Source organism: Camellia sinensis, chromosome 2 (assembly GCF_055761805.1).
Source record: "Camellia sinensis isolate YWXY chromosome 2, ASM5576180v1, whole genome shotgun sequence".
Lineage (NCBI taxonomy): Eukaryota > Viridiplantae > Streptophyta > Magnoliopsida > Ericales > Theaceae > Camellia > Camellia sinensis.
In genome coordinates this window covers 95,233,179-95,377,357 of record NC_138962.1, presented here as the reverse complement: position 1 = coordinate 95,377,357, position 144,179 = coordinate 95,233,179, and the positions used below count along the sequence as shown (strand labels likewise).

The following is a 144,179-nucleotide window of genomic DNA, read 5'->3' as shown; positions in this document are numbered from 1 at the left end:
GTTGCTAAAGTTTGGTTCTACAAGGGTGAGTCTCATTTTCCCTCTTTTGCGCATTTTTTTGGCCTATATCTAAGCCATAGTTGCTTGCACTTTTGGGCTCCGACCTAAACTTCAAATCATCATATTTTGAGGTCCTCTTCATGTTTGATTGAGGACCTCTTGCTTTTTGAGGATAGTAGCTAGCACTTCCTTCTTTATCTCTCCTTTAGGCCCTAATCTTGCATGTTATTTTTGGCCTATGTGTAATCTGTTTTTGGGGATGTAGTAAATTGTAGATATGCTTATTTTGAGCCCTTCTTCAACATTGAAGAAGGGCTCAACACTGTTTGGGACTTCCATGTTGTACTTCCCTTTATATCCTCTTTTTGGTCCCATTTTTGTATGTCTTGGCAGCCCCTGATGTTGCTGTTTTTGTGGCTTGGTCCGAACTTAAAGTGGCCATATTTTGATCCCCTTGTCATGTTTAATTAAGGGTCTTTGGCTATTTGATGAATATTTTGTGTACTTCATGTTATAGCCCTTTTGTGGCCTTAATCTTGCATAAATTGTTTTCCATGCTTGTATCTGTTTTTGAGCCTTGCCATGAACTGTAAATGTGCATATTTTGGGCCCCTCTTCAATGTTGTTGAAGGGCCCTAACATGTTTGGGGACAGCAGCTGTGAGTTGCTTCATAATCGCATGTTTAGGGCCGTTTTTGTATGCCATTTTAGCCCCATCTTTGCTTGCTGATTGGCCATGTCATAAACTGTAAAAATGCTTGTCTTAGAGCTGTCTTGCTTCTGTCTTCATGCTCCATGTCCATATTATGCATGCTTTGTATAGCTGTAAGCCATTTCGGGTGCCTAATTTCGCATTTCGGGAGGAATTCCATGCATCGGGCGTACTTTCGCCTCATTTCGGGGCTGTTTTGCCCCTCATTTTGCTGCAGAAATCCCATTGGCATGTTTGCATATAATTTCCATGCCATTGCATTGCATATGCCATTGTCTCGGTTTGCGTGCCCGTGTGCACGCATTTCGAGGCACTTCATTTTCATTCATCGGCCTCTTATGTGAGTGTGGCTGAGGCTCTCTCATGTTAGTATAAGTCCATGTTGCATTCTATATGCCATTTTAGCCATTGCATTGCATATGCCTTTGCCTTGGTTTGCGTGCCCGTGCGCACGCATTTCGAGGCACTTCATTTTCTTCCATTGGCCACTGTTTTGGGCCTAACTAGAGCTGCCTAATTCATGTATAAGTCCATCTTTCATCTATTTGCATTGCCATATGTATGCTTGTATGCTTGCATAAGTGCCTTGCCATGCCATGTTGCATTCTTAGCTTGTATGCCTAGGTTGCATTGCATCTTGCATGCATTCCTTGTCCCTTGACTTGGGTGATAGGGATTGGGAGTTTTGTTTGATTGGTTTGCATACATTTGAAATCAAAGTTGCATACTTGGTTCTTTGGGCCATCATGCATGGAAATGCGTGATTGGTGGTCCGGGAACCGAGGCACATGTCCCTTTGAGTCGTTACAATGATAAGGGATATGGTCGATGCATACATGCCTTGAATTGCGCTGCCATGCCTCGTTTTGCCCTCTGTTGCTGTGAATTGCAGGTCCAGCAGACTTTCTTTGCCGACCGGCAGTGTAAGGTGCCGGCCGGCAACCTTTTCTCTGCCGACAGATTCAATTTTGTGCCGATGGACATATACCAGTGCCGGTGGTGATTCCACTCAGCCGGTGGTACTCCCCAGTGCCTAAGGAAGCAGTCCTGAAATTTTGGCAGCCTCCAGAGGAGCACAGGAAAGAAAACAAAGGCAGCCTACGCATGGCGGCGCGCTTCTCGAGGCGGTTTACTGTTTTCTTAGAATAATTAAATTAGTTAATTTGTAATATTAATTAGCTTGCGTAGTTAGTTAATTTGTAATATTTATTTGGACCCTCCGAGTGAGGGCAATTGTGTAATAAGTGTGGGTGCGTGGTGTGCATGTCTTCCAACCTCCACTTCTTTCTTCCCTTTTATTTACCTGCTTATGATGGTAGATTAGGGCACATTTATTTTAGCATAACTTATGCTATGCATGCGTGCATCCATACATTTGTACTGCATGCATTAGGCTCGGTACATCACGCTAACTGCATTCGTACTTCAATTCAAAAATTGACTATGTGATAGTTGATCGCATTTCATATGCCATGCTTAGGTTAGCCGAGCCTGCCTAGATCGCATTTTGCATGTGATGCATTAGCCACTTTTAACATGAACTAGGACATGCATGTTTGCTAACTAGTTTACTGTTTTGGCACGGAGTACGATGTAAGTATTTTTGCTTTAGCATCCAGCATGCGTGTGAGTGTTGCCATGACAGTATGCTTGCCATGCGGCTAAGTGCTTACATGAGATAAACTGCTTGAATGCCTGTGGGTGAAGGTCGAATTGCCTAAATTGGAATAATGCATTAAAACTGTGAGTTTTAAGCCCACTAGATAGTGGCAAAATCATCTTCTCTAAAAGCCCACTTGAGGGTGGCAAAACCTGCATTTTAGCCTACTTACGAGTAGCAAACCATTTTCAAAACGAACGTGAAATGTTTTGTTCCAATTTGGGTGATTTGGTCTATACTTGTTTGCTGTGCGCATAACATAGTAATTCTAGGCTAATAAATGGAATAAGAACACGTAAAGTTTTCAAAAACGGATATCACGGTTAGTAGAGGCCGGTCTTCGGACCGGGCGAAAGGGGGTGCTCATAGCTGACCTTCCCCGATCGTACCCAAGCTCCCGAGCCGAGACAACTCCGGTGATGACGGACGTGTGGCCTTCGGCACCGAGTCAGGGTTTCCTAAATTTCCCCATTTTAAAATATTTAGGTGGCGACTCTGTATCTGGCAAAGCAGTCCATGTTTGGCACTTCTTTTCAAAAAAATCTGTTTCTCAAAACGATTTGCCAGATTTGGACTCTTTGGTTCAAGATTAAGAACCGTGACACAAATCGAGTCCGAACTGTAGCATGAGGCCCGCGGGTGCTGTCTACACTTATCTTTGGGAGGAGGTTGCTTGAAGCTTACTTGGGACTCTGTTTGAGCTCCAAAAGGTGATTTGAGCTCAGATTTTTGCCTGTTTTGGTGCTTGGCTTCAAGAGGTATAAACTCTACCCTTTAAACTTGTTTTGCATAGCTTGTTTTTCCATCTTCTTCAACTAGTTTGGGGCTGTTTTGGGGGTGTTTTGGAACTGAAAAAAGCTCTATTTTTCAGTCCTCAAAGTGGTGGTTTAAGCCTTGTTTGGCTAGGGGGTTGTCTCTCCCTTTTGCTCCTTGGCTTGTAAAGCCTTTTGAGCTATTTTTCAAGGCCTTTCAAAACAACCTCTTTTTGGCCTTTTAACCATTGAAATCCAGGGGATTTTTAGTAACAAAAAGCTTGTTTTGAGGTCCCAAATGGGAGGGGATAGCGTCCCCTCCTTGTCTCTCCATGCCATGCCTTGTTAGCACTATAAAGTAGCATCTTTTTGTGGCTTATGCTAGCTCTTTTCAAGCATGTTTTTGTGAATTTTAGGACATGGTATAACTCTTTTTTGGGCTGGTTTGGTCACCTCTTGCATGCTTCATGTACTTGTAGTGCAATCTTGCCAATTAGCCTAGTGTAATTGGTGTTTTGGCCCTTCATGCTAGCTTGTCTTGGCTATACTCCATACATGTTTTAGCATTATTTTGACATGCTTTAGGACTGTTTTGGGTGTTCTTGGCCTTTTGGGGCTTGCTTTGTATAGCTATAGTGTAAATGGCTTCACTAATCTTGAGTTTTGAGGCCACTACCATGCTATACTCATGATGTTTGCATGCCTTGGCATCATTTGGCATGGTATTTTAGAGCTTATATCTTTTCCATACTCTCATGCTTGTCACTCTTTAATTGTGTTTAAGAGTTGTGCCATTATGCTTTGTTTGTGAGCTAATACATGAGCATATCTTTCTTTCCATCTATGCTATGAGTCTAGCATGTTTTTGCTATTATTTTGACCTGCCTTAGGTCTGTTTTGAATGGTTGAGGCCATTTGAGCATTACTTAGTGAAATAGCCTTGAATAGCTTTGAGTTTTGAGGTATCTTGCATGCTTGACTTGAGGCTTTTGCATGTTTTGGCATCATTTGGCATGTTATTTCAGAGCATTTAGTGTTGTCATACTTCCATGCTTTTCACTCTTTAAGTGCTCTTGAGAGTTGCACCTTTATGCCTTGTTTATGGGTGAATGCATGAGCATGCATTTCTTGTCTTTCATGGTATCATTTCAGATCATTTTGGCCACTGTTTTGGCATGCATGAGGTCTGTTTAGGGCTGGTTTAGTCCATTGAGAGATGTATTACATAGTCCTAATGTTGTGTACTTCATTAGCTTTGATGCTTAAGTCTTCTAGCATGTCTTGCATGCATTGTTTGCATGATTTAATGTTGTTTAGCATGTCATTTCAATGCTGGAATGTATGCCATTGCACTCCATTAATTCGCTCTTTTATGTGCTTTGAAAGTGGTCTTAAGCCCCTTGTTGGCTTGAGCATGGAATTGAGGCTCTCATGCCTAATGGTTTTAGCCTTCTCTTAAGGGTTTCTACTAACCAAAAGCATGATGCTTCTTTCACGCTCAAGGTGCTTGTGGCTTAGATCCTCTTTCAAAATTAGAGCACTCTCATTTTTGGATTTAACCGGTTAAAGGACTTATTGGTAATCTAAAATGAGTAAACAAAATGAATCAAAGTAAAACATGTCAAGATAACATGTTTGTGTTGCATTGCATGTGTTTGGATCGGACGTTAATCCAAACACAAGAAATGAGAGACGTTTCATACTTGAAGTGATGAAACGTGCCTCATTTCTTAGTCACCGACACCCTTGATCGTGCATGATAGGGTGGAGGTTCATCGAGTCTTGTTTATGCATTCATCAACTTGTACAAATTTGGCTTCTCGGCCATCATGCATTGTGATGCTCGATTGGTGGCCAGAGAGTTGAGTACCATACTCCTTTGAGCTTGAGATATGATAAGGCATGTGGTGGTACACACATTTCCTTGCAAATACACTGCCATGCCTCTATTTGTGCTCTGTTGCAGCAAAAGAAGAAATTGTAGGAAGCAGTGGCCGACCGGCCATCAAAACTGCCGACCGGCCACCAAGACTGTCGACCGGCCACCAAGATTACCGATCGACTATCAGAAGTGGCCGATGGCCATCCCACTTGGCCGACCATCCCTCAGCATGTTCCTAGGGTGGGTCAGAAGCATTCTGGAAGTTGTCATAATTTTCAGATGTCCAAAAGAGTGCAAATAGAGGTATCACGAGGCACAGTAGTGAATTTCCAGGAGGAAGCCGATCGAGCATGCATACCTCCCTTCCCTCGAGGCCATTTTAACTGCTTTGTTTAGCTAGTTAATTTGCTGATTTTGTAATTAATTAGTTAATGTATTTAGCTAATTTATTTCACCTTTGTAATATTCTAATTAGCTTAGATTAGCTAGTTGTTCAAATTCAATTTGTGTTGTGTAATAATTAGTCTAATTAGATTATTAGATTAGTTAAGTAGCTTAGCTTAGCGTAGCTGGCTTGTATCATTTATTTGGACCCTCCTGCGAGAGGGCAAATGTTGTAATAAGTGTGTGTGTGTGTGATGCATGTCTTCCAACCCCCACTTCTTTCTTCCTTTTACTTATCAGCGTTTGATGGTTAGTTTAGGGCATGTTTCAATTAGCATACTTTATGACTTGCATGTGTGCATTCATTCATTTGTATTGCATGCACCAGGCTTGGCGCATCACTCAAACCGCATTGTATTTCAATACCAATTTGAATACGTGTATCAATTGTTGCATTTCATATGCCATCTTAGATAGCCGAGCCTATTTTAGTTGCATTATTACATGTGTTGCATTAGGCATCTTAACATAAGCTAGGATCATTCATGATTTCTAACATAGCTTTTGTTTTGGCTCGGAGTACACTGTGAGTGCTTATGCTTTAGCATCCTTGCATGTGTGTAATTGACTGCCATGATAGCATGCTTGCCATGAGGCTAATCTCTTAATTGATTAACTGCATGAATGCCTGTGGATGAAGGCTTCATTACTTGAATTGGAACAATTCATCAAAATGTGCGTTTTAAGCCCACTTGAAGTGGCAAATCACCATGTTTTCTAAGCCCACTTGAAGGTGGCAAATCCGCGTCTTAGCCTACTTGTGAGTAGCACTTTCAAACCATTTTCAAAAAATAAACATGAGATGTTTTGTTCCAAATTGAGCGATTCAGTCTATACTTGTATGCTGTGCGCATCACATAGTGAGCTAGCTAATAAACCGGAATAAGAACACATGTGTTTTCTAAAACAACATATCATGTTAGTAGAGGCTGATCTTTGATCTGGCGAGTGGGGTGCTCATTTCAGGACCTTCCCCTCTCATACCCAAGTTCTCGAGCCGAGGCAACTTTGGTGATGACGGATACGTGCCTTAGGCACAAGTCAAGGTTTCCTAAATTTTCCCAAAACAAAATATTTAGGTGGCGACTCTGAAATTTGGCAAAACAGTCCATGTTTGGCACTTTTTTATTAAAATCAATTTTCCAAAACGATTTGCCAGATTTGGACTCTTTGGTGATTTATCGGTCTTACATTGCACTTTGTGAGATTAGATTGAAAACCGTGACAAGAGTCTGAACTGTAGTAGCTAGAACTACAATTCGCGCCCTCACGCGCAGAGCAGAATTCGGGCGATCTACACCGTGATGGTGCCATATAGTGTAAGTTTGCATAATCCCATATTAGAGCAAATGAATTTCCACATTTTGAAGATTTTGTCTATAAACATTCACACACTTTATACATGGGCACAACAGATTACCATTCTGGTCTAAAACCCCCATTGCAAATTGAAGAAATAACTTGACCCCATCATTATATGGTTTACTCATCCTTCCATCAGCCGTCCTACCTAGGGTAATCCAACTTTTTCCATGTCTAATCACAAATGAAAGATTAGGAACAATATAGTATAATGTAGACTTGTGTATTTATGAACTAATTAAATTGAAAAATTCAATAAGAACTTCACCAAATATATGTCCAGATCTTTAATGAAGATTCTTATACAAGTTCTAAGGTTATATGCAAGTAAGGAATAAAAACTAACAAAAATGGTCATTATAGATTTTAACATTCTAACACCACCATTCTAACATCATTCCTACTGCAATACAAAAGCAAAATACTCCACCATTCTAACACCAAAATACTCCAGTAGCAAAACTCCCACATTGAAGGCTACTGATGTTGCACCTACTAACCCAGGCCCCTTCTAACCAGAACAGAAATCCCACAAAAATGAAACCAAAAATGATAGCCACTTCTGAACATAACATTCTAATAAAACAAATCAACCACCAACAGACCATCACCAGCCACTGATGACATAAGTTAATATACATAACATGGTCAAATTCACCCACAAGGTTCACATTATTCAGTAATAACAAAATTCACAAACAACGAAAGAGGAACATCGGCTGCTGAAGTTATATATATATATATATATTATGTATACAGAGCATATACATCAGATAAAGAAAATATTAGAGAGAGAGAGAGAGAGAAAGAAAGAGACTAATAGCAGTGGTAGTGAGCCGATCGGCACAGCAGCGGCAGTAAGGAAAGGAAGGGCTAACGATCGGCAGCAAGGGAAGGAGAAACCAACGGCGGCGGTGAGAAAAGGCTGTCGGTGGTGAGCCGATCGGCACAGCGGCAATGTGTGTGAATTGATGAAATGATAGCAGCGGCGGTGAGGAAACTGTGTGTGTGAATGAATATAAGTTGTATGTGTGTGAAATCAATTTTGATGGAGAAATTATTGTGTGTGTTTGAGAAGAAGAAGAACCGATTGCTGTCTATCTGCTTCTATAGGCGCCAATACATTTTTATTTCCCCCTAAAATATTTAGCAACTAAATCATTTATTGGTGACAAAATTATTTCTTCACCAAAGATAAAAATATTGGCCACAAAAAAAATTTTGTCACTAAATGATATTAAAATATTAAAAATTATTGGTGACAAAAATATATTCGTCATTAATAATTTAATAATTGGTGACCAATTTTTTCGTCACCAAAAGTCTCAAAATTTTGGTACCCTCCGAAAAAATTAGCGAGAAATTTTTCAGTGACAAAAAAAATATAAATAATGATGAAAAATAATTTCGTCATCTAATTTTTTTATTATGATTTAGATTGGTGACGAAATTTTATTTTTGTCTCTAAAAATGGTATATTTGGAGATAAAATATTATTTTCGTCATTAAAAGATACGTATTTCATGACAAAATTTATTTTCGTCATTAGTTTTCGTCTCTAAAAACTATTTTTGTTGTAGTGAACTATTTAACAAAGGATCCTTACATGTCTTCTTATCATGGCGACCAATACTCTCACAAAGACTACACTTCATCACCCTTTTAAACTCTCCAGTAGAAACAATTATGTTATTCTTTGGCCTTCCAACTAGTCTCTTATAGCATCATCAATACTACACACAGGTTTTTCAACAGTTGAAACTGGGCCAATTGAAAATGAGTATGCTTGATGATACATATCATAATGAAAAAATGATTCAACAAATGAATTCAAATTCTTTCCACTCCTGAAAATTGTAGCAACAACATGTTGACATGGATACCCATTTATTTTCCATTTTCGACATGAGCAAGTTTTCAACCCAAGACTGAAGGAAAACAATGCACTTCAAACACATTATCAGATGATAAACTCACATTCCATGTCCTCCCATCCATACACTATCCATACGAGGACAGAGAACTTTATTCCATTTGCTAGAAAGCAGCCCTCCTATCAGACCTCATATTTATGATTTGTAACTGTATCATATCCACCAAATTTGTTATTGGCAAGTGCTGAGCTTCTTGTATCCATGAATTGAATGACTCAGTAGCATTTGAATACATTTCACCATAAAGTTTCCCCTCAAAATATGCATCACTCCAATTTTCATATAGTAAACTTCTCGAGAAAACAGTCACAATGACTCCCTCCTCACTTTTTAATTCATTTAACTTGAAATGGAATGATGCCTTTATTGGCGCATATGCACATTTTGAAAACTTGGACACAATCATCTCCCTAACCAAATTTGTGTTTCCACATGATAATCTATCCCTCAAATTTCTCTTTAGATGTTCAAGACAAAATCCATGATAACAATTAGGGAAAAACCTAGCAATTCCTTCTACAATACCACAATGTCAATCTGATATGAAACTTATCACCCTCTTTGATCCCAATAATTCACATAAATGTTCAAGGAATCAACACCAATTATCTTTATTCTCAGCATCAACAACAGCAAAAGCTATAGGAAAAAAAAACTACAAAACAAATAGGAACAAGCATATTAGATATACACATGCAGAGAAAATTAGAACAATAAACAACCAGAGAAATTTCACACTGCCAAAATCCAAAGAAACTTTACACAGTGGCCAAATCTAAAGAAAATTCACACAATGGTAACATCCAGAGAAAATTTATTTAGTGACCAAATCCAGAGAAAATTAGCACAGTGCCAACATCCAAAGAAAATTCACAGTGCCAACATCCAGAGAAAATTCACATTAACCAAATCTAGATAAAATTCACATAGTGGCCACCTCTAGAGAAAATTCACACAGTGGCCACCTCCAGAGGAAATTCAAAGTGTCAAAAATTCACAAAACATAACAACAAAAATAAAAAATTTACTCAATTCCCATATGTATAGAAAATTCACATACTAAGAAAAAATTAGATATATTTACAACTACCTTCATTCTCATCTTTCCTCGTTGTAGCAAGCATAACTCCTTTGTATCGTCCTTTTAAAAATGTTCCATCAAGAAACAACAATGATCGACAATATTTTAAATCAGCAATGCATGAATGAAAAGCCATAAATACTCTTTTGAAACATTTGTTATCTTCAAAATCTAACTCAAAATGACTACATGGATTGTTCTTCCATGCCTCATCAAAATACCACCGTGTAACAAGCCTGCCGGAGGGGGGGGGACCTCGCTACAGTTCGGACTCTCGATTTTGTGTCGCGGTTCTTAATCTTGAACCAAAGAGTCCAAATCTGGCAAATCGTTTTGAGAAACAGATATTTTGAAAAAGTAGTGCCAAACATGGACTGCTTTGCCAGATACAGAGTCGCCACCTAAATATTTTTTTAAAATGGGAAATTTAGGAAACCCTGACTCGGTGCCGAAGGCCACATGTCCGTCATCACCGGAGTTGTCTCGGCTCGGGAGCTTGGGTACGATCGGGGAAGGTCAGCTATGAGCACCCCCTTTCGCCCGGTCCGAAGACCGCCTCTACTAACCGTGATATCCGTTTTTGAAAACTTTATGTGTTCTTAAACCAATTATTAGCATAGAATTACTATGTTATGCGCGCAGCAAACAAGTATAGACTAGATTGCCTAATTTGGAAGTAAGCATTGCATATCCGTTCATTTTGAAAATGCTTTGGAATTTGCTACTCGCAAGTAGGCTAAAATGCGGATTTCAACGAGTCTTTCCAACTCAAACAACCCAGCCTCCACCCACAGGCATTCAAACAGTTTAACACATAAGCATCTAGCCACATGGTAAACATACTGTCATGGTAGCATTCACACACATGCGACGTGCTAAAGCATTAAAATACTTATATAATACTCCATGCCAAAACAAAGAACTTGTTAGCAAACATGCATGATCCAAGTCCATGTTAAGTGCCTAATGCATCGCATACAAAATGTTGCTAAGATAGGCTCGGCTAACCTAGACATGTCATGTGAAAATGCACAATTATCACATATTCAGTTTGGAATTTGAAATACAAATGTAGTTAGCATGATGTACCGAGCTCAATGCATGTAATACAAATGCATGAATGCACGCATGCATAGCATAAGGTATGCTAATTTAAACGTGTCCTAATACTAACCATTAAAGCGAGTAAGTAAAAGGGAAGAAAGAAGTGGTGGTTGGAAGACATTCACACACTCACCCACACTTATTACAGATTTGCCCTCACTCGGAGAGACTGAATAATTATTACAAATTAATTAACTACGCAAGCTAATTAATATTACAAATTAATTAATTTAATTAACAAATTAAATAAATTAAGAGAAAGCAGTAAAATGCCTCGGGAAACGCGCCGCCATGCATAGGCTGCCTCTGTTTTCTTTCCTTCACTCCTCTGGAGACTGTCAAAACCTCAGGACTGCATCCTTGGACAGAGGGGATCACCACCGGCTAGATGGAATTACCACCGGCAATGGTGTATGATCATCGGCACCAAATGAAGCTGTCGGCAGAGAATTTGTTGCCGGCCGGCACCTTACACTGCCGGTCGGCAGAGTGTTCCTGCAGAACCTGCAACCCACAGCAACAGAGGACAAGGCAAAGCATGGCAGCACATTTCAAGGCATGTATGCACCAACCATGTCCCTTATCATGATAATGACTCAAAGGGGCATGTGCCTCGATTCTCGGACCACCAATCACGCATTTTCATGCATGATGGCCCAAAGAACCAAGTATGCAACTTTGATTTCAAATGCAATGCAAACCAATCAAACCAAAAAAGGCCCAATTCCTATCATCAAGTCAAGGAACAAGGCATGCATGCAAGATGCAATGCAACCTAAGCATACAAGCTAAGGATGCAACATGGCATGACAACTAACTTATGCAAGCATACAAGCAAACATAGGGGCATGCAAATGGATGCAAAGATGGACTTATGCATGAATTAGGCAGCTCCAAATAGGCCTAAAACAGTAGCCATTAATGCTAAAATGAGGGGCCAAATATACATGCACACATGCACCTAATTGAAGGCCAACACTTAAGCACAAATTGCACAACCCTCAAGCACACTTGAAAGGGGCAATCATGAACAATTAACATGCAACATGAGCTCTAAAATCATGCTAAAACAAACCTCAAGAATCACTTAAATGGCATTCAAATGACTCAAAACAAAAGCATGAATAAGCACCAAAACATGGAGCATTGCTACACAAGCTTCCAAAGCATTAAAGAGGCATGCAAGGCAATCAAAAAAGCATGGAAATGGGACTGAAATAACATGTGGGGGGACCCCAAATCACCAAATCGATGCAAAGATGTCATGCTACACATGCACATACTCAAGGCCAACAAGCCCAAATACAAAGGAGCTATATCAAGCATGCCAAATTCGACCCAAACAACCTAGGACAGACCTAGAACATGGCAAAACATGCACAAAATCTTCACAAGACCAAGCCTAAAACATGCTCCAACAAAGGCTAACAACCTAAGGCACATTAAGGCATAATCATGGCATTACAAGGCAATTATGCTAAACATGCATGGAATACCAAAACCAACTTAAAATCATGTTATATTATGGATATATAAGCATGAAAAACAGACCAAACATGCTCAACACACACTCAAGCATAATGCTCTCTCAAGAGGCCAAAATATGCCCTTTTCAAGGACAACAAGGAGAGGGGGTGGCCCTCTCCTTCTTGAGACTTCAAGGCATCATCTTCACCACTGAAATCCCTCAAGATTTCAGTGGTGAAGAGACCCCAACACCAAAATCCCGGAGCTAGCACAAAATGGCCTAAAATGAGGCCTTTCAAGGCCTAAGGGTGGTCAACAACCCTCAAACAACAAAACACTCTTAATAAACAACAAAGAGGGTCTAAAAACAGAACTTTTTTATGTTATACAATAAGCACAAAAACAGCTCTAAGATGGGTATAAAATCAATGCAAAAAAGGGGGAAAATGGGACTAGATTCTCACCCTTGAAGCCTCCTTCACAAATGATGCTCCAATGGCCTCCTTTGGCTCCAAACCAGTCAAGAAACTCAAGAACAAGCCCTTAGAACCCTAGTTTCAAGAGGAAGGTGAAACACTAGGTGTTTGTGTGCAATAGTAAGACACAAAGCACCTAGTGAACAAATGGGAGGGAAAGAGAGATAGAAAATGTATCTCACCCAAACCCTAGAACAAGAGCTCAAAAATGGTTGTCTTTTGCTCCCAAAATCTCTCTTTTTTTAACCTAAGTCCTCTCTTCTTGTTTTTAGAGAGAGCCTCTCTCTATATCTCTTGTAAAGCTTACAAGACAAGCTTTACAAGAGGGAGATCCCTCCATACACGTGTATGGAGGAGAGCAAAAGCAAGACAGCTGTCTAAAAATATCTGCAAAAGCAGATGAACAGCAATCGGCCGGCCAAAAATGCCATCTTGGCCAAAAAGAGTGCCGAACGGCACAAAATAGTGCTGACCGGCAATAAATAGTGCCGGCCGGCAAACTACATTGCTGGTGTCACTAAACACCAGCCGGTGGCCTCTAGCCACTGCCGGTGGTGGGTGGGGATGGTCTACAAGCCTCACCCTGCCTCTCAAAGGCAAGATGCAAGTGTTTGGTGCAAAACCAGACACTAAACGGTTGAGTTCGGGGATCCTGAGGCAAGGCACGCGAGCCGAGACCTCCGGGAACTCCAAACGAACACAAACATGGATAATCACCGAGTGTTCAAACGGTGACGTCCAAGTCTTGAGGACGGTCAAAAATGGGGTGTCTACACACCGTAATTGATCGAATGACAAACAAAAGTCCCATATGTACTACCTTTTGCTTTTTAACCAACCACAGTTATAACTGATTGAGACCCCATACTTGTCTTTCATTTCTTTGACAACATCCACTGGACGAGTTAAAGGTTTTGTACTTACCTCTTCAAGTATCAGCCTAGAAACTAAGCTGGAAGTCATCCTGCCATGTTTACTAGTACGAACCGTCACACCACACATATGTTCATTGTTCAAAGTTCTTATGTAAAAAAATTCATTTTTGTAATCAAACAAATTCTCTCATTTCCTTTATTTCTTTATATTCTAGTTGTTGTTTAGTACACAACAGAATTTAATTTATTTAAATATAGTGAAGATTTTCTTACAATCTTAAGACAGACCCTTCTTTTGTTTTTGGTATCTTCATTGTATTAATTTTCTGTGTTTTCAAAGTAATATTCTGGTTGGAAAAACAAATAGTGATTTATGCTATTTGACAGATAGTAGTAATATATTGTCTCTTTTCTTTGACAACTAGTAGTAATATATTGGTGTCATTAACAATTGCAGAATATTATTTGGTGTTACAGAAAATTATTTTGGTATTTTATTTTTTTAGTTTTAGTAACAAGGAAAATAAAATTATATTATTTTCTAGTTTTAGTAACAAAGAAAATAAAATTATTTTGTGTTTTAATTTATTTTCTGGTTTTGGTAACTAGAAAATTATTTTGTGTTTTTTCTGATTTTTGTAATCAGATAGTTTTGTAGTATTTTATTTTCTAATTTCAGTAACAAGGAAAATAAAATTACAGTATTTTCTAGTTTTAGTAACAAAGAAAAATAAAATGATTTTGTGTTATAATTTATTTTCTGGTTTTAGTAACTAGAAAATTAATTTGTGGTTTGGTTTTCTGATTTTTTGTAATCAGATATTATTTCGGTATTTTATTTTACTAGTTTAAACAACAAGGAAAATAAATTTATTTTATGTTATAATTTATTTTCTGGTTTTAGTAACCAGAAAATTAATTTTATTAATTTATCATAGTTCTTTTGACTTTATCGTTGTACATGGGAGAATTTGTTTCTGGAGTAAAATATTAATTTACAAGCAAATTTCATTTTTATTACAAAGAAACCTTTGTGGCAAGTTTAGTTTCCTTATTGGTTTTTTGAATCATTTTTAAATTTTTGTGTGTGGATCTATAGTCGTGAATAGTTTCTGCATATGAGTCGGAATAATATATATATATATATATATATTCACAAGGACTTTTGCATGCATATTTAATTAGTTTATTTATGTACAAATCAAACTTATTAAATGAAGGTGTGTTTTGTCATTTTGGAGTTTAAAATTCAAAACGCATTGAATTTTATTTATGAGTTGAGAATCTTTTTATTTCATGATGCAAATTTTGGGATCATGCATGATTAATTTATTTTGTTAATTCATTATTTTTAGTTGATGCGTTTGATATGCATGTATGATGTCAACTCAAGTTATTTCTTAACAAAAATTTCATGTGATTTGGAATGTTAAATTGATATGTTGATTAATTTGAGTTTTTCCAATCAATTTTGAATGGGTGTTTAAACACCAGAGAAATTTAAACATGAAGATGTATGTAGTTATATCGTTCCATTTAATTGGAAAGTAAATTTAAGAAATCTTTTATGTTAATTTTTAGTTTATTTTGAATTATGTGACATGAGATGTCATTAATAATTATTTTACTTGCGTAGTAGAATTTGTTAAACCATGAACCATTTTATTAATATGGGGGTGTATCTCTTGCATTAGTTGAGATAATTTAATTTTCTTCTGTCACAAATATTTTTATGACAGTGACATTTATTTGTTATTGAGTTCCAAGAATGTATACAATCAAATGGGTTTTTAAATTGTTTGATTCTTAGGCAAAATTTTTTATGATGATATGATTTTGTCAAAACATTAATTCTGACTTGAGTAGTCATAATTATTTTGGTTTTTTCTTGAATTTGTTTTGAAATTCATTGATTTATATCAGAAGTAATAGGGGTGGTGAATATGATGCACCATTAGATGAATTTTGTGCACAACATGGCATTATTCACCAAACTACAGCCCCTTATTCTCCACAGCAAAATGGAATTGCTGAAAGGAAGAATAGAACCCTAAAAGAAATGATGAATGCAATATTACTAAGTTCAGGCTTACCACAGAACTTGTGGGGGGAAGCAATATTGTCTGTTCATTATGTTCTTAACAGAATACCCCACAAGAAAACAAATAGCACTCCTTATGAATTGTGGAAAGGTCGACCGCCTTCCTACCAATACTTAAAAGTGTGGGGGTGTTTGGCAAAAGTTGAAGTTCCTGTTCCTAAAAAGACTAAGATTGGACCAAAAACAGTAGATTATGTGTTTATTGGTTATGCTCAGAATAGTAGTGCATATCGGTTTCTGACTTATAAATCAGAAATACCTGATATAAATGTGAACACTATTATAGAGTCAAGGAATGCTGTGTTTTTTGAACATGTCTTTCCTTACAAGAAAGGACAGGAATTAAATTCGCAGAAAAGAACTTATGATTGTACACAAAGTCAAGAGACTAATGACAATCAAACATAAGAGACTAGTAATAGTCTCAACCAATAGGATTTAACTGATGATGAACCAAGACGAAGTAAGAGAGCGAGAACATCAAAATGCTTTGGTCCAGATTTTCTGACATACCTGTTAGAAAATGAACCTCAAAGCTTTAAGGCAGCAATGACAGGTCCTGAAGCACCTTTGTGGAATGAGGCTGTTAATAATGAAATTGAATCCATTATGCAAAATCATACTTGGGAATTGGTGGATCTTTCACCAGGTTCTAAACCTCTTGGATATAAATGGATATTCAAGAGAAAAATGAAAGCAAATGGTTCAATTGACAAGTATAAAGTACGACTTGTAGTTAAAGGTTACAGACAAAAGGAAGGTCTGGACTATTTTGACACATATTCCCCTGTAACAAGAATAACATCCATTCGCATGCTTATTTCTATAGCAGCGTTGTTTAATTTAGAAATACATCAAATGGATGTTAAGACAGCTTTCTTAAATGGTGATCTAAATGCAGTGATCTATATGGAGCAACTCGAAGGGTTTGTAGTATCAGGGCAAAAAAAGAAAGTTTGTCGACTTGTAAAATCCCTTTATGGATTAAAACAAGCACCTAAGCAATGGCATGAAAAATTTGATCATGCAATGCTTACTAATGGGTTTAAGATAAACGAATGTGACAAATGCGTCTATGTTAAAAACACTGACCAAGGATATGTCATAGTTTGTCTTTATGTGGATGACATGCTTATCATTGGAAGCAGTCAAAACATGATCAAATCAACTAAGCAGATGCTTAACAAAAGATTTTATATGAAAGATATGGGGATCGCAGATATAATATTAGGAATGAGAATTACTAAAACATCTGACGGATATGCATTATCTCAATCACATTATATTGAGAAAATTCTTGGTAAATTTATCAAGGATGATATGAATTTAGCCAGAACACCTGTAGACGTCAATCTTTATTTATCAAAAAATAAAGGTGATGCAGTGTCTCAGTTAAAATACTCCCAAATTATTGGAATCCTAATGTACCTAATGAATTGTACTCATCCTGATATAGCTTATGCTATCAGTAAATTGAGTAGGTACACTAGTAACCTCGGAGAAGACCATTGGAAAGAGATCATTCGGGTTCTTAGATATCTAAGATTTACTCGTGATCATGGTTTGAACTTTACTCGATATCTAGCAGTACTTGAAGGTTATTGTGATGCCAATTGGATATCGGATACTAAAGATTCAAAATCCACAAGTGAATATGTCTTTACTCTGGGAGGCGCTGCTGTTTCTTGGAAATCCACGAAACAAACATGCATCGCATGATCCACAATGGAATCCGAGTTCATTGCTTTGGACAAAGCAGGAGAAGAAGCCGAATGGCTTCGTCACTTCTTAGAAGACATTCCAATGTGGCCAAAACATGTGCCAGCTATTTGCATTCATTGTGATAGTCAATCTGCAATAGGCAGGGCACAGAATCATATGTATAACGATAAGTCACGACATATTCATCATCGACATAATACTGTAGGCAGTTGTTGTCAAATGGAATAATCTCTATAGATTATATAAAATCTAAAGAGAATATTGCGGATCCGTTAACAAAAGGTTTGACAAAAGAGCTAGTGTATAATTCATCGAAGGGGATGGAATTAAAGCCTATTACATAAGAGTCGTCATAATGGTAACCCTACTTATATGACTGGAGATCCCAAGAACTAAGTTCAAAGGGACAACTAAGTTATGTATGGCTCGCCAGAAATCACCAAGGGATTAAAATTCCTACCCATTCCTATGGTGAGAGTGATATCTGCAACATATGTTGTCTACAGAGGTATAAGGATAAGCTTTGCTTTTAATGATTACTTATATCTTGATTAAGGCATAAAATCAAGATGAGTATAAAGAGATACTCACAATAAGAATCCCCTATATGAGTGTTGAACTGGGGCTGGTTCTATGAGAATGAAAAGGCTAAATTCTCTAGAAACACTTATGAAAACCAGGCGCGTTTAAGGCCAAAATGAAACAACAGTGAGAACCACGATGTGTTAGAAGATATTTTGTGTGAAATCTATTGTCTTGGCTTACACAAACGGCTGAACAATTCAAGGCATCGCGTCCATTGGTTAGCCAGTAAGTCCGATAGGTTATCACTAGGGAAGGTTCAAGGCCGAAAGCTACCTATCCTGGTGCAAGATATTTTCAACTTATACTCTTTCGATAAAGTCTGCATATTGTTGCATTTCCGTTGTCATCAAATTCCATTCATGTGGGGGAATGTTGGAAATGGTTAAAAAATTCTGGATAAAACCAGAATTTTTTCCTAAGTTTGGTCTATTTTTTAGGTGGGCCCCGTGCGTTGATTTTCACGGGTCAAAGTGGTAACGCGTTCTATGCCGCGTTGTGATTCACGTGGTATATTTGGTTGCTCAAAACCATTACCGAGTGAATGGAAAATTGAAGCCAAAGTGTGCTCCATGGAAATGGAGTTTTGGTGGAAATTCCTTAAGGTTGTAAAATGGCTTGTCCCACATTGATTTGGTGGGAAGTTTTGAATGGGTTTATAAGGCATGGGTTTGGTACTTGGGGTGTGCCCCAAGGAGTACCCAAGCGTTTTAGAGGGAGAGGTTATGGGCAAAATGGGCTAGACCCATTGGACCCAAAAATCACCGCACGCGCGCCGCCGTCCCCGTCCGGGCGGGCTGGCCTGGGCCTGGGCTTGGGCGCGGGTACGTGGTTGGGTTGGGCTTGTTCGGCCTAATATTAATCTTTTTGGGCCAAAAACATTTGAATTTAATTTTTTTTTGGTAAAATAAAATCCAGAATTCAAAATTAAACTGGTTTGGTTTTACTGTACATCCAAACAGGGCCCTTCCCATTTTTAAACCGAAATTAAACTGGTCCGGATTTACTGTACACCCAAACAGGGCCCTTCCCATTTTTGTTATCTGTTTGAATTGTAATCCAACAGATTCAAATCTGTTTGAATTCAAAACCAACAGGTTTCATACCTGTTCAATTCAAAACCTACAGCCACCATTATATATGTAAATAGGACAGCCCTCATTTGGATTTAATAACTCTAATTTTTCGTCCTTCATAATTTTGCAAACATCCTCTTCATTTTGCTGCATTATTTTCTTGTCAGAGAGAGTATAACCACTTAGTGTGTTCGTTAGGCAAACAATTTGTAGTACTGCTATTGTTTGTAGTAGATCATTTTATCCTGGGAGATAGACGTCCAAATTCTGAAAGCACCGTGGAGAGGACGAATCTGTCTTAAGGACATAGTGTCAAACACTGAACTTGATCATATTATAATTTGAAGAAATTAAATCAAGTCAGTTATTTAATTTATTTTCAGTGTTATTATTATTTATTTAAATCAGATTTTAATTTTATTTTTGTAACAAAATAAAATCTATTTTTATTTATTTATTTTTATTTCGAGTTTGATTTTTGTAATCAAACAAATTCTCTCATTTCCTTTATTTCTTTATATTCTGGTTGTTGTTTAGTACACAACAGAATTTAATTTATTTAAATACAGTGAAGATTGTCTTACAGTATGTCCCTTAATGATCTTGTCACTTATGTGTAATGTTAGAAGAGAGAAAATGTGAAATTAAGTACTAATTAAAACACTCAACTCAACTCAGAGCGAGAGACAGAGGTACCAGAGCTGCCATTCTCTTCCATGTTCTCTGCCTCTTCACCGAATTTGGACAAAGACTTTTAGAAGGCTAAAGCAACGAAGACAAGCTTTTATATACAAAGGAATGTATCATTGCGGAATGGGAGTGACTGACTGTTAAGCTTGGGAAGCTCGTAAATGCAATGCAATTAAAGGTTGTTTTGGAAGGCTAATTTATAATTTTCCAAAACATCTATGCTGTGTTTGTTTGGGGGATTTGAAGAGAGATTTGAAAAGAGAAATTGAAAAGGTAGGTGAAATGTGAAATAAAATATACCAACATTTCATCTAATTTCACATACATTTTCCTATTCCCTTTCCAAATTCCTCCTTAAATCCCCTAATCAAATTTACTGTATTTCTTGATGAGTGAATGGCTTTTGGAATTCATTCCCTTAAACCATGAAAAAAAAAATCAAAGTTTAGTTTAGAAAAAATATACTGTGTTGAAATTGTATGAATTTTATTTAGGGTTTTGTTCAAGTAAAATCTGTCAAAATAAAAATCTTACTCCTTCAACAAATTTATGACACTTGATTTGTCACGCCCCACTTTTTAATACTCGAAGTATTATCAAATTCATTAACTTAATTCCGTCTCAGAGATAACATGCGGAAATAAACTCATATATTCAACTCGTAGAAGTGAATAACAACACTCTTATTCGTATGCAATGTAAATACAACATGAGCATGCTAAACAAATTGCCCTTGGGCTTACAGCATTAAAGAGTCAAGAAGAAGGGTGTAACCCTTTTACATATATGGCATTCCGCCAACATAAAAGAGGCCCCATGGCCAACAATTAAGAAGATCCAAATCTTGTAGCACATCCTGCTCAACACCTGAAAAAAAAGATTCAACAGCGTAGGATGAACATATAGTCCAGTAGGGATCTCAACATGGCCCTCAACAATAACAACTTACAGATAGCTATGATCATGAATGCCCAATCTCATACTAGAATAGTATTGTGACAGTTTATACAAAATATACATACGTATGAACTTTCTCGAAAACAGCCATTTCATTCACTGCTATAAGCGATTCATCTTTCCTTTTTCTTTCATTAACCCCAATCTTTCATAACATTAACAATTACTTAGGAAATAATCTCACTAAGCCCATTACTCTCTTCCATTTTCCATACGTACAACAGATGTGCCTTTTCAAAAAAATTTTTTTTTTTTTAAATGTTCGATCTCCTTCACACTTTTCAAATGACAAAATGACATTTTGGTTCGTTCCCAATACAATCATAACTATACATGCATACCTTTATAAAAAGGGAGATAACAACTCACTAACATGTATATAATCAACCAATGAGGTAACCTGGCCCTCCGAACTGTAACCAACCAAATCCATGATATCCTCAGATACAATGGAACAACAACAACAAAACTTTGCTCTACCAGCTATGTGCGTAGTAAGCCAAAGATACACCTCTCACAACAACATACCAGTTTACCAGGCGCTAGCTGGAAGGGTGTGGTGCCTTAGATTCTCAGCGCAGTCAGTTCTCCAGGCGCTAGCTGGAAGGTCACGGCACCTCTGATTTTTAGCGCAAGGCATAAAACCACCAACCAAAATACAACAGGGCATAACTAACATGTATAACACATATACATGAACCATCAAGATACAAGCAATGTGTTAAAGTATATGAACACATAATTAATTCCCCCCCCCGGCAAGTATACATATATAATGTATCTCAGCACTTCCTCACATACAATGTTCAATCAACAATGGTATAATGCAAACGCAACAATTCAACACAACCATGTCATCCTCCACCGATGACCAAGGACAAAACCTCTAGATGCAAGTATTTAGTACATCTATTAAAGACTCAATTACTATGAGACCACAAACCCAACAACAACACTAACACCGTAGTTAAAGATACAACCCCCACGTGTGTGTATTTAACACTCAAGAAACAACAATCCAATTTTCATACTTATATCAAAGAGACTTTTCTCATTTCACAAAACAAATTCCATTTCCTTTTGTTTTCACAAAACCAACTCCATCCCTTTTGTTTCCACAAAACCAATTCCATTCCGTTTGTTTTACAAAACCAATTCCGTTGATAATAAAGCCATAACTCACATTAGTCCACTACATTCATTTCAAAACCATTCCAAAGCCAAAGTTAACCCCTTAGGCATTAACACCTTCACCCAACTCACATTAACAATAGAGATTTACAACATAGGTTAACTACCCTCCATTTTAATTTACCAAATCAAAATATAATTTAGGACTTTTTCTTCTTTCAACTATAACATGCTAATTTACACTCCAATTAGCCCAAAACAACCATCAATGATAAAATAACCATTTTCAAGCAACCAACCCTAGGTTCCTTCTCATGATTTCAAACAAATCCAACGTGGATATGATTTTCATGCAATACAAAACTACCACATGTCTATCTATAGACGAAGTATTGAAAAAGAACAAGGAAATCCCTACCTCAAATGTAGAACCCAAGGAGAAGAAGAGCAAAACTCAGAAGTGCTCCAAATCTTAAATTTCTTGGATCAAAACGAAGCCCTCGACGATCAACACACTTTTTACAAAGGCCCAATGTGAGGAAAACACTCCTACTAGATCAAACCCTAGAGAGAAGTTAGGTTTTAGAGTAAGGAGCTCTCAAAAATCGGTTTTGGGAAAGTAAGAGAGAGAAAAGAAAAGTGAAAAGTGATTTAAAAAGTGATTTCATGGACTAATATAAAACAGGTCCGCTCGAGCGTACAACACCCCGCTCGAGCGTCAGACACAGGTTCACGCTCGAGCGTCCAAAGATTCGCTCGAGCGCTGGATGTACCCTCCTAGAATTTTCTGCAGGCGACCAAAATGTTGAGAGAAGGAAATTCACACTCGAGCATCCAAACTACCGCTCGAGCGGAGAGGCAACAACAAATGCCCGCTCGAGCGTCAACGAGCCGTTCGAGCGGATAGACCAAAACCTAGGCAAAATTCTAAGTTTTAAAACACAACCAACTTATTTCCAACTTGCCCAACACAACGCAAAACTCTAAAAGAAAGAGTAAGGGATAGAAATGAGGATAAGACAATAACAAATCTACAGAACCGAGTCCGGATTACAGTTAAACAACAACAGGGAATACCGGGATCACTATATGATTGATGGATGAGTTTAGTTTGGTTTGGTTTAGGAATATAATATAAACTAGTGTATAATTACCCGTGCTATGCATGGGTATAAATAAATAATCAAAAATTAATTTTTAAAATTAAATAATATTCTATAAAATTTATCTAGAATATGTAGCAAAAATGATTTAGAATAAATTAAATTTTATTCATTTTTATCACAGTTATATATAACAGATTTTTTTTTATTCTTATGTCATTAATTTTGTACTCTAAGTTCTTAATAACAAATATATACCATAATTTAATTGGTAAAAATTAAAAAATAAATCACAAAAATTATATTTATGATAAAATATAAATATTTTTCGTCTTATGAGTTTCACATTTTCAATTTATCATATGATAGTAGTAAATTACATTTTCCAATATATTATTTTTTTTTATTTATATTTTGTAAAGTCTAAAAATTTGTCTAGTATCAAAATTATAATTTGTCATATGTTTTAAGATTTACATAAAAATGAATTAAGATTAACTTGTGATATTAGATTTGAGGTTAACATTAGATTTATTCCAACTTGTCCTTTTGAAAATTTATATTTTAATATTATATAATTTCTTTTGAACTTTCTTTTTAAATATCAAATTAGATGTAACTTGAATTTGATTAAAATTTATTTTTGACTTCTCATCTACAAAAACTTACAATGAACCTAAATTGTTTTTTGAACATTATAAAAAATAAATAAACAAATATATTATCAATAAGAATAATAACAAAACATATTTTTATTTATTATGTGATGTCTCACCACTATATTAATAATAGACATTAATAATGAAACTCATTACAACAATACAGCGATAATACATCAGATGATAAGTAACATATGATTACAATAATTTCTGAGAGTTACACAAAAGTACCCAAAATTATATATAAAAAAACAATATATGATTCATATTCAATTTTTTTTATAGCAAACTTATTAAGCTCAACCACATATTAGTTTTTTAAATCAATTCATCACCCAAACTATCTACTATTTTTTTAAGTAATATTCACCTTTTCAAAATACGCTCGAACAATACTCTTCCTTATTGTTTCCATGCTCACCACCTCCACTAACTGCTATACAGCTCCAGTCTAGCATAATTAACCATACTATGCACGAGTATAAATAAATAATCAAAAATTAATTTTTTTAGGTTTTCTAATTCCATATATGGGTGATAAATTTTTTTTTTAAATCCATAAATTATGGAACAGTGTTCATTATTTAAAAAAAAATTACTGATGGGCTAGTCAATTAAGCATTTTAAATTTTTTACAAATAAAAAAATTGAAATTTTTGTTTAAGAAATTAAAAAAAACATAGCCAAATCATAAGGAACAATGTAAGACGCCCTATTTTGTGAAAAACTCATATTTGTATTATGAATTTACATATATCAAAAGAAATAATAACAACAATATAAACAATAAAAAAATAAAATAAAAGTCGTACAGACATATAAAAAAATACACAAACATCCCCCCAAAAAAAATAAAACAAAACTTGAAATCAACTCCCAAAACAAAGATAGCTAAACAGATATCATTATTATCAATTTAGTTGAAAAAAATACATTGAAAAAAAGTCATATAGAGAAGAAAAAAAATACTTACATGAAAATAGAAATCTACACACACACACACACAAAATAAACAAACAAACTTGAAATAAATTTGGACTATTGGCAAAGAGAGAGACTAACCTTTGCACCATTATATTTGGAGCAGAGTTGGCCGGACTGGGAAAAAAAAGAGATCAAATACTGAATATTTTAAAGAGAAAATTGTATTGAATTTTTAATTTGGTTGGGGTTATAAAGTTTTAGGTTTTATATTATTTTTAGAAAGGGTGAGAGTGGGGTGATGGTGATTTCCCATATTATTTTGAATTTTGAAATTTAAAATCATAGATAATTAGTGCATTTATCTATATATATATATATATATGGAAAAAAAAAGTCTTTTTAAGAACAATGATTGTGAAAGCTCTAAACTCCCAAACTAATTTTGTTAATTTGTTAATTTTTAAAGAAATAAAAAAAAATCTATTGGTTAGTTCCCTAAGTCAAAAGTCCAAAAAAAACAGAAAGTTCTAATTATTTACAATTTTGAATTTTAAAATTCAAAACACTATGATAAGTCACCCTCACTCTTTCCAAAAATAATGTTGTTCAAATCAATTCAAATAAAAAAAATAAAGACGCTAATTATCTATAATTTTGAATTTCAAAATTCAAAATAATATGGTAAGCAACCTTCATCCCACTCTCACCTTTTCTGAAAATAATATAAATCCAAAATTTTAAAAATTCAATAAAATTCTCTCTTTAAAATACTCAATATTTGATCTTTTTTCCAGCCCAGCCAACTCCTCTCCAAATGTAATGATGCAATGGTTATTCTCTCTTTTTGCCAATAGTCCAAACTTATTTCAAGTTTGTTTGTTTGTGAATTTTTTTTTTTTTTTGTAAATTTATATTTTCGTGTGAGTATTCCCCCCCCCCCCCTCTAATGACATTTTTTTTCCAATGTATTTTTTTCCAACTAAATTGATAATAAATATATATCTATTAACTATCTTTGTTTTGGGAGTTGATTTTATTTTTTATTTTTTATTTGTGGATGTTTGTGTATTTTTTATAGGAAAAATTAGTCTAAGGTCCCTCTCTCATTTTTGGTAATGGAAGAGATCCACAATATTTTTTTATGATGTTTAAGATCCCTTCCCATATATCATAGAAAAATTTAACTCTCCCAAATTAAAAGCATTTCTCTCTCTCTACCTTATCTATTTCGTCTCTCTCTCTCCAGCAGCTGGGACTCCAAGCTCCATCTCTGGGACCTCTCCACCGGCATCACTACTTGCCGCTTCGTCGGCCACTCCAAAGATGTCCGACAGAAGAAGAAACAACCACAGAGAGGCATGGGTGTGGCTCAGCTCAAAGGTTTTTTTTTCCCCTATTCTGGGGGTTCGCCGAGCATGGCTGGTTGTGTTTAGGTGGATGAAGATGAAGCATGGCTCTTCATGTTTACTGGTGGTGAGTACATCTCCTGGGGTGTAATTGGTTGCCGGCATTGATTCTCTGTTGGGAACGACGTGCTGATGCTATTATTGGGGCTTTGTTGGTTCATACATGGGAGTTTTGGCCATTGTGTCACGTTCCAAATCGGGGGTCGTTAATACAGTGAGGGTGAGATGAACGTCATACTTATGTGGCGTGTGGGTCTTGGGGGTGCTGCTGCATGAACTCACTCATCTTTTCCCCACTGAGGCGTGTTTATGGTTACGATGCAATACATTGTTTTGTCTACCTATCCAAAAAACATTAACACCCATATATGGAATAAGAAAACCCAAAATCACGCATTGTTTTATTTTTTATTTTTAACTCTGTAAAACTTTAACGGTACTTTTTTATTTCCACAACATTGTCTTTTTATATTTACAAAGATAAAATAAAAAAATTAAAAAAAAAACTAGACCAAAGTTGCATAATAGTTAGTGGAGGTGGTGAGCATGGCAACAACGAGGGTGACGATGAGTTCGGCCAGAGCATTGTTTAGGTAGATTTTCAAAAGGTGAATATTAAAAGAATAGTAGATAGTTTGGGTGATGAATTGATTTAGAAAACTAATGTGTGGTTGAGATGAAGTGTGAATTTTACCATATAAAAATTGAATATGGATCATATATTGTTTTTTATATATAATTTTGGGTACTTTTGTATAATTATCAAAAATTATTATGATCACATGTTACTTATCATTTGATATATTATCGTTGTATTATCGTAATGAATTTTATTATTAATGTCTATTATCAATGAAGTGGTGAGACGCCACATGATAAATAAAAATATGTTTTGTTATTATTATTATTGGTAATATATTTCTTTATTTACCTTTTTACAGAGTTCAAAAAACTAATTTATGTTTATTGTTAGTTTTTGTAGATGAGAAGTCAAAAATAAATTTTAACCAAATTCAAGTTATAACTAATTTGAGATTGAAAAGGAAATTTCAAAAGAAATTATAATTATATATAATTTTAAAATATTTTTTAAAAAAATACAAGGAAAAATTGGAACTATAAATTAAAATTATCAAACAACCTAATTCTATAAGAAATTTTAAATGAAAAATTGATCAAATTTGAATTTATAATTATTAAATATTTTTAATAAGCCTTTAATTTTTTATTCAGGTTCTAGCATGATCTGGTCTTAAATAGTTTTTTAGATATAAATATATCCTAATATTGATGCAATTAACATTAGACATATTTTAAGAAGGGTAAATTATATCGATAGTCCCAGCATTTTATCTCTTGTGTCAATTTGGTCTCTGCAATTTCAATTAATTTGATTTTTACCCCTAATTTTAGATTTTATATTAATTTAGTCCAATTGATAATGTCGGATAAGATTTTTGAAAGAAAATAGTTACTGAGTTGGTTGAGATTAACTTATTGGGTTGAACAAGTTTATAATTTTGTCTATAAAAGTATAACAGATGCTACTCATGTGTGTATTTTCAATAAATAAATAAAAATAAAAAAAACTAGCAATTATAACAATTGGATCAAATTGAGACAAAATTATAAATTTAGGGTCAAAATTGAGTAAATTAAAATTGCAAGGACAAAGATAACACAAGAGTTAAAATATAGGGATCAAATAATGAATAAGTACATAATGTTTTAATTAATTTTGAAATTGTTAATAAATATACCAAACATGTACATATTTTCTATTTTTGTTATAATTTTTTTTAAAAAAATATATTTACTAATTAAAAATTAAATAAATAGGTAGGTCTACTAACTCATGGATTGGACATGAACTAGACAATTTTTTAAGGACTAGACTTAAATCAAGAATTATTGGCGAAAAAAATCGACTGGAGCTAAATTTTCTTGACTACTTTTTAGTATTTAATCCAATATTAAAAACCCCCAAATTAGCTCATATCAGTCACGAGCTAATAAACTATGATATAATTTAAATATAAAACTTAAATTTATTAGGACTAGAATAAGACCTACAATTTAGGGGGACTTTATCTTAAATAATTTTTATACATAAATATATATAACTATTCATTTAATTGTTTTAAACATAAATATATAGTTTTTTTTTTTTTAAACTATAGTTCAAACTCTTTAATAAGTATGCATAAAATAAGTCCATATTTCTTTATAGCGACCCCGGTCTTTTTCCTTTAGATTATTGTATCCGGACTTAGGTTCCGTGGATCCGGTCAGTATATATTGGTTGTTGTTGTCCTTTAATCTCTTTGTATTTGAGTTATAGGATGTGTTGGGCGGGTCTGTTACAAGTCGGTTGAGTTTAGATGCCAAAACTAGTTGCCCAGATTTTGACCTGTCCGCTCGAGCGGGAGTTTGACGCTCGAGCGGGGTTTTTTTTTTGTTGCTTGTCCGCTCGAGCAGGGGTTTTGGTGTTCGAGCGGGATTATCACCCATCCAGTATTTCCTGTGCAGTGTTGGACGCTCGAGCGTGGGATTGGACGCTCGAGCGGAAATGTGTGAGTGCCGCTCGAGCGTGGAGTTGGACGCTCGAGCGGGGACCTGGTTCTGCAAAAGTACTGGGAGTGCGTATTCGACACTCGAGCGGGAGTTTGGACGCTCGAGCGGGGAGTCGACTACATCAGTCCGTGATTTCACTTTTTGGATCACTTTTTGACCTACTTTTCTTTCCTAACTTTTAAAAACCGCCCCTTGAGAGTCTCTCTCTCTCTAAACCTGCCTTCTCTCTAAGAATTGATTATTAAAAAGATAGAGTGAGTCAAGGGCTTCCATTTAATCTGAACGTTTGGTGGTTTGGAGCACTTTGAAATTTAGGTCTTCATCTTCGTCTTCTCCATTCGGGTTATTTTCTTCGAGGTAGGGATTTCCTACTCCATCCTATAAGTTTTGATCTAAGTTTTAGTATTTTGATATGTTGGGAGTACTTTGGTAATTTTGGGAAAAACCCTAGTTGTATTAATAAATTAATTTGTATAATTAATTTAAGGAAATTGGGGAAATTGGTTAAATGCATGAAATTGAGGAATTCATTGATTAAATGGTGTAGTTGGATAATTAAAATCACTCGCCTATTGAATTGTTGATATATTTATTTCCAGTCTAGAAATAACTGTTTTGGGCTATCGGTGGAGGATAGTCGTGTTTGTTGTAGACATTGCATGTGGATTAGGGAAAATTGAAACTAATCAATTTGTTTAAGTCATAAATTTAGACTATTGAATTAATACAGAAATTACATATATTGATTGAGCATTGCATATGCATATTGTTTGGGAGGAGATAGGGGATGTACTCCACGGTTTAGGGGAAGATAGGGGATGGACCTCTAAACCGGATTTTGTTTGGGAGGAGATAGGGGATGGACTCCATTAGCATCACTATTATGTGTGCTTATTATATTGAAGTGTTTTTACATGTTATTGATACAGCACTACAATGTGTATCAAACGGGAAGTATGAAGTGTTTTGATATGAGCCTGAGTCTCATTTGTTTTGTTGATATTGAAAGTAATGTGAATATGATATATAGTTCACTGTTGTAAGTTTGGCCAGGTTCTGAGCCATGTTGATAATAATGGAAAGTGAAATGTGTCTTAGACATTAGTGTCATGAGACTGTATAATGATACAATTGATTATCTTGGTTAACCATCTATTGAATGCTATAGCTTTATTCAATGCTTATATTTGGTTTAGTATTTTTCTACTGGGCTGTGGCTCACCCTTTATGGGAACATCATTTTCAGGTTTAGGTGATAAGCTACCTCCAAGGACTTAGCTTGGAAGGATTTGACTTTTCGATTTTAAAGATTATCTTCAGTTAGTTGTTTTGATTTGATAGTACATGTAAACATTCAAGCCTAGGGCTTTACTTGTATTTGAGTTAGAACTCATATTTTTGTGTCCAAGTGTTGGCTTGGAAAGATGTAAGCCCGTAAGGCATTTAATTTGCTGTTACATGTAATGCTTTTATTTAGAAATACTCTGATGAATGAGATAATGAATTGTTTACTTTAAATATTTCATGTCAGTGACAAATATATAATGAGTCTATTTTGAGGGCGTTACAACTTGGTATCAGAGCGTACCGGGGTTGAATAATTTGGGTACGTGGGAAGTGATTAGTATCACAATGGGTTCGTCTCGTTTGATAGAGACTTAGTGAAATGTTATATGCTTATATGATAACATGTTTATGTGATTATGTGGGTATGGAACGTAGTTTCTAGGATGTTAATTGGACCCTTGAGTTTCTAGTAGTCTTGTTGGAAAGGCACTTGATCAATGCTGCTTCCAACCGGAACTATAGTGACGCTTCGGGACTAGTATCATCCAGGAATGAAATTCATAGGTGCTTATGTGATTATGTGCTTATGTGGAATGAATTATTGTTATTCAATGCATTAGGACGCAAGTGTTTAGCTTCGGCACATTTATTAATGTGCTAACGTCTTTGTTTTCTTTATTAGGATGTCAGGACGAGGATGAGGGCGCGGTAGGCGTGGTAGGCCAGGTAGGCAGGAGGTGCCTGTGCCAGAGGAGGTTCCGGCAGTACAGGAGGGAGTTGGCCAGGCCAATGTGGCCGAGCCAGTAGGCCAGCAGGCTATGGGCGCTCTAGCCCGAGAGATAGCAGGGGAATTCAGGGAGTCAGTAGGCATTCTCAGAGCTGAGAATCAAGCGCGGGTTGTTGTTGAGGATGCAGGACTTTCCTTTCTGAAGAGGGAGTTCTTCCGGTCTAACCCGGATGAATTTGTGGGTGATCCTAAAGAGCCACTTAAGGCAGATAAATGGCTCGAACAGACAACGAAGACGTTTGAGATGCTTGGCATCGAAGACGAGGGGTTGAAAGTGACCTTGGCATCTTTCCAGCTGAAGGGGGATACGGGTCAGTGGTGGAAGTTCACGAAAGGTCGTATAGGAGGTACATGGGAGGCTTTTATGAATGCTTTCCAGGAGAGGTTCTTATCTCCAGCAGTTAGGGAGAAGCTGAGAGACCAGTTCTGCAAGCTTAAGCAGTCGAGTTCTTCAGTGGCCGAGTTTGAGGCTGCATTTACTAGCTTGTCCAGGTTTGCACCTGAGTTGGTGGCGTCTAAGGAACGCCGTTGTATCGAGTTTGAGAAGAAGTTGAGGCGTGGCCTCAAACTGCGAGTTGGGGGAACTATGATTCGGGATTATGGGCGTATGGTCGATGCTGCAGCCCACATGGAAATCATGATGCAGGAGGAGGAGGAAGGACAGAAGGGCTCCAAGAGGAGTCAAGATGGTCAGAGTGATGGTAGGAGACAGAAGGGTTTTAATCCTCAGCAGTCTCAGGGTAGCTTTTCTAGATCAACTTTTCCTGTGCCGAGCGCTAGTTCGGGGAAAGGCAGTCAGGGAGACATTACCTGTTTCAAGTGTGGCCAGCTGGGCCACAAGTCTCCAGTTTGTCCTCAGAGGGGAGGAGTGCAGAGAGCAGCATCATCTTCGGCTCGATCTCAGAGCCAGAGTCAGGGTAGAGGCCAGCCACTCTCGTGTTATCAATGTGGTCAGCCAGGGCATATAGAGAGGTATTGCCCGCAGTTGGGTGGCACACCTGGTGCATCTGGTTTGAGGCAGATTCAGGGTCAGCAGCCAGCTCAGTCGGGTCAAGCCTCGAGGGCCAATCAGGGGGCTTCATCGTCCCAGTCGGTGCAGCAATCTTATGCTCCTAGGGGTGAGCAGGTTGATCAAAGTCTTCTGGGCGCGTGTACGCTGTTACCGCGCAGGATCTTGTGCCAGCACCATCAGTTGTGAGAGGTACCTTCTTGTTTTGTAACTCGGTTGCTAGTGTTTTGATTGATACGGGTGCATCTCATTCCTTTGTGTCTGCTGCATTTGCATCTATTTTGGAGTTGGAGTTAGCGCAGTTAGCATCCCCTATTTGTGTAGCGCCACCTCTTGGGGGTGAATTAATCTTGAAACAAGGTGTCAGGGGTTGTGATATAGAGGTCGCCGATCATAGACTTCCGTTTCCTTTTGTAGTTATGCCCATGAAGGGCTTTGATGTTATTTTGGGTATGGACTGGTTATCATCATACCGGGCAGTAATTGATTGCTACCGCCAGCGGGTCACTTGTTGTACCGTGAGCGGGGAATGTTTTCATTTTCTGGGAGACCGGGTTGGTAGTGTTTTGCCACCGGGGTATGATTCGCGAGGGCGAAGTGAGCTTAGTGGTCTACTTGCTAGCTTTGAAAGTGGTGAGTGTAATGAGACCCAAACTGTGTTGCCAAGAGTGGTTTGTGAGTACTCGGACATCTTTCCCGAGGACCTTGTTAGTTTGCCACCTCACAGAGAGATTGAGTTCTCTATTGACTTAGTGCCCGGCACGGCGCCGATTTCTATGGCACCTTATCGTTTTGCCCCAGCTGAGTTAGTTGAGTTGAAGATCCAACTCCAGGAGTTGCTAGATAAGGGCTTTATACGTCCTAGTGTTTCGCCATGGGGAGCACCGGCCCTCTTTGTTAAAAAGAAAGGTGGTGCTTTGAGACTTTGTATAGATTACCGGAAATTGAATCGGGCTACAGTTAAGAATAAGTACCCTATGCCTCGTATAGATGATCTGTTCAATCAGTTGAAGGGTTCCCGTTGTTTCTCGAAGATAGACTTGAGATTGGGTTATCATCAGTTGAGAGTCAGGGAGGAGGATATTCCGAAGACGGCATTCCGTACGCAGTATGGCCACTATGAGTTTTTGGTGATGCCATTTGGGCTCACCAATGCACCGGCAGTATTTATGGATTTGATGAACCGGATATTCCAGAAATTTTTAGATCGTTTTGTAGTCATCTTCGTGGACGACATCTTTATCTATTCACCTTCTGAGGAGAAGCACAAGGAACACTTGAGAGTGGTGCTTAAGTTACTTAGAGCCCATAAGCTTTATGCTAAGTTTGGGAAGTGTGAGTTCTGGCTAGAAGAGGTCAAGTTCTTAGGCCATGTAGTTTCTCGGGAAGGAGTGTCTGTTGATACATCCAAGACTGAGGCAGTGCAAGATTGGGCACTGCCTAAGAGTGTGTTTGAGATCCGCAGTTTTCTGGGGTTAGCTGGGTATTATCGCCGGTTTGTGAAGGATTTCTCCAGGTTAACTTCACCTTTGACTAGTTTGACTCGGAAGGGAGTCAAGTTTGTATGGAGTGAGACTTGTGAAAAGTCGTTCCAGGAGTTGAAAGTTAGACTGACCACTGCTCCAGTCTTGATTATTCCGGAGAGGGGGTTGGGTTATGCAGTTTATTGTGACGCCTCACGAGAGGGTCTAGGTTGTGTGTTGATGCAAGAAGGGAAAGTAGTTGCCTATGGCTTACGTCAGTTGAAAATTCACGGGAAGAATTACCCTACGCATGATTTAGAGTTAGCAGCTGTGATATTTGCCTTGAAGATTTGGAGGCACTATCTTTATGGTGAGAGGTTCGAGGTATTCTCGGATCATAAGAGTCTGAAATACCTATTTACACAGAAAGACTTGAACTTGAGGCAGAGGAGGTGGATGGAGTTTATTGAGGATTATGACTTCGAGTTGCATTATCATCCGGGGAAGGCCAATGTGGTGGCCGATGCCCTTAGCAGGAAATCTATTGGTGACATAGCTAGTATAGCCATCCGGGAATGGGAGATGTTGGGTGCACTTGGGGAGTTTGATTTGCTTCTGGGCGAATCCGTTGAGGCTGCGGCCTTGTTTTCTATTGTTGCTCAGCCTACACTTGTGACTCGAGTGTTAGAGGCTCAGAGGGGTGACCTTGAGGTAGAATCCCTCCGTGAGAAGATTTCCGGTGGGAAGGTTGAGAAGGGTTTGACGATGTATCCCGACCTGAGTGTGAGATACCGAGACCGTCTGTTTGTGTCGGAGTCTTGTCGAGAAGAGGTACTCCGAGAGTTTCATCATTCACGCCTTGCGGTGCATCCGGGAGGCACTAAGATGTACCGGGATTTGGGTCGCCAGTTTTGGTGGCGGGGTATGAAGAGAGATGTGGCAGCTTTCGTGTCTAAGTGCCTTACTTGTCAGCAAGTGAAGGCCGAGCATCAAAGGCCAGCGGGTTTGTTACAACCCTTGCCTATTGCCGAGTGGAAGTGGGAGCATGTCACTATGGACTTCGTTGTAGGCCTTCCGAGGACTCAGCGGGGTAGTGACGCCATTTGGGTGGTTGTAGACCGGTTGACTAAGTCGGCGCACTTCATTCCTATGCGCATGAGAGATTTGGTAGACCATCTTGCCGACTTGTATATTCGGGACATAGTGAGATTGCACGGGGTCCCAGTTACGATCGTCTCGGATAGAGATCCTCGTTTTACTGCTAGGTTGTGGCAGAGTTTGCAGAGTGCCTTGGGCACTAAGTTGACCTTTAGTACGGCTTATCATCCGCAGACTGATGGGCAGTCCGAGCGTACTATTCAATCCTTGAGGATATGCTTCGGGGTTGTGTCCTTGACTTTAGTGGGACGTGGGAGAGGCACTTACCATTGGTGGGGTTTTCCTACAACAATAGCTTTCAGTCTAGTATCGGTATGGCACCGTTTGAGGCCTTGTATGGCCGACCGTGTAGGTCTCCAGTTTGTTGGGCCGAGGTGGGTGATGCACCTTTGTTGGGTCCGGAGTTGGTTAGGGAGACGACGAAGAAGGTTGAGCTTATCCGTAGGAGGCTTATTACAGCCCAGAGTCGCCAAAGGAGTTATGCCGACCGTAGGAGGAGGCCTTTAGCGTTTGAGGTAGGTGATCATGTCTTTTTGAAGATATCACCTAGGCGAGGCTTGATGAGGTTTGGGAAGAGTGGGAAGTTATCCCCTCGGTTTATTGGTCCTTTTGAGATCCTTGAGAGAATTGGCAAGGTTGCTTATCGGTTAGCTTTACCGCCGCAGTTGTCCGGAGTTCATGACGTGTTTCATGTGAGTATGCTTCGGAAGTATGAGCCGGATCCATCACATGTGTTGGACTGGACCGATTTAGAGGTAGATGAGGATGCCTCGTATGAGGAGAGACCGGTCCGGGTCTTGGATAGGCGGGATCAAGTCTTGCGAGGCAAGACCATTCCTTTGGTAAAAGTTTTGTGGAAATATCACGGGGTGGAGGAAGCCACTTGGGAACGTGAGTTGGAAGTCCGCGAGAAATATCCAGACATGTTTATCGATTTGTAATCTTGTATTTAGATTTTGAAATATTGTTGAACTTTAGAGCTTTATATATGTCTTAAGCTGTAAAACATTGAAAATGTTTTGGTTAATGGAAATATTTTGGAACTTGTCTCGAAATGGAAGTTTAATAGAACATTGCATATGTTGAATATATTGAAAATTGTTGAAATTGAAAGAAAATTGCATAGTGTTAATGCAGGTGGAAATATATGTTATTTTACATATTGAGAAATGCCTCTTGTTAAGAGATGAAATGGCTGGTGTTGGGTCAAGTTGTTTATTTTGAGTTATCATATTGTTGGAATTTGAGAAAAACTTGTTTTCGAAACCTTATGCTTAATTTCGGGGACGAAATTCTTTTAAGGAGGGGAGGTTATAGCGACCCCGGTCTTTTTCCTTTAGATTATTGTATCCGGACTTAGGTTCCATGGATCCGGTCAGTATATATTGGTTGTTGTCGTCCTTTAATCTCTTTGTATTTGAGTTATAGGATGTGTTGGGCGGGTCTGTTACAAGTCGGTTGAGTTTAGATGCCAAAACTAGTTGCCCAGATTTTGACCTGTCCGCTCGAGCGGGAGTTTGACGCTCGAGCGGGGTTTTTTTTTTGTTGCTTGTCCGCTCGAGCGGGGGTTTTGGTGCTCGAGCGGGATTATCACCCATCCAGTATTTCCTGTGCAGTGTTGGACGCTCGAGCGTGGGATTGAACGCTCGAGCGGAAATGTGTGAGTGCCGCTCGAGCGTGGAGTTGGACGCTCGAGCGGGGACCTGGTTCTGCAAAAGTACTGGGAGTGCGTATTCGACGCTCGAGCGGGAGTTTGGACGCTCAATCGGGGAGTCGACTACATCAGTCCGTGATTTCACTTTTTGGATCACTTTTTGACCTACTTTTCTTTCCTAACTTTTAAAAACCGTCCCTTGAGAGTCTCTCTCTCTCTAAACCTGCCTTCTCTCTAAGAATTGATCTACCTAGGGTGAGTATCTAACCTTAGTCCTTTATTAAAAAGATAGAGTGAGTCAAGGGCTTCCATTTAATCTGAACGTTTGGTGGTTTGGAGCACTTTGGAATTTAGGTCTTCATCTTCGTCTTCTCCATTCGGGTTATTTTCTTCGAGGTAGGGATTTCCTACTCCATCCTATAAGTTTTGATCTAAGTTTTAGTATTTTGATATGTTGGGAGTACTTTGATAATTTTGGGAAAAACCCTAGTTGTATTAATAAATTAATTTGTATAATTAATTTAAGGAAATTGGGGAAATTGGTTAAATGCATGAAATTGAGGAATTCATTGATTAAATGGTGTAGTTGGATAATTAAAATCACTCGCTTATTGAATTGTTGATATATTTATTTCCAGTCTAGAAATAACTGTTTTGGGCTATCGGTGGAGGATAGTCGTGTTTGTTGTAGACATTGCATGTGGATTAGGGAAAATTGAAACTAATCAATTTGTTTAAGTCATAAATTTAGACTATTGAATTAATACAGAAATTACATGTATTGATTGAGCATTGCATATGCATATTGTTTGGGAGGAGATAGGGGATGTACTCCACGGTTTAGGGGAAGATAGGGGATGGACCTCTAAACCGGATTTTGTTTGGGAGAAGATAGGGGATGGACTCCATTAGCATCACTATTATGTGTGCTTATTATATTGAAGTGTTTTTACATGTTATTGATACAGCACTACAATGTGTATCAAACGGGAAGTATAAAGTGTTTTGATATGAGCCTGAGTCTCATTTGTTTTGTTGATATTGAAAGTAATGTGAATATGATATATAGTTCACTGTTGTAAGTTTGGCCAGGTTCTGAGCCATGTTGATAATAATGGAAAGTGAAATGTGTCTTAGACATTAGTGTCATGAGACTGTATAATGATACAATTAATTATCTTGGTTAACCATCTATTGAATGCTATAGCTTTATTCAATGCTTATATTTGGTTTAGTATTTTTCTACTGGGCTGTGGCTCACCCTTTATGGGAACATCATTTTCAGGTTCAGGTGATAAGCTACCTCCAAGGACTTAGCTTGGAAGGATTTGACTTTTCGATTTTGAAGGCTATCTTCAGTTAGTTGTTTTGATTTAATAGTACATGTAAACATTCAAGCCTAGGGCTTTACTTGTATTTGAGTTAGAACTCATATTTTTGTGTCCAAGTGTTGGCTTTGAAAGATGTAAGCCCGTAGGGCATTTAATTTGCTGTTACATGTAATGCTTTTATTTAGAAATACTCTGATGAATGAGATAATGAATTGTTTACTTTAAATATTGCATGTCAGTGACAAATATATAATGAGTCTATTTTGAGGGCGTTACATTCTTATTTTTATTATAAAAAATATTTACAAATATTTACTTACTAATTTAATAAATAGATAGGTCAAATGATTCATATAAGTTGGGAACAAAACAAGACAATTTTTAATGAGTTGGTGAAGGACAAGTGGGCGTAAATCAAATGTTAAGCCCAAATTTAATATCACAAGTGAATCCTAATTCATTTTTACGTAAATTTTATAACATAAAGACAAATTATAATTTTTAGACTTCACAAAACATGAAAAAAATTACTATATTGACAAATGTGATTTACCACTATCATATGATAAATTAAATTTACAAAACTCATAAGATGAAATGTATTTATATTTTATCATAAATATAATTTTTTGTGATTTATTTTTTAATTTTTACCACTTAAATTATGACATATATTTGTTATTAAGAACTTAAAGCACACAATTAATGACATAAGAATATAAATAAATAAAAAAATCTCTTATATGTAAATGTGATAAAAATGAATAAAATTTAATTGATTCTAAAACATTTTTGCTAAATATTGTAGATAAATTTTTTAGGTTATTATTTAATTTAAAAAACTATTTTTTGATTATTTATTTATACTCGTGCATAGCACAGGTAATTATGCTAGTTATTTCTTTATTTGAATTGTTTTGATCAACATTATTTTTGGAAAGGGTGAGGGTGACTTACCATATTGTTTTGAATTCTAAAATTAAAAATCATAGATAATTAGAGCTTCTTTTATTTTATTATTATTATTATTATTTTGATTTTTTAACTTTTTGACTTAAGGAACTAACCAATAGATTTTTTTTTAATTTCTTTAAAAATTAATAAATTAACAAAATTAGTTTGAGAGTTTAGAGCTCTCACAATCAATGTTTTTACCCGTGCTATGCACGGGCAAGTAACAAAATGTGAAAAACAATACTAAACATATTAAAAATTAACTAAATACTATGATATTAATTTAGATATGTATTCAAATAATATATGTTTATATAAATATGCAAGACCAATTATTTTTTTTGAAATACACTCAATCAAATAAACTCAATTGAAAAGGAAGAGTAAGATTGAATTCTATAATTATAAGATAAAGATTAAAGGAATTAAGTTTAAATTTGAAGACGAATATAGAAAGAAAATATTAGATAAATTTTCAAAAAATAATAAACTTAACTGAAAATCAAGAGCGAGAGTGGATTTTGTAAATATAAGATAAAGATAAAAAAAATCAAGTTTAAATTTGAGGATGAACTAAAAGAATATAGAAAGAGAAAATTAAATAAATTTTAGAAAAAATGACATAGAGAGAAATTCAGTAAGCATCAAATGAAGATTAAAAAAAAAATCAAGTTGAAATTTAAAAATTCAAAAATAAACCTTAAAAAAATCTAATATAACTGTAATAATAGAAGAACAGAAGCAGGTAGTATTGGACAAGAGTGAAATATCACCTATAATTTTTTAAAATTTGTAAAAAAAAAAAAAAAAAAAAAAAACCTCAAAAATAAGAATTGAGGTTTAGTAAGTTAAAAATTAGATAAGAGTTAAATGACAACTATAATTTTTTAAAATTTAAATTTTCTGTAGTTAATAAATAAGTGTTTATGATATCTTATTATACAAATATTAACTCTATTTTGTGTCTGCTACTAATAATTTTTTACAATTTTTGTACTCTAATGCTACTTAATTAAAAAAAAAAAAATCAAGGGATCACCATTTTATTTCTTAATTTTGCTTTGTGTCAATAACTTATAAATTTCAACAACTTTTGTATTCTGAAACTACTAAAAAAAAAAAATAGCATTACTTCTTTTTTTTCTTTTTTTCTTTTTTAAATCTTAGTTAGTTTCATTTTAATTTTGTTTTGTGTCAATAACCTGTAAATTTTAACAATTTTTGTATTCTGAAACTACTTAATAAAAAAAAAATCACTTTTCTTTTTAAAATCTTAGTTAGTTTTATTTTCACTTTGTATTAAGAGCCGGCAAAGTGGCCTTAGTAATGTTATGCACGAAAATCAATAAATAATCTAAAATTAGTTTTAAAATTAAATAATAATATAAAATTTATCTAAAATATGTAGTAAAAATGATTTATAATCAATTAAATTTTATTTATTTTTATCAGAGTTAACACATAAATGACTTGTCTATTTTTGCCAGCGTGACCTTCACATAATCATTAAAAAATTTCTTGATCTATGCCCAAGAATCATTTGACCTATTTATTTATTTATTAAATTGGTAAATAAATATTTATAAGTATTTTTTATTTTTTAAATAAGAAATATGGACATGTTTTATGCATAGCTATAAACAAAATTTGAACTTAGGTAAAACAATTCTATATTTATGTTAACACTATGAAATAAATAGTTACATATATTCATATATTAAAAATTTATCTAAGATAGAGCCGTCCTAAATTATGTCATATTTTAACTTTAATCTTAGTAAAAATATTTGATAATAATAAATTTAAATAGTATGTATAAATTATATCATAATTTGTCGATTTGTGACCGGTATGAGTTAGTTTGGGGATTCTAATATTGGATTAAACATTCAATGGGCCAATTTTTGGATCCCGTTTTGATGATCCGAACTGTTCACAATTTAGGGTTCGTCGAATACATCATCCCCGCAAAAAATCAAGTCAATTAGATATGGAAAGTACATGTTTGATCAATTATGTATAAATCGTCTATTTTCTCACCATCCATTTTTTTCATACAAAATTGATACAAACACATGGTTGCCGTTATCTGATCAACTTGATTATTTACAGGGATGATGTACTCGATGAATACTAAAAATATGAATGGTTTATATTATCAAAGTGGGGCCCAAAAGTGAGTCCACAAGGCCCAACAACACCTCTCCAATTCGATGGAGGACTGATGAGAAGTCCATGCCATGTTAAAGAATCAATAATGTTTAAATTTTAAGTTAAAGAATTAATTATTTTCATATGTATATGTATGAATGTATCAAAATCATGCATTAATGCAATCTTAGGGAAGCAATTTTGAAAATAAATTTTGTGTGGTGAACATAAATGAAGAAGTAATTTGAAATGGTAATTATGGTAGTACAATTTAAGTTTAATATAAAACTCCATGAATTTAATTATGAACTAATTAAAATACAACACATAATGACACTTCGCATTTTCATTATTAAAAAAAAAAATGAGATGAGAGTTTTAACCTTAAAGAAACCCTATTAACGTTTACTGTTTATGAAAATAATAAGATTTGATATACACATTGAGTAGTAATGGTCATAGTGGGAGGAAAAATACACATTTTACGAAATTTTAATCATATAAATTATTTTATACTTTATGGTGAAAAATTTAAAATATTTCAATAGAAAATATTTTACGATGAAATATTTTTGAGTGTATGATTTATTAATTTTTTTTAATTGGAAAACTCCTTTTTTGAGTGTATGATTTATTAATTATTTTTTCTTAATTAGAAAACTCCTTATTTAATGGTAAAGAAGAAATGATTTTAGGAATAAAAAATACATTCTTTGTTTAAAAAAGAAGATGTTAGTGTGGGATTTATTAATTATTTTTTAAAATTGAAAAATCAAGAAATTTGGATTGAGCCCTTCGAGCTCTCTTAGCTCTTCTCACCAAAATCCCCTTTTCGTTATATAATACTAGCATATCACTCGTGCTATGCACGGATTGTGTTTACAATTATCTATATATGTAAATTGTGATTTTTAAATGTTTTTTTTTTTTAAATGCCTTCTTTTTTTCCTTTTTATATTATATTAATGTTCAATATTTTGATAATAATCATATGTGTTAGGCTTTTCAAGGAATTAAATTTTTTTATTATTATATTATATTAAAGTTTAATATTTTGATAATAATCATATGTATTGGACTTTTCAAGAAATTTCTTTTATGCTTGTTCTTAATGTATTAAAGTGTTATTATGAGGGATAATAATCATATGTGTTGGGACTTTTTAAGGAATTCATATGTGTTGGATTTCAAAGAATTTTTTTTATGCTTGTTCTTAATGCATTAAAGTGTTATTATGAGGGTAAGACTTGGGAGTTGGGAGAAGTTAATAAATGCTAAAGTTTTTTTTTTTTTAAATCAAAAAATCAAGAAATTTAGATTGGGAGATTGGAGCTCCCACAAGGCTTGGGGTTTAAAATTCCTTTTTGCTTAATATATAGTATAGATAGATGTATTGGACTTTTCAAGAAATTTTTTTTATGCTTGTTCTTAATGCATTAAAGTGTTATTATGAGCGATAATAATCATATGTGTTGGGACTTTTCAAGAATTCATACTAACCTGTCACCCGTGCTATGCACGGGATAATTATAGATATTTATATTTGTTTTAGATTTTTTTTATTATATAAATTATGTTTTTTAAGATTTTTTATAAAAATAATTTAGCAATCTTATCACTAACTATAATGTATAGGAGACATTGAAAAGGGTACTGCAGTACCTATATACGGATTGTATCTATAATTATTTGTTTGAGGGGATTTTAAATGCTGATCAGTGGATTTTGACCAAATCAATAAATGCAGGCATGTAAAAAGACATGTGGATTAAAATAAGTTAATAAATGCTGATCAGAGAGTTTTGATCAAATCAATAAATGCTCAGTTTTTTTTAAAAAAAATAAAAAATTTAGAAAATTCAGATTGAGATATTGAAGCTCCCACAAGGCTTCGGGTTGTGTTTACAATTATCTATATATATGAATTGTGATTTTTAAATATTTTTTTTAAATGTCTTCTTTTTTTCCTTTTTTATATTATATTAAAGTTCAATATTTTGATAATAATCATATGTGTTGGACTTTTCGAGGAATTAATGTCTTTTTTTTATTATTATATTATATTATATTAAAGTTTAATATTTTGATAATAATCATATGTGTTGAACTTTTCAAGAAATTTTTTTTATGTTTGTTCTTAATGCATTAAAGTGTTACTATGAGAGATAATAATCATATGTGTTGAGACTTTTCAAGAAATTCATATATGCTGGATTTCAAAGAATTTTTTTTATACTTGTTCTTAATGTATTAAAGTGTTATTATGAGGGTAAGACTTGGGGGTTGGGAGAAGTTAATAAATGCTAAAGTTTTTTTTTTTTTAAATCAAAAAATCAAGAAATTTAGATTAGAAGATTGGAGCTCCCACAAGGCTTGAGGTTTAAAACCCTCTTTTGGTTAATATATAGTATAGACTAGCCTATCACTCGTGCTATGCACAAGATAATTATAAATATTTATATTTGTTTTAGATTTTTTTTAATATATAAATTATGTTTTTTTAAGATTTTTTATAAAAATAATTTAACAATCTTATCACTAATCATAGTGTATGAGAGAAATTGAAAAGGGCACTGCAGTAACTATACACAAATTGTATCTGTATGAGAGGATTTAAATGTTGATCAAGGGATTTTGACCAAATTAATAAATGCAGACATGTGGAAAGACATGTGGATTGAAAAAAGTTAATAAATGATGATCAAGGGATATTGACCAAATCAATAAATGTTGAATGTTTTTTTTTTTTAATAAAAAATTTAAAAAATTCAGATTGAGATTATTTAGAGCCATTGAACAAACTACAATCACATTTTTCTTTTTGTGAGTTAACTTCAATCATATTAAAAAATCAAATTATAAACAAAAGAAGATAACTTCAATCATACAAATCACAACTTTTTTAATGTTATCTAACTACAATGACATTTTTCTCATAATAAAAAAAATAATTGAAAAAAATAACCATTAAAATAGTAAATAAAAAAGATTATTCAGAACCATTGAACAAACTACAATCACATTTTTCTTTTTGTGAGTGTTTATGTTTATCTAACTTCAATCATATTAAAAAAAAAATTATAAACAAAAAGAGATAACTTCAATCATACAAATCACAATTTTTTTAATACTATTTAATCATCATCAATAATTAAAAAAACATAACAATTTATTTTTCAAAAAACATAGTGAGTTAAAAAGATCAATTACAATTTTTTTTTTGGTCAAAATATAATCTAATCATCATCAATAATTGGTACATTATGCGACTCTAATGAGTACAATCCATTTTGTTTTTCAAAAAACACAGTGAGTTAAAAATTAAATCACAAATTAAGTGAATTGATAGTTAAAAAAACACAATAATTTTTTTTAAAAAAACACAGTGAGTTAAAAAAATCAATTACAATTTTTTTTTTCAAAATACAATCTAATCATTATCAATAATTGGTACTTTAAAAATCAAATCAGAAAAAAATCAAATCAAATCACAAATATTTGGGCAAATTACAAACACCCCCCTCGAGATTTGGTGAAAATACAGATTCTCCCATGAGGTTTGAGAAATTACATCCCGTCCCCTAAGATTTATATTTTCATAACAAATTGCCCCCCTGAAGTTTTTATTTTCATACAGATTCCCCCCTAATTTGTTATGAAAATTTGACCCACATGGGGCAATTTGTAATTTCTCAAATCTCAGGGGGAAATCTGTATTTTTACCAAATTTCGAGGGGGATATTTGTAATTTGCCCGAAATATTTTTATGCTATCTAACTACAATCATATTTTTTTCATAAATAATTGTAAAGAAAAACCATTAAAACAGTAAATAAAAGATTAAATCACATTAAAAAAAAAGAACCATTGAACAAACTACAATCACATCACATTTTTTCCATAATAAAAAAAATAAATAAATGAAAAAAAGAACCATTGACTAACTATAAACACATTTAAAAAAAAAAAAAAAAAACCATTGAACTAACTATAATCACATTTTTTTCCTTTGTGAGTGTTTATATTTATCTAACTTCAATCATATTAAAAATAAACTTAAAATAGTAAATAAAAAGATTAAATAACATTAAAAAAAATCATTGAACTAACTACAACAATCATATTAAAAAAAAGAGTCATTAAACAAACTACAATCACATCACATTACAATCACATTTTTTTCTTTGTGAGTGTTTATGTTTATTTAACTTCAATCATATTAAAAATAAAATTAAAATAGTAAATAAAAATATTAAATAACATTAAAAAAAACCATTGAACTAACTACAACAATCATATTAAAAAAAAAATCATTGAACAAACTACAATCACATCACATTTTTTCCATAATAAAATAAATAAATGAAAAAAAAAAAGAACTATTAAACTCACTACAATAACATTAAAAAAAAAATGATCATTGAACTAATTATAATCACATTTTTCTCTTTGTAAGGGTTTATATTTATCTAACTTCAATCATATTACAAAAATCAAATTATAATTTTTTATTCGCTAGACAAATCACAAATATTTTTATGCGCTATCGATCTACAATATTAAAACAGTAAATAAAAGGAAAAGTCAAGAAGGAGAAAACAAAAAGAAGACTTACTGTTTGCATACATGGTCGCTGAAGTTGAAAGTGTAGAAGTGAGAAGTCAAGCAGGAGAAAACAAAAAGAATACTCACTGTTTGCAATAGGTATATGAAAGTTAAAAAGAGTGTGTGTATTAGAGAAGTTAAAAAGACTTTGAAGAATTTAATAAGTGCTAAGTTTTTTTTTCAAAAAAAATCAAAAAAAATTAAGAAATTAAGGTTCAGATATTAGAACTCACACAAAACTTGTGGGTTAGAGATAGATATAGATATAGATATTTATATTTTTAAATTTTTTTTAATATACAAATTATTTGTTTTGGAAAAGGTAGTGCAGTAATTATGAGATAAGTCAAAAAATCTTGTGGGTTGAGAGAAGTTAATAAATGCTGAAGTTAATTTTTTTTTAAAAAAAAAACAAAAAATTAGAAAATTAGGATTACCATATTGGAGCTCCCACAGGCCTTGGGGGTTAGAAACCCCCTTTTGCTTAATATATAGTACTAGTCTATCACCCGTGCTATGCACGGGATAATTATAAATATTTATATTTGTTTTAGATTTTTTTTTTAATATATAAATTATGGTTTTTAAGATTTTTTTCTTATCACTAACCATAATGTATGGGAGAAGTTGAAAAAGGTATTGCAGTAAGTATACACAAATTGTATCTATAATTATTTGTATGAGGGGATTTTAAATGCTGATCAGGAAATTTTGACCAAATCAATAATTGCAGGCATGTGGAAAGATATATGGATTGAAAAAAGTTAATAAATACTAATCAGAAGATTTTGACCAAATCAATAAATGCTGAGTTTTTTTTTTTAAATAAAAATTTTTAAAAATTCAGATTGGGATATTGAAGCTTCCATAGGTCTTGGGGGTTAAAAACTCCATTTTGCTTAATATATAGATAGATAGATAGATATAAATATCTTTTCTTTTTATTTTTATTTTTGTGTGGTTTCTATTCGGGTATTTTTTTTTTCAATTTCTTTAAGATGGAGTTGCGGGAATCTTTTTTTTAAAATTTAATTTATCTATGATTTCCATTTGTTTTTAATTATTATTATTTAGGTAAGTTATGATGTGAGTTAGATATGTGATAGACATGTGAGTTTTATTGATTTAAAATTTATTTAGATAAACTTTAAAGATTTTTTTTTTAGTTTTTTAGTTTTTTTTGTTATGTTATAATATAATATATAAAATATAGGTAGATATTTACAACTTTAATAGAAAATATTATCTGATTTTTGGGGAAGAGAAAATGAATGCAAGTTTTAATATTTTTTTTTGAAAATTTGTGAGAGAGATTAGGAGTGAGAGATTATGAAATGTTTTTGTTATTAAATAAATAAATCAGTCAATAGTTTTTTTAATCTATTTTGTAAATTAAAAATCAATAATTTTGAAAAATTGATTAATTTGTCTCATTAAGTGATTTAAAATTTTGATAGATATACATAAAAATATATATATAATTATATTATTAAATCATAATTCAAATTTAGATGTTATATCTTTTTGAGATCTATAGCTAAATTCTTATCTTTTTATTTTTTATTTTTGTGTGTAACCATAATATATAGGAGAAATTGAAAAAGGGTGTTGCAATAATTATGAGAGAAGTCAAAAGAGATTGTGGGTTAGGAGAAGTTAATAAATGCTGAGGTTTTTTTTTTTTAAATCAAAAAATTAGAAAATTAGGATTAGGAGATTGGAGCTCCCACAGGCCTTGGGGTTAAAAACCCCCTTTTGCTTAATATATAGTATAGATAGATAGATTATTTAGAGCCATTGAACAAACTACAATCACATTTTTCTTTTTGTGAGTTAATTTCAATCATATTAAAAAATTAAATTATAAACAAAATGAGATAACTTCAATCATACAAATCACAATTTTTTTAATGCTATCTAACTACAATGACATTTTTCTCTTAATAAAAAAAATAACCATTAAAATAGTAAATAAAAAAGATTATTTAGAACCATTGAACAAACTACAATCACATTTTTCTTTTTATGAGTGTTTATGTTTATCTAACTTCAATCATATTAAAAAATAAAATTATAAACAAAAGGAGATAACTTCAATCATACAAATCACAATTTTTTTAATGGTATCTAATCATCATCAATAATTAAAAAAATCAATCACAAATTAAGTCAATTGATAATTAAAAAACACAATAATTTATTTTTCAAAAAACATAGTGAGTTAAAAAGATCAATTACAATTTTTTTTTTTTGTCAAAATACAATCTAATCATCATCAATAATTGATACATTATGTGACCCTAATGAGTACAATCCATTTTGTTTTTCAAAAAACACAGTGAGTTAAAAATCAAATAACAAATTAAGTGAATTGATAGTTAAAAAAACACAATAATTTTTTTTTTCAAAAAACACAGTGAGTTAAAAAAATCAATTACAATTTTTTTTCAAAATACAATCTAATCATTATCAATAATTGGTACTTTAAAAATCAAATCAGAAAAAAATCAAATCAAATCACAAATATTTTTATGCTATCTAACTACAATCATATTTTTTTCGTAAATAATTGTAAAGAAAAATAATTAAAATAGTAAATAAAAGATTAAATCACATTAAAAAAAAGAACCATTGAATAAACTACAATCACATCACATTTTTCCCATAATAAAATAAATAAATAAATAAATAAATGAAAAAAAGAACCATTGACTAACTACAATCACATTAAAAAAAAAGAACCATTGAACTAACTACAATCGCATTTTTTTTCTTTGTGAGTGTTTATGTTTATCTAACTTCAATCATATTAAAAATAAAATTAAAATAGTAAATAAAAAGATTAAATAACATTAAAAAAAACCATTGAACTAACTACAACAATCATATTAAAAAAAAGAGCCATTGAACAAACTACAATCACATCACATTACAATCACATTTTTTTCTTTGTGAGTGTTTATGTTTAGGGTTTAGGGTTTAGTGTGTATTGGAGAAGTTAAAAAACTTGGAAGAATTTAATAAGTGCTAAGTTTTTTTTAAAAAAAAAAAATTAAAAAAATTAAGAAATTAAGGTTCAAATATTGGAACTCCCACAAAACTTGTGGGTTAGAGACAGATATAAATAAATAGATAGATATAGATATAGATATTTATATTTTTTTTAATTTTTTTTAATATACAAATTATTTGTTTTGGAAAAGGTACTGCAGTAATTATGAGAGAAGTCAAAAAGTCTTATGGGTTGAGAGAATTAATAAATGCTGAGGTTAATTTCTTTTTTAAAAAACAAAAAATTAGAAAATTAGGATTGACATATTGAAGCTCCCACAATCACATTTTCTTTCTTTGTGAGTGTTTATGTTTATCTTATTTCAATCATATTAAAAAGAAAATTAAAATACTAAATAAAAAGATTAAATAACATTAAAAAAAAAACCATTGAACTAACTACAACAATCATATTAAAAAAAAAGTGCCATTAAACAAACTACAATCACATCACATTACAATCACATTTTTTTCTTTGTGGGTGTTTATGTTTAGAGTTTAGGGTTTAGTGTGTATTGGAGAAGTTAAAAGACTTGGAAGAATTTAATAAGTGCTAAGTTTTTTTTTATCAAAAAAATTAAGAAATTAAGATTTAGCTATTGGAATTCCCACAAAACTTGTGAGTTAGAGACATATATAAATAAATAGATAGATATAGATATAAATATTTCTATTTGTTTTAAATTTTTTTTAATATACAAATTATTTGTTTTGGAAAAGGTACTACAGTAATTATGAGAGAAGTCAAAAAGTCTTGTGGGTTGAGAGAAGTTAATAAATGCTAAGGTTAATTTTTTTTTTTTAAAAACAAAAAATTAGAAATTTAAGATTGACATATTGGAGCTCACACAGGCCTTGGGGGTTAGAAACCTTCTTTTGTTTAATATATAGTATAGATAGATAGATAATAATAATAAATATATATATATATATATATATATAGATTATAAGATGAGAGAAATAAAATGCTATCTTATTATAATTGAGGAGATCTTATAAAAAAACGTGTAGACATAAATGCCTTCCTATTTTATTGTGTTTACAATTTTATATATATATATATATATGTGTGTGTGTGTGTGTGTGTGTGTGTATGTGTGTGTGTGAATTGTGATTTTTAAATTTTTTTTTTAAATGTCTTCTTTTTTTTCTTTTTTTATATTATATTAAAGTTTAATATTTTGATAATAATCATATGTATTGGACTTTTCAAGGAATTAAATGTTTTTTTTTATTATATTATATTAAAGTTTAATATTTTGATAATAATCATATGTGTTGGACTTTCCGAGAATTTTTTTTTTTATATTTGTTCTTAATGCATTAAAGTGTTATTATGAGAGTAAGACTTGGGAGTTGGGAGATGTTAATAAATGCTAAGATTTTTTTTTTTAAATCAAAAGATCAGGAAATTTAGATTGGGAGATTAGAGCTCCTACAAGGCTTGGGGTTAATAACCTCATTTTGCTTAATATATAGTATAGAAAATAATATATAATATAATATATATATATATAGATTATAAGATGAGAGAAATAAAGTGCTATCTTATTATAATGGAGGAGATCTTATAAAAAAAAATGTAGACATGAATGCCCTCCTATTTTATTGTGTTTACAATTTTATATATATATATATATGTGTGTGTGTGTGTGTGTGTGAATTGTGATTTTTAAATGTCTTATTTTTTTCTTTTTTTATATTATATTAAAGTTTAATATTTTGATAATAATCATATGTGTTGGACTTTTCAAGAAATTTTTGTTATATTTGTTCTTAATGTATTATAGTGTTATTATGAGGAATAATAATTATATGTGTTGGGACTTTTCAAGGAATTCGTATGTGTTGGATTTCAAAGAATTTTTTTAATGCTTGTTCTTAATGCATTAAAGTGTTATTATGAGGGTAAGACTTAGGAGTTGGGAGATGTTAATAAATGCTAAGATTTTTTTTTTTTAAATCAAAAAATTAGGAAATTTAGATTAGGGGATTGGAGCTCCCATAAAGCTTGGGATTAAAAACCGCTTTTTGCTTAATATATAGTATAAATATAGATAGATATAGATAGATAGATAGACATAGGTAAGTTTTTAGAAAATAATTAATTTAATTATTTTAATTACTTGCTCTCTAATAACTTAAGCATTTAGCTTTGGTACCCGAAGCTGTCAAAAAATTAAGTTCTCTCACCGTGGTCTACCCAATGATTATTTTCTTATCATATTTTTGTTTACAATAGTTGCTAGATTGAATTTTCCTTTCATAGTTAAAACATTGTATAATTAGTGTGTTTGTATTCTTCTTTGAAAAATAATAAAATATCCTTCCTTATATTATTATTCTTCAATCATTTGTCTCATTTTTCATTCATTGTTCATTCCAAAAAAATCTTTGAATCTTCAAGGCATTAGAAACACACACAGTCGTCTGATTATTGATTGATTGGTAAAAAATAATAAGGCAAAGTCCCTGTCGATCTAGGCTTGGCGTTTGTTTTTGCTAACACTGGTTCATAATTTAGAAAAATAAAACTTTGTATGTGAAATGTGACTCAGCTTACTAATAAGATGAGTGCAGTATCAAATTGTAAATTTTGTCTGGTTTGCATAGCACTACTCATTTTGACAAGACAGGAAAATTCAAAATAGAGTTTTACAGGAAGATATGTGAAATATTATCAGGGCCTCTAGTTGAGAAGGTTGGGTGTATATGGATTGTGTTTCACTGGAATTTTATAGTGAACATTGTTAAAACCCTAGAAAGAAAAAAAAATAGAACAGTACAACAATGTTTTGCTTCCCTAAGAATACTGTCAGTATTTGATTTGCCTTCAGTAATCTATAATAATCATTTAAACACATGAGCTAATAACTCACTTGTGTCGTGATCCTTAAAATATAAATCATGTACAATAGCTATTTTTGTGTCAAATTCAATATTACTTTTGATGACAATATCAACATTCGCAACTGCTAGAAGTATATTTCTCAAATGGAGTTGGATCTTTAGACTATCTCCATGATTTTAATTCAATGTAAACAAGACACAGTCAAGAATCACAAACAGTTAAAAACAACTCGCACATGATAAGAAGCCTTACATAGCATAAAAGTCTCGAACTCATAAGTTGGTGTCCATGCACAAGATGATATTAACAGATTAAAAGGACAAGGATACTACTAACATCCTTGTATTACTGGGATAAAAGCCTCACGCATATTTACACGGAGAAATTCTTCACTGTGGATATGCCACTAACTTCGGCTTCAACAATTAAAGTATCATTCACGAGGAAGCCCTTAGAAGCATCATGGAGGTCAGTTAACGACAACAATGAAGATGTACCCCAGGAGATGGAGCTTGAAGTAAAACAATCGGAACTTGCAAGAGAATTGGACAATTGTTATTTGACTACCCAAAAGATCCACATAAATGAAAAGCTCTTCATAATTTGCAAATGAGACAAGCAGTGTCCCATGGATATGATTTCTTAGGACCGTATTCATACTTATTTTACACTTTTATGTTCATTTGTTGGATTTTTAGAGGGAAAAGAAGGGTAAATTTATGTTCATGTTGTCAGTGGCACCTAAGATATGAACAAAAAATAGAAGAATCATAGTTGCACGAAGCGGGAGCGGGAGCGGGGGCGGAAGAGGGAGCGGGAGCGGGAGCAGGGGAGCGTGAGCCGATAGAAGTTTCTTAGGTTGGGAGCGCCTCGGGGAACGGTAATATATATATATATATATATATTTTAATAGTTATTTTTAAAATATGTTTATTATATAAAGGTGATTTAAATAGTGATTTTTAAATATATTTATTATTTTTATGTTGGTATTATTTTTATTGATAATATTTTTAATTTGTTTATATAATTATTTTTATTTTTAATTGGTGCATATTATAAATAAAAAATATAACAAATAAAGAATAATAAAATATGTTAAAGTAAATAAAAGTTAAAAATTGGATATTTATTTTATAGATTCAATTTGACATTTTTTTATTATATTTGATTTAATTAGATTTATTCTTATATAATAAATTATATTATTTATTATAACAAATTATATTATTTATTATATTTATTATATGTTACAAAATGGGAGGGGGAGGCAGAACATAACATAAATCGACGAGAGAGAGAGAGAGAGAGAGAGAGAGAGAGAGAGAGAGAGAGAGAGAAGAAGAAGGAGGTTGTAGACGTCCCCGAACGCCCCGGGAGGGTTAGTTCCCGTTCTGTTCATTTTGGGTTACTACAGCTCAGACTCTTAAAATGTCACGGTTCCTAATCTGAACCAAAGAGTCCAAATCCGGCACATTGTTTTGAGCAACTGATTTTTTGAAAAAGTAGTGCCAAACATGGACTGCTTTGCCAGATACAGAGTCGCCACCTAAATATTTTATTTTGGGAAATTTAGGAAACCCTGACTCGGTGCCAAAAGGCCACGTGTCCGTCATCACCAAAGTTGCCTCGGCTCGGGAACTTGGGTACGATTGGGGAAGGTCACTTCGTGAGCACCCCCGCTCGCCCGGTCATAGACCGGCCTCTACTAACCATGATATCAATTTTTGAAAACATTGTGTGTCCTTATTCCGGTTATTAGCCTAGGTTACTATGTGATGCACACAGCATATAAGTATAGACTGGGTCGTCCGAATTGGAACAAAACATTTCATGCTTGTATATTTGAAAATGGTTTGATGATGCTACTCGCAAGTAGGCTAAGACGTGGATTTGCCACCCTCAGGTGGGCTTAGAAAACATGATTTTGCCACTATCTAGTGGGCTTAAAACACACATTTAATGAATTATTCCAATTCAAATAACCCAACCTTCACCCACAGGCATTCAGGCAGTTATATCACATAAGCATATAGCCTCATGGTAAGCATGCTATTCATGGCAGTCACTCACACGCATGCAAGGATGCTAAAGCATAAAACTTACCGAGTACTCCAAGCCAAAATGGAAATTACATTAGAAATCATGCATGATCCTAAGTATACAAAAATGCCTAATGCAACACATGCAAAATGCAACTATAGCAGGCTCGGCTATTCTAAACATGGCATATGAAATGCTACAGCAAACATGTATTCAATTTGGAATTGAAAGTACAATGCAGTTAGTATGATGCGCCGAGCCCGGTGCATGCAATACATATGAATGATGCAGACATGCTGTCATACTGTATGCTAATTTAAACATGCCCTAATCTAACCATCAAAAGCGGATAAATAAAAGGGAGAAAGACGTGGGGTTGGAAGACATACAACACACTCACGCACACTTATTACAACATTGCCCTCGCGCAGAGGGTCCGAATAAATATACAGTCCAAATATTACAGTCCCGAATAAAGAATATTACAGTCCAAAATATTACAAAATCCTAATTAATTAACAAATTAACTAAGAAAGCAAATAAAACTGGCGTGCAAGCCAGGGACTGCCTTGCTTCTGGTGGATGATGCATGTCCGGACTGTCTTGCGCGGAAATCCACCGGAATGCCCCAATTAGCCTCTGTTTACACCTGTTCTTGGAATGCGTGCCAAGCCCCCCCCCCAAAGGTTGCTGATTCTTCATTTTGCTGCAACAGAGAGCAGGAAAGGGGCATAGCAATGTATTTGCACAGATATATGCATGTCTCGATCCTCGTGCCACCAATCACGCATACCGAGGCATGATGGCCGAGGAGTCGAAATGCACAACTCAATATAGGATGAATGCACATGAAACTACAGCTAAAACCTAACTCCATCATGGATAATCCGGAGTGTCGGTGACTGGGGAATTGAGACACATTCCGTCACTCGGAGTACGAAATGTACCTCGTTTCCCGTGCCCGGGCTAACTCCTATCCCGGATACGATGCGATATGCATGACATGCATGAAATGCAACTAAGATACAATCCTAACATACACAATGCTATGGAAATGACATGCCTCGAAATACGTGCACACGGGCGCGCAAACCGAGAAAATGACAGAATGCGATCTAAGATACAACCTAGTATGCACTATGCTATGAAAATGAGATGTCTCGAAATGCGTGCACACGGGCACGCAAACCGAGATGCCTCACAATGCGTGCACACAGGCACGCAAACTGAGAAAATACAGAATATGATAAAAATGAGATGCCTCCAAATGCGTGCACACGGGCACGCAAACTGAGAAAATGACATGTCTCGAAATACGTACACGCGGGCACGCAAACCGAGGCGATGATATGTGTCTCGAAATACGTGCACGCGGGCACGCAAACCGAGGCTATGATATGATATGATGAAATGACATGGAAATGACAAATGGGCTTATACCAACATGAGTGAGCCTCAGCCACACTCACATAGGATGCCTACGGATAAAAATGGAGTGCCTCGAAATGCGTGCACACGGGCACGCAAACCGAGGCTATGATATGATATGATGAAATGACATGGAAATGACAAATGGGCTTATACCAACATGAGTGAGCCTCAGCCACACTCACATAGGATGCCTGCGGATAAAAATAGAGTACCTCGAAATGCGTGCACACGGGCACGCAAACCGAGGCGGTGACAGAATGCAATGAAATGACATGGAAATGACAAATGGGCTTACACCAACATGAGTGAGCCTCAGCCACACTCACATAGGATGCCTGCGGATAAAAATGGAGTGCCTCGAAATGCGTGCACATGGGCACGCAAATCGAGGCGGTGACAGAATGCAATGAAATGACATACAGAATGTAATATGGACTTATACTAACATGAGAGAGCCTCAGCCGCACTCACATAAGATGCCGATGGCAGAAAATGAGGTGCCTCGAAATGCGTGCACACGGGCACGCAAACCGAGGCGATGCATACGCAATGCAAATGACATACAGAATGCAATATGGACTTATACTAACATGAGAGAGCCTCAGCCGCACTCACATAAGATGTCGATGGCAGAAAATGAGGTGCCTCGAAATGCGTGCACACGGGCACGCAAACCGAGGCGATGCATACGCAATGCAAATGACATACAGAATGCAATATGGACTTATACTAACATGATATAGCCTCAGCCGCACTCACATAAGATGCCGATGACAGAAAATGAGGTGCCTCGAAATGCGTACACACGGGCACGCAAACCGAGGCGATGCATACGCAATGCAAATGACATACAGAATGCAATATGGACTTATACTAACATGAGAGAGCCTCAGCCGTACTCACATAAGATGCCGATGGCAGAAAATGAGGCGCCTCGAAATGCGTGCACACGGGCACGCAAACCGAGGCGATGCATAAATGCGATGAAATGGCATGAAAATGATAGCAATCATTCTAATGGAATTTCAGCAGTAAAATATGGGGGAAAACAGCCCCGAAATGAGGCGAAATGACATGAAATGCATGGAATTGTCCCGAAATGCGAATCTAGGCACCCGAAATGGCCCATAGCTATGCCAAACATGCACAATATGGACGTGCAATGCAAAGACAGAAGCTAGACAGTCCCAAAAGATGCACTTTCACAGTTATAAACATGGCCAAACAGAAAGCATAGGTATGGCAAAAATGGCATGCAAGAATAGGGGCCAAAAGAGGGGTAATGAAGCAAGTGGTATAAGCAAAACCCAAACTGAAAAATTTCCTTCTACAACATTGAAGAGGGACCAAAAATATGAATATTTACAGTATATGGAAGCCTCAAAATCAGTATACAAACATGATAGAAATGTGATGCAAAATAAGGCTCAACAATGGCTATAACATGAAGTATACAAAATATTCACCAAACAGAAAAAAAGTGTGAATGAAACATGAAGTATAGGCCAAAATAAGACCACTTTCAGTTCGGACCAAGGTCCAAAAACAGAAGCAAAGAGGGTTGCCAATTTATGCAAAAATGGGGCCAAATAGGGGATATAACTACAAGTGACACATGGAAGCACCAAACAATGTTGAGCCCTTCTCCAATGTTGAAGAGGGTCTCAAAATAAGCCTTATATCAGTTTACCACATGCTCGAAAATAAATTGCTCATGGGTCAAAAACAGCATGCAAAACTATGACATACAAGATGATCAATGAAGCAAGTGTATTACGGAGGGCTCAAACAGGGTTGAGCCCTTAATGAGAAGTGAAGATGAGCTCAAAATATGGCCCTTTTCAGTTAGGGCCGGAGCTTGAAACCAAAAAGAAGTGGGGCTTAGAAATGGATCAAGAAAAAGGTTCAAAAGGGTAAAAGTATTACTTACCCTTGAAGAATCGAACTTTTGTTGCTTTTTGGATGGATTTGCAGCTTCTTTAGCCTTCAAGAATCCTTCCTTGTTGCTGGAAATGAGATGGTGGTGGTAGAGCTTGGTGGTGTAGAAGGAATAATGGTTAGGGACTTAGGGTTTTTTCAAGAGTTGAGAAGGAAGAAGATGGAGTTGGCTATGGAAGCTTGAAGGAGAGTTTCTCTAACCCTTGCAAAGGAGGCCACCAGCTGGTTATAAGGATCAAAAAGGGGGTGTAAAGGTGGGGGAGAAGGAGAGCAAAACTCCCCCACAAAATATCCCCCGGATACAGAAAATATCTGGGGGATATTGCCCCACAGCTGTAAAGTGCACAGTGGGAGGAACACGGCCGGCCTCTCACTTTTGCTGGAGGTGGCCGGCCGGCCACACCCCCTAGCCGGCCGGCTAGGGGTCAAAAGGGTCAATGTGATTTTCTGGCCGGCCAGCTACTGGGGAGGTACCCCTATGTGTGTACAACACAACCATGTAGTTGAAATTCCAAGAAAGTGGGCCCAAGGGGTTCAACAATGGCTCGGAAAGAGGGGGTCAAAAGGGTCAAGTTGACTTAATGGCCGGCCATGAAATTTTAGGGGCCTCTCAGATGTGTAGATCACAGATATGTGGTTCAAAGTTCAAGAAAAAGGGTCCAAGGGGTTCAACATTAGCCCGGAAGAAAGGGGTCAAAAGGGTCAGGTGACCTTAATGGCCGGCCACCAACTTTTAGGGGCCTCTCAGATGTGTAGATCACAGATATGTGGTTGAAAGTTGGCAACACTAGCTCCAAGGTATTCAACATTAGCCCGGAAGTGCGAAAAACGGGCGCCGGGAGGCTCCGGAAGAGAGATAACTGGTTGTTGCAACAATTGCTGGCCTCCCACCCTTCAGTGACCTTCCTTGTGATAAAACAGAGGTACCTGCCAAAAATGAACGAAAACCGTTGCAAAACGAACGTTCCGGGGCCAAAACACGCAGTTCGGGGTCCCGAAAATGGGCTGTTAAGCACCGAAAATGGTATTTGACCTCGAAGTGGGTTTCTCAACCCCCAGTGTCCCTCAAAAGGGATGAAATAAGATGTATGCCAAAAATCAGAGCAATAGGAGATGGTTAAGCGGTCCCGAACCGAGGCACACGGCCTGACGGCTCCGAAAACCGGGAACCGGACTCCGAAATGGGCAAAATGGCCTACGGCCACCAAATGTAGCCTACGGACATTTGAGAGACGGTCTACGGGACCTCTCCCTTCCCTCGGGAAAAGAAACAGAGAAAACCGAGTCTGGCTCGCAAACCGAGACAAGGCACAGAAAAGGGTTCGGAAGTCTGGAGGTGGGGCTCATGGCCGCAACTCTGAAACTTCTGAACGAGCACATTATGCAACATCACCTAGCGCTCAATCGGTGACGTCTGAGTCTTAAGGTCGGTCAAAAATGGGGTGTCTACAGAGGTGAAGAAGCAGATCGAAGACGGCTGGCGCTGGCGATGGCGATGGCGATGTGGAGAAGATCGAAGGCGAGAGCAGATCGAAGGTCCAGGAGCAGATCGGAGGAGAAGGTGATGTCGAAGGAGAAGGCGACAGCGAGTTCAGGTTTCTCTCTCTCTCTCTCTCTCCCCCTTGCGATCCCATCTTGGATTGGATCGCGTTTCTCTCTCCACAGAAACGCGATTCCTACACGTTTCTTTCTAGGAAGCGCGGAATCGCGATTCCTACTCCAAATCGTCACCTGATTGCACGATTCCTGCAACTAAGAGAAGAATACAGAATATCACCTTCAATTTCCATATGCTCGCCATGGTATTGGTTCCTTATGCGCATCTTGTATTTTGCATATGTTTTCCGTTCAGAAGGAAAGGTTTTCAAATCATCTAACCCTAAAAAGAGGGACAGGCATTTATCCTTTGCAGTTAAATCTCCTTTGGGATATAGCCGTAAATTCCTGGTATTGTAGGAAGGCATAAACAGCAGTAAATTGTCAAATTTTCAATTTGCATATAGTAATTGAGTGCAAACCCAACCATTGCATACCACTTTCGATTTCCAAAAGTGAAGACATTAGAGTAATGAATTTGACCATCTGGAGACGAGAAATTATCAATCTTCCAGGTGTAAGTACAGTCAAGTTCCTTCAGTATGTTTATAGACTGTCCTCTGCCAGGATAATTTATAACAAAAACTTCTGCTCCAAAAACACATGTGTCACAGATGAGGTACCCGTCATCAGCATCATTGAAAGTACTGAGCGGGAGTAATTGGGCAAAACCCCACTCTGTTTTCATCCCGTGAAAGCATCTTACCTTCCCATTGGCATCTGGGCATTGAAAAAAAGAAGAAAAATCAAGTGTGTAGAGTAATTAATGTATGCAAAATATGCATGAGGAAGAAAATTTAAAAACCACAAACAATCATAAAGGAAATTGATTGGTTACTAAAAAAACTACCTACCTTGGATGGTCATGTACTTGTCTTGAATTTGATCATACACAAACAATTTGAAGTTCACACTGACCTCCCAACCAAGAGGTAAATTACTAGTTTCTGCGATTACCAAGTACAAAGAGATGTGTCCTTCCCCTTTTCTTTTTTTATCACCGTTTGGGTAGAAAGATAATTTCCTTCAAGTAGAACACAAAAGAACTATAAGAATCAGATTATGGGTATGTATCTCAACAGGAAAAGGGGGGGAAGCATAAGTAAATAGTATACAAACTCAACCATTAGTAGCCACTGGCTTCAAAAATGTCTGATTCATAATTTTGAACTTCAGCATCTGACAATAGTTGTGAGAGTTGTGAGAATGACTCGATCTTGAAAATGAAGTGAGCTGGTGGTATTTCTCTTAGAGATCTTGTTACTTCTGCCAAATGTTGAAGAGAGAAAATGTGAAATTACTTTGAAAGATCCAGTTTGCTTTGTTTCCATACATTCAACTCAACTCGACTAAAAATTCCAGGTACTAGATATTTTGTCAGATGTCCTTTAAAAATGGAAAATTCAAATTACAACATAATGTATTTTCACCAACTTATAAATATTTTTGTGCATGTAATTTATCTATAAGCATATATGTTATCAATAATTAAATAAAAAAAAATCACCAATGAGTTTGTAAAGGAGTAAAATTTCTAAATTATCTTGTACCAATTGAAAAAAATAAACAAAAAATCAATGAAATTTGTAAAAGAGTTAAATCACTAATGACACTACATAAACATGGATGGTCTGACTGCCATCACTTCAAAAACAAATGATGTGGAACTCACAGAGACAGGAGATATTTATGGTCGAACCATACATATGATCTTTAATGGTCAACCAATCGTTAGTTGACACTGTTAGGATTTTCAATCCTAATTGTGTGCATCACAATGCAAGCTGGCAATCCCGTTCTAAAGACAAAATTGCGATTTTCTACTTATTCATTTTTGGATTGGTCTTTGTTGCTTGAATCTTGTGCAGGAATGATTTATAAAGTTTTGTCCCGGTATTGCGAAAGGAGGAGATTGTTAGGATTTTGATCCTAAAGAAATTAATGATTTACGTTTTGGCAATACCTCTTTTGACAAAACTCATTCTCACTAATTGATCTCAGTTGTTTTGATTTTATTATTTTATTTTGTCTTATCTTACTCCTAATTTTCTAAATCAATTGTGTTTGATTTATTTTATTGCGTTTGATTTGTTTTTACAATTAGTTTAGTCAGATTGTATTGAAGGGTAAATGTTGTAAGTTTCAAAAAGATGCAATATTCGGTGGCTCAAAAGATTGGGTGGCAAAATTGTCAAAGAGAGTAGGCTACATTTTGATTCAATTTTTAAGTCTAAAGTGGACAGACTTTGTGGATACTTCTGCATGTGGGAGACAAGCGTAAAAATAGGCCTCCTTGATTTGAGGGAAAAGCTTGCTAAAAGAATGGAGAATTCTGGACAAAGTGAGCAAAGTCCTCAAAAGCTGCTATCAATGTTTGTGTCATCGCACCCGCGAGGAAATGACCGCGCCTGCGATTTGGCAAGTCCAAAAATTCAACTCTCAGAAGTTTTTTCTGTAACTTGCGAAGGGCAGTCGCGCCAATGAACCTCATGACCGTGGCCGCAAAGGTTTTTTTTTGGTCCCGGTCTATTTAAGGCATGCTTGGTTGATTTATTTTGTATCTCTTTGACCCATTTTCTAAGCACTCTCTCCTAAGCTCTAAGTATTTTTTATCTTTTGAGAGATCATTTTTATGAGTGAAATACATTTTTGTGAGAGTTTACTTTGTAAGAGATTTATTATTTGAGAGTGATCTTGTAGTGAGGATTATTTGTAACTCGCATCTACTTGATGATATATCAGGCATAGGAGCTCAAAGCTAATCATCAAGCTTTTGTATAAGTTCTTCACATCTTACAAAAGTGAACCTTTTTGGTCGATTCCAAGATTGTAGACTTCGGTAGATTCCGAGGTCATTGGCGTCATGGTGATTCGACATTTGTGGCGGAGATCTAGTAGAGGAAGAAGAGTGACTCATAGGTTGAGCAAACACGTGAGCCCAGAGTGGCCTTCGTAAGATATCTCTTGTACTCTTTTATTTCATAGTAGATATTTTGTCTAGCCAAGGGCCCATGGTTTTTTATCGCAAGTTGGTGGATTCCAATTGTGATTTTTCATGGGAAAAAATATTTTGTGCTGTGGATGTTTGATTTTCTTTTACTCTCTCTATTTTACATTGATCATGGTTGCGTAAATTTTTAATTGGATTGCCTATATCAATAATCACGATAAACAGGACGCACTTAGATTTTCTAAAAATATTTTCCGCATAAATCTAGATTTTTCAGACACATCATCCAAAGTTACAAAACATGTAAGCCCTACTGCTCTCCTCCCTTACCAAGGCAACCATCTTCTCTGGCAAAGATTTTACCACAAAAACTAGTACAGATGAAACAGCCCATAGCAAGACTCTTAAATAATCACAGATCTAGCTCTAAAAAAAAAACAAAAATCTGAGCTACGAGTTGGTAAATCGTGAAACCCAGCTCAATATTTCAAAGAAAAACAAAGCTGCTTCACTACTTGATGCAGCAATTTTAAAGCTATGACGTTAGAGCATCTCCAATCTTTACTCTTTCTGTTTCATCAAATTTGAGTGAAAATTTGGTTAAAAGCTTGATCTGGTATGCAACACTCCAATCCGAAACTTACCCTAAGAAGTGTTTTAACCATTTTTATTGAAGAAAATCATCTCAATCCTTTAGCCCTTCATCAATTTTTTTTCATTTAATTTGATTATAAATTTGAGTAAAAAGCTTGATTTGATATGAACTTCTCTAACACTTTCATCAAATTTTCCTGACCAAGATTCCACTCCTGGATCAAATCAAGGGAGAATTAATATTTTCATCATATTGAAAACTCGTCACATCCTTCGTCAAATTTGAATTTGGTAAAAATTTTAAAAAATAAAAAATTAAAATAAATAAAATTAAAATTAAAGCATTGAAGATGGATTTCAAATTTTATGAAAAGGAAAATTTGGGATATGAGGATTTTTTTATTTATTTATAAATTTGATGAGAACAATGGAGTAACTCATATCAAATCAAACTTTTTTTTACTTAACTTTAGAATTAAACGAAAAATTTGATGAAGAGTTGGAGATGCTCTTACCCACCTAATAGCTCAAGATTTCCATTTTCCAACATCACTGATAGCTCAAAATTTCCAACAAAACCCATTGAACCCAAAACACAAAACCCTATGTTGGCTCCATCCACTACCCACATGGTAATGAACCCACCATTCACATAGTGTAGGTAGCACCATGTTGTAAAAGAAGGTGGTGGAGGGCTACACCAACTCACTAAAGGAAGATAGTGAGGGTGGCACTACCTTGGCCAATTATGGCTAGCACTTCACCTACTCCTCCTCTCTTGGTTATAAATTGAGATGAGTGAGGAGAGGTTTGTATCATCAGAAATTGAGAGTGAGAGCTGTGAGTTGAGTGAGTTTCATCTCCTCCTCTGTAATTGTATTTTTGCTCCATTTTAGTGATAATTCTCTTTTCTGTCCGTGGATGTAGGCATTGGGCCGAACCACGTAAATATTGTGTTCTCTGTGTGTGTGAGATATTTTTCTGGGTGTGTTTGATCCTAACAAAGTGGTATCAAAGCCAAGTTGTACGTTTTTCGGAAAAACAGAGTGTTGTTTCGAAACTGTCCAGAAATCGTATTGCTCGAAATCAGATTTTGAGCATACCAGAAGCAAGGGCTCGACGAGAGGAGTCCAGAAATATAAAGAAGACACCTAACGGAGGCCGGACGCTCCCTCACATGCCCCTGGAAGTTGGCGCGTGAGTCCCAGTCTCGACACACGCCCACACGCGCCGTTCAGGCCACCGGCGCGTGGTACCAATCTCTCCCACGCGCCCCACGCGCGGCGAAAGGAGGACGACGACTGAGGGAGTAGCGCGTGCCATACACGCGCCATCAACACGCGCGCGCGCCAGCCGAGTCTTCAGCCAAGCCGAGTCTTCAGCCGCTGACCGAGCCGCTGACTGAGCCGCTGACGTCAGCCCGACGCCAGCCGATCCGGAGAAATAATCTGGTGCTTCTCAGGCGCACCAGATTCTGCCGATCTGAACCGTTAAAATTGTTTTGGCTTGATCTAAGCCATTTGAGGTCCGATTTGGGTGAGCCAATAGTGTTTTCAAACTATTTGGAATATTTCGGACACATCCGTACAGTCAGATTTTACAAATAAGCTTTCAAAAAAATTTACAGTTTTTATTTTGGCAATCCGAATTGCTTTTCCGGCTAATTTGAGCAGGCCGGACTTCACAGCAAAGCCTATTTTTCAAACAGAGATTATTTTCTGGATGATGGAGGAATCCACCTCAGTTTTAGGGCCGATGATTCGGTTGAACGCTTCTAATTATGCGATATGGAAGCCGCGGATGGAGGACGTCCTGTATTGTAGAGATTTGTTTGACCCTATAGCGCTAAAGGGGGTCAAACCAGATGGAGACAAGGATGGGGACTAGATAAAAACCAACCGAAAGACTGTCGGTCAAATCAGACAGTGGATTGACCACAGTGTGTTCCACCATGTTGCCCAAGAGACAGACGCCTATGCCCTATGGATGAAATTGGAGGGCATGTACCAGTCCAAGACCGCACGGAACAAAGCCTTGATAATGAGAAAGCTTATAAACCTGAAGCTGAAGAATGGTGTGTCTGTTGCTGAACACACCAGTGAATTCCACAGCCTTGTGAACCAGCTTGCATCAATCAAAATGGAGTTGGAGGATGAGATGCAAGCATTATTATTACTCAGTTCCTTACCAGACAGCTGGGAGACGTTGGTGGTTTCTCTCAGTATTTCTGCACCCGAAGGGAAGCTGACCATGGGGATGGTCACAGACGCCTTATTCAACGAGGAGGCAAGGAAGAAAGAGATGGAAGGAGAGCAGTCACATGCCCTTGTCACAGAAAGTAGAGGCAGAGATAGAGAAAGGGGCAGAGGTAGAGGAAGAAGTAAAAGCAGAGGGCGTTCACAGTCCAGACAGGACAACACGAGGAGGTGTTTTTACTGTGATCAAGAGGATCACGTAATAAGAGATTGCCCAGAGAAGAAGGCGGACAGACAAGCCAAAGAGAAGGCTAAGGGACACGGAGGTCCCTCAACTACAGCAGTTGCAGTGCATTCCTCTGACGATGAAGAGGTGATGCTTACAATCTCGTCAGAGTTGGAAACACCCGGCTGGATTTTGGATTCAGGGTGTACGTTCCACATATGTGCGGATAGGAAGCTTTTCTCCACTTACCGAAGAGTCAGCGGTAGCATTATCCGGATGGCCAACAACACAGTGAACAGAGTTGTCGGCATAGGGACAGTGCGATTCCTTACTAAGGATGGAAGAAAAGTAATTTTATCTGAGGTCCGACATGTGCCAGGAGTACGGAGGAATCTAATCTCCCTGAGTATGCTAGATCTAAAAGGAAATTGTTTCTCATCTAGTGGCGGGGTTCTTCATGTACACAGAGGTGATAAAGAATTGTTGCAAGGCAAATTGTGCAACAAATTGTACAGACTGGAAGGAGAAGTTTTGACAAAGATGAGTGTTGTCAAATGCCAGTCGAAGGGTACAAAGAGAGAACATACACAACCAAAGCGTATGATTGAGCAAGGCTTTCATCAGGAATGGCGAAAACGGTGCACAGGAACGCAAGGAGGCAGTTCAAAGGTGCACAGAGCTGAGCCAGTGAAGCCAATCTTGAAGAAAGTTCAGAGCAAAGAAACCAAGTCTGTAGAGACTATGCCGGTGAAGAAGAGAGTTTCTTTTGCTTCCGTGTTAGAGACATTTTGCAACCTCTCAAAAGATGCATGGAAAGGAGGGATGCAATCTCGAGTCGCAAAGTGAGCGTTGCAATGCACTCCAATAAGGGGGTGCGAGCACTATGCACGGAGTTGCATAGTGATAACTTGTACAGACCGATGGAAGTTGTCTTGGCAGAAGGGCTAACTATCAAACATCAGTACGGACGTACAAGTGAGACTGAACCGAACATCAGGGATTGCAGCACAGACAACGGGCGTATGAGATCGCTGGGAAGTTGTTCTAAAGTGCAGAAAGCAAAGGCTGGTTGTTCAGAAATAAGCTCCGAGCAAGGAAAATTGAGGATGTTGATGTGTCACACTCTGAAGTTTTCTAGTTGCTCCCGTGTTCATCATGCAAGGAGTTGCACGGTAATGCAAGGGTATCCCGAGCAGGGGGTACAGGGCATCCAATCAGGGGGAGCTGTGTCTTGGCAGTCCAAGCTGAGAAGTCAGTTGTCCATGTGGGCGTGGAGGGGGAGAATTGTTGGCTCCATCCACTACCCACATGGTAATGAACCCACCATTCACATAGTGTAGGTAGCACCATGTTGTAAAAGAAGGTGGTGGAGGGCTACACCAACTCACTAAAGGAAGATAGTGAGGGTGGCACTACCTTGGCCAATTATGGCTAGCACTTCACCTACTCCTCCTCTCTTGGTTATAAATTGAGATGAGTGAGGAGAGGTTTGTATCATCAGAAATTGAGAGTGAGAGCTGTGAGTTGAGTGAGTTTCATCTCCTCCTCTGTAATTGTATTTTTGCTCCATTTTAGTGATAATTCTCTTCTCTGTCCGTGGATGTAGGCATTGGGCCGAACCACGTAAATATTGTGTTCTCTGTGTGTGTGAGATATTTTTCTGGGTGTGTTTGATCCTAACACCCTAATCGTTTGAGGAAGGCACAACAACGTTCAGAGGAAAGGAATGCAGGAGAGGAGACGATGACAACAAAATGGGGCTTTGTCCATTTTCTTGGCTCAACCACTGATTGGTGGCCTGTAAAATATGGTTTTTACGGATCATCCGTATAGAACTCAATCTCCAGACACAGATACAACACTATATATATGTATATGGAGAGAGAGAGAGAGAGAGAGATAGAGAGAGAGGTACCAGAGTTGGCATTGTGAAGATGAGGGATAGGATGGCATGATTTCCCTTCTTCCATGTTGTCTGCAGCCTCTCCACAGGATTTGGGAGAACCCTCCATTGCTAAAGTCTACTGCATAGTCTCTGCACTGAAGCCAAGCTTTTATAAAACCATTTGCGGAATAATAAACTTTGCACCGCGTAGAAAGTGGAGTTTTTTTTTTTTAATATTCTTAAAAAATATATTAATAATTTTGAGAATCAACCGATTTCAATTTCACCTTGAAATTGCATGTTGAAAAAGTAATTTATCATAGTCAAATTTATGTCATCATAAATTATATTTTTAACATGCGATTTCAATATTCTTAGTGAAATTACATGTTAAAAATATAATTTCAATTTAAAATTATATTTTCAAAATACGATTTTAAAAAACAGATTAGTTTTCCAAATAGTTTGAGAATTTGGTCAATTCTCTAAAAAAAAAAAAATTAGAATATTTGGAAAAAAAAAATCGTAGAAAGTGGGGTTAAACTTTTAGGCCAAGTTTATTTTGTGGCTTGGGTGGTTGGATTGGACTATGATCGTTGTGGATTTCATTTATAATATGTTTGGTAGTGGAATGGAAGGACAAATTGATAGTCCAAAGGACTTATTAATCTCCTTCAGTAGGAGGATTAACTTGGCTAAGTTTTGAGTGAGATTGAGAAAGTAATGAGAGAATTGAGTCTATTGTATATAAAAAATTTATTTTTTTACTAAGTACACCTGTTTGTTTTAATTTTTTTAATACAAAAACTAAAAAGTTAAAAAATTACTAAAAAAACAAACTATTTAAAGAAAATGAATGTATTGTTTATTGAATTAATATCATTGGTACAGGATGAAGTCATATTTATACACTGCAATTGACTCTTAACCATAACTACCTAACCACAGTTAATGCTGGACAGTTACTCTATAACAAACTAACAACGTATAACAAAAATAACAAACTATACAGCTGGATATTACACATGTGATGCAACTGCTGTAGCTTCTGTATCTGTTGCAGGTTGCTGTGCCTTATCATACCCCTGCAAGCTCAAGGGACTAGGAAGGACATTGAGTTTGAGCTGAAGATATTGAAACCGAGCAACAGATAGAGGTTTAGTAAAGATATCAGCAACTTGATCTGAAGTGGGAATATGACAGATATGAAGCTTCTTGGATGCAACCCTTTCGCGAACAAAATGATAATCCACCTCAATATGTTTAGTACGAGCATGAAACACAGGATTGTTACTCATAGCTATGGCAGATAAGTTGTCACACCATAGGGTAGGCACAGGAACAAAAACATGAAGGTCAGCAAGCAACATTCCAATCCAACTAAGTTCAGCCGAGGTTTGGGCTAAAGCTCTATATTCAGCCTCCGAAGATGATCGAGACACAGTTGGTTGCTTCTTGGCAGACCAAGAGATAAGATTAGGACCAAGATAGATACAGTAACCAGTGGTGGACCTGCGATCAAGGATATTACCTGCCCAATCTGAATCTGAATATGCATTGAGAAGAAGAGGACCAGAAGTGAAATGAAGACCATAAGATAAGGTGCCTTTGAGATATCGTAGCAATCTTTTAACTGAGGTAAAGTGGCTAGTCAGAGGAGAGTGCATGAATTGACAAAGATGATTAACCACAAAGGCTAAATCTGGTCTAGTAAGAGTAAGATATTGCAGTGCTCCAACCAAACTGCGGTACAAAGCTGGCTGAGAAAAGAGAGAATCTTCTGCTGCAGTAAGAGCACTGGAAGAAGACTTAGTAGCCATGGGAGAAGAGTAAGCTTTGCAGTCACTCATACCAGCCTTGGTCAATAAATCTGAGGCATATTTTTGCTGAGAAAGCACATAACCAGAAGCATGTTTTATGACAGAGATACCCAAGAAGTAATTAACAAAGCCAAGCTCCTTCATAGAAAAGGTGGTATGCATATGTGTAATGAGAGAGGTAATATAGAGAGGATCACTTCCTGTGAGGAGAATGTCATCTACATAGATGAGAAGAATGGTAATAGCAGTAGAAGTCTTCTTAATAAAAAGAGACGAGTCACAATGGCTTTGAACAAATTGATGAGTGAGAAGAAAATTGGAGAAGGTAGAGAACCAAGCTCTAGGAGCTTGCTTTAAACCATAGAGAGCCTTGTGTAACTTGCAAACAAGCTGAGATTGATTTGGTTGAACAAAGCCTGGAGGCTGAACCATATAAACTTCTTCTTCAAGAACACCATGGAGAAATGCATTAGATATGTCAAGCTGCTTGATGGGCCAATCAAAATGTAGGGCCAGACATAACAGAATTCTAATAGTAGGTTGCTTAGCCACAGGACTAAAGGTCTCATGATAGTCCACCCCTTCAGTCTGAAGAAAGCCCTTGGCAACTAACCGTGCCTTATATCTGGCTATAGAACCATCTGAATTTTTCTTAATTCTATAAACCCATTTGCAGCCTATTGCTTGTTTGCCAGGTGGAAGATCAACTAAAGACCAAGTACCTTGTTTTTGTAAGGCTTGAAATTCTTCAAGCATAGCAGATTGCCAAACAGAAGAAGAAGCTGCTTGCTGAAAAGTTTGTGGTTCAGATTGAGGAGAGAAAGAAGAAAGACAAGCAGTATGAGAAGAGGTTGATTTGGATCTGGTAATTATGGGATGAATATTAGAAGAAAGAGAGGGAAGATCAATAGAGATTTTGGAAATAGCAATCGGATCAGAAGGGACAGGAGATAGAAGAGGAACAGAAGTGGAAGAGACTGGTACTGCTGGACTTGAGAAAACAGTGGGAGCTGCTGGATTAGAGTAGGCTGCTGGAGTAGTGGCAGCTGCTGGATTTGCAGGAATTGGGTTGGAAGAGACTGGTACTGCTGGAATTGAGAAAACAGTGGGAGCTGCTGGATTAGAGTAGGCTGCTGGAGTAGTGGCAACTGCTGGATTTGCAGGAATTGGGTGGACTGGTGAAGTAGGTGGAGTTGCTGATACTGTTGGAATTGCTGGAGCTGGAGTAGTTGCAGCTGTTGGAAGTGGAAGAGCTGCTGGAGGAGATGCAGTGTGAGAGGAAGATAGAGGTGAAGACCAGAAAAACTACTGGAGAGAGACAGCAGAGGCAGAGGAAGACTGTTTGGAAGCAGTCTGAAAAGGAAAGAAAGACTCATCAAATAGTACATGTCTGGAGATATAGACTTTGCCTGTGATGGGATCAAGACACCTATAACCTTTGATGGAAGGTTGATAACCAAGAAAAACACAAGGAAGAGATCTAGGTTGAAGTTTATTAGTGGTGTATGGTTTGAGCCAAGGATAGCATCTACAGCCAAAGGATCTCAAGAACATATAATTAGGTTTCTGTTTGAATAAGACCTCATAGGAAGTAAGATTTTTAAGTTTGAGAGTAGGATGTCTATTAATCAAATAGACAACAGCTGCAAGAGCATCAAACCAGTAAATTAAAGGTAGAGAAGAATGATGCATGAGGGTAATAGTAGTTTCAATGCGATGCCTATGTTTCCTTTCAGCTACACCATTTTGGGAAGGTGTATGTGGACAAGTTAGTTGATGGTCAATGCCTTTATTTTTAAGAAAATTTTGAAATGATGTACTAAGATATTCCCCTCCATTATCACTGCGAAGAATCTGAAGTTTAGTTTGAAATTGAGTCTCAACAAATGATTTAAATTCAAGAAATTTAGTGAAAACTTCACTCTTATAATGCAAAGGAAAAAGCCAAGTAAATTTGCTAAAGTCATCAATGAAAAGCACATAGTACTTATAACCTGAAACAGAAGAAGCAAAAGGGCCCCAAACATCTGTATGGATAAGAGCTAATGGTTTATTTACAGTGGAATTAGACAAATGAAAAGGCATCCGATGGCTCTTTGAAACACAACAATGTTCACACAAACTAGAGCCTTTATTGGACAAAACATTAGAACCTAGATTATTATGAGAAAGAATATGATGAAGCTTCTTAGAGGAAGGATGACCAAGTCTGAAATGCCAATTAGGTGTTCCTGTAGGTGATGAAGAACAAGAGAAACAAGCTTGAGAAGAGGAAGATGCAGCAGATGAAAATGCAGCAGGAGAGGATGCACCAGAAGGAGAAGCACTGAATGGATAAAGACCATTTGTGTAGCTTCCTTTATACAAGATTTTCTGAGTAATCTTGTCCTGAATAACAAAAGAATTGTCATCAAAAGTGATAGTGCAGTGATTATCTCTGGCTAACTGATGAACAGAGAGCAAATTGGGTGAAAGTGTAGGTACATGAAGTAGCTTTGTAAGATGAAAAGGAAAAGAATGAGTAGGAAGAAGACCTGGTCCAGTATGAGCAATGGTATGTGTAGAACCATCATCAACTGCAACTTGATCTTGACCATAATATGGCTGAGGGAAAGAGAGCTGACTTAGATCAGGTATCATATGACTAGTGGCTCCGGAGTCAAGATACCAGTTCACAGGTTGTGACTGAGTTGAGGATGATGCAACATAGGCTTTTGACTGAGGCTCTGTAGAGACAGACTGCTGAAAGGCTGTGTCTAATCTGCACCAACAGTCTAGAGCAGTGTGATTTGGCTTGCCACAAATTTGACAGATCACATTGGCAGAATTAGTATTGGCAGCAGCAACAGCTTGAGGACTGTAAGAGTAGTTAGAGCTGAATCTGCCAGCTTGAGGACTATAAGCAGAGTTGAATCTGCCTCTTGAATACTGTGAGCCTCTCATCTGTCCTCTAGACCTACCTCCATCTCTACCTCTGTAAGAACCACCTCTACTTCTATAAAAACCTCTAGTACTGCCTCGATTAGAATAATTTCCTCTGTGTGCAGTATAAGCAATGGAGCTGGGAAGATCTGAGGCATGTGCATGCTTAAGAGAGGATTCCACATGAACAGACTCTGAACAGAGTAAAGAACACAACTGATCTAGAGAAATATGATCTGATCTTGTGCGGATAGCAGTTTTTGTAGCATTATATTCCTCAGGCAAGCCATTTAAAATCAACAGAACTAAATCTTCATCATCAATAGGAGATGATGCAAGAGCAAGTTGATCAGACAATACCTTGAATTGATTCAGGTATTCTTCCATTGTTGTCCCTTTCTTAACAATCTTACTCAACTTGATCTTCAACTGATGTATGTGAGATCTAGACAGTGAAGTAAATCGATTGGCAAGAACAGTCCAAACTTCATGACTAGTTTTACATTGAATAACAGTAGTGAAGATGGATGGAGACAAAGTTGCAGTGATGCAACTTAACAAATGAGCATCAATAGTGGTCCATAGTTCATGATTTGGATTCGGAATTGCAAGATTATTAGAAGAATCTAGAATCATTGCAGGAGGACATACCTCTGATCCATCTACATAGCCAAGAAGTTTTGTAGCTTTCAAGATGTTTTGTAACTGATTCTTCCAAATTATGTAATTGGATGAATCAAGCTTGGCAGAAACAAAAGAACTCAGATTAGAAATCAATAAAGTGAGATTTGAAGGTAAGACTGATGAAGAAATTGCAGAAGTTGTTGCAGGTGGTGCAGGTGTGATGTTTGAAGAAGTCATAGCTGAAGCTTTGCAGCTTTCTTGCTCGTAAGAGCCTAGAGCTCTGATACCATAAAGAAAATGAATGTATTGTTTATTGAATTAATATCATTGGTACAGGATGAAGTCATATTTATACACTGCAATTGACTCTTAACCATAACTACCTAACCACAGTTAATGCTAGACAGTTACTCTATAACAAACTAACAACCTATAACAAAAATAACAAACTATACAGCTGGATATTACACATGTGATGCAACTGCTGTAGCTTCTGTATCTGTTGCAGCTTCTGTATCTGTTGCAGGTTGCTGTGCCTTATCACTATTTGGGGGAAGATTGTGAAGGTAGTCTTTGAATTCAACTACTCAAAAGTCAAAAAGTTAAAAGTTAAAAAGTCAACAAAGTAAAATGATCATTTTTATTTTATTACATATTTTTTGGTAAAAAGTCAAAAAATTATTCCAAACATACATAATTTTTCTCTACTTTTTAGCCAAAAAATGCATTTATATAGCACATCACAAACAATCATTTCTCATTAACAATTCTCACATTAATAATCTCTTCACTAACCATATTCTCACTAACAATCTCATCTAACCTAATCCGTCAAACAACGATGACCTTATTTGTTAAGTATTAAGACCTATTGGTAGTTTAGCCATGCATAATTCCCAAGTAATATTTTAATTTTAGAATAATAAAATAAATTATAAACACATTTTTTTAAATTTGTTTAAAATATAAATTGTATATTATAATTTTAGAAATTATAAATATTTTTTTATTTAAAAAAAAAATACTACTTAAGTTTAACTCAAATAAAAGTTCAAAAGTTAAACAAGTCCTATTGACAATTAGTGAAAATAAGTCTAACTATTAAGACCTATTGGGAATTAAGTTCAATTATTAGGACTTGATGGTAAACTACTAATAGGTCATAATAGTTGGATTTAATTCCCATCAAGTCCTATTGAAAATAAGTCTTGGTAAAATTGTCATTAAAAATAATTTTTTTGTGACAATTTTTTATATATATTGCTAAAAATTGACAATTAGTGACTTTTTTTAGTCATGATTTTTATAAATTATCGCTAAAACTTACAATTAGTGGCTTTTTTTATGACAAATTTTTCTCATAGGACCTATTAGATAATAACTCAACTTATTAAGAACTACACGTAAGTACCCATTTATTTATACTATTATATAAAGTAAACACCTCTATTGGTGTGAATTGTCACACTTTTCCCTTTCCCAAATTGTCCCTATCCAGCTATCTCTATATAACCATAGTTACCAGGATCCCGATCTAGATTGTCTAGTTGGGCAAACAATTCGGATCGTACTAGATTAAGGCTTGGTTTGGAAAGTGGGTTGGCTTTTTGACTTTTTGACTTTTTTGGCTATTTTAGCCTGGGCTTAAAAGCTTGGTTTGGGAAGGGCTTTTTGGCTTTTTGGCTTTTTTGAGTTTTTTTGTGAGAGAAGAATGTAATGATTATGGGTTGGATGTGATGTTTTGTTTGTTATGGCTAAAATAGCCTATTTTATTTTTTGTGGCTAAAATAGCCAAAAAAGCCTGCAAACTCACTTGCCAAACACAGGCTAAATTCATTAGGAATTCAAAGTGACTACAATCTTAATCATAAAATCGTATAGAATCGTACTACAATCTTGATTTTATTATCACTACAACATATAAGAGTTTTTTAGACACCAAATGTTTTAGTCTCTAAAAGTGAAAATTTTGTTACAAAAGACATTTAGGGATCAATTTCTATCATTGTGAAGATAGTCGCTAAAAGGTCGTTCCAAAAAATCAAAAATAAGACTTTTAGCAACAAAATTTTAAAAATATCACTAATTTTAGGGACAAAATAATTTGGTCTCAAAATGGTTTATTTTTTTAGACAAAAAATTTGGTCTCAAATAGATAATAATTCATCACTAATGTCTAATTTTTGTTGCTAAAAATATAATAACGATATTTTTTGCAATAAAAATATTTGATCCCTAAAAAATAATTTTATCCCTAAATTTTGGTCCCCAAAATCTTAATTTTTTGTAATGTACAATCCCGATCCTACCAAAAAAAATTGTTATTATTTCATTCTTATATATGTATGGATATGCCTATATCTATATAAAGTTTTTACTATAAACTCTTTCTCCAAACATTTCTTTTAATTTATATTAATGCATTATATCAAATCTATCATTTTTTTTAATAATTTTAAAATTATTTAACATACATTATCATTATAGATAATTTTTTATTTTATTTTACACTAAAAGTAAAATCTTATGATTTTATGATCCGATCTGCAAGTCCTTACTAATAGTCCTACCAAGCATCCTGATTCTATCAACCTTATATATAACTACTTTATGTTTTGATTATCACATTTAAATTTTCATAACTTTTCACCTTTCTAAAAAAAAAAATTGATAACTTTTCAAATTATTTTCTTCTCCTTCTACATTCAACTGTTAATTTTCATGACACACTCATCCAGCGTGGACACCGTCTAATATATATATATATATATTTATTTATTTATTGTAATCGGATGTGGCTCTTGTTTCTCTCTCATTATTTATATAATCCTAACCATAAACACCCAACAGATGGACACTCTTATAAATACAATAAGGGTTAATTTTACTTTTTATCCCTCACACTATTTTAGTAACTATTTATTATGTTTCACACTGGACTACCAATTTGATCTATTTAACCCTAAAGTCTAATTTTTTATGGTTAAAATTTGATCACAAACTTCATGGGAATGATTTGTACAATCATCTCTAATTCAACTATATAAAACTGAAATAAAAAATTTTAAGAACCAGCAGATATAATTAAAAGTTTAAGCGAACAAAGAAAAAATAATAATAGTTTAAAAAATTTAAAAAAATTAATCCTAGCAAGAGAGAGAGGCACCAGAGTTGTCATTCTCTTCCATCTTCTCTGCTTTCTCTACGGGAAAGAGTTCGGTAGTAAATACTCATGAGTCTTGATACTCCGAAGCCAAGCTTTTATTGGTAATCTGGAGACGCGCGTAAAGACAATACCTTGTATGGTTATCTGTTTTTTCTTATTTTTTTTTGAAAAATTGAGATTTTTTCCATATTTTTATTTTTATTTTTGGTTAATTTTTAAAAGCATTTTGTGCAATTTTTTTATTTTTTAAATACACTTAATTTAGATACACTCAAAAAGTATAATATTTGTATTTTTTTTTATATAAAAAATCACCAATTACAAAAAAATGAAGATTCAGTACTTTTTCATATTTTATTATATTCAATGAGTTTTTTAAAAAAAATTATACAAATTTTATCAAGATTAAGTGGATCAACAAAGTAACAAAAATTGATTAAACTATTTTTAAAAAATCATTAAAGTTGAATTTTTCAAAACATCTACTAAAGCCTATTTTGGAAATTGATTTTTCTAGTAATTTTTTTGGCATTTGACAAAAAAGATTGGTAAAAAAACTATAGGAAAGAGTTAACATTTTGTTGCGTCTTTCTGATTTTTTAACTAAAATTATATGTTCTCAAAATAGTCCTGAACTTTTTGCCATTTAAATACGGAAAAAATTGGTGATGAATCCACTTTTCATTGGGTATATATATATGACAAAAGTTTTGTGACTGCTCTGTTTTGGTATTAAAGACATGCTTAATGAAATATATTAGTAAGAAGTAAAAATTATTTTTTATTTTATTTTATCCTTGTATTGTTACATCCTCACACATAGGGACAGAATTAGCATTTTATACATAAAATGGCCCCCTCCAAAAAAAAAAATACATATTTTATTTTTCTCCCATCTTGTATTCTCTTTCTATTTTGCACAAAAAAAACTTCATCATCTTATTAAAAATTGCTTCTATGATTTTTAAATTTTTTCTTATGTATATATTATTTATATATCATATTGTACATGTATTTTATGTGTGTGCTAAAAAAAAATATTTTTCTTCTGGCCCTCCAATAATAAAATCCTAATTCCGTTCCTACTCCCACACTATTATCATCACTAACCATTGTTGACTGCCGGACGCTAGCAGGCTCATTGTCGGGAAACTTGTTGTCATCGAAAGTAGGAATGTAAGAAAAATCGAAAAAATCGATCAAACCGGTTGAGCCAAACCAAACCAAACCGGCTATATTTGGTCAATTTTTTAATATGAATCGGTCTATACAGTTTTTAAAATTAATGTTTTTCGGTATTCAGTTCGGTTCTGATTTAGGCACCTTGTGTACCGAAACTAACCGAAAGTTTCATATATTAAACATAATATATATATATATATATATATATATATATTCAAAATGGAGTTTGACAGGAAGATATGAGAAATATTACAAGGGCCTCTAGTTGAGAAGATTGGGTGGATATAGCGATCCCGGGTTTACCCTTGTTGTACAGTGATCCGGACATGTGTCCGTGGATGTTGGTAGTTAATTATTATTTTGTTTACATCCTTTTACTTCGTATTTGAGTTATAGGATGTGTTGGACGGATTTGTTTCAGGTTGGTTGAGTTTAGAAACCAAAACTAGTTGCCCAGATTTTTGGCCTGTACGCTCGAGCGGAGGTGATGGCGCTCGAGCGGGTAATACACCCATCCAGTAGTTGTTGTACAGTGTTGTACGCTCGAGCGTAGAGTTGGCCGCTCGAGCGGATCTGTGTGAGTGGCCGCTCGAGCGTAGAGTTGGAAGCTCGAGCGGAGGCCTGGTTCTGCTAAAGTGCTGGGAGAGTGCATCCGGAGCTCGAGCGTAAGTTTGGACGCTCGAGCGGGTGTCTGTGAGTGACGCTCGAGCGGGGTGTTTTACGCTCGAGCGGACGACTGGGTTTAAGTTTCGAATTTGTGACTCTTCAAATCACTTTTTCACTTTCTCTTCTCTCTCTTACTTTTCCAAAATCACCATTGTTGAGCCTCTCACTCTAGACTCTACCTTCTCTCTAGGTTTTGATCTAGTAGGAGTGATTTGCTCACCTTTGGCCTTTACAAAAAAGTTGTTGATCGTCGAGGGCTTCATTTTAATCTGAAAATCTCGGGTTTTGGAGCACGTTGGGTTTTGTCGTCTTCTTCTTTGGGACTCCGAATTTGAGGTAGGGATATCCTACTCCTCTCTATGGGTTTTGTCTTTAAATTTTGGTATTTTGAGATGTTGGGCTTGGTTTGGTAATTTTGTGAAAGTTTGGGACTTTTGTGTAATTTTACAAAAGTTGGGGTTTTATTCATAATAAACCTAGATGCATGTTTGGCATAGAAAAAATGGAATGATTGTTGAATCATTGATGAAAAAGGGACCTAAGGGTTGAAATAGTAATTATGGAAAAATGGCCTAATTACATTGTTTAATTAATTGGGATAATTAATTGAGAAGAATGAAGAAATGAAATGTTGATTGAATATCCATTTGTGCATTTATTTTCTGTTTTAGAAATAATTGCTTTAGGCTATCGGTGGAGGATAGTCGTGATTGTTGTAGACAATGCATGATGATTAGGTAAACTGAAACTAATCAATGAAATGTGTCATGGAACTTGACGGTTGATAGAATACATTATTTGTATGTATTGGGTGATTGTATATAGAACCATTGTGTTTGTATACGTTATGTGTAGAGGAGGAGATAGGGGATGTACTCCGCGGTTTAGGGGAAGATAGGGGATGTACCTCTAAACCGGATAGGTATTGGGAGGAGATAGGGGATGAACTCCGTAGACACAGCTCATATGCTTGTCTAGAGAAGTGAAGATAGAGCTCATATGCTTATCTTTGTGAAGTGTGGATAGAGCTTATATGCTTATCTGTGAATGTGGGATATTGTTGTTATACATATCTGTTGAGAATGTGGATATAGCTTGTATGCTTATCTGAATGTGAGATATAGTTTTTATACATATCTGTGGAAATGTTGATAGAGCTAGCATGCTTATCTGTTGAAAAAAAGGGAAAATGAAAGGTAACTTAGACTCATAAGTTGTAAGACATAAATATGTGATTTATGTGATTGTATTAGTGTTGACCATCTATCAATTGCTAATATTTTAGTCATTGTCCATGGTTGGTTTAGTGTATTTCTACTGGGCTGTGGCTCACCCTATATGGGAATATCATTTTCAGGTGCAGGAAGCATGCCACCTCCAAGGACATAGCTGGGAGGCTAGTGGCGGACATACTTTTGTCGCTTAACTTTTGATGTATTACATGTAACTTCAAGCCTAGGGCTTATTGTGTAAACGAGTTAGTACTCTTTTGTTGTAACCAAGTGTTAACTTGGAAAGCTGTAAGCCCGTAGGGCATTTTGTTATGATGTTGGCATGTAATACTTACGTAATGGAACTCTAATGAATGAAAGAAGGTGATTAGTTTACTTATAAATGTATGTCTTATCTGATGGGTTTATTGTTGTTATTTTGAGGGCGTTACAGTGGATATGGATCGCGTCAACTTGGTTCAGTCATTGTTTCACTGGAATATTATAATGAGCATTGTTAAAACCCTAGAAAGAAAAAATAGAACGGTACAACAATGTTTTGCTTCCCTAAGAATATTAGCCTTCAGTAATCTATAATAATCATTTGAACACATGAGCAAAAAATTAGGGAAGAGAGAGGTACCAGAGTTGGCATTGTGAAGAGGAGGGATAGGATGGCATGATTTCCCTTCTTCCATGTTATCTGCAGCCTCTCCACAGGATTTGGGAGAACACTCCATTGCTAAAGTCTACTGTCTCTGCACCGAAGCCAAGCTTTTATAAAACCATTTGCCGAATGGGCGGCAAAACTGCAAAAGCAAACCCATTCATATGAAGGGGAAAAAAAAATGCAGAAAAGAAAAGAAACTTTGTACCGCGTAGAAAGTGGAATTTTATTTTTAATATATTTTTTTTAAAATAATAATTTAGAGAATTGACCAATTTTACCTTGAAATCGCATATTGAAAATATAATTTATCTTAGTGAAGTCTATATCATCATAAATTACATTTTTAATATTCTTAGTGAAATTGCATGTTACAAATGCAATTTTAATTTAAAATTACATTTACAAAATGTGATTTTAAAAAGCAGATTAGTTTTTCAAATAGTTTGAAAAGTTGGTCAATTCTCTAAATTATTTTTTTTAGAATATTTAAAAAAAAAAAACTCGTAGAAAGTGGGGTTAAACTTTTAGGCCAGGTTTGTTTCGCGATTTGAGTGGTTGGATTGGACTATTATGGTTGTGGATTTCATTTATAATGAGTGGTGTTATTGGCACGTACCTTTTTCCTTTGGACCTCTACCTCTTTCAAATTTTTTTTATTTCCAATTTTATCCCAACATAAAATTTCACTTTTACCCTTATTTCTCATCTTCTAACCTTAATTTTCCAAACCCTAACCCTAACACTAACCCCTCTCTACTCCAACTACCACCTCCATCGCCCACCGACCAGCCCCTCATCGCCAATTGCCACATCCGTCTCCCTCTTCTTTTTCTTTTTCTAAAATTGCGATCTCCACTGCAATCGCAATCTCCACCCCTACCAATCACGAACCCACCGCTGCTGGAATCTCTCTCTCTCTCTCTCTCTCTCTCTCTCTCTGCGCATAGTTGGCTTGATAGGGTTTGGAGGCGCAATGGCGACGGGGACGACGATTTGTGACCTTTAACCCTAGCCACCTCCATCGCCGTCGTGATCTGAGATATCAACCTTAGCCGCCGTCGTGATTTGTGACCTCAAACCCTAGTCGCCTTCTTTGCCTTCACGATTTTGAGTTGGGATGAGCAGTGACCGACAATGGTAGGCAGGTGATGGTGGAGAGAGAGAGAGAGAGAGAGAGTGAGGGGCTCGGGACGATGGCTCACGACAGTGGCTTTGGATTGAGGTTATCTGAAACTGCTGGGGGTGGTTGACTGTGGGGGCCGCGATGAAGTTGATCGAAAAGTGGCTTTGGATTGGAGTTAACCGGAGAGTGGTGCCAGCGGTGAAGGTTGTGGCCGGAGCTGGCAATGGTTGGGTTGGGAAGGTGGGTTAGAGTGAGGGTATAATTGGAATTAAGGTGGGGGTTCAATAAGAAAATTGAGGGGCCTCATTTAGTTGGGTGGGGGTTCAAAGAATTGGAGAGTCTAAAGAAGAAAGGAAAGTGCTAATAGCAGCCCTCTTTATAATATGTTTGGTAGTGAAATGAGAGGGGCAAATTGATAGTCCAAGGGGCTTAGTAATCTCCTTCAGTAAAGGGATTAGCTTGGCTGAGTTTTGGATAAAATTAAGAAAATAATGAGAGAATTGAGTCTATTTTATATAAAAAAATTATTTTTTTACGAAGTGCACCTGTTTGTTTTAATTTTTTTAATACAAAAGTTAAAAAGTCAAAAAATTACTAAAAAATCAAAAAAGTCTATACTATTTGAGAGAAGCTTGTGGGGGAAGTCTAGAGGGTAAAATTATTATTTTGCTATTTGAATTTAATTATCCAAAAATCAAAAAGTCAACAAAGGTAGAATAGTCATTTTGATTTTATAACAATATTTTATTACACATTTTTTTATAAAAAGTCAAAAAGTTATCCCAAATATATATTTTTTTTTCTCTACTTTTTTAGCCAAAAAGTGCACTTATATATATATTTGCCGACCACTATATAGTACATCACAAACAATCATTTTCTCACTATCAATCCTCTCATTAATAATCTATTCACTAACTATCTTCTCGCTAACAATCTCATCTAACCTAATTTGTCAAACAAACACAGCTTTATTTGTTAAGTATACTGCTTAATTGATATTATCGAATTTTTATTTTATTTTTAGGTACTAGTACGAGTACCAAACACGGCAAAGCTGCAAGCATAATTCCCAAGTAATATATTAATTTTATAATAATAAAATAAATTATAAACACATTTTTTAAAATTTATTTAAAATATAAATTACCTATTATAATTTTAGAAATTATATATACAATTTTAAAAAAAACTACTCAAGTTTAACTCAATTAAAAGTTCAAAAGTTAAACAAGTAAAATTATATATATATATATATATATATATAATGTCATTAAATTTCAAATCAAACTTTAAAAACCACCTACTTAACCCGACTCAAAACGCAGAGTCACGAAGTCGACGCAAAACCGGCATCCTCTGTCTCTCTCTTTATGCACATGCATATATATACATATACGTTATCTATCTATACAATTTATTTATATTATTATATAAAGTAAACACACTTTTGCCTTTCTCAAATTGTCCCTATACAACTATCTCTATATAACCATAGTTACCAGAATCCCGAACTGAATTGTCTAGTTGGGCAAACGATTCGGATCGTGCTAGATTAAATTCATTAGGATTTTAAAGTGACTACAATCTTAGTCATAAAATCGTATAGAATTGTACTATAATCCCGATTCTACTACAATCCTGATCCTACCAAAAAAAAAAAATCTTATTATTTAATTCTTATATATGTATGTATATGTGTATATCTATATAAAAATTTTACTATAAATTCTTTCTCCAAACATTTCTTCTAATTTATATTAACGTAAAAGATGCATTACATCAAATTTATCATTTTTTTAATAATTTTAAAATTATTTAACATACATTATCATTATAGATAATTTTTTATTTTATTTTACACTAAAAGTAAAATCTTATGATTTTATGATCCGATCCGCAAGTCCTTACTAATAATCCTACCAAGCATCCTGATTCTATCAACCTTGTATATAACTACTTTATATTTTGATTTTCACATTTAAATTTTGATAACTTTTCACCTTTCTAAAAAAAAAAATTGATAACTTTTCAAATTATTTTCTTCTCCTTCTGCATTCAACTGTTGATTTTCATGACACATCCATCTAATATATATATATATATATATATATATATATATATATTTATTGTAATCAACATGGGTGGTGCTCTTGTTTCTCTCTCATTATTTATATAATCCTGACCATAAACACCCAACAACAGACGGACCCTCTTATAAATACAATAAGGGTTAATTTTACTTTTTATCCCTCACACCATTTTGGTAACCATTTCTTATGTTTCACACTGGACTACCAATTTGATGTATTTAACCCTAAAATCTAATTTTTTTGTGGTTAAAATTTGATCAAAAACTTCATGGGAATGATTTGTACAATCATCTCTAATTCAACTATATAAAACTGAAATAAAAAATTTTAAGAACTAGCAGATAAAATTAAAAGTTTAGGCGAACAAAGAAAAACTGATAATAGTTTAAAAAATAAAATAAAATAAAATCCTAGTGAGAGACAGAGGGGCACCAGAGTTGCCATTCTCTTCCATCTTCTCTGCTTTTTCTACGGGAAAGAGTTCAGTAATAAATACTCATGAGTCTCGATACTCCAAAGCCAAGCTTTTATTGGTAATCTGGGGACGCGCGTAAAGACAAAATTTTGTTTGGTTATCGGTTTTTTCATTTTCTTTTATTTTTTTTGAAAAATTGATAGTTTTTTTATATTTTTATTTTTAGTGAAATTTTAACAAATACTTTGCGCAATTTTTTTATTTTTTAAATACACTTAATTTAGATACACTCAAAAAGTATAATATTTATATTTTTTTATATAAAAAATCACCAAATACAAAAATATATGAAGATTCTTCATATTTTATTATATTCAATGAGTTTTTAAAAAAATATATATACAAATTTTATCAAGATTAAGTGGATCAAAAAAGTAACAAAAATTGGTTAAACTATTTTTTAAAAATCATTAAAAGTCGGTTGAAATCTAAGTATGAGTTTTTCAAAACACCTACTAAAGCCTATTTTGGAAATTGATTTTTCTAGTAATTTTTTTTGGCATTTGACAAAAAAGATTGGTAAAAAAACTATAGGAAAGAGCTAACATTTTGTTGCATCTTTATGATTTTTTAACTAAAATTTTATGTTCTCAAAATAGTCTTGAACTTTTTGCCATTTAAATACGAAAAAATTGGTGATGAATCCACTTTTCGTTGGGTATATATATATGGGACTTTTCTTAAGTGTGCAACTTACACCTTACACTTACGCCTATCTGTTTGCTGTCCTGTTTTATGTTTATACCTTCCACTTATACCTTTTGTGATGGTTGCATATGGTGTGCAACCTTAAGGGGTTGCACACCATAACAGCACCCATATATATGACATAAGTTTTGTGACTGCTCTGTTTGGTATTAAAGACATGCTTAATGAAATATATTAGGCCAAGTTTGGGAAGTCTCAAAAAAGTTAAAAAGTCAAAAAATTACTCAAAAAGTTAAAAAGTTATCACTATTCACCAAAAGTCAACAATTACGGCTGCACAACTCCTAATACTAATTTTCTCATACACATTAATTTATATAATTTTTTAATACATATTTTTCCATAAAAAGTCAAAAAGTTAACCCAAACATTCATATTTTCAACCTCAACTTTTTAGTCTAAAAAGACAAAAAGTGTACTTATTTAGGACACCCCAAACAACCCCTAGTAAGAAGTAAAAATTATTTTTTTTATTTTATTTTATTTTATCCTTGTATTGTTGCACTCTCATACATAGGGACGGAACTAGGAAAAGAGTGTGAGGGGTCATGTTCCTTTTGATTTTGTAAAAAATACTATTTGCCATAGCACTTTAAATATATATATATATATATATATATAGCATTTTATACATAAAATGGCCTCCCAAAATAAAAAAAAAAATACATATCTTATTTCTCTTCCATCTTGTATTCTCTTTCTATTTTGCACAAAAAAAACTTCTTCATCTTACTAAAAATTGCTTCTATGATTTTTAAATTTTTTCTTATGTACATATTATTTATATATCATATTGTACATACATATATTTTATGTATGGTAAAAAAAAATATTTTTCTTCTGGCCCGCCAATAATAAAATCCTAGTTCTATTCCTACTCACATACTATTATCATCACTGACCATTGTCGACCGCCGGACACTAGTGGGCTCATTGTGAGGAAACTTGTCATCATCGGAATTAGGAATGTAAGAAAAATCGAAAAAATTGATCAAACCGGTTGAACTGAACAAGATCAAACCGACTATATTTGGTCAATTTTTTTAATATGAATTGATCTATGCGGTTTTTAAAATTAATTTTTTTTGGTACTCAGTTCAGTACCGATTTAGGCACCTTGTGTACCGAATTAAACCGAAATTGACCGAAAGTTTCATATATTAAACATAATATATATATATATATATATAATGAAGTTGGTTGAGTACAAAGTTCAGTTGATTCATTTAATTGTTTATTTTTTCTTCAATATTCTAGGTTTGACAGTAGCAATAAGTTGTTATTTTGCTACTAATGTGTGTTTGAGTCAAGTTTTGCTACTACTATGCCTATGTAGTTATGTGATGTTTATGTCATTTTCAATTTTTTGTTATAACTCTAATTGATAGACTTGTGATTTAGTCTTTTGGGATGATGGTTTTAAATTTTAGTTTTGCTTAGTGTCAAGACTTTGGTTTTCAGATTATATTTTGTTTTTAATTCTACTTCAATAAAAGTTTAAACACTGGGTCTGTTTGGTAACTATTCCGTTTTCAGTTTTTAGTTTATATTTACAAAAATTAAAAAAACTATCATAAAAACTTGTTTGATAACTTTTTTGATTTATAAATGGTTGTCTCAGTTTATAAATTTGAGGAAAAAAACGTAAACTCAAAAAATGAGTTTACACTTTTAGTTTTCAATAAATTTTTTTCAAATAATTTTTTTTTCAATTAATTTTTTTTTCAATTAAATTTTTTTCCCAATTAAATTTTTTTTCAATTATTTTTTTAATTAATTTTTTTCAATTATAATGTGTGTGATCCCATTGTCATAAATAATAAATATAAATATAAATATTTTAGGTTTGAACAAACATATTTTTTAGTTTATGTTTTTAAATTTTTTTAAATATTTTGTTCAAACCAAACGCGTTTATAATTTATGTTTTTCTAAAAATAAACAAAAACCGGTATATAAATTTTTTGTAAACATAAACAAAAAATGTAAACGTTACCAAACGCTACCTTGGTATTTATTAATTCTTTTGTTTGTATTTTTGTGAATGGATGGATTTGATATTGAAGTAATGTACAAATGGCTAATTCAATATTTTTCTATAAAGTATTTACTATGTTACAAATTTAAGAAGTAATTCAAATTTTAAAAGTCATAAGCCAAAAACCTCACCGAGCCGAACCGTTTGAATTAGTGTGGTTTGATGCAGTTTAGTGAAAAATCCGGTCTGTATTGGTTCTCAATATAATAGAACCGACATTATCAGTTTGGTGTAAACTTTCACCTAAACAACAACTGTCCCGAATTGATTACATCCCTAGCCGGAATATTTATCAAAAAGTGGCTGAAAAATTCGTCAGCATTAGAGGCCGGTGGTAATATGAATAGATAGGTAGACAGGTGAATAGATCGATGGTTGTAATATGGTCTTTCAAAATATTGTTGTCCTTATGGCCCAAAAAAATAGAATTTGAGATAATTATTCCAAAATTTTTAATTTTGAACTTCTAGACAGAGTGCTTTTAAAATAGTGGATTTTGGAATTCATTCAAGTATAAAATAGGGCTAAGTAAAATAATAATAGAAAGTGTTCTTGTAGAGTGCTAAAACTAATTCTTAAATATTTTAAACAATTTTTACTTCAAAAAATGAAGACTAATTATTTGTTGGTTTAGTAGATTGTGATCAATGATGATAAGCTTTTAAAATCGTAATTTCAAACTAAATCTAACCTCGTTAATTGTTTGGTCTCATGTGAGTTCAATATTTATATGATTTAGCTTGGATTCAAATTTCATGAAACCATAAAATTCAAAATAGAGTTTGACAAGAAGATATGAGAAATATTACAAGGGCCTCTAGTTGAGAAGATTGGGTGGATATGGATTGTGTCAACTTGGTTCAATCATTGTTTCACTGGAATATTATAATGAGTGTAAGATAAATTGATAGAGAAAGAGAGAGAATGAATTATGTATTGATGATTGATTGATGTTTTGATGATTTTCTGTCTATTACAAATGGTTCCTTATATAGATGTAGGTGTAGTGGATGGTGGTGGTAGGTGAGTGTAGTAGGTGAGTGTGTGGTAGGTGATGGTAAGTGTGTGGTAGGTGATGGTAAATTATACAATGTACATTAACAGCCCCCCTCAAACTCAAGGAGGATAGGTACTAGCCAACTTGAGTTTGGAGAGAGTAACAAAACAGAAAAATAAGCTGACAAATAAAATTAAAAATGGGATAGGAGACACTGTATGGTTGTGTCAGACCGTTGTAGAAGACACGGTATGGTCGTGTCGGACCGTTGTAGCAGACAGTTTACGGGGTCATGTCGGACCGTTGTAGCAGACACTGTGTGGTCGTGTCAGACCGATGTAGAAGACAGTTTACGGGGTCATGTCGGACCGTTGTAGCAGGACAGTTTACGGGGTCATGTCGGACCGTTGTAGAAGACAGTTTACGGGGTCATGTCGGACCGATGTAGCAGGACAGTTTACGGGGTCATGTCGGACCGTTGTAGCAGACAGTTTACGGGGTCATGTCGGACCGTTGTAGCAGAGGTTGTGGTGATGCACAGTGCGCCATGAGCGACTTATACATGATACTGTGTATAACCCCCCCCCCTCAAACTCAAATAGGTGTGAAGATAGAAACCTATTTGAGGTTGAAACAAAGGGATTGATAAAGCTGACCAGTGTAGAAGACACTGTATGAGTGTGTAGATAGGCTGCCCAAAAAATATACATGTAGATATATATCGAGCCCTCAAAAGTCGTGCCCTCAAAAGGCGTGCCCACTTTATCAAAAGATGTGCCATGAAAAGGCGTGCCAATTTGTCGGGCGTCAAGAGGCGCGCGATGCGCGTGGCTGCCTCGGCTATTTAACCAAGGCGAAGCCTGAGGCCAAGGCAGAGGCAAAAAACCTGCGAAATCCTCCGAAAAATTCTGCCGTTTCTGAGAGAGAGACTCTGTAACACTCTGTTGCCCAGAAAATGGCTTCGTCGTCCCGTGGTCTGCTTACTCTCTTTCCCGACCTCAACGAGTCAACAAGAGAGATAACGGGTGCGGTGGCCCCTAAACCTCAACCAGGCGCCCCAGGGTTTGCTCCGTTGAACTTTCCGATGCGGTCTGTGGAGCAAAGAATGGCAGTGCAGTCGGATGTGGAAGTCAATCAGTATACATTGAAGTCATGTGTGGAAACCATGACTGCGGTGACAAACTTGTCGAACCGGCTGCAGAGTAGGGCAAATGAGGTGCAGCAGTTAAACTCCCAGCTGGCGCTGCTCCAACGCATGTATAAGGATGCGCGAGCAGAGATAAGCGTGCTAAGGGCAGAAAACAAGGAGCTGAAGCGGAAGGCCACCGTGATGTTCCGATTTGGAGGGCCGCCATATGCTGCAGTGGAGGAGTATGTGGGAGTGAACGTACTCGGCGGCGTGGAAAACACGGAGGCAGCACCGGCAAGGGCTGCCCAGGACGGAGGCAAGAAGAAAAGACCGGCGGCAGAGTAGAGAAGAAAAAATCCCACGGTGGGTGTGGTTGTGGTGTTGTTGTTGTTGTTGTTGTTGGTGTTGTTGTTGTTTTTTTTTTGTGTAAAATTATGATCGGGGTTGATCCCTGAGATGAATAAAATATGGGTGTTGTGCAAATTTATAAATTGTTTTGGTTTTTTTTTTAGATATATATATTGTTAAACAAAAACAAATTGTGTGGATGGTGATTTAATAAAATATGATGGATATGATTAAAGTGGGCTGATGGGGAGAAAATGGCGAGAGAGAGAAAAATAAAGAAATAAATAATAACGTAATGGAAAGCAAAGGATGGAGTGGGGAGAGCACCAACTAAGTTTTATAATAAAAAAATAAAATTGGGCGGTGGATGGGTCAGAGAGAGAGTAAAGGGCATTGGTTAGTGGGATTGTTGTTGGAGAGAATTGACTTTATTCAAGCGGTGGAGCGATCGATAGCTGGGATTGAAAAGAAAACTGCCAAGTTGCAGGGAAGTGAGAAGGCTGCAGTTGCAGGGAAGTGAAAATTATTGGGGTTTACTTACACTCCTCCCACCATTGAGGATAGATATTTGCTCTTTGTTGATGAGTTACATGGACGCTTGGTTACTCTTCTTGGAGGACGTGCAGCTGAAGAAGTTGTTTATGCAGGCCGTGTGTCAACAGGTGCACTTGATGATATACGGCGAGCAACAGACATGGCCTACAAGGCAGTGGCTGAGTATGGTCTTAATCAGACAATTGGCCCCATTTCTTTGGCAACACTTTCTAGTGGTGGGGCTGATGACGCTGGAGGAACCGCTGGCTGTTGTGATGGTTAAGTTGGCCGACACCGGTTGTGGCGGTGGTATGCCGGAGGGGTTTTCCGGCGCTTCTGAGCTTTGAATGGACAGAACAGGAGAGAGAACACCAGTGGATGGAGTGAGAGGAGGTGGAGTTGGACTAGAAGACGACAAAGCAATGATGGCTGTTGGCTTCTTCCCTTCCCCGAGTCGCTCTAGCAACTTGAATTCCTGGAACCCACCTTCAGACAGTCATGGTCTGAGAGAGCCGAGAAGTAAGAGAGAGGAAGAGTTTCAGTTCAGTTATGGAATTTGTGGCAGCGAAGTGAAGGTAAGTGTAGAGGTCCGGCGGGCGGCCAAGGCAAGACTGCCGCCCGCCGGTGAAGCAGAATTATTAGCTTCTCAACCTTGCTCTGATACCATGTAAGATAAATTGATAGAGAAAGAGAGAGAATGAATTATGTATTGATGATTGATTGATGTTTTGATGATTTTCTGTCTATTACAAATGGTTCCTTATATAGATGTAGGTGTAGTGGATGGTGGTGGTAGGTGAGTGTAGTAGGTGAGTGTGTGGTAGGTGATGGTAAGTGTGTGGTAGGTGATGGTAAATTATACAATGTACATTAACAATGAGCATTGTTAAAACCCTAGAAAGAAAAAATAGAACAGTACAACAATGTTTTGCTTCCCTAAGAATATTAGCCTTCCGTAATCTATAATAATCATTTGAACACATAAGCAAAAAATTCGCTAATGTCACGATCCTTTAAATATAAATCATGTACAATAACTATTTTTGTGTCAAATTCAATTTTAATTTATATGACAATATCACCATTTGCAACTGCTAGAAGTATATTTCTCAAATGGAGTTGGATCTTTAGACTATCTCCATGATTTTAATTCAATCTAAACAAGTCACAGTCACGAATCACACAGTTAAATAACAACTTGCACATGATAAGAAGTCTTACCAAGCATAAAAGTCTCTAACTCATAAGTTGCTGTCCATGCACAAGATGATATTTAACAGATTAAAGGACAAGGATACTACTAACTTCCTTGTATTACTGGGATAAAAGCCTCGTGCATATTTACACAGAAATTCTTCACTGTGGATATGATGCGAACTTCGGCTTCAACAATTAAAGTATCCTTTACAATGAAGCCCTTAGAAGCATCATGGAGGTCAGTTAACGACAAGAATGAAGGTCTACCCCATGAGGTGGAGCCTGAAGTAAAACATTTGGAACCTGCAAGAGAATTGGCAATTGTTATTTAACTACCCAAAAGATCTACATAAATGAAAAACTCTTCATAATTTGCAAATGAGACAAGCAGTGTCCCATGATATGATTTCTTCGGACTGTATTCATACTTATTTTGCACTTAAAAGCTGTGTTCTTTTTTTGGAATTGTAGAGGGAAAAGAATAACCAAACCAAACCAAACCAAGCCTTAAGTCCCATCAAATGGGGTCGGCTACATGAATCCTTCTTCTCCACGCGGCCCTATCAAAGGCAAATTTCATTAGTCAAATTAAGTAGATTCATATCTCTATTTAAAACGCTAGTCAACGTTAATCTAGGCCTACCCCGTCCCCTAACACTTTCATCTACCATTACAGTATTGCATCTCTTCACTACTGCCTCTGTTGGTCTCCGTTGAATATGACCAAACCATCTCAAACGATTCTCTCTCAACTTATCTTCTATCGGTGCTACTCCTACCCATTCCCGAATACATTCATTCCTAATCCTGTCTTGTGTAGTCTTACCACACATCCACCTTAGCATCCTCATCTCAGCCACACTCATCTTATCTACATATTGTTTCTTGGTTGCCCAACACTCCGTCCCATACAACATAGCTGGTCTAATAGCCGTTCTATAAAACTTACCTTTTAGTCTAGTGGGTATTCGTTTATCGCACAATACCCCAGACGCACTTCTCCACTTACACCATCCCGCCTTAATCCTATGGGCCACATCTGCATCAATCTCTCCCGCTGTTATGATAATCGACCTTAGATAACGAAAATGTTCACTCTTAGGTAATTCTTGGTTCTCAATCTTCACTTCTCCTCTGCTTTCATTGTTACTGTTACTAAATTTACACTCCATGTATTTTGTCTTAGTTCTGCTTCCTTTAGATTCAAGAGCTTTTCTCCAAATCTCTAACTTTGTGTTAACTCCTTCTCTAGTCTCATCCACTAGCACAATATCGTCTGCAAAAAGCATGCACCATGGCACGTCATCCTGAATATTTATCGTCAACTCGTCCATAACTAAAGCAAAAAGATAAGGACTTAAGGTAGATTCTTGGTGTAACCCTACAGTGATAGGAAATTCATTTGTCTCTCCAACTGCCGATCTAATGGTGGTCATCACTCCTTCATACATGTCCCTAATCACGTCAATGTAACCTTTTGTCACCCCTTTCTTCTCTAACACCCACCATATTATATCCCGGGACACTCTGTCATATGCTTTCTCAAGGTCGATAAACACCATATGAATGTCTCTTTTCTTTTCTTTAGACTTTTCTATTACTCTCCTCAAAAGATAGATCGCTTTCATTGTTGACCTACCAGACATAAACCCAAATTGATTCTCTGACACCTCTGTTATATCTCACCTTCAGTTTCCATATGCTTGCCATGGTATTGGTTCCTTATGCGCATCTTATATTTTGTATATGTTTTTCGTTCAGAAGGAAAGGTTTTCAAATCATGTAACCCTAAAAAGAGGGACAGGCATGTATCCTTTGCAGTTGAATATCCTTTGGGATATAGCCGTAATCTCCTATTTTTGTTAGAGGAAGGCATAAAAAGCAGTAAATTGTCAAATTGTCAATTTGCATATAGTAATTGACAGCAAACTCAAACATTGCATACCGGTTTCGATTTCCAAAAGTGAAGACATCAGAGCAATGAACTCCAAAATCTAGAGATGAGAAATTATCAATTTTCCAGGTGTAAGTAATGTTATGTTCTTTCAGTATGTTTATAGACTGTCCTTTGCCAGTATAATTTATAACAAAAATTTCTGCTCCGGAGACAATGCAACTGACCAATCTAACTGTAGATTTTTCGCCATTTGGAAGTGTTATGGTATGAGGCCCAATCCCATGGCAACACTCATGGCAAATTATGTGAGTGACTTGAAAATTCTTGACATAATTCAATCCATAAGTTAATGTTGTGGACAATATCCTTGGGGGAAGGAATACAATTTTTAAGTGTTAAGTAATGGTCATATTTAGGGGTTGTTTGGGGTGTCCTAAATAAGTGCACTTTTTATCTTTTTAGACTAAAAAATTGAGGTTGAAAATATGGATGTTTGGGTTAACTTTTTGACTTTTTATGAAAAAATGTGTAATAAAAAATTGTAAAAATTGATTTGTAGGGAAAAATTCGAATTGGGAGTTGTGCAGCCGTAATTGTTGACTTTTGGTGAATAGTGTTAACTTTTTAACTTTTTGAGTAACTTTTTGACTTTTTGACTTTTTACAAGTTCTCAAACTTGGCCTTACTTTTAGTTGAGTAGACTGTACAACCATTTTTTACCTACCCATTTCTGCAAGGAATGCACAACCATTTTAAAGCTAGTTAGCACTAGTTAGCGTTTGCCATATAAATAATATACTCACACTATCCTTACAAATTTGTTCATTTTGAAGATGTACAATTTTACATCTGAGTAATTATTTGGTGGTCTTGGACCATCACATCAACTTTGATCTCAAATCATTTGTGGTCAGTCACATAGGAAAAAGTGGGATTAAAGGTCTTACCTTGTTAGGAGCCACCTCCCTGGAAAGGTGGAAATGTTGGACTTTTTGTCTTATCTTTTTTTATGTGGCCGATCATGAGTAGTTGAGACCAAGCTGACGTGGTGGTCTTGAACCACTGGATATTTTTCCATTAGGAAGTGGCATTGAAGTGGAGGTGAACGAATTGAGTCTTGGATTTGTACCTTAGTAATAAGGCATTCTATTGTTTAAGTCATGAATGCAATGTTATGGAACGTACATATTATAGTCTTGTGAAGAAGATTGGAAAAGTTAAAAGACATTCACTTGCTTGATATGTGTTGGAGTCAAGAGAGTCGACACCAATACAAATACTTTTTAAATGGCTCTTGAGCTTTGATCGGAGGATGCATTGCATGGTCATTATTTTGGAGTTGCAAAACCTATAATTCCTTCAATTATGGGTGAAAATAACATTTTGTCCATTGATACTCGTGCCAGTATTCATGGCGACTATCCTTGAGAATTTGTTCACTTTGAAAATATGTACAATTTAATTGGGAGTAATTATTCGGTTTTTTTGGATCATCACGGCACATTTGGTCTCAAACCGTTCATGGTCATTCACATAGTAAAAAATGGGATCCAAGTTCCGTCATTTCACTTTTTCGAGGAGTTGAGTCCCGATAAAGTGGGGCTCATGGTTTTGTTTTGTCGGGACTCACCTCTTCAAGAAAGTGGAAAGGTGGGACATTAGGCCCCACTTTTTCTTTGTAGCCCGATCTAGTTGGGACCAAAATTGACGTGGTGGTCCTAAACCATTGAATATTTCTCCCTTAGTAGCATTAAAGGCATTCATTTATACTTTATAGTATACTATTCTGCCATGTATGTTTGACTAATTAAAAATGAAGAAGCTCGCAATTAAATTCAATGAAAAATATTCATTTACTATTTTAACGTGGACAATGATTTTGGGACATTGAAATAAGGAAATTTGGTCTACTTTTTCACGACATGATTCAAAATTTATATTTTCATGTTTAGATGTTCTAAAAATATCTATGTTAAAAAGTGAGTAGTTATTTCTCATTTTTTACCATACCCTTTTTTCATGCAATTAGTTGCGACTTGACCCCCCCAAAAAAGAAAAAGTATCAATCGTTTGATGGGGATAAATGACATCTTACAACGTAGTAAATGCATGGGAATGCATTTTAACGAACATTCTTAAATTATTGTGCATTTTCAAAGTGAACAATGTTTTGTTGTTGGAGGGACCAATGATTTAGTTGTAACATTTGGTTTTTGAAAAAAATACTTGTGTTTGGACTTTTAGACATCGTGTAAATTTGTACAACCGTAGATATACATTTAAAACATGCTTGTCTAGAAGTGCATCTATTAAGGTTGGTGTTCGTAGGGATTTGGATCACATCTATGTTCGTTATGTGATAGCACTTCGATTAACAAAATAAAATAGACATATCACTTGGGCAATGAAGCTTGGGTATTGTGAAAGGAGTTTGAGTTTGCAGAGGACCACTTTAATCATAGTATACAACCATTTATTAAATTAAGAAAATGCAAAATTTCTTGTTAGGACCCTAACAATATTATTGTATTGGTTTCTAAGATAAGATTTGATAATTTTGTATGGTGTTAAAAGTTGTGATGGGGAAAATGGTGTCCTTGCACCATGTTTATCACATGTGCATCACTACATTCTTGATATGGTCAAAGTTTAAACGCGAGTGTTGGACATTTATACTTATTGGCATTTCTTGTTATATAAATAAGGTATTGCTAGCAAGTGCCCATGGGCTTTGGTTTACAACGCATTTAATGGTTGTACGTTTCTTAACTACCCACTTCTACAAGGAATGTAAAACCAATTTTAAAGCTAGTTAACCATTGTTTGGGCTTTTTCCATATAAATAAAAATATATTTGCACTATCCTTGAGAATTTGTCCACTTTGAAGATTTAAAATCTTATTTGGGAGTAATTATTTCGTGATCTAAGACCATCATGTCAACTTTGATTCCAAATCATACCACATAGGAAAAAGTGGGGTTTGAGGTCTCACTTTTTCACTTTTTCGAAGAGGTAAGTCTTGAGATCCCACTTTATTAGGACTCACCTCCTCGAGAAGGTGGAAAGATGGGATCTTAGGCCTCATTGTATTCATGTGACCGATCCTGAGTGTTCGGGACCAAAATTGACGTGGTGGTTCCAGACCACTAAATTTTTACCCTTTATAAGATGGCATTGAAGGCTTTCATTTGCAGTGTACTATTCTTTTGCCATATATTGTTGACTATTTCGGAGGAGAAATTTGTAATTAATATTATAAAAACGGTATGGTGAGAAATTCAAATGAAAAATACTCATATGCTATTTCAATGTGATCAATAATTTTGGGACATCCACATAAGGAAATTTGGACTACTTTCTGACAGAACATGAGTTAGAATCCATATTTTCATTTTTAGATGTTCTAATAAATTGTCTATGTTGAAAGCGAGTGGTTATTGCTCAGTTTTTTACTATACTCTTTTGTTATGCAATAAGTTGCAACATGACCACAAGTAGAAGAAGAAGAAGAAAAGGAAGAAAAAGATCAGGGGGGGGGGGGGGAAAGGAAACATCACAATGTAGTAAATAGATGGTAATGCATTTAATGCATGTTTGTAAATTATTGTGCTTTTTCAAAATTGAATAAAATGTTACTTTTGGAGGGAGCAATGATTTAGTTGTAACTTTTGATTTTTGAACACAAGTACTTGTATCTAGACTTCTAGACATCTTGTAATCTTGCACAACCACAGATATGCATTTAAAGCATGCATATGCAAGTGCATCTATTGAAATCGGTGTTTGTAGTGCGTTTGATCCTCTTTCTCTCTCCTTATACCTCATCCTCTTTCCCATGTTTTCTCTTCTTGTTGCATCGTCATTTACAACAAGAGGGTGCATGGGACAAAGAGGGTGATAAGTATCCCAGTTGTTATGGAGAGTGCTCTTGTGTTGAGTTGAAAATACTCTATATAATTCAATCTGTAAATTAGCGCTGTAGACCATATCCTTGGGGGAATACAGCATTAAGTGTTAAATAGTGGTCACATTTACTAAGTTACTTGAGTTATAGTTTCTTCTGAATATTCAATATGCTATTACTGGACTACCAGTAGGACTTTGTAGGTTTTAAGTCTTTTTGTGTTTGTATATAGTTAGCCCTCTAGTGTGGCCTACCTTTGAGATGGATTCAGACTCACATTTTTACTCCAGTTACACTATCTCACTTCTGATATGATAATCTTCAAAAAATTACTATTTGCATGTCTCTGCATTTCACTAGCTTATAATGAGAAGATTGATTTCAACATGCTAATAACTGACTTAAAGGTGTGTTTTGTACAATAAATTTTTAACTTTGTTGCTGGAACATTTGTGTTGAAGATGAAAAAGGCAGAATTGGTCGAGACATCTACTTGTGTAACCAACTTGCCAAGGTCTAATAGCGTCTCTCTGATTCTTATTTGAATATTCAATGAATCATATTCAGGTGTTGCTGCTATTGCATTGCAAATGTGAAATAGAAATCCGTATAGAGAGGTATGTCATGAGGAAGATAAACTTTAGGGGATGATCTTGTTCAAAGCATTATTGTTTGTTATTTGATGTTCTCATGGAGGGAAATTAACATCTTTCAATTTGGATATATTTTTTTGACTTGCAGATATTTTGGGATGGTTGGTTGGCATGATGTACTTATGCGATGCTTCTGTTAGCTAAAAAGTTCTTAGTTGAGGTGTTTTCAGAAACTTACATACTGCTTAGGACCGAGTTATTCCTTGTATTGTTAATTTGTAGATTTGGCATGATTTCATTATTTTGCAAGCTGAAGATAGTTGAGGCAACCATGATCTCATGGACTATGCATACCTGTGATGTCCTCAAAAGTTCCTGATATTTTGGTTTTTGATTTTGTTATACTATCTTATGTTTGAATGCTTGATTCTTTATGAAGTTACTACCGTCAGGATCCTCTTTTCCAAAAGTTCTCTCATTTTGTTCCAAATTATTCACAGTTACTGGATCATGCTATAAACTCATGGTATGAGAACCTTGAGGCATGATCTAATGTCTATGAGTAAATTGGGATAGAGGGCTTTTGGGACTGGGGATTCTCTGCTCAACTGACATACACACTTAGTTGGATGACAGGAATTCTTGTATAAATTGGCTGTTGGATGTGAGACAGCGTGTAGAAGAGTAAAAAGATTAGGTGGCACAGGAGTAGAGGGGAGAGAGAATATGCAATACATGTTGAGTGGTTTGGACTGGGAGAAATTTTGCAAGGAGGATTGACATGAGCTTCTGCACACTTCTGGGCTCTTGAAGCAGGTACTTTTGGAGAAACTGTACCTTTCGGGCATGTTTGATTGGGTGGATTAGAGCATGGGATTAGGATTATTAATCCGTGGGCCCAATTATCTCATGTTTGTTTTAACATTTTGGTTTAGGATTATTAATCCAATGGATAATTAATCCAACAAATTTGTAGGATTATTAGTAATGGGGTAGGGGTGGGATTATTAATCCAATGGATATTAATCCAATTGAATAGTGAATCCTACACTAATTTAATAGGATTATTAATACTTCACTATTAGTCTTTTGAATCAAACATGACCTTCATGTATTATCCTTGTGTCAAAAAATCTGCAGAACCATCTTGTAAGCAGATATACATAAACGAATCAGAAGAGTTGTCTGTGCTTTGCTGCCATTGTTTTTTTTTTTTTTGGGGGGGGGGGGGGGGGGGGGGAGGAAATGATTGTGCTCAATTTCAAGGTGACATTGGCATATATCATCATATGGGACTAACAAGACCTAGACTCTGTGATTTATCTAACAAACAGTATATATAATTGTTTTGTTTTATAGTGGAGTATTATAGCGAGTGAAAGGGTCAATAATACTATCAAACTCAATACTGTTGGGTGCTTTGTTTGCAAGGTGATCCTGGACAGGCAGGCTATGATGGAGTCTTCAGAGATAAAGTTGGCAGCTGGATATGTGGCTACTATGCAAACTTGGGCAACGGCACTAGGCTTATGGGTTGTTTACAGGGGTCTAACTATCATTTTGCAAAAAGGCTTAAACAAAGTGGATTGAATTTGATTCTGAGATGGTGATCACCCTGATCTGTGAACGAGCCAACTAGAATTTCCCTTGCAGAGATTTGGTGGAGGATTCAAGATTTCTTCTCGGAAGACACAATTGCTCCATTGCCCATTTAAAAGGCAACACGTGTTGATGCTATGATGAATTTAGAGGTGGATCAACCCAAACATCTGGTTGTCCTGAAGAGACCTCCCGAGTGTATTAGTGCTCGCACCTGCCAAACATGCTAGGAGTTTCTTTTGTGAGGAATTATTCCCTCTTGTTCTTGTTTCTTTCTGATTTCTTTTTCTATTTTTGTATCTAGAAAGAAAATAGCAAATGGTTTTGAGGATACAATTGTCAAGGAGCATTGTTCAAAAGTTGTAAAAGAAAAAGAAAGTTTTATTTGAACAGGATTAATGGAATGAGGATAAGGATTTTGCCTCAATATAAATTGCAATCTTTGGAGAATTTTATGCATTGCTGAGTTTGTTGGTACCAAAAAGTTTGTAACGTCAAATTCTCTTGATATTGAACCCATGATGTGCATCCTCAAAAGTGGCTGTGATTGAATTTATGACTAAAAATTAGTTGGATTATGACAATGTGGTTGATGATCATATTGAATTGGGCGAACCATATTGTGTCATAATAATTTTTGAGAACAATTTGCCCCAACAAAAGAAGGATAGTCTGAAATGACTCATAATATGAAGAGAGTAATCCGTGACAAGCAACTCTATCAATAAACAGAAACAATCTAGTAGTGTTTTTTTATCATGAGTTATTTAAACATCAAAATCTATTAAAAAAAGATAATCTAAAACTAGTAACCAAAAGAAATAAAACAAACAGAAACAATCTTGTAGTGCTTTTATCATGAGTTACATAAATATAAATATTTCAAACCATATCATCGCTTCTATTAGCCTTTTTCCTTCTGCTTCATCATATTCTTCTACTTGTGTATTACTTAACTCTCCCTTTCCCTTCATGAAATCAACTAATTATTTACGAAAAACAATTTCGCACTGCCTAAAGTCGACAGAGCTTTGCAAAATGATCACATCCACTGTAGACTTCCAATCCGGGCTGGTTTAGTTCCTCTTCAATGAAGCAAGCACAGCGCTTGCTCACTTTCCCAGTTATAGCCATTTCTAGTGGTTTTTGAATTAACCTTGGATAACCATTATGGCACCAAACCTGACCAAAATAGTTGTTAGCTAAGAAACAACTCAACAACATAGAAGCTTGCCAAATTCATGGTGAGTTGGAATTATCTACTAGTTTATGCGTAAGGTTTTGAAAACCTTATAAAATGGATTCATGACTCAATACCCACCATGGATTGGCAGTGGCATACAAACTTTCACAACAGAAACTCCAAAAACACAAATTCGATGCAAGTTCTACTACAGTGGACAAGGCAACGCGAGAAAGAATTTTGGAGAAAAGTAGAAAACCGGCACTGTCCTCCACAAGTGATTAATGACCAGACTGTATTGTTAACACTAGATTAAAGTTTGTACCTCTGAACCCGTGTCCTGACTCCACCTTGAATTGCAGCTAGGTAGTTTAGCTTCTTCATTTTTCTGTTTCTCCATCAGTTGTGCACCTCTAGCAGCCTTTGCTTCGACCCCTTTCAAATATTTTGTGGGATTCCCTTCGCTATCATAGTAACGACCCACTAGCTTGCCAACAAATCTAACAATCATCAATCAAGACTGTACAAATGTCAAGCAATTTGCCCATTATTTTTGTATGGATGTCTTCAAATCTTAAGTCCAGCATGATATAAACCAGTATGCAATGCAAGCCTCAAATACTTGCAAGCAAAAAAACTGAAAATGGGAAAGCTTTTAAGGGTATTCAAGATGCATCCATACATACCCGCACAATCTATTTTGGCTAACTGGTTAAAAGCCAGCTTTTTGACTTTTTGATTTTTTTGGGTCACATCTTCTCTCTCTACTTTTTTACACGATTTAAAAAAAAAAAAAAAAAACCAAATAAAGCCAAAAAGCCAGTTTTTAACCAACTTTCCAAAGGCCCATCGGTGACCCAATGCACAAGATTCCCGCTAAAGCACGGGGTATGGGGTAATGACACCATATAAGAAAAAAAATGATACAACTCCAACAATCAACTACCAACATTTGAATATGTGTTTTGTCATCATATTTAAGATGCACATTTATTTTCATGATTGATGACCCTTAAGGCTCCGTTTGGATAGATGGATTTCAAATGAAAGGATTTAAGGTTTTATTTCATAAAAATACAGGAGAGTTGTTTATTATAGGTAGATTGAAAAATTAAAGGGCAAGATAGAGTTAGAAGAGAGGTACTTTTTCTTTTTTGTTTTTTGAAACTAGAATCCTTAGTGGAAAATATATGTCATAAAATATATGCACATAATTACTTTCTACTTCATGGAAAATCTGCTTCATAGTATGCATATGAAAGTTTATAAAGTTCCCCAAAAGTTTCGAAAAGGAGGATGAAAAAGTTGGTTTTTTTTATAAAAAGTTTTCGCAAAGACTGCATTTTTCCCTTCCTGTCCTGTTAACATTTGTCTTTTCAATTTACTTCCAACTATTAGAGTAATTGAATAAACATATAGCCGAACAATGTATAACTCACATGTACGTTTTGAAGTAAAAATCTCGCCAGTCAACGACACTCTTCACCTGCAGACATAATCACTCTATGTTAAACTTTCAGAGTTACAGAAGGTGCCTGGAAACCAACACTTGGCCAGGCAATTCCAAATAGTATAGACGAGGCTGTTCCAACACCAAAGCTAAGACACCAAGCCTAGTGGCTGGGAAGAAAGGTAACTAAAAGAATGTTGTATTATAAAAAGTGCATAACCAATGGCAGCTACTACTTGACACAAAGTAGTCCTACTTTCACCAATTTCCAATGTCAAATTGAATAAAAACCATGAATTAATCAATGGAAATTATTATGTTTGGAAGAGTTTGAACATGTGGAGTGATTCAAGGGTGAGCTAGACCATAATATTTTCCAGACAAAAAAGAAAAAGAAAAAGAAAAAAGGGCATTATGCAACAATGTTGTGTGTGTAAAATAATAAAATATGATTATTAGAAAGAGCAAACCACATTGATTACCTCAGTGCTGGACAAACCATGCATTGAGTCAGTGAGTCCATCTCCTGTATTCATAAAATGAAAGAAGGATGATATGAAAGATATATAAGAAAATATGAAAAATGAGAGTTGAAATATGTGACTATAGCAACAACTGCTCTTGAACAGAAGTTATTTCTTGTTCATAAACAACTAGAGTACTTTTTTACACTATTATCTTGGAAGGCTGCATAAGCCTTAGAAATGATAATTACTAATTAGTAATCAAGGTGAAAGAGGAAGCACTTTGTCCAACAAGATTATCTAGTTTGTGCTTTTCTTTTTTTCGTCATAATCTTTCCATTGAAATCTAAATTCAAACAAAAAAGATGATTTCAGAAAAGCAAAAACTTTTGGGAAACATGATGGTTTATCTTCATCTGAAGGGCCAAAGCCCATTCCTTCATGGTGATCAAGTCAATATCTCTATGTTTAATTTTTTCACATTGTTGATTTTACCATTGTCATAAATGGCTATTGTATAAAATCTGTCTTTCTCAAAGAACTTTATGTTTTTTTTACATGTATACCTTCTATACTTCGTATCAGAGTTGAAGAACTCAAAACAATTTCCATATACCTTTATACAGTTTCACACTGTATGTCTCAAAGATAGACTCAAGTTTCTGTATTACATATTAAAAACCTTTTCTCCTTTTTATCCCTCCACTTTGTTCTTTCAATCCTCTTGAGAATTTTTTTGACTCTTATTCCCTTCATTATTTATTTTCTCTTTTATGTATTTATTTATTATTTTTAAAAACCATTTCTATTTATTTATTTATTATCTAGATTGAGGGAAGACATGGAAACTAGACATAAGAAATAGCACCGCACAAGATATTTATATTGGGATAAAACTTGAAATTTCCATGAATTCATCATTAGAAGCAAAGAAATAAATAAACACTCAACCAATTTTACCTGTAAAATTCCCTGAGACAAATGCGCGAGAAGCATCTCTGGGATCATCAAAATTTTTAAAGTCTTCAAGATACGAGTAAGACATGAATCCAATAAAGCAAAGAAGAAACAAGCAATTGGCATTTTAAGTTAGCTAGTGGCTTGATCTTAACCAAGTAATATAGATGGACAAAGGAGTCTTTTCTGAGAAGACAAAGAAAGACAAATCAAACCAACAAAGAATAAAGCAACTCAATGAAGTAATAGAAAATGCCCCAATAACTACTGCGAAGTGTTGGCAGCGTGTTTTAGTAAGAACTCAACTCATCGGTTCTTTTATAATAAAACAACTACACTAAAGAGAATGGAAGATACCAAAGGGAAAGGGCAAGAAGTCCTTCAAAGATCACATTGAGCACACAAATTTTTTTCTTTAATTCATTCACTATCGAATGTGGTATTATTAAAACTCAGTTGATGAATTAGCTTGGCTGTTGGGGTCAAGGGTTCAAATCTTTGCAGAGTCAGACTGTTTATGTCTCCACATTACAGCAAATCTGTTTCAGTGACAAATGTTTTATGACAAGCCAAAATTTGTCACTAAATATTACTTTTAGCCACGACTTCTCCAATAGTCTCAAATTGAGTAAGAACATGCATTTTTTTGACCATTATGATTTGTCCATAAAAATGATCACTAAGACATTGTGCAGCACTTTTCCCTCCACGGAGTTATACACTCTAACAACGATGAATAAAGGGTATGACATAAATAGGATCATGGACTGCACAAATGGTTTCAGGATGACAGAAAAGTAGACCTCAATTTTTCTCATAGTTTCTACTCTCATCTCATCTATTTTTGAATTTTAAGATATACTAGTGATCACCCATAATAGTGTTACATAAAGGGCTCTGGACAAGCCTTCCAATCAACCTCCTCAAAGATGGAATTGCTGTAGCTAACAAAGCAATAATGTTTCTACTGTGTCGTCATATTATCTCAGTACCCATCCCTTGTAAAGTCAACTGCTCTAGCATTTAAGTTATCAGAATGTGTGTGTTTTTTCACTTAAAAATTGCAATAATAGGTTAGTTATGAACAACTCTTCTGGTATTTCATACTTCAGCAGGAAATAAAAGGCAAATCAAACAATTTTCAGGTACTTCAATCATGTCAATTGCTACAAAACCACAAGAATAAAGACAACTCAGCACTATAGAAACTAGCCATAAAATCTGTAGCACCGAGAGGCCGTGCACTGACACAGTGGAGTCAGAGAATACAACAGCTGACTGAAAACTCTTCCCACTAGCCTCTGATCAGCCCAAAAACATTCTACCAGCAATACAGCCCATCTCACAGCCACTTCAGAACTTGCAGCTATTGTGTTGCAATTGAGATTTTAAAGATTGGCAGCACCAACCATCATAAAACAGAAATGTAAACATATATTAGAACAATTGTAGTAATAGTCTTTAATAACACACACAAAAAGACAAACTTGTGAAGATGAGCAGAAATGAATAACTACAATAAATGACAAACATTCTATTAGTAAAAAAGCTACTGATTTATATCCACAACTTGGGAGATTTTGGAACTTTGTTCTGTATACTTATTCCATCAAAAGGTTTTTGATACATTTCAAATTTGACAATTCTTAAGTAGTACAAGCCTTTCTGTCAGAGATCATTCAAGTTCTAAAATGAACATCAATAATTTACAACAAAGACAGCTAAAAGAAGTTCAGCTAACAAAGATTATTTCTCCAATAATGATAAATGATAATGGCCATTGAACTCCAAAAATCATGTATGACATGAAACACTTCAAAACTATTCACATTTGCCGCTAGTCCCTGTTATAAGAGATAGCTAATCCATAAACATGTTCTGGTGAATGATTGCAACTCTTAGTTTCGGAATCTTAATCCAAGTGAGATGAATCAGTCCAATGGTTCTACCGTGGGAGAAAATTTTGAAAATCTTTGATTGTATAATATACAAAAGTATGTAGACTTTAAGAAATATGAAGTACATGTTTAGTCAAAGGTTTAAAACTTGAAGACATTTTTGTTTAACATGTTTATGAGTTGATTGCCCCCGAGGTTAATCAATTCATTGCTGTGAACTAAACTCTATTTATTAATTTTTTTTCCCTTTGTTTGTGAGTGTACAAATATAACAAACCAAACATGAATGTGATATTTTAGAGCATAGCATGTTACGAAGAATTTCTAAAAATTTTACAATGAACAGATGCTTCCGGAGTATAGAAACACATTTTCTTTCAGGGTAAGTTAACCCTTGCACTTTTACCAAATCTCATTTTGGTCACTTTACTTTCAATTGTAACAGCCAACCCCTTACACTTTCAAGTTCCAATTTCACCCTTCTGCCCATCTACTGTTAATAAAGCTAAGGAAATTGAAAGTGGAGGGGTTAAATTGAGATTTTCGTGAAAGTGAGAGGACTCAAGTGAGATTTTAATAGAAGTGCAAGGGTGCTAATGAGACAATTCAAATGACAAATTTCATCAATTTTGTTAATAGTAGATGGATGAAAGGGTGAGATTGTAACTTGACTTAAAATGTAAAGGGTTGACTGTTATAATTGAAAGTGAATGGACTAAAGTAAGATTTTTGGTGGAAGTGTGGGGGTACTAAGTGTAATTTACCCTTTGTTGTTTAATATCATTCTACTACTAATTTGACCAACTAGCAAACCAACTAGCAGATATGGAAGAATCATTTTAAGAAACATACAGAAAGATATATTGGATTTAATAAAAGGGTGTCAATATTTCTATTCAAATAATCAAAGAATCAATGAAATCTACACATTAAATCTGATGTGTAGCACGCATGCTATAGTTAACAAGCATATCATAAAACATTAGAATGAGTAAAAGAGAATTTACCTTGATCTATATGGAATGTCCACATGTTTTCTGCACATTCCTTTCCATTTTGATCTGATATCCGTTTCCTCACTTCACTCCCACATGATCAAAGAATAGATTCCATGTTTACTATTCTGTTTGCTGCAAGAGCTGGTTATTTTACATCAACTTTTGGAATGTGTACTATCTTATGCCAATCTTCCCCCTCTCCCTTTTGACGTCGCCTTTTCAATTCAGGACCGCAAAAAAAAAAGTCCAAATTTTGGAGTTTGGATAGGCTTTGAAAGCTATGTGGCAGTGATGAAATCTTGCAGCAGAACTCAATGTGCAATGATTGAAGTGATGTAAGGTTTCCTAACCATTCAGGCAGTGATGTGAACTCTGGATACTGAGAGATGGATAGAGATTGCAGTAGGGGGATATGTTGCAATGACTCTGGCAAAGTCTTCAACTTTTCACAACGAACATCAAACGGTTGGGAGTATTTGGGCGTACCTTTAATGATTAGGTGTCGTAGGGAAATAAGATGTTTAATGCTCTCTGGCAAAGTCACTAGCTCCGGACACCCATAAACTTCCAATTTCTCCAGGGCAGTGAGGTGTCCCAAACTCTCCGATAAAGAACTCAAATTATTGCAGCGATTAATCTCCAGATGTTGGAGAGACTTTAAGCTTCGTAGCCCATGTTCTGGCAAAGACTCAAGCCCATGACACGAATGGATACACAATGACTTCAAAGATACAAGGCTTTCCAGGTTTGTAGGCAGCACTTTCAATTTGCTAAACCTTTCAATGTATAGAGATTCAAGAGCATTTAGGTTTTGAAACATCTCTTCTGGAAAAGAAATCACCTTGTCGTCGTGACAAACTGTAAGTGAAGTGTGACAAATAAGATTTGAGATTGAACTTAGCGTCACGTTGCTGCATCTTGAGACATACAAACTTTCAGGTGATGAAAGATGAGGCAAGGTCAATTTAGGGCAATTCTTGATGCTTATTTTGCGATGACGAGGGAGTAGCTCTCTTCCCTCCTCCCTTGACAACCCTTTCAAATTCGGCAAATCCACAATACTGAGGTCTTCCAAAGACGGGAATCTTCTAGCCGGCCTTCGCCAGGGAAGTCATTATCAATGTACTCCACATAATCCATTCTATGTATCATAAGTTTTTGCAAGGAAGCCAACTGCCCGAACGCTGGAAGTATTAGCAATTTTCTACAATCAAGTAATGCAATAGAAACCATATTTGTAAGAATTGAATCCCCCATCCAAAGTGGGAAGTGGGCACCTCTGTATTTGTCAATGATCAACTCTTCAACATTTGGGTGAGGTTCCAGGGCTTCAAGTATTTGTTCAATGTTTGCTTGCGATTCAGATTCACTGTTATCTCCCCACGACAACTTGATGATGCGAAGATTCTGTTTTCCTATCAAATTGGCTTCTTTAGCATCTGTTGGGTTTCTCACTCTCTCAAGGTGCAAGATATGCAGTTCTCCTCCAAGATCTAAGCATTGCAATTCAGCAGCCCGACAACCTCTACTCTTACCCACAACAAAAAGACTTAATCTCTTCAGGAGAGTTAGCTGCCCAAGCTTTGGAGGCATGTCCTGTATTTTCCAACAATATTTTAAATAAAGATTTCGGAGGCTCCTTAGGTACTTCATGTTCTTGGGCAGACTCTGAAGCTCATAACAATGATTTAGGTTTAAAGTTTGCAAATTGTGGAGGCTACAAATTGACTTTGGAAGTGTTAGAATGGAAGTATAAGAAAGGTTCAAGTATCTTAGATGTTTTGAATTGCCAATAGAAGATGATGATTGCACCATGTTAATGGCATTTGCATTGAACACTCGTAGAGAACCAAAATTTTTAAAGTCAGAAGAAAAAGGTACAATACCATCACATCTCATGTTTAGAATTGGATGTCTGCATTGTTGAAAAATTGTTCGTAAGGATTCAACTCCATGCAATGCTTCAGGAAAAACACCTGTCTTCATCGACTCACTAACCAATGTAATATGATGAATTCTTTGCTTTGATATATTACTTGAGCTTTTATCCTCCATCACATGACATTCATGTTCCGTAACAGATTGGGCAAGGTCATGCATAAGATCATGCATTTTGCAAGTAATGGTGTTAACTTGATCTTTGTTCAAATCTTGAAAGAAAGATCTCCAGTGTAACTCATTCCATATAACGTTTCCAATATCTTCCAACTCCAATTGTCCATTGGACGAAATAAAGCCATTAGCCATCGAAAGATCAATTAAATTTTCCTTTCCAATTCTAGAGCCCTTTAGAAAAATGGCACAATAAGCAAAACATCGTCTCAATTCCAATGGAGGATTGCAGTAACTTAATCTCAAGGCAGGCAATATGGTATTTTCCTTGTGGTGCAAGTTCCAAATTTCACTTTCCTTAACAGAAAGCCATTCTTTTTCCTCACTTTTGAAGCGCATTAGCCCTCTAAGGGCCTTTGCAGCCAAAGGCACACCCCCACACTTCTTCACTATCTCCTTCCCAATGGCCACAAGGTTTGGACGCTCTTCATTCCTGAGTCCAAATGCTCGTTGCCTGAACAACATCCAACAATCATCTTCAGATAAACATGGCAAGTGATGGGGTGGGATAGTTCCCATGATTGATGCAACCTTTTCAAGATGAGTAGTGACGATAATGGAAGTGCCTTTTGATCCACATGCTAGTAAATATTTCAACCCATCCCACTTCTCTTGATCTTCGTCCCACGCATCATCTAACACAAGCAAATATCTTTTTCCATCCAACATCTCGCGAAGGTTTTTCTGCAGAGAATCTAGGTCCAAGGTTTCACATGCTTTCCCAGATATGGATCCTATTATTGTTTTTATCACACTTTTCACATTGAAATCCTGAGAAACATAAACCCAAATTTTAAGCTCAAAATGCCGTTTTACCCTCTCATCGTTGAAGGCCATTTGGGCAAGTGTTGTCTTGCCAGGCGCCCCCCCCCCCCCCCCCCATACCAACCATAGGGTAGACAGAAACATCTTGGCAACACATACTTGCTCAACCAATATTTGGACAATCTTTTCTTTATCTTCTTCTCTTCCATAAAGCTGTGGTTGAGTTAAAGCAGAGCAGGTTTCGTGTATTTCAGCAAATTCAACTCGCTGCTCTACAACCACCTCAGTTAAATGAAAATTCTTTCGCTCTTCGACAATTGCATTTAAGTTCTCTGTGACATATTTTATCTTATTCCCTATCTTGTGACGGAACACGATGTTCTCAACAGGATAACAAGTGAACAAAGAAGTGCTTACCTTCCTCAGAGAAACAGAATTCTGGTCATTAGATCTCCATCGGAGAGCTTCAGTTGAGCACTCATCCAAGATGTCGTCAACCTCGTAGGCTGCATCACTGAGCTTTCTCAACCAATCCTGTATTGCTTTGTTTTGGTGTTGCTTTTGGTCAGCATCTTCGAGGACAGCCTGGATCGTGGAGAGAGTGCTTGAAAGCTTTTTCATCTCCTTTTCAACCCCACAAATCAAGCCCACTTCCTTTTGGATCAAGGAGTTGAGATTCTGAAGCACGAAAGGAAGAAATGAGGCAGTCACGGTCACCTGCTAGCTAGATATCTGAATTCAATTCAAAGGTAAGCTCTAAAAATTGCAGATGCCTTGCAAAAAAAAGTGATGAGAATGACCAGAGAGGTGATGTATCAAGAAAAGAAAGGTTTCATAATACAATAATTAATTGTGAAAGTAGACAACTTGGCCGAATACTTTGGAAAAACAATTGCCTTTGTTAGGAACTTACTCATATACATCGTTTACATGCCTTCCCGTGTGAATATAAATTTATTCACACAATGTCAACAAAATACATTCTTTTTTTAATTGAATCAATGGAGTGGTTCCATAATAATGTGAGATTGACTAACGAGAGTCTTCCATTAATTAAATCAATGTAACGGCCTCACAAACAATGTGAAATTGACTAATCATACTCGTCTTCCGTTTGATAAAGACTTCACAAATACAGTGAACACATGGGATGAGGGTAGTGGCTGATCGAGGGGTTCGAGGAAACTACGTGGGCCCTTTCATCTTCATTTTCCTAGTAATATTAGAGAATGTTTGAGATAATCTAAATAAATATATTTTTAAATTTTTTATAAAAAAATATGTACAAAAATAAATAACTAATGTAACTCAAAAAAGATAAAAAAAAAAATATGTTAATGTAAAGATGCCAAAGTGCCTCATTATTCACCAAAGACAAGAGATGGCAATAACAAAGAAAATGTTTAAAACAATTCATGTCCATTATCTTTACTTCAAATTCACTAATGCAATTCATGCATGTTATGAACTAAAAGTCGAACAATTGCCAACAGAATAATTTAGAATCAGGAAGTCCCATCAAATGCTAAGCCTTAGCAGCCTGTAGTAGTTTCTTCCATGATGAAGTACAATAAAAATCAAGAAAATTTCCCATTGCATTCAACCAACTCCCACAGTGGGTTAAAACGAAGTGGATACTGAGATGAGAAAATGATTTTCAAAACAGGCATACAAAATTCTAAATTTACTAACTTAGCTGAAAATAAACATCACAATGAGTTCAAATAGGCCATGCTAAGTAGCCCCTCAGTGTCTCTCACCACAATTCTTGCTTTCCAATCAAAACAACTACACCAGCAACCTAAAACAATTTAAAACCACTTATTTGCTCCATTTAACTAAAGCATCACTATAAGCCTCATACAAATGAGCATCATCAAGCTTTCAGTTTATACGCGTCGTCTCTTTCGGAGTCGGCATCCGTTGTGGGGTTTTCGAGTTGTGTCCTCAATGTACACTATGGGATTTTGATCACCTCGAGAAAAGGTAAAGCCCTCTCTGAAGCTCACGATTGCTTGCTTCTTTTTCTTGAAATAAGTGAATCCGTTCACTTTCATTACGACAGACTTCAGTCCCAAATTCCTTGCTAGCCGACCAACATGTTCTGCAGTTGCTTCAGCAGCATATCGAGAAAGTTTAGGCCCTCCTTTCATTTCTGACAAACATCCCGAGGAAGCCCCAATTTTTTTGTTCCCCTTGGAATCTGTCACAGTGACAAAGGTATTGTTACGAAGCAGCTTTATATGGACAATATCTGCATTGTTCTCAACAACATACCGAGAAAGTTGAGAACTGCCCATAACGCCCTTTCCTTCTTCCTCTATTATTCCCCTCACAAAATTCATGGATCTAGAGTTCCTTGCTGTCTCAAACTCCTTATGACTTGAAGAATGTATGAAATGCCTGAAACTTGCTCCCAAGATTTGAGGTACAGCATTGTGATTAGCTGCAGCTGAAACATCGCTATGGAGATAAGACCTGCATTTCAAATCTCCCAAACCTGCAAAAGCCAAAAAAATTTCATCACTACCCAAGCGAACACAATTTCTCCAAGGAAAATCCAAACAATTAGCATTTTCCTTATTCCCACACCAACTTCTCACATGGGTTCATGAGAAACCTAAGTGTTTAAGATAAAAAGGCAGTGAGGTCACAGTCACATACCCCAAACAAACTGAAACCATCAATATGCTACGCGTAAGTTCAAAAAGCAGGAATTCATTAAGTGACCGAGGCCATTTAGAAATAATCACAACCGTCTCCGATATAATTTGAAATGGCAATACAACCATTCTCTTCAATAATGTCATCTCATTTAATGCTACATGATTTTCGAATAACCAGCCAGTATAGTCACATTCACTTGAATCTTATTCAAACTAGATTCCAAGGCCATGTTATTCAACAAAATTGACGGATTTTTAAATCTTACAACTAATAATGCAAAATATACATATAATTGGAATTATATAATTTCATATCTATTGCAAAACAGACAAAAACAAGAGGAAAATATATATCTCATAATCTCACTAATTCAACTAAATAACCAATCCTACACTAATCTCATTGATTGTTAATCCCCTCACTATTAATCCAGCTAATCAAACACACTCTTCTTGTACATTCCAAAGTCAAGAGTTCATTACAATGGCCAGGATAATCTACAAAAATCACAGCCGTCTCAAATATGATGATAATTTGAAATACAATAGAACCGTCATTTTAATGGAGTCTAATCAAATGCTATAAAAACACACAAAAAACAATAGAAATGTTAATAAAGAGCATCCAAAAACACCCCATGAAACAATATTTTGGGTAATTAGCTATCACTGTATTTCTTCAGTTGCATATCTCCATATTACTTCTGTTTCAAAAGCTAATTTTTTATTTTTTTTTATTTTTTGATAAGACAAATTATCTCAAAATGGGTTCACTCTATAGACCTATTGGCAGCATTTAACACTCTGGTAGGTAACTGAGAAAACAATGGACGAACATAAACTAGATTCTAGACAACAAATTAACCAAACAAAGCACAAAGACAACACATAGCTTTCATGAGATTAAAAAACAGAGTTGAATAAAGACAAAATATTTAACCAAACACAGACTTGCCTGGAACACCATATATTTGTGGGATTTGAAAGAGGGACCGATGAGAGAGGGTTTTGAAAGGGGTTTCAGATCTGGGGCTGAAGACCCGAATAGCTTGATCAAACAACCCTGGGCGGCCCGAGAATCGCAGCATGGATCGGTGACCGATCATGGTTCAATGGTTTTCAGATTCAGACTACGCTGCTTTATCAGAGAGAGAGAGAGAGAGACGAGGGTACTTTTGGGGCTGACGGTGGTGGTGATGGGCCAATTTCCCTCTTTTAGTCCTATTTTAAGGTGCGTTTTTATCTTTATTCTCGTAATAGGGTAAAATGATTTTTTTAATGCCGTTTTTCAGAAAACGGTTTTCATAAAATCGTATTCATCGATTAAAATAATAATAAAATTTAAAAATAGAAACCGACTTTTCGTAAAATCGTTTTTCAATTAATTTTTTTTTAATTTATATTTCAACATAAATATTTTTTGTTCAAAATTTTTTTTTAATGAAAATCGGTTTTAGAAAAGCCGTTTTTCAACATTAATTTTTTTTTAATTTATATTTTCAACATAAATATTTTTGTTCAAAATTTTTTTTTAATGAAAACCGGTTTTAGAAAAGTCGTTTTTGCATTAATTTTTTTAAGTGGAGAAATACACTTTTATTTGTACAAAAATGTTGACAAAATTTATTTGTGGAGAAATACACTTTTATTTGTATTAAGCTTTCAATGTCCATCAAATTTTCGGCCCCAAACAGAGAAAGCGTGTTTTGTAATAGCGCTTTAGCCTAATTTGGAAATTCCGTCCAAACTAGGCCTAGTTTGGGAATTAAGATGATAATTTGGCTTAATATGAGAAAAGCCCCGAAATATAGTGCACATTAAAAAAATAAATAAATATTTAAAACATAAAATATTTATTCCCACTCCAGGGTGGGTTTTGTAAACACTTTGAAATTTTGAAAATTTTTTAAAAGTGATTTTGGAATTTTTTTTTCAAAAAATTTGAACTACAAAAATTCATTTTTTCTGTTTGTTTGTATTTTTGGCATTTAGTGTATTTATGCTAGGTATGTTTAAAAACTTAAAATATTAAAAAATTCAACAAAAACAAAAAAATATGAAAAATAAGAAAATAAAATTTTCTAAAAAATGTTTTAGAAAACTCAAAGCAAGCATTACGTTTTAATTTTTATTTTTATTTGTGCTGTAATTTTCTAAAGAAACCCATCTTTGAATGCATTGAAATTGCTGCTCTCTTACTCATCTTTTCATTCCCAAGTCCAACCTTCCCACATGAGAAAACATAATTAAAAAAAAAAAATTTCTAAAACCATTTTTTATTAAAAATATTTGTCGTCAAAAAATATTTATGTTGAAAATATAAATTTAAAAAAATTAATGTAAAAACTTTATATTTTAAAACCACTTTTTATTAAAAAAAAAATTTGGTAGTTTTCATATTTAAGTTGAAAATATAAATTTTAAAAAATTAAAAATTAATGTGAAACCAGTTTTTCTAAAACAGTTTTTTATTAAAAAATATTTTTGCTCATAACATATTTATTTAAAAAAAATTAATGTAAAAACGGCTTTTCTAAAAGCGGTTTTTATTAAAAAAAAATTTTGAACAAAAAATATTTATTTGAAAATATAAATTAAAAAAAAAATTAATGTTGAAAAACGGCTTTTCTAAAACCGGTTTTTATTAAAAAAAAATTTGAACAAAAAATATTTATGTTGAAAATATAAATAAAAAAAAAATTAATGTTGAAAAACAGCTTTTCCAAAACCGGTTTTCATTAAAAAAAAAATTTTGAACAAAAAATATTTATGTTGAAAATATAAAAAAAAAAAAAATTAATGTTGAAAACGGCTTTTCTAAAACCGGTTTTCATTAAAAAAATATTTTGAACAAAAAATATTTATGTTGAAAATATAAATAAATAAAAAAATTAATGTTGAAAACGGCTTTCCTAAAACCGGTTTTCATTAAAAAAAAAATTCAACAAAAAATATTTATGTTGAAAATATAAATTAAAAAAAATAATAATGTTGAAAAACGGCTTTTCTAACACCGGTTTTCATTAAAAAAAAATTTGAACAAAAAATATTTATGTTTAAAATATAAATTAAAAAAAAATTAATGGGAAAACGGTTTTACGAAAATCGTTTTTAATTAATTCAGAATAATTAAAAACTTAATTAAAAACGGCTTTAGAAAAGCCGATTTCTATTTTCAAATTTTATTATTATTTTAATTGATGAATACGGTTTTGTAAAAACCGTTTTCTGAAGAACGGCATTAGAAAAACCGTTTTACCCTATTGTGGGAATAAAGATAAAAACACACCCTAAAATGGGATTAAAATGTTCAAAACGGCACAAAGAGGGAAATTGGGCGGTGGTGATGATGTGAGAGTAGTGGGGAAGGTTCAGTGTTCCATTCTTTCTAGCAGCACAATGTTCATTGTATATATGTGGTAAAATCTTCAAAAATACAAAATAACATTGCAGGGTGCTCGTGGATCGGTTTTGTGCGGTTTATGGTTTGGTTTTGACCCGCTTGCATTTATGCGGTTTGGGAAACTGTCAATTTGCAACCGCCCGCAGTGCGGTTTGCGGTTTGTGCACATAGAATTTGCAGATGTGCGGACGATTGCGAACGATTTGCGGTTTACACTTTTTTCTTTAAAAATTAATTTTTGAGTTTCTTTTTTCCCATCGAATTTAGGCATCAGATTCATTTTATATATTTGTGATGAGTTTACAAATAAAAATTGAATATCAATGCATTAAATGAAAGTACCCAAAATAAAAAGAATCTACACTAGTATTTTTACCATGAAAAAAATACATATCAATGCATTAAAGGTCGTACTCAATTAGAATTGCCAGTTCAGTAATCAATAATCAAACTAGAAGTTCCATCGACCGCTAGAAGGAAAATTTTATTAGGAAAAAGTGGATGAATCACCAATGAAAATCATATAAGAAACCAAGTTTATGACTTGATAATTCTACCGCATTAAGAAAGTTGAGAAATACTTTAAAATAAAGATCCTAGCCTCATAGAGAACATAATGGTGCTCCGGTTAAAGTTACAAAGTTGGTATATAAAAAATAAAAATAATAATAATTAAAGTGCGGGCGATTTTTGCAGGTTGCGGGTTTAACCTGTAACCCGCCCGCAACTCACAAATTTGTCATATTTCAAACCGCATCTACCCTCATTATATAACAACCCCGACCCATGATTAACATTAATCCATGATTAATTATGCCTAACAGTAATTAACGAGGAATTCTGAATTAATTTGCATGCGCGTGTTGCATTAATTTGCATGCCTAGAATCAGGAAGTCCCATCAAATGCTAAGCCTTAGCAGCCTGTAGCAGTTTCTTCCATGATGCAGTACAATAAAAATCAAGAAAATTTCCCATTGCATTCAACCAACTCCCACAGTGGGTTAAAACGAAGTGGATACTGAGATGAGAAAATGATTTTCAAAACAGGCATACAAAATTCTAAATTTACTAACTTAGCTGAAAATAAACATCACAATGAGTTCAAATAGACCATGCTAAGTAGCCCCTCAGTGTCTCTCACCACAATTCTTGCTTTCCAATCAAAACAACTACACCAGCAACCTATAACAATTTAAAACCACTTATTTGCTCCATTTAACTAAAGCATCACTATAAGCCTCATACAAATGAGCACCATCAAGCTTTCAGTTTATACGCGTCGTCTCTTTCGGAGTCGGCATCCGTTGTGGGGTTTTCGAGTTGTGTCCTCAATGCACACTATGGGATTTTGATCACCTCGAGAAAAGATAAAGCCCTCTCTGAAGCTCACGATTGCTTGCTACTTTTTCTTGAAATAAGTGAATCCGTTCACTTTCATTACGACAGACTTCAGTCCCAAATTCCTTGCTAGCCGACCAACATGTTCTGCAGTTGCTTCAGCAGCATATCGAGAAAGTTTAGGCCCTCCTTTCATTTCTGACAAACATCCCGAGGAAGCCCCAATTTTTTTGTTCCCCTTGGAATCTGTCACAGTGACAAAGGTATTGTTGCGAAGCAGCTTTATATGGACAATATCTGCATTGTTCTCAACAACATACCGAGAAAGTTGAGAACTGCCCATAACGCCCTTTCCTTCTTCCTCTATTATTCCCCTCACAAAATTCATGGATCTAGAGTTCCTTGCTGTCTCAAACTCCTTATGACTTGAAGAATGTATGAAATGCCTAAAACTTGCTCCCAAGATTTGAGGTACAGCATTGTGATTAGCTGCAGCTGAAACATCGCTATGGAGATAAGACCTACATTTCAAATCCCCCAAACTTGCAAAAGCCAAAAAAATTTCATCACTACCCAAGCGAACACAATTTCTCCAAGGAAAATCCAAACAATTAGCATTTGCCTTATTCCCACACCAACTTCTCACATGGGTTCATGAGAAACCTAATTAGCATCCTCCACCTAAGTGTTTAAGATAAAAAGGCAGTGAGGTCATAGTCACATACCCCAAACAAACTGAAACCATCAATATGCTACGCGTAAGTTCAAAAAGCAGGAATTCATTAAGTGACCGAGGCCATTTAGAAATAATCACAACCATCTCCGATATAATTTGAAATGGCAATACAACCATTCTCTTCAATAATGTTATCTCATTTAATGCTACATGATTTTCGAATAACCAGCCAGTGTAGTCACATTCACTTGAATCTTATTCAGACTAGATTCCAAGGCTATGCTATTCAACAAAATTGACGGATTTTTAAATCTTACAACTAATAATGCAAAATATACATATAATTGGAATTATGTAATTTCATATCTATTGCAAAACAGACAAAAACAAGAGGAAATTATATATCTCATAATCTCACTAATTCAACTAAATAACCAATCCTACACTAATCTCATTGATTGTTAATCCCCTCACTATTAATCCAGCTAATCAAACACACTCTTCTTCTTGTACATTCCAAAGTCAAGAGTTCATTACAATGGCCAGGATAATCTACAAAAATCACAGCCGTCTCAAATATGATGATAATTTGAAATACAATAGAACCGTCATCTTTAATGGAGTCTAATCAAATGCTATAAAAACACACAAAAAACAATAGAAATGTTAATAAAGAGCATCCAAAAACACCCCATGAAACAATATGTTGGGTAATTAGCTATCACTGTATTTCTTCAGTTGCATATCTCCATATTACTTCTGTTTCAAAAGCTAATTTTTTATTTTTATTTTTTTTTTTTGATAAGACAAATTATCTCAAAATGGGTTCACTCTATAGACCTATTGGCAGCATTTAACACTCTGGTAGGTAACTGAGAAAACAATGGACGAACATAAACTAGATTCTAGACAACAAATTAACCAAACAAAGCACAAAGACAACACATAGCTTTCATGAGATTAAAAAACAGAGTTGAATAAAGACAAAATATTTAACCAAACACAGACTTGCCTGGAACACCATATATTTGTGGGATTTGAAAGAGGGATCGATGAGAGAGGGTATTAAAAGGGGTTTCAGATCTGGGGCTGAAGACCCGAATAGCTCGATCAAACAACCCTGGGCGGCCCGAGAATCGCAGCATAGATCGGTGACCGATCATGGTTCAATGGTTTTCAGATTCAGACTACGCTGCTTTATCACAGAGAGAGAGAGAGAGAGTGACGAGGGTACTTTTGGCAAATTTGTCTAAAATAATAATTTTATCATAAATACAAAACGGTTTTCGAAAAGCCGTTTCATTATTAACAAAACCTATCTCGTTCTCCCTTCGAACTTAGGAAAGCCATTTTTGATATCCAACACAACACAGTTGCGATTCTCACTCAGCCGAACTCCGAAGGGAAGACCGACGAAGAAGAGGAAGCAAACGAACAATGGCCAACAGTACACCACCGGCAAAACGAGGAACACCTTCAGCAAACACCCACATTCAGGTTTGTATCGCATAAATGAGGGTTTTCATTTTAGATTTGGGATTTTAAATTTCGAAATTAGGGATTGCTGAAACTAGGGTATTGAAAAGGTACAAATTTTGTTATTCGTAAGATATAGTTTATGATTTTCTGTATCTCAGTTCAATTTTTCTATATCTCTGTTCACTCCTTTTTTGTTTATCATATAATTGTTATGATCAGGTTTTTTTTTTTTTGTCCATTAATTTTTGTTTTTTGTTAATTTTGGCTAGTACTTTGTTCAGTGGTACTGTATGGGTGTGCATATGTGATGTCAAACTTGGGTTATAAATTGATGTTAAAGAAATCAAATGTTGTTATTAAAATGTGATAATTTTCCCGTCTTCTCTAATAGGATCAAATTTTCGTTTCCGTGCGTTCTTTTGGTTAGGTTGGAAATGAAAATAGAATTGGAAACTTTTTCAAACGTTTTGAAAACATGAGAAATAACAAAAGGATTTGAAAGTGTATGAAAATATTTGGAAAAAAAAAAAACAAAAACTTTTATTGATGTTAATAAATTCCCAATAGTTAATTACTTGAACATGTTGAGTGTTATGAATGCTTAGTTGGATAAAGGGGTTTGCCATTTTAAGAAAAATATATTAAAAGAAATTGCGAAATTCTTGTGACAGTAGGCATGGAAAAATAAACAATTGGTGCATTGCTCCTTAATGTTTTCTAGACTACGAGCACAATAAAGCCTCAAAAAATCTTTTTTGGTTGGTCTTAATTCTTATGGTGATTTTTAGTCAAAAGAAGTTCAAAGGGTCTATGTGTCATTGATTTGCACTTGATTTGGCATCTGTTTGACTGGCATTTACTTTACTAAGTTGCAAAGATAACCTCTTTATCAATGTAATTAGCCCAATCAAACGGAGTTAAGAAAACAAATGTTTATTCAACAATCCTCAGAGCTTCTTCTAAACTGAGGTGTTGTAACTCCATGCGTGAATTGATTATCTGTAGCTACATGAATCTATTAGATTAGCGATTAACCCAAAAACTTAATGTGTTTTTGTTTTTAGAAGGCAAGATACTTTTTAGTCTTCATGGAAAGTTGAAATTTCAATATTTTATACTATTGTTTCAAAGTGAACAATTGTGGCCATGGTAGTTTAGAGTTTGAACTTGTGAACAATTTAGGATTTTCCTGCTGGAAGTTCTTAGGTTGTTATAGTATGAAAAATTAGGGCTTGTAAAATTAGGTTCTTATAGTATGACGAATTAGTTTAGTAGAGTTTTTCTATGTCAAAGGCCTATTGGTTATAATGTCATACATGGATGGTTCAATACATGAAGATGAAATGAGAAATTATGGCGCGCACAGTGAGGTTGTGGGAAGAGTTTTTACAGTATATGCATGCTATTTCATAGAGTGTGAAATTAAAAAAATCAAAGTATGAAAGCAACTACACACAAAACACATGACGAAAATGGGTTTGATAAACCTGAACAAAATGTCAATTAAAGATATGGAAAAGGTTTTTTCAAAGCATTTGAAAACACCCACCCATGAAAACCCAAAAAAGAGAGTTTTAATTGAAAAAATTATTTTAAAAAATAATAATAATACCGAAGGGAAAGCATAACAACATAAAACAAAGAGTAAAGGAAAACATAAGCTCGTAAGAATGGATGAAGAAATCATAACAAATCACAACAAAAGAATTCAAATGTTAATTTATGATAATTGGAGAAATGATCCCACACATGATCTTTTGTTTAAATGTACAAATAGATAATCCTTCTAAATAATACAAAAAATATAAGTCATATAGGATGCTATTATATATGGAGCAAATAACTTTCATTTCCATGTTCACGTCGATATGCCACTTAAATATTTTGTAATGCCAAAAGACCCATGCCTAAAGGCACTCCTGTGTAATACATGTGGTGTTTGCGCGCAAATGTGCTTACTTTATTATTTTGAAATAATTGAGTTACTTTGAATGCAAAGTTTAGGTATGGAAGTTGTGAGCATTATGTTCTATTGGGGTGGAAAGATTTTGCGCAATCGCGATGAAGGTGTGTCGTACGACACCGAACCTCAGGGGTTGTATAATGTGCACAGGGGGATAACATCGGGCGAATTGGAGGCTATGATGGTGCCGAAGGTTGGTACACATGGGGAAATAATGCGATTAGAGTTTAAATGTAGACTCCCATGTCAGGGGAAGTATAGGTTGCTGCTAATCAAAGATAATGAGACCTTAAGTAATGTCTTAGAGCTCCCACATAAATTAGGCCCTGATTATTTTTTGGAAATCTATGAGGAGAAGGGGAGCAATTTTGGTGGCATAGAGATGCCAATTCCGGTGGGCGGGACATTCACTCAAATGTTGACACAATCACAATCCCCTGACAATACACATTCATGGGAGGGAGTGCGAATCGCAGAGGTGGTAGGAACTTGCAAAGGGGTGACAGTTCACGATGAGAAGGGGGAATGGGACGTGGCGATGCTGAAGACGAACAATAATACTTGTTTTAGATTATGCTTGTGGTTATTGTGATAGGTTTGGGAAGCGAAATTTTTTGATGCCCAAGTATTATCGAGTTCAAGGAGGTTCATGTATGGAGCCATCTGACAATCAAACAGGATATGGTTTATCTGACGCTGCTCGTCTGAAGTGGCCCGCACTATTTATAGAGCGGGTACAACTGGAAACCTTAAGTCAGGAAAATCAACTTAAGGTGCCAAAAGCACGTTTTGTTGAGATCCAAAAGAAAGATCCTGATAATGTTGATCGACTATGTGAAAGATTACAACGTGGGACTTCTTAAATGTGCCGTAGGTTAGCCCGCGATATGCAACTATACATAGTTAAGAAGGATGCCCAGAAGAACAGAACAGAACCAAATGTTGCGGCTATGAAGGGTATCATGGAGGATCCTGAACTTGTCTCTGACCCTGAGCTTTTGGATTATTCAGACTCTGAGATTGCCGATTTAAGCGCGAATTAAGTGTTTATGTCTATACTTCGGCAATATTAGGTTATGCATTAATATGTAATGTGTGTGTTAGACTAAGTGTTTCCGTAATGAGTTTGTCAGATTTTCTGCCTAATATTTGTCTATCTAACTGTTATGTTTATGTATTGCGTGTTCAGTTCAGGGTGTCCAGGATGTATGTCTTGTGTGTTCAATTCATGGTGTCCAGAATGTATTTTTGCGAGAGACTTATGTCTGTACTACCTATGTAACTGAAAACTGTTACATTTGCAACTTCAGTTATGTTGTTTTCATGCCCGTACGAGTATTTAGTAAATTAGTGACTTCGTATATTATGTATTAAGTTTTATTACAAATGTGGGGATACATTTTCAAAGTACCAACACATGGCTAAGGTGATGCCGACGTGTCAGCCAAGGTGCCACGTGTCCAGGTCATGACGCCGAGGTGATCTCAGCTAGGCCGAGGTTATCTCCGAAGATATCAGAATCCGAGATGAGCGGATAAGGCACAAGAGTCCTAGAATGAGGAAGGACTTCAGCATGGATAAGGATAACACTCTTAAGGAGTTTATTTCTATCTATTGAAGAGTCCAGGATAAGCAGTGAGCTAAAGTCCATTGAAGCTAGGCTTCTATGGGGACTAGGATTGAGTTAACTATAAAAGAAAAGCACCCCCGATGGGTCTAAGGTACGCAATTTATACTCAGAACAGTGAGTTTAGCAATTGATTATCTTTGAGAAATATATTGACTTGATCGTCGGAGTGCCCCCGGGTGAACAAACCACCGCCGGAATCTTCTCTTTCTGTTGCAGGTCAGCCAGGTGTCATCTATTCTGCCAGTACTCTCCAGCTGAATACTAAGTTGGCAGTGTGATCGGAAATTCACTCACACAATTTGGCGCCGTCTGTGGGAAAGAAAGGAGAATAGATGACCAGTGACAGGCAGAAGGATAAGGTTGGGGACGAAACCCCTACTGGGAACGGTAAACATGTTGACCCTAACATGGAGGAAGACGGTTGCAATGAGGAGACCCAGAACCAGAATCACAGCAGAAAAGACGTCGGTTAGGATGGTGACGTACCGAAAAAACCAGATCAAAGTGGGTACTATAATGAGGACAACCTCCAGGTATGGAAGGATAGATGCCTGCGGAGGGACGAAGAAGTAAAAGAGATGGTGAACAAATTGGCGGACCTGCAATCGGTCGTCAATTTCATGATGCAAAATAATGTCATGCAGCCACCATTCCCACTGCAGGACACGCCGATTCCAGTGGCCAATGCCCAGAAGGGGGGGCAGAAACCAATCCTAATAGGCCCCCAGCACACTAGGAGTGAAAAACACTCTCACCGGCCTTCAAGGGAGGTCGGACGAGGGGAGTCGAAAAGGGAAGAGTCACGAAAGACACATCGCACTAAAGAAGCAGACCCCAGAGAACATCGGCATGTTCAAAGACAAGAGCTGTGCTTCGACACAACTCATGGAGAAAGGTCAAAAAGGGCCCACAACGAAGCAGAGAGTAGTGCGCCGAAAAGACTAAAGTCGGGAGATAGCCGAGCTCCTGGGCGACAAAGGAGGACTTGAGGGATTACCTCAAGAGGAAGCAACAAAATGCTGATGCCGAGGTAAGTTCCCCAGATAAGCCGAAAACACCATTCTCAGTAGAGTTGGACAAATTTGAGGTGCGGAAGAGATTCAGTATGCCGAGGTTCCGAATATACGATGGTAAGTCAGACCGCAACTTCCACTTTAGATTATACTTGAACTCAGTGGCATTGTATAGTGGGAACGAGCCGTTGCTCTGCAAAGTGTTCCCCTCATCCTTCGGGGAGATTGCATCAGATTGGTTTCACAAACTACCAAAGAGAAGTGTGAAGACCTGGGAAGGCCTGGTCGAGATGTTTGTGACCAGGTTCGTGACATTACAGCCATTAAGGGTGGACGCATTGATGGCTCTGAGAATCAGTAAGGATGAAGGCCTTAGGGCCTATGCAAAAAGGTACTATGAGGTGTTCAACCGAATACCCTAGTGTAATCAAGAGGTGGCGGTCGTATCTTTCAAGAATGGCCTAAAAGATGATTATCCACTACGAAAGTCTTTGGCAAAGACATTGCCAAAGAGTATGGAAGAGCTTATGGCTAGAATTGAGAAGTATGCCAGAGCTGAGGAAGATACGTCGGGGATGAATGAGACAAAGCAAGAAAAAGGAAATGGCTCACCGAAGCGAGGTCGATGTAACAATGGATCTAGCAAGCACGAGATAGGACTGAGGGCTACACAGGCAGTTACAACTGTGTTCCGAATCCCGATTCACAAAGTCCTGGATAAAATTCGGAGCCAACCCTATTTCAGAGCACTAGCGAGGGCACCAAGAGAGTTTGTGGGAAGAAACCTTGGCAAGTATTGTGCTTACCATAATGAAGATGGGCACATGACTCAGGGTTGTAGAGCCCTGAAAACACACTTAGAAGACCTGGTGAGGCAAGGCCATCTGAGAGACCTTGTCAATGAGGCCAGGACAAGGGAAGAACAGGCAAGACTGCCTCAGGCACCAACAGCTTCGCCTCCCCCAGCACAGCAACCTCAGGCAGTAGGACCTCGGGTAATTAATGTAATTCACTCGAAAGTCAACAAAAATGAAATTCGGGGGGAGACCAAAAGCTAAAGCACCTACAGCGTGTCTACCAAATCGGGGAGAAGAGACATCGGGCAGAGGCGTGCCAAGGACCAGTAGTGTCCTTTACTGAAGCCAACCTTGAGATGGTACAACATTCGCACAACGACGCCTTTGTAGTATCCCTCCAAGTTGGGGAGTGCCAAGTGAAGCGCATCCTGATTGACTAAGGCAGCTCTTGCGACATCATGTACGTTAGATGTTACAAGGAGCTGGGCCTTCACCGAGACGACATGGAACAATTTAATGGCCCAATGGTCGGGTTCAATGGAACGCCGACATGGCCACTGGGAGCAGTAAGCTTAGATGTGCAGGCTGGCACGAACAAGGTAACAACAGAGTTCACCGTAATCGACACACCCTCCCCTTACAACATTATCTTGGGAAGGCCATGGTTGCACGCAATGGGGCTGTTCCCTCAACACTGCATCAACTATTGCGGTTTCCAACAGAGCATGGGATAGAGGAGGTTAGAGGAGATCAACTGCAGGCAAAGAACTACTCCGTGACAGCAATGAAATCCACTTGCAGCATACGAGAACCAGAGAAGGCAGAGATCAAAAACGAGGACGTGGAAGTCCTAGAGGATGTCAACAAAGAGCCAGCCGAGAACAGTGAAGAAGTACTAAAGAAAATCCTCGTCCAGGAGGGGGATGAAGAACGCTTCTTTCTTCTCGGGTCGGGCTTAGCCGAAGAAGAGGAAAAAGAGTTGGAGGCGTTCCTGAGAGCAAACATTGAGGTGTTTGCTTGGACGCCTTACGAAATGCCTGGCATTGACCCCGAGGTCACTTGCCATAAACTGAACGTTGACAGGTCAGCCAAACCTGTAATCCAACGAGCAAGAAGACCGACGTTGATGCACGTCGAAGTAGTGGAAGAGGAAGTAGACAGACTTCTGGAGGCCAGGGCCATTCGAGAGGTAAGTTACCCGACATGGCTATCAAATACAGTGGTGGTAAAGAAAAAGAATGGTAAATGGAGGGTCTGCGTGGACTTAACCAGCCTGAACAAGGCTTGTCCCAAAGACAGTTTTTCTCTACCCAAGATTGACCAGCTGGTAGACGCCACTTCAGGGCATGGAAGGATGAGCTTCCTGGATGCCTACAGAGGATACCATCAGATAGCCATGCATCCCCCAAATGAGGAGAATACTGCGGGTACGTTTGGTTTGAGTTTTAGAGATGAGTTTTAGAAAAAAAAATTCAAAAAATTGTTTGGCTTGAGATTTTTCTCAAAAAATTTCCAAAATTACTTTCTCTCTCTTACACATCAATCAATCACTTTTTCTTGAAATAGTGATGCTTTAGTTAAATGGAGCAAATAAGTGGTTTTAAATTGTTATAGGTTGCTGGTGTAGTTGTTTTGATTGGAAAGCAAGAATTGTGGTAAGAGACACTGAGGGGCTACTTAGCATGGTCTATTTGAACTCATTGTGATGTTTATTTTCAGCTAAGTTAGTAAATTTAGAATTTTGTATGCCTGTTTTGAAAATCATTTTCTCATCTCAGTATCCACTTCGTTTTAACCCACTGTGGGAGTTGGTTGAATGCAATGGGAAATTTTCTTGATTTTTATTGTACTGCATCATGGAAGAAACTGCTACAGGCTGCTAAGGCTTAGCATTTGACGGGACTTCCTGATTCTAGGCATGCAAATTAATGCAACACGCGCATGCAAATTAATTCAGAATTCCTCGTTAATTACTGTTAGGCATAATTAATCATGGATTAATGTTAATCATGGGTCGGGGTTGTTATATAATGCGGGCAGATGCGGTTTGAAATATGACAAATTTGCGAGTTGCGGGCGGGTTACGGGTTAAACCCGCAACCTGCAAAAATCGCCCGCACTTTAATTATTATTATTTTTATTTTTTATATACCAACTTTGTAACTTTAAGCGGAGCACCATTATGTTCTCTATGACGCTAGGATCCTTATTTTAAAGTATTTCTCAACTTTCTTAATGCGGTAGAATTATCAAGTCATAAACTTGGTTTCTTATATGATTTTCATTGGTGACTCATCCACTTTTTCCTAATAAAATTTTCCTTCTAGTGGTCGATGGAACTTCTAGTTTGATTATTGATTACTGAACTGGCAATTCTAATTGAGTACGACCTTTAATGCATTGATATGCATTTTTTTCATGGTAAAAATACTAGTGTAGAGTCTTTTTATTTTGGGTACTTTCATTTAATGCATTGATATTCAATTTTTATTTGTAAACTCATCACAAATATATAAAATGAATCTGATGCCTAAATTCGATAGGAAAAAAGAAACTCAAAAATTAATTTTTAAAGAAACAAGTGTAAACCGCAAATCGTTCGCAATCGCCCGCACATCTGCAAATTCTATGCGCACAAACCGCAAACCGCACTGCGGGCGGTTGCAAATTGACAGTTTCCCAAACCGCATAAATGCAAGCGGGTCAAAACCAAACCACAAACCGCACAAAACCGATCCGCGAGCACCCTGCAATGTTATTTTGTATTTTTGAAGATTTTACCACATATATACAATGAACATTGTGCTGCTAGAAAGAATGGAACACTGAACCTTCCCCACTACTCACACATCATCACCACCACCGTCAGCCCCAAAAGTACCCTCGTCTCTCTCTCTCTCTCTCTTTCTCTCTCTCTGTGATAAAGCAGCGTAGTCTGAATCTGAAAACCATTGAACCATGATCGGTCACCGATCCATGCTGCGATTCTCGGGCCGCCCAGGGTTGTTTGATCGAGCTATTCGGGTCTTCAGCCCCAGATCTGAAACCCCTTTCAATACCCTCTCTCATCGGTCCCTCTTTCAAATCCCACAAATATATGGTGTTCCAGGCAAGTTTGTGTTTGGTTAAATATTTTGTCTTTATTCAACTCTGTTTTTTAATCTCATGAAAGCTATGTGTTGTCTTTGTGCTTTGTTTGGTTAATTTGTTGTCTAGAATCTAGTTTCTGTTCGTCCATTGTTTTCTCAGTTACCTACCAGAGTGTTAAATGCTACTAATAGGTCTATAGAGTGAACCCATTTTGAGATAATTTGTCTTATCAAAAAAAAAAAAAAATTAGCTTTTGAAACAGAAGTGATATGGAGATATGCAACTGAAGAAATACAGTGATAGCTAATTACCCAACATATTGTTTCATGGAGTGTTTTTGGATGCTCTTTATTAACATTTCTATTATTTTTTGTGTGTTTTTATAGCATTTGATTAGACTCCATTAAAGATGACGGTTCTATTGTATTTCAAATTATCATCATATTTGAGACGGCTGTGATTTTTGTAGATTATCCTGGCCATTGTAACGAACTCTTGACTTTGGAATGTACAAGAAGAAGAGTGTGTTTGATTAGCCGGATTAATAGTGAGGGGATTAACAATCAATGAGATTAGTGTAGGATTGGTTATTTAGTTGAATTAGTGAGATTATGAGATATATAATTTCCTCTTGTTTTTGTCTGTTTTGCAATAGATATGAAATTATATAATTCCAATTATATGTATATTTTGCATTATTAGTTGTAAGATTTAAAAATCCGTCAATTTTGTTGAATAGCATGGCATTGGAATCTAGTCTGAATAAGATTCAAGTGAACGTGACTACACTGGCTGGTTATTCTAAAATCATGTAGCATTAAATGAGATAACATTATTGAAGAGAATGGTTGTATTGCCATTTCAAATTATATCGGAGATGGTTGTGATTATTTCTAAATGGCCTCGGTCACTTAATGAATTCCTGCTTTTTGAACTTACGCGTAGCATATTGATGGTTTCAGTTTGTTTGGGGTATGTGACTGTGACCTCACTGCCTTTTTATCTTAAACACTTAGGTGGAGGATGCTAATTAGGTTTCTCATGAACCCATGTGAGAAGTTGGTGTGGGAATAAGGCAAATGCTAATTGTTTGGATTTTCCTTGGAGAAATTGTGTTCGCTTGGGTAGTGATGAAATTTTTTTGGCTTTTGCAGGTTTGGGGTGTAACGCCCTCAAAATAATAACATTAAACCATCAATTAAGACATTCATTGACATACAAAATATCCACATTCTTCTATTAATCAGAGTTTCATTACAAAAGTATTACATGTTAACGACAAAAGCAAAATGCCCTTACAGCTTTCCAAGTTAATACTTGGTTACAACAAAAGAGTGCTAACTCATCTACACATTAAGCCCTCGGCTTGAATATACATGTAATACATCAAAAGAAACTGAACACCAAAAATCAGCTCGCAACTAGCCTCCCAAGCTATGTCCTTGGAGGTGGCATGCTACCTGTACCTGAAAATGATATTCCCATATAGGGTGAGCCACAGCCCAGTAGAAATACACTAAACCAACCATGAACAATGACTAAAAGATTAGCAATTGATAGATGGCCAACACTGATACATCCACATAAATCACATTTTTATGTCATACGACTTATGAGTCCAAGTTATTTTTCATTTTCCCTTTTTCAACAGATAAGCTTATTAGCTCCATCATCATCACAACAGATACGTATAAGAACTATATCCCACATTCACAGATAAGCATATAAGCTACATCCACATTTCACAAAGATAAGCATGTTAGCCCTATCTTCACTTCTCTAGACAAGCATATGAGCTGTATCTACACTTCTCAAAGATAAGCATATGAGCTCTATCTTCACTTTTCTAGACAAGCATATGAGCTGTATCTACGGAGTTCATCCCCCATCTCCTCTCAACGCTATCCGGTTTAGAGGTACATCCCCTATCTTCCCCTAAACCGCGGAGTACATCCCCCATCTCCTCCTCTACACATAACGTATACAAACACATTGGTTCTATATACCATCATTCAATACATACAGTTAATGTATTCTATCAACCGTCAAATTCCATGACACGTTCCATTGATTAGTTTTCGTTTGCCTAATCATCATGCATTGTTTACAACAATCACGACTATCCTCCACCGATAGCCCAAAGCAGTTATTTCTAAACAGAAAATAAATGCACAAATGGATATTCAATCAACATTTCATTTCGGTGAGTGATAAATAATTCGACTACACCCTTTAACCCCATGCATTCCCAATCTCAATACTTCCATTTCATTTCCTCATTTCTCACAATTAATTATCCCAATTAATCAAACAATGTAATTAGGTCATTTTCCATAATTAACATTACAACCCTTAGGTTCCATTTTCATCAATGATTCAACATTTATTCCATTTCTCTATGCCCAACATGCATCTAGGTTTATTATAAATAGAACCCCAACTTTTGTCAAATTACACAAAAGTCCCAAACTTTCACAAAATTACCAAACCAACCCCAACATCTCAAAATACTAAAATTTAAAGACAAAATCCATAGAGAGGAGTAGGATATCCCTACCTCAAAGTTTGAGCTCCAATGGAGATGAAGACCAAAACCAAAATGCTCCAAATTCTGAAATTTTCAGATTAAAATGTACCCCTCGACGATCAACAACTATTTTGTAAAGGCCAAAGATGAGCAAAGCACTCCTACTAGATCAAAACCTAGAGAGAAGGTAGTTTCTAGAGAGAGAGGCTCTCAAAATGGGTTTTAGAAAAAGTAGGAGAGAGAAAGAAAAGCAAAAAGTGATTTAAAATCACCCAGCGGATAACTCATATACGTATGACCTGCTCGAGCGGAGAACACGACCCTCGAGCATCAAGAACAAAAATCTGGACACGCTCGAGCGCGATAAGGCCCGCTCGAGCGCTAAGACACAAGAATAAAGCACTTCCGCTCAAGCGCGAAAACCAGTCCGCTCGAGCGTAGATTTCCCCCTCCCAGAACTTATACTCTGGAAGTACTACCCGCTCGAGCGCCAACAGACCCGCTCGAGCGCTGCCGCTCGAGCGTAAACAAACCCGCTTGAGCGTAAAAATCACATCCGCAGAAGTTTTGCAGGAACACGAAAATACTGGAAGTGTGCAATCCCCGCTCGAGCGCAAGAAGACCCGCTCGAGCGGAACGCCTAAAAACTGGGCAACAAGGAATTGAAACCAAGGCCTAACCAACCTGTAACAACCCTTCCCAAAACATCCTAAAACTCAATCAAGTGGAATTAAAGGACGACAACAAGATAGATACCACTACCAACATCACGGAACCGAGTCCGGAATACAACAGAACGGTAAAGGGACAACCGGGATCGCTATAACCTCCCCCCCTTAAAGAATTTCGTCCCCGAAATTAAGCATAAGTTTCAAAAACAGGTTTTCCTCCATTTTTAACAATGTTACATTTTAACATTCAAAAACTCGACCCATTACCGGTCATCCCATCTCTTATCAAGAGGCATTTCACAATATGTAAACAACATATGTACTATCAACATGCAACATTACGCATTTCCTTTCCAATTTCAACAATATATTCAACATATATAATGTTACATTCAACTTCCATATGAGGCAAGTTCCAAAACATACTTCCAATAAACCAAAACATTTTCAATGTTTCACAACTTAAGACATATATAAAGCTCTTAAGTCCAACAATATTACAAAATCTAAATACGAGATTACATACAAGATTATACAACAACAAACAAGTCCGGATATTTTTCACGGACCTCCAACTCACGTTCCCAAGTGGCTTCCTCCACTCCGTGATGTTTCCACAAGACTTTCACCAAAGGAATGGTCTTGCCACGCAGGACCTGATCCCGCCTATCCAAGATCCGAATCGGTCTCTCCTCATACGAGGCATCCTCATCTACCTCTAAATCGGTCCAATCCAACACATGTGATGGATCTGGCTCATACTTCCGAAGCATACTCACATGAAACACGTCATGAACTCCGGACAACTGCGGCGGTAAAACTAACCGATAAGCAACCTCGCCAATCCTCTCAAGGACCTCGAAAGGACCAATAAACTGAGGGGATAACTTCCCACTCTTCCCAAACCTCATCAAACCTCGCCTAGGTGATATCTTCAGAAAGACATGATCACCTACCTCAAACGCCAAAGGCCTCCTCCTACGGTTGGCATAACTCTTTTGGCGACTCTGGGCTGTAACAAGCCTCCTACGGATAAGCTCAACTTTCTCCGTCGTCTCCCTAACCAACTCCGGACCCAACAAAGGTGCATCACCCACCTTGGCCCAACAAACTGGAGACCTACACGGTCGGCCATACAAGGCCTCAAACGGTGCCATACCGATGCTAGACTGAAAACTGTTGTTGTAGGCAAACTCTACCAAGGGTAAGTGTCTCTCCCACGTCCCACTGAAGTCCAGGACACAACCCCGAAGCATATCTTCAAGGATTTGAATAGTACGCTCGGACTGCCCGTCAGTCTGAGGGTGATAAGCCGTACTAAAGGTCAACTTAGTGCCCAAGGCACTCTGCAAACTCTGCCACAGCCTAGCAGTAAAACGAGGATCTCCATCTGAGACGATCGTCACTGGGACCCCGTGCAATCTCACTATGTCCCGAACATACAAGTCGGCAAGATGATCTACCGAATCTCTCATGCGCATAGGAATGAAGTGCGCCGACTTAGTCAACCGGTCTACAACCACCCAAATAGCATCACTACCCCGCTGAGTCCTCGGAAGACCTACAAGGAAGTCCATAGTGACATGCTCTCACTTCCACTCAGCAATAGGCAAGGGTTGCAACAAACCCGCTGGCCTCTGAAGCTCGGCCTTCACTTGCTGGCAAGTAAGGCACTTCGATACGAAGGCTGCTACATCTCTCTTCATACCCCGCCACCAAAACTGGCGACCCAAATCCTGATACATCTTAGTACCTCCCGGATGCACCGCAAGGCGCGAATGATGAAACTCTCGGAGTACCTCCTCTCGGCAAGACTCCGGTACAAACAAATGGTCTCGGTATCTCACACTCAGGTCGGGATACACCGTCAGACCCTTCTTAACTTTCCCACTGGAGATCTTCTCTCGGAGGGATTCTACCTCAAGGTCACCTCTCTGTGCCTCTAACACTCTAATCACAAGTGTAGGCTACGCGACAACGGAAAACAAGGCCGTAGCTTCAACAGATTCGCCCAGTAGCAAATCAAACTCAACAAGTGTACCCAACATCTCCCATTCCCGGATGGCTATACAAGCTATATCACTAATGGATTTCCTACTAAGGGCATCGGCCACAACATTGGCCTTTCCCGGGTGATAGTGCAACTCAAAATCATAATCTTCTCGAAAAGTACTCCATTTTTCAAAACTAGACCATTTCTTGGACCCAAAAAAGGAAAACTCTCAGTGCTCATAGCCTAACTTGCATGATTTTAAATCAGAAAATCGAACAAGCGCGTTAATCTAACTCTCATGTTGGTCAAAACTGTTTTAGTAGAAAGCAAAAACAAAAAATGGTCAAAATGATGAATTAGGGGCACAGTTGGGTCAGGTGTTCTGTCTTTTCCCCTTTGTCAAAATACTTGCCAGAAAGGGCACTCTACTTGTCAGAAAGGGCACCATATTCGCCAGAAAAGGGCACCACAAAGGGCAGAAAGCTCTCACATCCTCCAATCAACGAGGTATCAAGCAAAGTGCGAAGCACGAACTAGAATGGGGCAAGATATTCCACTCCATCATCTGGACAAATCTTATCACGCCCAAACTCCCCAGCAAAGCATCATCAACCGATGTTAGCTGCAGATTTGCTACACACCCAGTTGTAGCGCAACCTTTCCGTGGGAGGAATTCACTAGCTATGAGCGGAAGAAAGAGAATCTAGCAGAATGCTAGGGGCACGAGCCCACAATTTGCTGTTTATCCATCAACCACCCGGGGGAGGGATGAAAAATGAGAGATTGAAGAATAGAGAGATGTACGATGAGAGGAAAAGTGAGAAGAGGGCTTTTTCAGAAAAACAGAGCTTGAGGGCCGAGTGATGTGAGAACCACAAATGAGAAATGGTGGGAAACACTACCCGGTGAAACAGGCTCCCTGTGCACGTCTGAGTGTCGTGTCTTTTTGTTTTATCTCGATTCTTGTTTTGAGTCGTTTCGAGTGTTACTCGATGTGTCTAGGTTGTGTGCCTTTTATTTCCTTGTTGAGTCGTTTTGCTGTGTTCAGTTGTAGGCTCAATACTTGGTCGAAAACTCATCTCTCAAATTCAAAAATGAATCGTTTTGTGCTCAGAGTGCCGTGCCGTTCTCCACATCTGTGCAAAACAGGATTTGTTCTTTCATAAAAATCACAGGGTTCAACCCAGGTCATGTGGGAACAATAAAACCAGGACCTATCTGAAGCTCTATGGGTTCCAGACTGCAAAGCAAAAGAAAAGAGGAAATGTCGGGTATCTGAGTTTGTTTCAACTTCAGTAAGTTCCGAGACTACATTCCGTGTGTACCTCTTCAAGTCTTGATCTTGCTCTGAAGTACGAGTGTGCCTCTACCTCAAGCTCAAGATCAAGTCTGCTTCAAGCCAGAATGGCGATCAAAAGTACTCTCCCTGAGTGCCATTCCCTGCCAGAGGCATCTTGGCTGTGTTCGTAATGAGTTCCTAAGAGACCAACTGCGAAGGTGGAAACTAGAGTTCGAATGGCTGATGCCTAGAACGTAAAGGTTCGGGATTTCCGGGACTAAAGTCTGGTTTAAATACCCAGAGGCGTGTCCTCGGCTTGAAATCTGTATGGAAGCCCCATAGGTTGAGATAGCGTGTATGCACCTCAATTCTGGATACCGAACTAACCTAGTCTGTCACCCCATTGGAGAATAGGGAAAGTTGTGAATATGATCAGAAAGAAAGGCAACGTCCAAAGTGTTCTACATGAAGAACCCTTGTCAGTATTTCAGAGCCTTTGTACTGTAAGTTGAAGGTAAGTGTTCGAAGAGCACAAGGGGAGATCCCCGTCGGAGAAGAGCGGTTCACCGCCACTCACCTCATGAGGTGCTTTCTAAAGCGCCGCTACGCTTGTTTATTGCATTCCTTAAACATCATGCATTGTATTGCATTGTACCTATCAAGTTTCTTTCTCATTCATGCACGATATTATATGTACGGTTCATCCAAAGAAGTTCTGTTTAAGATCATTTATTTAGTGTATCAATCACATCTCATTTTGTGTATCTATCACACACATCCTCATTTTCTGTATCTATCACACACATTCTCATTTTCTGTATCTATCACATACATTCTCATTTTCTGTATCTATCACACATATTCTCATTTTCTGTATCTATCACACACACCCACTTTTAGTGTATCCATCACGCTCGTTCACTAAGTGCATCTATCACACTTCGTGTTCACATTTAGTATATCAATCATACTCTGTTCACATTGTGCATCTATCACACTTTGTGTTCATTTTCAGTACATCAATCATACTCTGTTCACTAAGTGCATCTATCACACTTCGTGTTCACATTTAGTATATCAATCATACTCTGCTCACATTGTGCATTTATCACACTTTGTGTTCATTTTCAGTATATCTATCATACTCTGCTCACATTGTGCATCTATCACACTTTGTGTTCATTTTCAGTATATCTATCATACTTTATTCACTAAGTGCATCTGTCACACTTCGTGTTCACATTTAGTGTATCAATCACACTTCATTCATTTAGTATATCAATCATACTTTGTTCACATAGTGCATCTATCACACTTTGTGTTCATCTTTAGTGTATCTATCACACTCGTTCGTATAGTACATCTATCACACTTTGTGTTAACCTTTTATGTATCCATCACACTTGTTCTCATAGTGCATCTATCACACTTCGTGTTCACCTTTAGTGTATCCATCACACTCGTTCGCATAGTGCATCTATCACACTTTGTGTTAACCTTTTGTGTATCCATCACACTTGTTCACTAAGTGTATCTATCACACTTCGTGTTCACCTTTTGTGTATCCATCACACTTTGTTCACTAAGTGCATCTATCACACTTTGTGTTCACCTTTTGTGTATCCATCACACTTGTTCACTAAGTGCATCTATCACACTTTGTGTTCGCTTTTTAGTGTATCAACCACACTCTACTCACATTGTGCATCTATCACACTTTGTGTTTGCTTTTAGTGTATCTATCATACTCTGTTCACATAGTGCATCTATCACACTTTGTGTTCACTTTTAGTGTATCAATCACACTTTGTTCACATAGTGCATCTATCACACTTTGTGTTCACCTTCAGTGTATCAATCACACTCTGTTCACTTAGTGCATCTATCACACTTTGTGTTCGCTTTTTAGTGTATCAACCACACTCTACTCACATTGTGCATCTATCACACTTTGTGTTCGCTTTTAGTGTATCTATCATACTCTGTTCACATAGTGCATCTATCACACTTTGTGTTCACTTTTAGTGTATCAATCACACTTTGTTCACATAGTGCATCTATCACACTTTGTGTTCACCTTCAGTGTATCAATCACACTCTGTTCACTTAGTGCATCTATCACACTTTGCTTCATATAGTGTATCCATCACACTTGCTTCACATTATGCTCATTTTGTGTATCTATCACGCGTTCACTTTTAGTGTATCAATCACACTTTGTTCACATAGTGCATCTATCACACTATGCGTTCACTTTTTGTATATCCATCATACTTTATTCATATAGTGCATCCATCACACTCTCTTCACTTTTGTGTATCTATCACACATGCTCGCTAAGATTTCATCATAACTGCATGAAATGTAGTTTGATTTGCCTTCCCGCTTAAAACTGTCGCATTTATTGTGAATATTTGCTTCGTTACAGCTTTATTTACATGATCCTTACTACATGAAATGTAGTTAGATTTGTATATGCTTGCTGCATTTGCATGATCATTGAGTACCTTCGGCTTCTTGCATTTTCGGTTGCATTTTGCCCCTGCCTGCGGGCACGCCTGTGGGCGCATCTCTGTTTATCTCACCTGTTTGTCTAAGTCTTCGGCCTTGTCAAAAATGGGTCGTCTCTGAGCTTTGACATTCACTCCCGTCACTCATGACTTCCGAGTTCTGTCAAAGAGGGGCAACTGTAGACACCCCATTTTTGACCGACCTTAAGATTCAGACGTCACTGATTGAGTGCTTGGTGATATTGTATATTGTGCTCGTTCAGAAGTTTCAGAGTCTCGGTTGCGAACCTTGCCTGTGGACTTCCGGACTCTTTCATGCTTTGCCTCGGTTTGCGAACCAGGCTCTGTGTTCTCTGTTTTCACTTCCCAAAGGGAGGGAGAGGTCTCATAGATCATCTCTCAGTGGCCGTAGGCTACGTTTCATGGTCGTAGGCCATTTTGCCCGTTTGGAGTCCGGTTTCTAGTTTTTCGAAGCCGTTGGCCGTGTGCCTCGGTTCGGGATCGCTTAACCACTTCCGTTTGCTCCGGTTTTTGGCATGCATCTTATTTGCTCCCTTTTGAGGGACACTGTGGCTCGAAAAACAAACTTCGTGGTCGAACACCACTTCCGGTGCCTAACAGTCAGTTTTCGGGGCCTCGGGTTGCGCGTTTCGGCCCCCGAACCTTCATTTTGCATTGGTTTGGGTTCATTTTTGGCAGGGACCTCTGTTTCATTGTTGGGAAGGTCATAGAAGGGTGGGAGGCCAGTAATTGTTCTGACAACCAGTTTTATTCCTCCATCGCCCTCCGTCGCCCGTTTTTCCCACTTGAAAGCCAATGTTGACCACCCTAAGGCCACTTTTTCTTGCCCCAAACCACATATTTATGTTGTACACACCTGGGAGGCCACCAATATCACATGGCCGGCCAGTAATTCTGTGTGACCTTTTTGAACCCCTCCTAAAAGTGGCATTTTCTCTCTCCTGGTTCACTTTCTCCAGTTTTTTACTACATGGTTGTGTTGTTCACACATGGGAGGCCACCAATCTGGGGTGGCCGGCCACTAATCTTGATTGACCCTTTTGACCCTTGGCCGGCTGGCCATGGGGAGAGCCGGCCGGCCACCTGCAACTTCAATAACCGGCCGGCCATGATCCCCTCTTCTGGTACATTACAGATATACATTCTGTTTCCCCCCAGATTTTGTATCCGGGGGGCTGCACTTTTGGGGGGAAACTTGAATCCATTTCCCCCCCCATTTTTCCCCCATTTTCTCCCCCTCTTTTGCCTATATAACAGCAGCCCCAGCTCCCATCTGAGGGTTATAAAAATTTTCTTTGAGGCTCCCACATTGTATCTCCCTCCCTCTCTACTCCAAGCACCAAAATCTTTCAAATCCTACACCATTTTACACTACAGCTCATAGCACCACTCCTCCTCACTCCATACCAGCAGCTTGGAGGCCATTTCTAGGAGCAAAGAGCACCTTTCCTTGGTTCAAGAGTTGTCAAAGATATAGGCTACAAGGGTGAGTCCCATTTTCCCTCTTTTGTGCTTTATTTTGCTCTATATCTAAGCTTTACTTGCTTACATTTTTGGGTTCCGACCCTAACTGAAAATAGTCATTTTTTGAGGTATTTTTCATGTTTGATTAAGGGTCCTTCCCTGTTTAAGGGCTCCAGCTACCACTTGCTTCTTTACCCCTCTTGTATGCCTCTTTTTTGCATGGTATTTTAGGCCTATTTGTAAACTGTTTTGAGGCATATTGTAAACTATAAAGTGGCTTATTTTGAGCCCTTATTCAACATTGTTGAAGGGATCTTCACTGTTTGAGGCCTCCATCTGTCACTTGCCTCTTTATCCCACTTTTGGCCTTATTTTTGCATGTTTTGTTAGCCTCTTGTGCTTATATTTTTGGGCTCTGGTCTGAACTGTAAATGGCCTCATTTTGACCCCATATTCATGTTTGATCAAGGGTCTTTTGCTGTTTGAGGTTCCCTTTTTTCTCTTTGTGTTTAAACCTCTTTTTAGGCCTTATTTTACATAGTATTTTAGGCTTGCATGTGCACTGTTTTGGGTTCGTCCATAAACTGTAAAATACCTTTTTTTGAGCCCCTATTCAACTTTGTTGAAGGGATCTTCATTGTTTGAGGCCAGCAGCTGCCACTTGCTTCATTACCTCTCTTACGGGGCCATTTTTGCATGCTAATTTAGTCCTATTTGTGTCCATTGTTTGGCCTTTATTAAAACTGTAAATATTCTTGTTTTGGGACTGTCTTGATTCTGTCTTCACACTTCATGTTCAAATAGTGCATGTTTTGTATAGCTATAGGTCATTGCGCATGCCTAGTTTCATGTTTCGGGTCTCATTTCATGCATCGGGTGCCATGTTTCCATGTTTTGGGATCATTTTGCATCACATTTCAGTGCTGAAACTTGCATGTTTGTATGCCATATTTCGTGCCTTGCCATGTCTTGTTAGAGTGGCATTTGTGCCTTAGGATCGGTCATCGGTTTGCGTGCATGCGTGCACGCATCTCAAGTGTCTCATTTTCATCTCATGGCCTCCTATGTGAGTGTGGCCGAGGTCCAATCATGTTGGTGTAAGTCCATTGTGCATTGTGTATGCCATTTTATTTCATAGCATTGTGTATGCTAGGTTGTATGTTAGCGCATTGTGTATGCCATGTTACCTCGTGCATCGTGTATGCCATTTCATAGCATTGTGCATGTTAGGTTGTATCTTAGTTGCATTCATGCATGTCATGCATACTGCATTGTGCTTGGGATAGGAGTTAGCCCGAGCACGGGAAACGAGGGACGTTTCGTACTTCGAGTGACGGAACGTGTCTCAATTTCCAGTCACCGACACTCCGGGTTATCCATGATGGAATTTAGGTTCTGTTGTGTTTATATGTGCATTCATTTCATATTGAGTCGTGCAATTCGACTCCTCGGCCATCATGCATCGATATGCGTGATTGGTGGCGCGAGGATTGAGGCATGCATACATATGTAAAAATACATTGCCATGCCCCTTTCTTGCTCTCTGTTGCAGCAAATCAAAATCAGCAGCTTTCAAAAGCCTTGCACAGCATTCCGGCGTCAATTGAGAACAGAGGCTAATTGGGGCATCGCAGTTGATTTTCGTGCCAAGCAACCCGAGCATGCATCATTCATCATCCGGAGCGGAGTCGAGGCAGTCCCTAGCTTGCATGCTAGTTTATAGCTTTCTTAGATTAATTTGTTAATTAATTAGAATTCTGTATTTATTTGGACTATATTATTCATTTGGGACTGTATATTATTTATTCGGACCCTCTGCGCGAGGGCAATGTTGTAATAAGTGTGCGTGTGTGTGATGTATGTCTTCCAACCCCACGTCTTTCTCCCTTTTATTTACCCGCTTATGATGGTTAGATTAGGGCATGTTTAAATTAGCATACAGTATGATAGCATGTTTGCATTCATTTATCTGTTTTGCATGCACCGGGCTCGGCGCATCATGCTAACTGCATTGTATTTTCAGTTCCAAGTTGAATACATGTTAGCTGTAGCATTTCATATGCCATGTTTAGAATAGCCGAGCCTGCTATAGTTGCATTTTTGCATGTGTTGCATTAGGCATTTCTGTATAGTTAGGATCATGCATGGATTTCTAACCTAGCTTCTGTTTTGGCTTGGAGTACTCAGTAAGTTTTATGCTTTAGCATCCTTGCATGCGTGTGAGTGACTGCCATGAATAGCATGCTTACCATGAGGCTATGTGCTTATATGATATAACTGCCTGAATGCCTGTGGGTGAAGGTTGGGTTATTTGGATTGGAACAATTCATCAAATGTGTGTTTTAAGCCCACCAGATAGTGGCAAAATCATATTTTCTAAGCCCACCCGAGGGTGGCAAATCCACGTCTTAGCCTACTTGCGGGTAGCACCATCAAACCATTTTCAAATAAACAAACATGAAATGTTTTGTTCCAATTCAGGCGATCCAGTCTATACTTGTATGCTGTGCGCATCACATAGTAAATCTAGGCTAATAACCGAAATAAGAACGCATAATGTTTTCAAAAATAGATATCATGGTTAGTAGAGGCCGATCTTTGATCGGGCAAGCGGGGGTGCTCACGAAGTGACCTTTCCCAATCGTACCCAAGTTCCCGAGCCGAGGCAACTTTGGTGATGACGGACACATGGCCTTAGGCAAACGAGTCAGGGTTTCCTAAATTTTTCCAAAATAAAATATTTAGGTGGCGACTCTGTATCTGGCAAAGCAGTCCATGTTTGGCACTTCTTTCAAAATCTGTTTTCTCAAAACGATTTGCCGGATTTGGACTCTTTGGTTCAGATTTAGAACCGTGACAATTTTAGAGTCCTGAACTGTAGTGAACCCCAAATGAACAGAACGGGACTCATCCCTCCCGGGGCGTTCGGGGACGTCTACAAAAGGATGTAGGTCTGAAACCACGAAGGTGATGTTGAAGATACAAGCTTCGCAAGGGCAAAAGTGGCAGCAATGGAGGTTCCAGCAAGAAAGAGAGAAGATGATTAGCAGAACGTGTTAGATTCAAAATGAGTGGTTTTTTGTGTGAAGAAGGGGAAATTGGGCGGGACTGTTCAAATTATGCGAAATACGAAGACGGCGTGACAGCTGCATTGGGCTAATAATAGTATGCCATGTGTCGGTGGAATGGGAAACAATTCAGTTTTAGTACGACTGAAGAGACGTTTTTGACCGGACAGATTGGTAGCACGATGTAAATTTAGCTCGGTTGGAAGGCTAAAGTTTTTTAGTTCGGTTGGAAGGCTAAAGTGTTTTTTAGCTCGGCTGGTAACAGGTAATTCCTATCATGCTGCATAGATGGAATTAAGGGGCAATTGAGAAGGTAATTTATATATAAATTGGGCCGCGCTGGGTAAATGGGCCATTCTGTGGGCCACGGTAAGAAGGGCTGAGTAAAAGGGCCTTGTAATTAGTCCAGTCCAGAAGAGCCTTGTAGATAGTCCGGTCCGAAGGAGCTTGGTGGTTAGCTCGGTTACCACGGTTGGCGCGGTGACAGTTAGCTCGGTCATACTATGTTAGGCCGAAGTATATTGAGCTTTCTTCAGAACCTTACTATTGGTTAGCTCGGTCCAAGCTCAATGTGATCAGTCCAGTTTCAGGCAACCCAGTTGGAATATGTCAACCGAGGTACACACGTAGTGAAAGGAAGAACTGAGCTAGTTGGAGCTCGGTCTAGTCTGCGGCTTTAGCGTGGCCATGTTATCTCGGTCGTATTGATGTCCAACCATGGTAAAACCATCTCACTTAGTTTAAGCAGTAAGGGGGGTGTTGAAGGATAAGCATTATCTTTCAGGAATGTGATTCCTAGGAGGACTCTACATGGAGGAGTAGAGTCCTACTAGGATTGTGCCACACGGAACCTATAAAAGCTCATAATATCACCTATGGAGAGGTAACTCAACTTTGATTCTCGAATACATAGAGCTTTTTGTCTATTTATCTATTGCGCTGACTTAGGCATCGGAGAGGTATCCGGCACACACTCGCCGGCTAGCTCACGTTTGTGTTTTCAGGGAGTAAAGCAACGTTGTACGGAGGAGTGCAGACTTGATCAACAAGATTATACGAGAAAGAATATATCTTGCTCGTACACTTTCTTATGCTACAAACACTAAAAACTCATGTGCCATTTTTCCACTGGCATACCGACTGTTCTCTCCATTATATACAAGTCCCAACTACTTTACTCAATGCCTATTTAAATGTTGCACAAAAAAATTGGCCTGTTCTTAACGGTGAAACTGTCCAATCCGTCCATCCTCCTAGTAAGACTTGTACATTATGCAGTGCTCGATTTACCTTCTATGCTAAACCATACAATTGATGTCACGACCGAAACCCGCCCAGCCTGCTTAACAATAGAACAGTAATACAGAGTGCAGGGGCTGGCGGAAGCCAATACAATAATTAAAGTTGTCCAATGAGCTGTGACAGTCTGTAAGCAAAAGACTTTTCATACATGTATACAGTCAGTACCAAACAGTACGCACAATATTTACAATCTTTCAGGACAGGGACTTAATCCCTATGTAAACAGTACAGTTCAAAAACATTCAGTCTATACAGTATTACAAAACAATGACAGTTGGGTGAAACTAAGACACCTCAAAAGCAGCCTAAGCTTGATCACACTTGGAACCTCGCAATGAGGCACAATGGTTAGCTGACAAAACAAGAGCCTGTCTGACTTCTCTAGCAACGGTCCGGTGCCTGAACACCTACATATATATATGAGCAGTAAGCTAAAGCCCAGCGAATAACATATGCGTAAAGAGGTTAAGAATGAATGTCCTTTCAGTATTGAATACAGTCAATTAAACAGTAAATCAGTCATTCAGTTTATGGCTCATATTTCATGCCAACAGTCATTCAGAAACTATAATAGTCATATGTGATACATCCAATAGCAAAATAGTACAGTAGTTCTTATAGACCGAACAGTCAGTTGATGGCCATCATATCAGTAAACAGTAGTGGTTCCAACATGGGAACAGACAGAGATCTCTGTGACAGTAGGAGTACAGTACAGCGACAGTAGGTTGCTATGGATGCCACGAATACAGTTCACAAATAGGACATCATTCATTCAGTAATAGTATCATTTCAGAAAACAGTACAGTTCAATTGTTCAGAAGATAATCATTATTGAACATATCTTTACAACATTGTTACTCACAGAGTTCTGGGCTACAGATAAGCTAGAGCGTCTCCGGATGCCAACCCTACACAATTACAGATTGAACACACACGAAGCTACACAGTTGGGAAAAATAATAACTTAATTCCTAATTTGCCTCAGTGTGGTTCTACATCAATATCCTCATTGAGATGCCTTAAACTAGGCCTAGGAATGCTTAGAATGAAATGTGGATGCAAAGATGCGCTTTAAAAATATTTTCAGAATTTTCAGAAAACAGAGGTCCCGCTTGAGCGTGACTATCTCTGCTCGAGCAGACATGCAACAAAAGGGTTCCGCTCGAGCGTATACTTCTCCGCTCGAGCGGACTGTAAAACAGTCAAAAGTGCTGGATGTGTGAAAATCACACTCGATAGGCGCTCTACACCCGCTCGAGCGTGAGACACAAGATCCCGTTCGAGCGTCTAATACCCCGCTCGAGCGGACTGCAAACACAACTAAAGTGCTGGATGCACGAATTTCACGCTCGAGCGCCAGTCACCCCGCTCGAGCGTGAGTCCAAAATCTGGAATTCCCAGATTTGAACCTCAAGCACAAAATCAACTTCAAATGTATCAAATTCGATCCTTTTGGGCTAATTTTCTGGAAAACACTTCAAAACTCATAACATTACATGTTTCAAAGATCCATTTGAGAAATTGAAGCCCAAAGGTAGTTCAATTAAACCCAATTTCAAACCAAATTTCATGAACATGACCTCAATACAACATGCATAAGTTAAATCAACTTTAAAGCTTCAAATACATGCTCAAGTGAGTCAATTTCTTCAAAGACAAGATGAATTCATGGATTTTAACACAAACATGAACATGCATGCAAGATTCCCATGAAATCCAACCTCCAAACTCAACAATGTAAACATGCATGCATGATTTGAGCTACAATACAACATACTAGAGCCAATTCTAGACTTAGCTCTCTAAACTACCGTGATCCATGCTAGATACAACTTAGATACACAATTAAGAGAGTGATTTCTCTACCTTATGTCTTCAATTCAAGTGTAGAAGCACAAATATGCAAGAATCCATTCAATTTCTCTCAATCTCCAAGCCAATTCTCAAGAACTCAAGATTTTCTCCTACCCTCTCTTTCTCTAGTTGGTTGTGACTCTCAAAATGGGCTGATGAAATGTTTAGTCAAGAGTGTATGAAGTGGAGAGGAGTTGCCTAGATTAATCCACTAGGTGGCAAATTGGTAAATAGGGCCAACTCTTGTAATCTAGCGTATTTTAATCTAATTTAATCATACCAAATCGCATTTTAAATGAATATACCATTAAATCACATAATTTCTAATGATCATAAAACATTAATCAATTTCTGATTCGGCTGCCGATAAGGCCTTCAATTCGTAGTTTAAACACAGAACATGAACAGATAATTTACCAGTCAAACAGAGAGAAATGCAATTAAACTCATATACTCAATCAATCAGTTCAGACTTTCAGTCAATCAGTCAATTAACATGCTTAGTCTCAGTTTAGCAGTAAACAGTGGTGAAGGTTGTCACAATTGACCTCCTATGGAAGGCACTCAATCATCAAAAACTACACCTTCCACTAGTTTTGATGTCGGATAAGTTTATGAATAATTAAATTTTACTACTATGCATCTTCAAACCATTATCACAAACTATCCTGATCGAAGAACGAGTTAATAAATTATATATTTATGTACCTCTTGATCAAATCTACTAACTTCATTTGATTCAAAATTTGCCTTATTCCGCATACTCTTTTACGAGTCCCTCTAATGAATTCCTTGCCGAATTAAACAAGAGAAAAGCCACTCTTACCAAAGTCCTTGATAATAATGATCCAATCACTTATCCTATCATTGACACCACTACTCCATCTACTCCCAAAAGAGAAGGAAAAGAGCGAGCCGAACATAGTGGCACAATTAATGTTTTACAAGATGATAGTTTATTACGCAATTATATGAACAATTCATATCCAATTCTCCTACCCAAATTAATGAAACTTCCATGATCTCTACTCAACCACCAATTCCCAATTATTACCCTAGACCAACCCCAGTCGATCTTCAACTAGAAGAACGACATTTTGATACACCTTTTTCATACTCTAGTAGTGTTCTCCGAGAATGGAATATAGATGGAAAATCTGATTATCAAATCCTCAATCTTGGCCAATATATGGTCATGGCTATTAATGCTACCCTTGCCAAACACCCATTTAACAACGATGATTCTACCATTGCTCGCATGCTTATCTCTGGATTTACCGGTCAATCAAAAGGCTAGTGAGATAATTATCTCAATACAGAACAATGACAAGCAATTTTAACTGCTGTCAACCGAGACCAAACAGACACTTCAATTTTAGACCTAACCACTTGTCAGCCAATTAGTGACGTTGTCACCACTCTTGTGACTGCCATTACTCAACATTTTATAGGCAATACTCAAATTGTTCTCGAACGCTCCAAAGAACTCTTAATTAATTTACGTTCTCTAACTCTTACCCATTTTTGATAGTATAAAAATATTTTTCTTTCAAAATCATATCAATGACATGATGCTAACCAAGATTTTTGGAAAGAATGATTTATTACTGGTCTCCCAACACTTTTCGTTGAAAAAGTCAAGACTAGAGTTCGTGCAAAACATAATGGACAAATTCTTCATAACCAATATACTTAACTGATATATGAAATATGTGATATAAGTGTGACGTTTATTTTTATTATGCTTTTAATTTCTGATATTCGTACTGAAATTAATAATAGTTTGCAATATATATCTGATTTAGAAAAAGAATTGGATCGTTTCAGAGTATTCTTATCAATTGTTTCTGATCAATCTATTATCAATTATTGTTATAGAAAAATTATTTGATATTTCTAGGACACCACGTGACGATACTACTTACTAATCATAATAGATTATGGGGGTGTTTTTGTCACAACCCGCTCCCTATACCCAATGGTTAAGTATCGCGATGGTCAGTAGTTGAAGTTACCTTCAGCCAATTCTTACACAAATTAATAAACGCGAGCGGAAATAATATTTAAGTGAGGGTACCAAAATAATTATCGGAGCTTCTATTTTTATAACAAAATTTATTGACAAAAAATGCTGATATTTACATATGAAGAATAGAATTATAAATACTATAAAAGTGCTATGTGTGTCTATTCTGTAGCCCTGCTAAGACTCTCCAAAAACTATTTCTGAATTGCATTGTTTCCTGAAAATTGGTAAATAGCTATAAGCACATGGTAGAGTGAGAAATATTACACTTTTATATTAGAAATCCGTTTCAGAAATCATATGATATTATACAAAAATATATAACCATAACCACGTTATAGAACAGAACAGAGGTCAATGGATTTATGACAATACAGAGGTACGGATTGAAGATGTGGCTTTTTACGGATTATAGAGGTGACTCCCATAATAGTGTAGCACTTATCTCCGCACAGAACAGAGGTCAATAAATCTATGACAACAGAGGGCTGTAGGGTGACCAATCAGAAATCAATGGTTTATTTAAGTCCCCAAAGGCATGGTGCTTTCGTGGTGGTACTTACAAAATATAATTATTTATAAAATCATTGTCAAATAATTTTTAAAATTTAAACAAACATATCCATGAGTTTCATTTTAAGCAAATAAAGCTCAAAAAATAATCAACGTAATTGAAATATTAATATAATTTATAAAACACAAGTTGCGTAAAATAAATTATGGTAACTCAAAACATACGTAAAGTATATTATGGTGAGTCGAGGTATAATATAACTCACCTTAAAATTAATACCTCACTCTTTCTTTTCACTATCAAAGACCTTCTTGACTTGTAGTATTTTTTCCCC

At 36.2% G+C, this 144,179-nt stretch overlaps 3 protein-coding genes, 1 long non-coding RNA gene and 1 pseudogene across 5 annotated transcripts; 1 reads left to right on the top strand and 4 right to left on the bottom strand.

The window, feature by feature from the left end:
• Positions 1–57,984: 57,984 nt before the first annotated feature.
• Positions 57,985–78,203, bottom strand: LOC145788672 (uncharacterized). The gene is made up of 5 exons (XM_082915177.1): positions 78,068–78,203; positions 59,103–59,249; positions 58,838–59,007; positions 58,421–58,703; positions 57,985–58,331 (listed from the first exon to the last, which is right to left on the bottom strand). Exons 2-5 carry the CDS (start codon positions 59,108–59,110, stop codon positions 58,115–58,117), a joined length of 678 nt encoding a protein of 225 aa, XP_082771303.1. The 5' UTR covers positions 59,111–59,249; positions 78,068–78,203; the 3' UTR covers positions 57,985–58,114.
• Positions 78,204–93,626: 15,423 nt separating this feature from the next.
• LOC114264313 (uncharacterized) lies at positions 93,627–97,157 on the top strand. Its single transcript, XR_003629933.2, has 3 exons — positions 93,627–95,155; positions 95,280–95,947; positions 96,563–97,157. It is a non-coding gene; the product is annotated as an uncharacterized LOC114264313 (long non-coding RNA).
• Positions 97,158–97,436: 279 nt separating this feature from the next.
• Positions 97,437–109,057, bottom strand: LOC114264310 (membrane-associated progesterone-binding protein 4). 2 transcript variants are annotated; one of them, XM_028204913.2, is made up of 6 exons: positions 103,690–106,667; positions 100,788–102,150; positions 99,846–99,889; positions 99,353–99,399; positions 98,239–98,413; positions 97,437–97,912 (listed from the first exon to the last, which is right to left on the bottom strand). In XM_028204913.2, the coding sequence occupies exons 2-6, from the start codon at positions 100,870–100,872 to the stop codon at positions 97,745–97,747; spliced, it is 519 nt and encodes a 172-aa protein (XP_028060714.2). In that variant the 5' UTR covers positions 100,873–102,150; positions 103,690–106,667; the 3' UTR covers positions 97,437–97,744. The 2 variants fall into 2 exon arrangements, with proteins under 2 accessions (XP_028060714.2, XP_082771301.1); XM_082915175.1 differs by lacking the exons at positions 97,437–97,912; positions 98,239–98,413; positions 99,353–99,399; positions 99,846–99,889 and having other exon boundaries at positions 101,859–102,150; positions 103,690–109,057.
• Positions 108,447–109,453, bottom strand: LOC114264311 (small ribosomal subunit protein uS11m). The gene is made up of 2 exons (XM_082912246.1): positions 109,399–109,453; positions 108,447–109,057 (listed from the first exon to the last, which is right to left on the bottom strand). The coding sequence occupies exons 1-2, from the start codon at positions 109,451–109,453 to the stop codon at positions 108,447–108,449; spliced, it is 666 nt and encodes a 221-aa protein (XP_082768372.1).
• A 4,573-nt stretch (positions 109,454–114,026) lies between these two features.
• Positions 114,027–115,665, bottom strand: LOC145815778 (small ribosomal subunit protein uS11m pseudogene; annotated as a pseudogene).
• Positions 115,666–144,179: the final 28,514 nt, after the last annotated feature.

Excerpts from the sequence above, each read along its gene's own strand:
- LOC145788672 (XM_082915177.1), bottom strand. Across the intron at positions 58,704-58,837 it reads CAAGTACATGACCATCCAAG|ATGCCAATGGGAAGGTAAGA; the intron begins GTAGGTAGTTTT and ends TTCAATGCCCAG. Across the intron at positions 58,332-58,420 it reads ACTTTTGGAAATCGAAAGTG|GAATTTACGGCTATATCCCA; the intron begins GTATGCAATGGT and ends CTACAATACCAG.
- LOC114264310 (XM_082915175.1), bottom strand. The coding sequence starts at position 107,178 with ATGAAAAAGCTTTCAAGCACTCTCTCCACGATCCAGGCTGTCCTCGAA.
- LOC114264311 (XM_082912246.1), bottom strand. The coding sequence starts at position 109,453 with ATGGCCTTGGAATCTAGTTTGAATAAGATTCAAGTGAATGTGACTATA. Across the intron at positions 109,058-109,398 it reads GAATGTGACTATACTGGCTG|GTTTGGGAGATTTGAAATGC; the intron begins GTTATTCGAAAA and ends TGGCTTTTGCAG.